At 37.1% G+C, this 144,179-nt stretch overlaps 1 protein-coding gene and 3 long non-coding RNA genes across 14 annotated transcripts; 2 read left to right on the forward strand and 2 right to left on the reverse strand.

Moving 5' to 3' along the window:
* Nucleotides 1–27,330: 27,330 nt before the first annotated feature.
* Nucleotides 27,331–72,260, reverse strand: LOC118144905 (uncharacterized). 9 transcript variants are annotated; one of them, XR_013521702.1, is made up of 8 exons: nt 72,147–72,260; nt 69,379–69,463; nt 49,251–49,452; nt 41,041–41,227; nt 39,380–39,545; nt 32,995–37,159; nt 32,204–32,324; nt 27,331–30,106 (listed from the first exon to the last, which is right to left on the reverse strand). It is a non-coding gene; the product is annotated as an uncharacterized LOC118144905 (long non-coding RNA). The 9 variants fall into 9 exon arrangements; XR_013521700.1 differs by having other exon boundaries at nt 34,273–37,159; nt 69,321–69,463; XR_013521697.1 differs by having other exon boundaries at nt 69,321–69,463.
* Nucleotides 69,110–70,863, forward strand: LOC144577554 (uncharacterized). Its single transcript, XR_013521707.1, has 2 exons — nt 69,110–69,443; nt 69,583–70,863. It is a non-coding gene; the product is annotated as an uncharacterized LOC144577554 (long non-coding RNA).
* A 111-nt stretch (nt 72,261–72,371) lies between the features above and the next one.
* Nucleotides 72,372–101,600, forward strand: FOXG1 (forkhead box G1). 3 transcript variants are annotated; one of them, XM_078335983.1, is made up of 4 exons: nt 72,372–79,921; nt 80,418–80,491; nt 98,925–99,025; nt 100,862–101,600. In XM_078335983.1, the coding sequence occupies exon 1, from the start codon at nt 74,332–74,334 to the stop codon at nt 75,796–75,798; it is 1,467 nt and encodes a 488-aa protein (XP_078192109.1). In that variant the 5' UTR covers nt 72,372–74,331; the 3' UTR covers nt 75,799–79,921; nt 80,418–80,491; nt 98,925–99,025; nt 100,862–101,600. The 3 variants fall into 3 exon arrangements, with proteins under 3 accessions (XP_078192109.1, XP_078192107.1, XP_078192108.1); XM_078335981.1 differs by lacking the exon at nt 98,925–99,025 and having other exon boundaries at nt 72,372–73,006; nt 74,135–79,921; XM_078335982.1 differs by lacking the exon at nt 98,925–99,025 and having other exon boundaries at nt 72,372–73,006; nt 74,169–79,921.
* On the reverse strand, nt 85,432–92,935 carry LOC144577553 (uncharacterized). Its single transcript, XR_013521706.1, has 2 exons — nt 92,743–92,935; nt 85,432–91,665 (listed from the first exon to the last, which is right to left on the reverse strand). It is a non-coding gene; the product is annotated as an uncharacterized LOC144577553 (long non-coding RNA).
* Nucleotides 101,601–144,179: the final 42,579 nt, after the last annotated feature.

Raw genomic sequence — 144,179 nt, forward strand, 5'->3', positions numbered from 1 at the left:
GCTATGTCTCTGTCCTCTGGCTTTCAATGTTTGTGATGGAAAATCAGCCATTAAGTTTACTGTTATGTCTATATTTTTTCCCATTGTATTCAAGAATTTCTCTTTGTTTTTCAAAAGTTTTATTTTAAAACATGTATTCCTGGATGGGCACAGTGGCTCTCGCCTGTAATCCCAGCACTTTGGGAGGCCAAGGTGGGTGGATTACCTGAGGTCAGAAGTTCAAGACCAGCCTGGTCAACATGGTAAAACCCCATCTCTACTAAGATTACAAAAAAATTTATAGGCATGGTGGCAGGCTCCTGTAATTCCAGTTACCTGGGAGGCTGAGGCAGGAGAATCACCTGAACCTGGGAGGCAGAGGTTGCAGTGAGTTGCGATTACACCATTGCACTTTAGCTTAGGCAACCAGAGCAAAACTCAGGAAGGAAGGAAGGAAGGAAAGATTTCTTTCTGTTTATCCTACTTGGAGATTGTTGAGCTGCTTAAAACTGTACGCTAATACTTTTAATCCAATTTAGAAAGTTTCTGACCATTGAATCTTCTAATATTTTTCTCCCTTTTTCCCCCTCTCCTCTCATACCAATATTCTCATACACTTAATGATTTCCCACCACCCCTTTAAACTCTGCTTTTTTTTCTGAAATAAAAATTTTTCCTTTCTTTCCTTAGATTCAATTATTTCTATTGATATATCTTCCAGTTAATTGACTCTTTCTTCTACCATCGTAGAGCTGCCACGGAGCCCCTCTAGTAAAGTTTTCATTTTAGATATTGTGCTCTTCAAAGGCAGAATCTCCATTTTTAAAATAGTTTTTAATCTCTTTATCAAGATCTAGTTATTGAACAAGTGCCATCATGCTGTCATTCAATTCTTTAATTCTTTAAGCTTGTTTTCTTTAATTCTTTGAGCAGAATATAATAACTCCTTTGAAACACTTGTCTTCTAAATGCATCATATAGGTAAAACTCACAAACAGTCTCTAATTGCTTCCTTTTTTCTGATTATGGTTGTATTTTTTCATTCCTTTTCCTTTCTCATAATTTTGTTGAAAGTGACTATTTCAAAAATATTTATATCATAAAGACTCTAGACTCAAATATTTCCCTCCTGAGGGCTGTAGTTATTGCTGTTTATTTGTTTAGTAACTTTCCTGGACTAAATCTGGGAAATATGTCTCACTTGCAGTGTGTGGCTACTAATGCTTAAATTCAATGTTGTTGTTTTTTTATTCTGTTTTAATTTTTAAGATTCACTTCCTTGCACTGGCCCCATATTTGCATAGATTAATGGTCAGGAAGTTATATGTCATAAGCTGTGCTCAAACACTTTTCTCCAAGAAAGGCTTTGGCCTTCTTTCCAAGTATGTGAGTGCTAGCTGGAGAGCACGTTAAAATTTCAGTTTTCAGGTACACTCCAGTTTTTACTTTCTACTAGGCCCTCTTGCTTTTTATCTGTGCCTGTAGTTCAGATATGTGGGAAGTCTAGACCTTGTTCGGTCTCCTATGCACGTTTACAGACTTCCAGTTAGTTAAAGATGCAAAAAGGTATAACTTTTTGAATCTCACTGCTAAACTTCTGCCAAATTCACTTGTCTTCTGCTTGCTGCAGCCAGGATGATAATCTCAGACTAGCAGAGCTATTAGCCTCCACTGGTGCTTTGTCATCACGATCACTAATTTTACTGACAACACTGCTGAGCATTGGATTTTTCACCTTCTACTCAAAAAAGAGAGGCACCTTTATTGGTGAAACTTCTGGTTTTCTGACCTTTCCCATAATGGTCAGATTGTCACACCATCTAAACTTAGCCGAAAGGGAATAGCCCCTGGCAAGAATGAGACTGATTCTCACTGTATTTACACAATGGTCAGTAATTTTTCATGAATTCACACTTCTCACTTTGTTGCCTGCCTTTGGTATATTTCTGGTTATGAAATGGTTGTTTTTGACAATCTTTCCAATTATATAGTTACTTTTTGAAGACAGAATTTGAAAATGTCAGAATTTACTGATCTTTCTTTATCTGAGATGGAACTTTTAGCATACCTCCTTCTTGTGCCATACTAAAAGTTCCACCTTAGAGATGACATTTTAATCTAAAGTCAAGGGCTATCTTATATTTGTGTTGCTGCTTTCAAGCAAAGTGTTTCTATGTTTATGGTTTGTCTTCATTTAAATGAGATTCTTAGAGGAAGTAATTTCCAGTTCCATTACCCAGTTGAATGAGAACAACTCAGTGGTAAAAAACAAGTGCCAATTAGCTAAATGAAAAGTTCAAGCTGTGAACTTATCTTCAGGGCTAAATGCAATAATTAGAAGAGCGGCTGTGAGTGACAAAGTATACAAGCAGGACAAAGTAGATACTCTGGAGGTGAGACCTGCCTATGTTGCTTTCATGTTTTTCACTGTAAACTAAAGACAGATAGATAATATATGTAAGTATAAAAATAACATCTTATTTATATGCTTATTTATAATATACAATCATATAATTTATTTAGACTATAGCTGGGACTGAATGCAGGTCATTGGATTAATTTGCATAAGTTACTCTAAGCAGATATAGTAATTTTATTTATGAAATAGTTGTCAACTGTAATCCTATTAACTGATAATGTAGCATGTTTAAAATAGTTTTCTTCAACATATTTGATGTACATTTATCATAACAAAAATGCTGCCCGATAAGTAGACAATGTTATATGGTTACCAAGAAAATTAAAGATTTACAGCAATTTGATTTTTTTAAATGAAGAGCAACTAAAAATTGAGGAAAGCAATTTTAAAAATCTATTGCTCTCACATATTGCTAAGAATGTGGGAAAATCATAAGACCTCTCTATATGCTGGTGGAAAATATGTATTTTTACAGCCACTTTAAAGAACAATTTAGCATTATCTAATAAAGTTTTTTAAAAGCACAATCATACAACCCCATAATTCCATTTCTTCCAGGGAGACAAATACAAAGAAATATCAATTAAAATGAATAAACTATATCTAAATGTATTAAAGCTAAGAGATTTAAAACATAACTGGGAAAAGTAAGTTGGAGAAAGGTATGTTTCCATTTATACATTTTTAAATGTATATTGTTTATGTGTATAAACATAATATGTTAAGGTTTAATATCAAAGAGTGGAGGAACCTAGCTCCAAATGTATAATAGAGGTTGTCTCTCAGGAGGACATAAAAAATATAATATTGAGAGGTAGAAAGAGAACTTCATATCTGTCAGCAAAGTTTTATAAATTAAGAAAAAAATAATGGAGACATTAACTGCATTAATTCTCCCTGATAGTAAAGAGGTATAGGTTATATTTTTTCTTGTATATTTCTGTATTTTTTAGATATCTAACTTTTTAAAATATGATAAGATAATTCTGAAAGCAAATGGAACTATTAAAAAAATGACTGGTGTACACATTCATATTACCAGCTACTAATACCAACTAATATATTTCCAAGGTACTGCCTTAAGGAATGTTAACAGGTGATAGAAATTTTAATAAGCCCATTTATAGAAACTCTTCTCTAGCACTTACATTAACACACTACTTATATTTCTACTTGAGACACTCTATATGATGCACAAAGCATTTACATAGAGAGCCAATAAAGCACAACTTGACATATTATTTTATCTTCAAAAATATGCCTTCACAACAGTTTAGGCTATCATAGGTTTCGTATTCCTCCATTATTTCCAAATAAAATGCTGCACTAAAGTCAGCACACCTTTTGACTGACAATTTGCCTTCAGTGCCCATGCCCCACCAAATCCTACCTTACCCTATATATACGCCTTATATGCTCCTTATTCCATAGCAGTACTGTAACCCCAGAAAATAATAGGTTTACATCCAAAGATGAAAAGGGAATTTAAACCCTTTAGATAGATTAAATAACAGCTTTTTGGCTTTAAAGCATGCTTATTTTTACACTGATCTAGGAGTCAGGAGATCTATGTCATAACTCTGGACTTCTAGTTTAGAAACTAGAAGGGTCTTGTCTCTAAGGAGAAAGAAGAAGAAGCAAAAGAACAGGTAACTTTAGCTCCCTTCCAGACATAAAATATTTGTCAAGTTATCTGGACAAGTCACTTAACATGGCTGTGCCTCAAGTTCTTTATCTTTAAAATACTAGCTAACTTGCCTAGAAGGATTAGTGCAAAATTAAGAGATAATAGGTAGAAAGTGCTTGGAACAATGTTTGGCATATAACTAAAGTCATTTAGTCACTAAAGTCACTAAAGCACTTAGTCAATGTTGGCTGTGATCATTAACATCATCCTTATTATCAGCATCACCATCACCATCTCCATCATCCTCACTATTAGTGTTATATCATTAAGAGTTTTGTTGTAGTTGTTGTTTGTTGTTGTTGTTGTTGTTTTGAGATGGAGTTTTGCTCTTATTGCCCAGGCTGTAGGGCAATGGTACGATCTCAGCTCATTGCAACCTTCTGCTTCCCAGGTTCAAGCAATTCTCCTGCATTAGCCTCCTGAGTAGCTGGATCACGGGCATGTGCCATCACGCCTGGCTAATTTTGTATTTTTAATTAGAGACAGGGTTTCACTGTGTTGGTCAGGCTGGTCTCAAACTCCTGACCTCAGGTGATCCACCCACCTTGGCCAAAGTGCTGGAATTACAGGCATGAACCACTGCATCCAGCCTCACTAAGAGTTTTAATAACCCAAATGCTTAGTTTTATAAAAATCATTTGAAACATTCACTTATTTACTGTATCTTCCAATATATTAATCTAACTACTTTAAATATTCTGTATTTTTATTTAGATCAGGGATGCACATCCAATGAATAAAATATTTATGATAGCAATTATAACAAACATCCTTCAATTCCTCTGTGGAAAGGAAAAGCAGAACATAAATACACAAATGTATTGAGTATGAAATTATAGTGTTTCACTGGTATGCTTCTAGTAGAAGAAAATAAATTTATGAGTAAACAGACAATTAAATCTATAAGACCGATCCTCTTTATTCATCCGTTTCATGTTGCTTAACTGCTTATTTCCCCTTCAGTACTAGAACTGTTATCATGTCACTTCCTGTATAAGAGAAAATTTCTTTAATTTCTTACCCATATCCACAAGTAATATTCCCTTCATTATCTCAAGTCATAATTGGAGGAAGAGATGATATTTCTATAAGAATGTTCAACCTGACCAAGTTCAGGAGCCAGAATCTTTCAACACAATTGACAAAGGACTATAATCCATCTCCATATTGCACAGTTTATGCTAATTATAATCTGTGTTAATAGGGTTGTTTCATTTAGGCTCATTCAGTTGTGTGGCAGAAACATTTACTACACGTGGCCTATCTATGCACTTCCCACATTTCAAAGCCCTTCTGAAGTTTGGCAATACTATTGGACTAACTCTGGATAACAGACTGTGCACAGAAATGATGTGTGTCCATTCCAGACTGAAGAATTTAAAAGCCGATGTATAGCCCTTCTGCTCTCTCTTTCCCTGCTGTGACAACAGTGGAATACATTTATTGAGAAGGCAAAGTCACAAAATTAAAACAGCCTTCAGCTCTAGGTTTGCCTTTAGAAGGGAGCTATTTTAGATAGTGGCAGATCCTCTGTAAGAGAGAAATTAACTCTTATATGTTAAACCACAATAATGTTAGGTGTGTTTTTCTTTTGAGTCTTTTTTTCTTATTTCTTTATGTTTCGGAGGCAGGGTCTTCCTTTGTTGTTCAGGCTGGAGTGCAGTAGTGCAGTCACTGCTCACTGCAGCCACAGCTTTCCAGGCTCAAGCAATCCTCCCACCTCAGCCTTCTGAGTAGCTGAGACTATAGGCAGTGCCACCACATCAGCTAATTTATTATTTTTTTCTTGTAGGGACAGGGTCTCCATGTTGCCCGGGCTGGTCTTGAACTGTTAAAGTGATCTTCCCACTTCAGCCTCCCAATGTCCAAGGAATACAGGCATGGGCCACCATACCCAGCTAGGTTTGTTTTCTTAACAGATTATAGTTACAAGGTATAAAGACTAAAGCTAGCAGAAACACAAAAAGGATTTACGATAAAGATACATGTAAAATTGAAATTAGAACTGAAAAGTCATCAATCACAGAAGTAAGGTCTCAAAGTCATTCCTCAATCTGTTAATTTCCTTCGCACTAATTTTCAAGGCTCACAGAAGACATTTTGAAGTGCTCTAAGTAGCCCTCTCCACAAGCTGCCCTTGTCATATACTTTATGTTCATGACTATGTAGATGTCATGAATAAGTAGTGTTCCTTGAATACCTGGATTAGTCACCTTAGTGAGCTTATGGTGGAACATTGCCATGGAAAGGAAAGAAAAAAAGAGAATTCAAAAAATATTATTTCCCATGTCTTTCTCTTCCACATTTAGGTATGGGTTGGGAATTAGGAGCATTAAATGTAACTCAGATGTAATATGAAAAAATAAATGAAAGAAAATAGATAGGTAGATTACGTAACTATGAGTTTTTTCTTATATACTATTCTTCCTACTAAACTACAAAAAGCATTTGTGGTTGTTTTTGATGCTTTCTGCAGATTACCTAAGCAGTAACCTTAAAAATAAGTGTATGTTGGGGTCAGCAGTTGATTATTCTACTCTAAAATAACTTCAACAATTATACTTTATAACTGTTCTCTGCTACAAATCCTAATTATTAGTTGTCTTGTAATTCAATAAAGGTTTAAGAGCAAGTAAAGCTTTTCTTCAAATTTCCAAATTGGTATTTGCTGTGATCTTTCTGTTATGGTCCACTTTTGACCTAGATAAAAATTTTTCAAAGTATGATCATATTAATTTTGCTTTTTCTAATTTTTAAATTCATTATATTATGGATAAAAGGAGAGAGAGAAAGAAAGAGCATTTGACCCCAAAGATATATTATTTTATCTACTAAAAGGGTTTATAATGTGATGAATATAATGACCTATACATTTTTAATTGGTTACAGGCTAATCAAATAACAAAGATTATGCTTTCTACAAATTTTAGTCATTCTACCTGATTGCTTTGAATTTATTTTAATAATATGATGTCACAGATATGCAACTTCCAGTCTTCAGAAAGAAGGTATTTCTTGCATGAGTAAAGAACAAAAGATAACAATAAAACTTCTGAAGACTTTTATTTCTACTGGTCCCTTGAGCTAGGAGAAAATGTGTACAATCAAATGTGTACATGTAAACATCAAAAGATCTTCAGCTCAAATGACACCTAGTTTTCTGCCAAGATCAATTCTATAATTTTCAAGTCACAATTTTGTTCTATTTGAAGAAGGCAGTGCAGACGCAGAGTTTGTCTAATTAACATCCTTCTCTAGTTTGGCTCTCAATACTGCTGCTGTCAATTAGCACTTTGCTACCCATCACCAACTTCTACAACTTCTGCAGGCTCTCGCTAAGCTTTGCCAGGTCCTACTCCCACTGCCCTTCTGAGGACACTGCTCTACTGTGGCTGCCCTCACCACCATCACTTCAAATGCTTAGTGTTAACCACTAAGAGTCACAATCCCTCCATGTCTCTAAAAGAAATTTCTTCTTAAATAAAATGGTTCTTTCATATATTAAGAGATATTGCCTCATTTTTATTTGGCACCCGAAATAATAACATTACCCTTTCAGAGTCACATTTCCCCCAAATAATGAGGTTTTATCACATTCAAAAGGTATTGGACAAGAAACAACTTATGTGCCACTATTTTATGAAGCATTTTGTTTTTCTTATCAATACCAACACCCACAATAAATCCTCAGTCTTTGAAAAGTTCTCTTGTTAAATGATGAATGAACAGACTTCATCTTAATTCATGTTCAGGAAACTAGCAAGTTCCTTCAGAAGAAAACCATCTTGTTACCTTCTTTCATGTGATGATTTGGCCTACCATAGTTGTAAAAAGGCTTTACTATGACTCATTACCTATTCAACAAAATTTCAACTTTAAAATATTCATAAATCATTGTAAATATGGTCCACATGCCAATGTCATTACAATTTTTCAAATGTCTCAGTCTTGTCAAGCTATTTTTAGGCTCATCATTGTGTTTCCTATTGTTTTTATGAGAATTATTTAAGGTAGTACACTTAAAGGAATGTGTGTTAAATATGCCCTAGCATGCAAAAAATACACATATATATGTATATTAGTTATTACTACGTTATTATCCCAATCCTACTTCATTTGCTTTGTCAGATTCCATCCATCATAATGTATATCTAATTTAATAGTGATTAGATGTTTTATAAAACAAAATATACTTGTATTTTATGCTTTATTTTAAATATCAAGCCTTAAATGAGCTAAAGATCTAATTTATAAAGCATATGTTAAATTATAATAGTATTAGCTAACTTATCCTTAAAGATTTATTAAATTATATTATTTCTCTCTTGCAGATTGAACCACCATTCAATCTGCAAGAGAGAAATAATATAATTTAATAAATCTTCAGATGCATCCACCTGTGAATGGTACCTTCTTTGGATAAAGGATCTTTGCAGAGGTAATTAGATCAAGGATGTTGAGATGTGATCATTCTGAATTAGGATGGGCCCTAAATCCAATGACAAATTTCCTCAGAGGAAAAGAGAAGGTGATGTGAAGATAGAGGCAGAGATTAGACTAATGAACCTCCAAACCAACAAATATCAAGAATTGCCAGCAGCTACCAGCAGCACAGTGGAGAAACACGAAACAGATTCTTCTTCAGAGCTTCCAGAAAGAATTAGCACTACCAATATCTTGATTTCAGACTTCAGCTTCCAAAATTATGAGAGAATATATTTTCTGTTGTTCTAAACCACCAAGTTTGTGGGAATTTGTTACAGTAGGCCGAGAAACTGAATACATTAAACTCGATCATTAAGTGTATATCTGCTTATTTCTAAGGGTCAGATTTTTAAATCTACCCTATCTCTGAATTTATTATGTACTTTAATGAAACGAACAAGTGAATTATTATTTTTGTTGTTATTATAGCTATATTATACAAAGAGTAACCATAATGCAGGTACTCTATAGGCATGCTTAATTTCCTTAATTCTCCTAATTAATATATAATATATACAATATTGGCCACATTTTACAGATAAGAGAGCAGACTCAGAGAGATAAAAATAACTTGACCAAATTTCCACAACTACTGAGTAATAAAATCAAATTTCTTTTTTTGTTTAGATTTTTTTATTGTACTTTAGGTTTGGGGGTACATGTGCAGATCATGCAGGATTGCTGCATAGGTACATATATGGCAAGATGGTTTGATGCCTCCACTTCCCTGTCACTTATATCTGGCATTTCTCCCCATGTTATCTCTCCCCAACTTCCCTACACCCCCCTGTCCCTTCCCTAGTCCCCTGCAACAGACCCCATTGTGTGATGATCCCCTCTCTGTGTCCATGTGTTCTCATTGTTCAACACCCACCTATGAGTGAGAACATGCGGTGTTTGATTTTCTGTTCTTGTGTCAGTTTGCTGAGAATGATGGTTTCCAGATTCATCCATGTCCCTACAAAGGACACGAACTCAACGTTTTTTTTATGGTTGCATAGTATTCCATGCTGTATATGTGCCACATTTTTCTTGTCCAGTCTATCATCAATGGGAATTTGGGTTGGTTCCAGGTTTTTGCTATTGTAAACAATGCCACAGTGAACATACGTGTGCATGTATCTTTATAATAGAATGATTTATAATCCTTTGGATATATACCCAGTAATGGGATTTAAAAATAACTTGCCCAAATTTCCACAACTAATGAGGAATAAAATCAAGTTTCAAACACAGGGCCATTGCTTTCCAAAACTTCAGTTCTATAAAGTTTTCTCATCAAACGATCCCTTGATGGAAGTAATCTACAGTAACTCCTGGATTTTGATGTTGAACCTGTGAAATGCCTATGAATGCAAACAGCAGGTTGCACACTTCTTTCCCCTCTGGACCCTAACCCAGCTTTTCAGCCCATCTCATATCTGTTCTCTTTGCACAGCAACCTATCCGCAAAAGGAAACTGACCCAATGGTATCCCTAACATCTCTTTATTCCCTGCTGAGAGGCATCCTATGCTCAGTTAATTCAATACATGCACACTCTTTCTTTCCAAATATTTTTTGTGTGTGGCCAAATAAAAAGAATATCTTTTCATGGATCCCCTGACCTCCATTTCTTTTCAAATGCTGCTTCTTCCTTCTTAAGTTGACAAGCAGGTAACCAGGGCTAAAAGAATTCTAGCCATCCAAGTTAACCATGATCCAATTAGGGCCATGCTGAATTGTATTCCCCTAAAAAATTCATGTGTTGAATCCTTAGCCCCCAGTATTACAGAATGTGACCTCATTTGGAGATAAAAAATTGTATAAATTTAAAAGCTACAAGTATAGTTTTAAGAGATAATTCAAGTAAAATGAGGTCACTAGTATGACTGGTGTTCTTATAAGAAGAGATTAGGACATAAACGTGTCCATACAAAGGAGAGACTTTATGAAGACACAGTGAGTAGGTGACCATCTGCAAGCTCTACCTACACCTTGATTTTGGATTTCTATACACCAGAACCTGGAGAAAACAAAGTTTTGTTGTTTAAGCCACCCAGTCTGTAGTATTTTGCTTTGCAGCACTAATAAACTAGTACAGGCTAGAAGGATTCTAACAATCCACATGTTTTAAGGAATATGAGAATTATGTTAGAAAATGACATAACATATATGTATAAAGAGATCATATCTGTCTTCAATATGTAATATCTATTAAAATGTTCAAAAGTCTCTTTTAAAAAATGTACAGATGTTTCTATTTAATTCTGTAAACAAGTTCACTTCCTATTGAGCACTAAATTGCAAAAAAGAAAATGAAATAATCCCTTATCCAAGGTTAGGCTTTAATTTTAATCTATATCTGACTTAAATGGTTTTCATCTATTATCTGTTTAACAAGATTTAACCTACATTGTAGACCAAACTATTTTGTGAATTGGGCTGAAAGACAACAATCTTAATTATAAAAAGGTTTATTTGAAAAATAAGTTGTGAATTTCAAACAACCAATTCAACATCAATTTTCCAAAATATAATCAAATGTATTTTGGATCTATCTTGTATCTTAGTATGCATAAGATATGTATATAAACTTATAACACCTTAAAAATATGCATAGTATATCTTAAAAGCATATTAACTTCACATAACATGCATAACATGTCCATGATTTTTATTATATGGTTCACAGATTTCCCTTTTTATTACCACTCCCTTGAAATCAGCACTGTTAAGAATACAATTCAGTTAGAGGCCATATTTAGACCAATGGTACTTTGCTATTTGTTTTTACTATTATCCTTTACCTTATAGTAAAAATATTGTTCTCTGATTTTTTCTCTCAGTCTCTCATCATCTACTACAGCTTTTAAGTTGTCCGTCGGGATGTTTCCTGGTAAGATAACTGCTGATGTTACCTGAATTTCTGGATATTAAGGGCTGAATTTACACTTTACTGTTTAATGCCTGGATATGTGTTTTGTTTCATGATTGATCAATAGCATAATTAAATACCTAAATTGCTTCAAAAGGAAGTTGCTATCATTGGCGTTACTGAGAACTGAATTAACCTAGGTGACATATGAGCATGCTATCCAAGCTGCCAAAAAATTAAGTGTAAAAGCAAGTCCATTTCAAATGATCAAAAAAAATCCCTCTCTACATTTTCTTAAAATCTTTCATTATTCACACATGTTTATAAAAGCCTCCTCCTTACTGAGGTTATTAATCTTGAGAAATCAAAAGGCAGAAAGAACATCATGCAATCAAAATGTGGAAAAGATATGTTCTTATTTCTCCTCCCTGTGATTGTTATTTTAATAGACACCTACCACTTTTGTCACTTTTCTTGAATGCAGTCAGATTTCACTTCTTTGCTATCCCCATGTTGTGTTTTTAAAAGCCACATATTGATTTAACTTCCATGCACTACAGTTTCAATGGTGATGGAACTCTTCATTTATCCTCCACGTTTTACATTAATACATTTACAGCTATAGAAAATGGAACTGCAACAATGATAATAATACCTGTCTCTGAATTATCTCAAAAACATACTTTTGTAACTAAAAACAGGAGAAAATTTATGTTCAGATTATTGACATTTAAGTATACAGAATGCAAGACTACCATTATTTTCAAGTGGTTTATTACTTTCTTTCCTAAATAAATGTAAAGAAGAAGAAAAGAAAGCACACTGCCATGTGTGTACCTACGCAACTGTCTTGCATGCTCTGCTCATGTACCCCAAAACCTATAATCCAATAAAAAATTAAAAAAAAAAAAGAAGTTTGTTAATTATATACTACAAATGTGGGAAAGAGATTTTTATACCTTTTGAATGTCTCCTTTTTTTCTGTAATTACCTTTAAAGTAAGGCAAGCATCCTTGTACTACCTTAGTTGTAATAAATGCATATTCTCTAATACATTTTCCATACCTCAAATACATCATTACTTTTTTAAAACTTTGTCATCAGAAATATACTTTTCTGTTCTAACAGTTTCATAAGTGTGGGGGTTCAAATGTGGTAAGTTACACTGTAACTCTTTTCTTAGGCTACACTTCATATACAACAAATAGTCACTGATAGCCTACAATACAAAAGGTACTATTCTAAAGACTTTAATGAAGTTGGAGGTAATTTACCTTGTTCCTGCTCTCTGTGGCAGCAAAACTGACACTTTACCTTGCTGTCACTATAAATAAATATGTGCAATTATCCCACAACCAACAGAAGAGTAGGGTGGGCAGCTGAACATCATACTTTGACATAAACTAAAAATAGTAAGTACACTAGTTCTTTAGAGTAAATGGGATCTTCAGCACTTTCTACAAGTTCCTGGCCTCCTATGAGAATAACAATATTCCTGACTTTTATAATGCTAATGTCTGAAGATATGTAATTACCTATGTGCAAATGGTAATCATATGATAAAATTGTTTTATTTTCCATCATGAACAACCTAATAAAATTTGGAACCTCTGGTAATCTGATAGGGTTTTTTTTTTTTCTGTAAATGCTTCTTGCATTTTTTACTCAAAGAGCTAGTTCTTCTAAAGTTTGAATTCAGAACTGAATTCTAAGGTAACCTCAATGTACTAAATCATGGACAATCCCGGGTATACAAGAAACTCAGAATTTTGCTTTCCTGTATAACAACTACCATAGTAATGTTAAAGAAAAAAAAATATTGATGACATTTGTTAAAGATGGTAAGGCAGACTATTTAAGGAGGGTAATGGCAATAGGTGTAGGGACCACCGGAACAGTGTCTTGCAGTGGAGGAGAGAGACTGGACTCAACTCTAGCTCTGACGAGGAAAGTGGGAATTTACAACCAAGATGTAAGATGGGGTCAACGGATGCAAAATTGCTGAAACATCAAGGATAACTGGTTCCTGGCTAAGCTGACTTGATAGGATTATTGCTGAAGACAGGCGAGGTTGATAAGATATTGAGGGTGGTCAGATACTACAGGTGAAAGATTTTCATATCCAAATCTATATGATTACCATTTCCACATAGGTAATTACTGAACTGGCTTAGTGGGATTCCTGCCCAAAGTGGGTTCTAGAAGAACAGAGAGGAAAGCCCAATTTCAGACCTCACCAAGCAGAGGACTCAGAAGAGACTGACTAAAATTATGGTGAACAGAGACTGTCTTTGTTGGTCATGCACTAAATATGTGTAAAATTGAGAAAGAAGAGGACAGCTACATTTCTATTATTAAAGAACAAATAGGGCCGGGCGCGGTGGCTCAAGCCTGTAATCCCAGCACTTTGGGAGGCTGAGGAGGGTGGATCACGAGGTCAAGAGATCCAGACCATCCTGGTCAACATGGGGAAACCCCGTCTCTACTGAAAATACAAAAAAATGAGCTGGGCATGGTGGTGCGTGCCTGTAATCCCAGCTACTCGGGAGGCTGAGGGGGGAGAATTGCTTGAACCCAGGAGGCAGAGGTTGCGGTGAGCCGAGATCGCGCCATTGCACTCCAGCCTGGGTAAGAAGAGCGAAACTCCGTCTCAAAAAAAAAAAAAAAAAAAAAAAAAAAAAAAAAAAAAAAAAAGAACAAATAATTACAAACAAATTAACTCAGGATTTAACTCAAAAAGTTTGAAAAGTGAAATAAACTAGGAGAAAAACTTAATAAAATTAAAAAATATACTACAGTGATTAGAAGCCAATAAAGCAATAGAGCTATAAAATAAAAACCAGGGTCTGATTTCTTTGAGAAATCAGTAGACAAACATATGTTGAACTTGATTAAGAGAGAAGAAAGAGAAGATACACACACAACTACAGGAATGAAAACATTTCTCAAATCATAAAATAATAGTAATAAATAAATCTTACATGAAATTAGAAATACAATGATATTGTCTTAATATTTCAAAAGCATATAAAAATGAACATTGTTCTTAATAAAATATTTGAGACTTTGATTAAATTCAAGACTAACAGCAGGAGGCCACAATTATCAATACTATTCAAGAGTTTTCTTTGAAGACTTAATTGTTGATGAAATAAAGGAAAATAGTGTTTTCATAATATAGGCATGAAAGTTTTACAATAATCATTATTTGTGGATTTTACCATTTATACCTTTAAAACTCCAGGACATTAATATAGCCACTTAGAAATGTTAAAAAATAACTGTAATATATATTACAAATACTAAAAACAGCCATTTATAGAATTATCATAGATACTGTTAGTGTTTCTCCCTTGTGTCAAGGTTTGCTATTCTCGTACATGGTAGTGGTTTCCAAATACCCATCTATAACACAGCCTAAAAGGGCCAGAAAATTAACACTCCTGAAACTCAGGAAATGATAGATGGCAGTTGGAGTATAAATAGCCTAGCTTCACATTCCTGTAGTAGGATACCTGCAGTATTTTATGCACTGCTTTCCAGAATTTTCAACAAGATTGACTCTGAATTGCCCACACTATAACAGACTCAAAAGCACACCCTGTATTAGCTTCCTTTCCTTCTCTGTCTCACTTCTTCTTTCCCCTATCAGCACTTCCTGGGATCAACTCCCAAATAACCTATTTATACTCAAATTATCATATCTTGGTCTAATTCTGGGAAAATCTGATCTAATACAAATAATAAAAGACAGCTGCCCCCTGTGAATTAAATTCTGGAAATGAGATCATTCTGGCTAGATGGTTAAAATGATCCCATTGCCAATAGGAAGCAAGGTTGTAGTAACCCATGGTGAGTTATAGTAACAAAAGGTCTAAGTGTTAATCTATATTGAATTGGGATAAGATACAGGATGAAAGCAATGATGTTTATTAGGACTGCAAAGTTGATTGGCTATTGTCAACTGGCATTGAAGCCAGAAAGAAGAAAATGATAGGTACAGATGGAGCCACTCACCAACTCAGGGTCCAGGGTACAAGTCAACAGGCCTCCACAATAGCATTTAAGTACATCCTCACTTCCTATGGCCAAAACGCTAACTGTACTGAAAATCCAACCTAAGGAACTGATCATAAAAGTGGTAGAATTACAAAGAAGGTGAATTCAAAACCAAAGCAAGTATCTTATGCTAAACTCAGGAAATTCACAGGGGAAAAAAAAACAGAAAAGAATAATATAGAAAGAGAGAGACTCTGAGAGCTAAAGTGGGAATATTTGGGTGGATACACACGAAAATCAAACACCTTGGCTTTAAATGATGTCTAGTGAAGAAGTGTCCATTCTTCTTGCCTTGAGGAATACATAGCCTGCCTTGCTTGAAGAGATTGCCTGAAAACATTATGCTCTCTCATCTCATCAAATGCCATACTTCCCCATTTTGCTTCTAGAAAATAACTAGGGACACGTCTCCAAATGACTCAAAGATGAAATACAATCTCTGCTGTGGGGAAAGAAAAAATTATTGTTTCCCCAAATATTCAGGTCTGGCTAATAAATGCTAGCAGAAACTGAGTTGAAAATGGATCCAACTGAGTTGGAAAACACAACTGGAAATGCATCTAAAGATATTGAACAAAGTGGGAAATGGGAGAGAATAAAACACAGCATTTACTGATATGTTGGCACTCTCCTGTGACTCAGATATAATGTCTGGGCAAACACAGCTGAGCTGAGAAAGCTCCTTAAAGCTTCAAAGAAAAAAATACAACTAACGATAAATGAAGTGAAGATGTAAAAACTATGTTGGCAGAATATTGAAGGATGAAAAGACCCAGAGAGGTGGACATGTGGAAGTGAATGTGAAACATAAGATCAGAGAATCTTCCAGCTTACTATGTTCTCCTAGGAAGGCCCAAAATACTCTTACACTGTAAGAAATGTACTAGAGAAGGGAAGGTCATACGTAGCTGTCCTCTGTAAACCCGAGATAATTATAGGGGAATATGCTACAGAACTGAGCTCCATAGAGTCAATGGGAATATAGAATTTTGAAATCAATGTAACGGTATTTAACCATCTAAAACAAGATGCAAGGGAAGACAAAGTTGGGGGACATACACTACCTGGTTTGAAGACACACTACAAAGTGGCTGGCATGGTGGCTCATGCCTGTAATCCCAGCACTTTGGGAGGCCAAGGCAGGTGGATCACCTGAGGTCAGGAGTTTGAGACCAGCCTGGCTAACATGGTGAAACCCTGTCTATACCACAAATACAAAAAAATTAGCCAGGTGTTGTGGTGCACACATGTAGTCCCAGCTACTCAAGGGACTGAGGCAGGAGAACTGCTTGAGCCTGTGGCGGGGGGATGTTGCAATGAGCCATGATCTTGCCACTACACTTCAGCCTGGGTGACCAAGCAAGACTCTAATCCCTCAGAAAAACAAACAAAAAAGACATACCAAAAAACTGCAATAATCAAGACAGTACAGTATTGGAGAAAAGACATACATATAAATCATAGAACAGAGTCCAGACACAGATCTATGCATTTATAACCAATTGATATTTTTACAAAACTGTACAGGTAATCCAAATAAGAAAGGATAGCCTTTTCAACAATATACAGAAAAATTTAGATATCCAAAGTTTTGATGTATGTAAAAGAATACATAATAGAATATATATGTATATATAAAATATGCTGTATTACTGCATAATATATAGTAGTTATCCACAGCGGATATGTTTCAAGACCCCCAGTGGATACATGAACTGCAGATCGTACTGAACTATATATATATTATGTTATCTTTTTAACCATAAAGCATAATTTATAAATTAGGCACAGTAAGAAATTAATAATAATAACTAATAAGAGAACAATTATAACAAAATACTACAATAAAAGTTATATGAATATGCCTACACTCGCCCTCTCTCTCTCAAAATATATTATTGTACTGTACTCCAGGTAACTGAAACCACAGAAATCAAAACCGTGGATAAGGGGGTAATACTGTATACTTTAACCCATGTCTCACATTATATACAAAAATTAATTCAAATGGTTTATAACTGTAAAATCTAAAACTATAAAATATAAGATGAAAATTCTTTGTGACATTGAGTTAAGCAGATCTTTTTTAGATAAGATACTCAAAGCCCAATCCTTATAAGAAAAAAATATTAAACTTCATCAAAATTAACAGCTTTTGGGCTGACTCTCGTGGTTTATGCTACAATCCTGGCACTTTTGGGAGGTAGAGACAGGCACATCACTTGAGGTCAGGAGTTCAAGACCAGCCTGGGCAACATAGCGAGACCTGTCTCCAAAAAGTAAAAATAAACAAGAAACTCAGCCATGGTGGCACATGTCTATAGTCCCAGCTACTTGGGAGGTGGAGGCAGGAGGATGACTTGAGCCCAGGAGTTTAAGGCTGCAGCAAGATATGATCACACCACTGCACTCCAGACTCTGTCTCAAAAAAGAAGAAGATGAAGAAAAAAGAACTTTTGCTCTTTGAAATTGTTTAGAAAGCACAAGCCTTTGAAAGTACAAGCCTTTGAACGGCAGAAAATATCTTATCTGATGAAGAATTTGTACCCAGAATGTATAAATAATTCTCAAGATCTAAATAAAAGCAACTCAACCTTTTAAATAGACAAAAATATTTGAATAAACACAGATGGCAAATAAGCACAGGAAAATACAATCAGCATCATTATTTATCAGGGAAATTCAAATTAAAGCCATAACCACACACCGATTAGAAAGAGAGAAAAGTATTAATGATACCAAGTGTTGTCAAGAATGCAGAGCAACTGGAATATCACTGGTGGGAATGTAAAATTGTACAGCATCACCGGAAAGCTGTTTGTCAGTTTCTTATCAAGTTGAACATACACTTGCCATATGATTCAGCAATCCTACTTATGAATCTCTGTCCTAGAGATATGAAAACCTATGTTCACAATAAAACCTCTACCTGAATGTTTACAACAGCTCTATTTATAATTGCCCAAAACTGGAAAAAAAATCTTAAAAACAGAAAATAAATATATTATGGTACATAATATATTCATAAATAAATAATGTACAATTTCAGATGCGAATCTCTATTTGAACAGACCATCTCAGCCTCTAATACATAATATGTGACTATTAATTATCAACTACATTCTCTTCCACCCCCAGCAGAAAGAGGGACCAAGAACTATTCCCATTAATTTGGGATAGACAGCAACATACATTATCAGTTTTGCCTGAGAGTTACACTGACTGTTTAGCTCTCTATTATAGTATAGGCACTGATAATAGAGACATTCTGTGGAACTTCACTCTGTTACATAATATTAATTATATTATTAGGCCTGGTGAGGAGAAAGTAACAAGACATCTGGATGAGCTGGACATGTACGCACTAGAAGATGGAAGGTAACCCCAACTAATACTGAGAGATCAGCCACATCAATAAACTTCAGGGGTTCAGTTGTCTGGAACATGTTGGATAAAGCACAAATTTATTGCAAATTTGTACCTCCCATCACAAAGAAGCAGCCAGTGCTCCTGGTAGGCTTCCTTGTACTTCAGAGACAACACTTTTACCTGAGAATACTACTTCGATTATTTTATTATTTTAAAGCAACAGGCTATTAGTGGGACTCACAACAAGAAAAGGCTCAGCAAAAATTCAACATGCGGTATAAACCTCCCCAAATTCTAGTGGTCTAACTAGTAGTATGCATGCTGTGAAAGTTAACCTGTGAAAATAAGAGTGTTGGATGGAGTCTGTGCTGAGAAACAATAAGAAAGTCACAGCAAAGTCCCCTACAATTCTGGAGCAAGGCTGTTTTCTGCAGTAAAGAATTATTCACAGTTCAAAAAGAAACTTTTAAAATGTACCGGATCTTAGTACAAACTAAGCACTAACATGGAATAACAAGTAAATAGGCAGACAGAGTGATGAATCAGAAGCACATTAAAAATCCACCAATTCATAATGTTGAGCAAGCAAAGCATTAATTCATCACACCACAAGAAATTGTATATCCAGGGTTTAGCCAGACCAGGTCAAAGGACACATATAATTTAAAAGGATTGTCCTAGACACCCATTTTACCAATTTGTTTCTAACCAGTGCCCACCTCATCTCACACCTATGACTTCATGCGAAATTTCCAGCAACTGGCTGACAAATGAAGAAACAACTCAGACCTGATTCATGGATCAATCAGCTCAATATGCTTGTGCAGACTAAAAACATACTCCTCCCACATGGCAGTCACACTCAAAAGTGATCCTGAAATATAACATTGAAGAGAAATTTTCCCATTGGGAAGAGCTTTAAAGGGTAAAATTGATCATCGACTTGGTGAGAAGGATGAAGTAACCTGAGGTAAAGATATATATGAACTCCTGGAATATGACAAATGGCTTATCTGGTTGTTTACAGGCTTAGAAAAAATCAAGATTGAAAGATCAGAGACAAAGAGGATTGGAGAAGAAGCATGTGGATGGACCTAAGAGAATGGACACAAAGTGTACAGACCTTTGCGTTGCATAGCAATGATCCTCCGAGAGCTTCCATCTCAAACAACCAATTGTCTAAGATGCATCCAGTGAGGGAAAGCCTGCCTCAATTCTTAGCCACCTCATGGCATAACAGATACAAAAGAAAATATATGTTCAGCTAAAAGTCACTAGACACAACTTTTAGTCACTTGACTAAGAAAATGGCTTCCCAAGAAAAAAGTTCCAATCTTAGTAAAGATTAATGATATTAAGAATATAAGCATTTCTATTAGGAATTCTAACATTTTACTAAAAGTATGTTATTGACTATAGCACACAGCAGGTTTTATCGTAGACCACATTTGGATATTTTTTCCTTTAGCAGTTCTTTTTGGTCTAGACTACCATTAATAATCTCTCTTGTTCACGTAAGGTTTGACTCATTGCATTTCTTCACTATGATTACTCATGGAACTGTGATGTAACACAGGACTTAGAAAACTAAGGCTGGCCATGCAAATGCAGCTCATCACCTGTTTTTGTAAATAAAGTTTTATTAGAACATAGATCTGAAGATTTATTTATAGATATTCCATGGTTGCTTTTGAGCTACAATGACAGAGTTGAGCAGTTGTAACAAAAGACTGTTTAGTCTGCAAAGCCTAAAATATGTGCTATATAACCCATTACGAAAAATGTTTACCAACCCCTGCTGTAAAGCAGAAGTAAATTAGTGTAAACTTTATTATATATGTCAATGTTTGCATCACAAAAATAGAATAGTAGCAGAAAGGAGAAAACAAAAATACATCAGTGTAAGATTTTTATGCTGTACATAAAGTTTTTGATATTATTTTGAGGTAGAATGTGATAAAGATACATATTGTGAACTTCAGAGCAACTACTAAAACTGCAGCAGAGGTGTAACTAATGAGCCAACAGCAGAAAAACATGAAATTACAAACAAATTAATTAATCCAAAGATGCAGTAAAGAAGAAAAAAAGAACAAAATATAAAAAGAACTAAGGGGGGGAAATCTTTAAAAATAGTAGATTTAAACCTAATAATTACACTAAAAGTTTTTAAAAATCACTGCAATCAAAAAAATACACTGTCAGGTTGAATTAAAATTTCTTAAAGAGTGAAGAATAAAGCAGTAGCATAGTGCTGTCAGCAAGACACTGGAATAGAAGTTCTCCAACTTTATTCTCTTCTTCCACAAAAATTCAACTAGCAACCAATCATAGGCAAGAATATTATCCTGAATATCTCAGAACACAAGAGGAGGCTAAGAAAGTTGCTTGGACAACAAAACCAAGAAAAGCCACAGCCAAACAATAAATGGAACAAATTTTATTTAACTGTGTCACTGCTCCACCCAGCTAGCAAAGCATTACACACTGAGAATTTTACTGGACCCACAATTTCTACTGTGGGAAAAGTGAGTTAGAGGCAGACATTCAGCATCTCCATTATTCTGGGACCTATTTTTTTTTTTTATTTTTTTTTTAGACGGAGTTTCGCTCTTGTTACCCAAGCTGTAGTGCAATGGCACGATCTTGGCTCACCACAACCTCTGCCTCCTGGGTTCAGGCAATTCTCCTGCCGCAGCCTCCTGAGTAGCTGGGATTACAGGCACGCGCCACCATGCCCAGCCAATTTTTTGTATTTTTAGTAGAGACGGGGTTTCACCATGTTGACCAGGATGGTCTCGATCTCTTGACCTCGTGATCCACCCTCCTCGGCCTTCCAAAGTGCTGGGATAACAGGCCTGAGCCACCGCGCTCATCCTATTCTGGGACCTATTGCAGGAGGCTCACTCCTATCTCATTCCATGAGAATCTTTGGAAGTACTGGCAAGGCTGGACCACCAAAGGTCAATTAGAAACCAATGGTAGTAATGGGGCTCACGGCAAAGGTGTGCAGGTCTCAGTGTTTGCTTTGCATTCTGGCCAATGGAAACACCACACCAAAGGAAACTAGCCAACAATATTACCTGGTAAGAAACATAGACTATAGGTCTTCCAGGCTCAAAATCTTGGCCAGTTTCTCTGAACAACCTAGGTGCTCTCATTGAGTCTTTCCCATGTTCATCCCACTCAGCCGCTGCTCCGGCCTTGGAAAATCAAAGGATGCTTGCCCAGTCAGCACCAGCTGCAGCAGTCCTGGACTTAGAGACTGCACTAGATGATCTGCTCAGAATTTCTGAGCAGTCTTACCATTGAGAGACATTTCTAGGCAAAACCCAATTGCAAAAACTGGAATAAATACCTAAGTCTTCAATAGCAAACATCAACAAACAACCACAAAGAGCAAGAACAAGCAGGGAAACCTAATGTCACTAAATGGAAAAAAATAAGGTACTAGTAGTTACTGACCCTAAAATTACAAAGATGAGTAAAATTTCTGACAAACAATTCAAAATAGTTGTTTTTTAAAAGCTTAGCAAACATTAAAAAAACACCAAGAAACAATTCAGAAATTTATCGAGAAATTCAACAGAAAGAATAATAATTTTAAACATGTTAGAGCTCAATAATACAATGAACAAAATGAAAAAATGCAACAGAGATCACCAATAGCAAATTTGATCAAGCAGAAAAAAGAAAATGTGAACTGGAAGACAAATTATTTAGAAATATATAGGCAGAGGCTGGGTGTAGTGCTCATGTAAGTAATCCAAGTGTTTTGGGAGGCTGAGGCAAGTGGGTCACTGGAGATCAGAAGTTCAAGACCAGCCTGGCCAACATCGTGAAATTCTGTCTCTAATAAAAATACAAAAATTGGCCGGGCATGGTGGGGCAGGTGCCTATAGTCCCAGCTACTCAGGAGGCTGAGTCAAGAGAATCACTTGAATCCAGGAGGCAGAGGTGGCAGTGAGCTGAGATCATGCCACTACATTCCAGCCTGGGTGATAAGAGTGAGACTCCATCTCAAAAAATAAATAAAATACGATAATATATCTTATTTATATACATATACACACACACACACACACACACACACACACATATTGGCCTGGGATATGATATTATACACAATATATATTATATATTATATTATATACTATTATATATTATGACATATGTAGAATATATATTATATATACTATATAATACAGTATATAATATATATGTTATATATAACATATATATATATATATATATATATATATATATATATACATATTGGCCTGGGATATTATCCACCCATGCTGGCTGAAGAACCTGTGCCTGTGTTCTTAGCCAGAGTAACAGCCCCATGGTTCCAAGGCCACCAAATCTCAAGTTGGCTAATCCACTGCATGCACACATCAAGCATGAAAAAGCAAGAAAACATATCACCATCAAAAAAAAAAACAATAATTCTCCAGTAAGAGATCCTAATCATAAGAAAATATTTGATATGCCAGAAAAAGAATCCAAAATAACAGTCTAAGAAAATTCAGTGAGATATAAGAGAATACACATAGATAAATGAAATCAGAAAAATAACTCATATTTAATGATTCAACGGAGGGATAGATATCATTTTTGAAAGATTAACAGAAATCTTAGAGCTAAAAAATTCAATATTTAAAATTTTTAAAAAGTCTACTGAGAGATTCAACAACAGATTAGACCAAGCAAAAGAAAGAATTTCTGAACTTGAAGATTGATCTTTTGAAATATGCAGACACAAAAAAAAATTGAAAAGAATGAAGAAGATTTACAGACTTTATGAGACATCCTTAAGCAAACAGACATTTGTATTATGGGCATTCCAGAAGCAGAAGAGAAAGAAGGAAAAAGTTAAGGAAAACATATTTAATAAAATAACAGCAGAAAACTTGGAGTCACTGAATTTTATCAGAAAATGTAGATTTCTGGACATATAATACTTTAGGGGATAAAGACCTTATATGGTGATAAAGGAATTAAGTCAACAAAAAATGACAAGTTTAACTGTGTATGCACACAAAGCAGAGATTTTATACACATTTTTTAAAGAGAGCCGTAAACCTGAAAGAATAGAAAAATCAACAATACTCCTCTAGATAACATAAGCAGATAGAAAATTAATAGAATACAGAAGATTGGAACATTAGAACCTTGATTTAATTAAGGTTCAAGTGCACATGGAACTCTCATTTTCTTTTCAAGTGCACATGGAACTCTACTAAGTGCACATGGAACTCTACTAAGGTAGAATATATTGTGGACTATGAAACAAGTCTCAACAAATTTAATAGAATTTAAAACGTACAAAATATATGTTCTAAATTCACATAAATAAAGGTAAATAACAAAAGTATACCATTAAATATTCACAAATATTTGGAAATTAAATAGCATTTTGAAATAATCCACAAAAACACATAAAAAAAATTTTAAATACATGGAAATGAAAATAAAACGTATCAATATTTGTGTGATGAATTTAAGCCAATGTTTAGGGAAAGTTTTATAGTGTTAAATGATTTTATAAGAAAATACGAATTTCAAATCAATAAAGTGTCTCCCTGTAAAAATGATAAAATAGGAACAAATTAAATTCAACATAGGTGGAAGGGAACACTATCAGTGTGATCAGAAATCAATTAAGTAGAATAGATAAAACAATATAAAAAATTGAACAAAAAACCCAATCTTTGAATAAATTGATACAATTGATAAAGACCTAGCCACTCTTAAAATGGAGAGGAAAATAGAGAGAAAACAAATGACCAATAGTAGCAATGAAAGATGAGACAAAAATACAAGTAAATTTGATTATGTAGAAGAAATGGAATCCTTGAAAGATGCAAACTAAAGACCACATGCATCATGATTCCATTATATTACATTCTGGAAAAGAAAAGTATAGGGACATAATTATAGCAGTTGCCAGGCCTTTACATTTTGGGAAAATGATTAACAACAAAGTTAATCCTTTTGGGATGATGAAAATATTCTACATCTAGACTTTGGTTGTGGTTTATATGAGAGTATAGATAAAATTACAGTACCTCTGAAGATGGTAACTTAAATTAAAAAAAACAAAGAAGGCCAGGCGTGGTGTCTCACACCTATAATTCCAGCACTTTGGAAGGCCAAGGCATGCGAATCACGAGGAGTTCGAGACCAGCCTGGCCCAGATGATGAAACACCGTCTCTACTAAAAATACAAAAATAAGCTGGGTGCAGTGGTGGACGTCTGTAATCCCGGCTACTCAAGAGGCTGAGGCAGGAGAATCACTTGAACCCAGGAGGCAAAAATTGCAGTGAGCCGAGATCACGGCACTGCACTGTAGCCTGGGCAATAGAGCAAGATTCCATCTCGAAAAAAAAAAAATTGTCATGTCTAGATGTGATACTTGGTACTGTGGAAACCATCCTGCCATCCTAACGGAAACATGTTTGAGAAATGTAGTTACATCCAAAGACGAGATTGTTAAATGGGAGGAAGGGTTTAGGTACTTGATGATATTTTTGAAACAATTAATTAGCCAACCCTGGAGCTAGCTGGAGCTACTCTTTCCAAGGACTCTTTAATATATGCCATAATAACTTTCCCTAATTCAAAAATATGTATATAATCAAACTTACAATGCATATATTAAAATACTGTTTACGCAGGAATGATTCTACCATCATAATCTGAATGAAGAACAAGTACATGTAGCCGAGAATACATAAGTAAAAACGATTGTGTGGTAACTATGTATCCGCTTTTTCTGTCAATACTCATTTTAATTTCTAAGAAGATAAATTTCAAATAGCCAAAGATTATTTATTGATTATTTCAGCTTAGAATTAGTCCAACTTAAAATTAACTATGAATTTTGGAATTACATTTTAAGTTGAAATAATATCACAATAAAGCCATGTGGATGTTATAAATTTATTAGATAAATAAAACACACTAAGATTTTACTCTGGTGGTGCAAGTGAAATTATATTGTAAGTTAATGTAATCAGCAGCATTGCCCAAAGTTTAAACAAAGACAAAATCTGACATTTACTTCAGATGAAAACACATATTTACATTGCTTTTCCTTTCTTTACATGTAAATAGCCTTAAATATAATTACATATATACACATAAACATATGTATCTATATTTGTATATTATTATATTTTTATATGCACATTTATACATATGTTTGTAGGAGATTTGTTACAAGGCATTGGCTCACACAATTATGGATGCTGAGAGGTCTCATGATTCTACCTTCTAAAAGCTGGAGACCCAGGAAAACTAGTGTTACAGTTCTGAGAACCAGAGGGCTCATGATGTTAGTCCCTGTGTAGAGCGGGAAAAAGCTGACTGATATCAGGAAGAGATACAAATTTCCCCTTGCCTTTGCCTATTGCTCTAGTCAGGCCACCAACAGATTGAATGTGCATGTGTGTGTGGAGTGTGTGTGTGTGTGTGTCTTTATGGAAAACAGTTATAGATATGTCCTATTGGTCCTGTTTTCCTAGGGAATCCCAACTAACACCAAATACTAATAATAAATGTAGAACAAATGGCAGAACTAGAAAATCAGAAATAAATAGCTAGCATGGCATTATTAACTCAGCCCAGAAACAACTTTATCAGTCTACAAAAATAGATGTGACGTTCTTTTTCCCTGTACACAATACTATTTCTCACATCAGGACATGAACTAAATATAACTTGCTTTACAGATAGAATACACTGGAAGTAATGTTCTGGTACTTCCAAGTCTAGATTATAAAAAGTCTTGCAGTTTCCACCTAGGTCTCCTGGAATGGACACTCATAACTCCCTTCCTTTCTCTCTTCTTCTGTCTCAGAATTTGTCATCATGTTGCAATAAACTTAAATTATGTGGAGAGGCTATGGTTGGAAACCTTTCGCAGCCCCAGCTGAGGTTCCAGCCAACAGTCAGACTCAACTTTAGATCTATATATGTCAGTGAGCACCTTGTACATCCAGCCAAGACAAGCCTCCTGAGGACTGCAGGCCAACTGTCATTTGACTTCAGTATTATAAGAGGCCAAAAAGGAATGGTATAACTGAGCCCACTCAACACAACAGACCAGGCTGGAGTGCAATGGCATGATCCTGGCTCACCACAACCTCCACCTCTTGGGTTCAGGCAATTCTTCTGCCTCAGCCTCCTGAGTAGCTGGGATTACAGGCACACACCACCATGCCCAGCTAATTTTTTGTAGTTTTAGTAGAGACAGGGTTTCACCATGTTGACCAGGATGGTCTCGATCTCTTGACCTCGTGATCCACCCGGCTCGGCCTCCCAAAGTGCTGGGATTACAGGATGAGCCACCGCGCCCGGCCCAAGCCATTATATTTTTTAGTGTTTTGTTGCATAGCAGTCAATAATCGAAAAAATTAACTCATAACAGTTTAATGATATATAGAATAGTAGTATAGCCGTTAAATGCCTTCCCATAAAATATTTATTTAATTTAGAAGATAAAAAGAATGACATTACAGTGGAGGAAGCTGGCAATCACTGCTTAGTAAAGTGGTCAAAGTTAGTATCATCAGTAATGGGACAAGTTTAAACTATGCACCACCTGACAGGATGCAATAAGAAGAATACAGTACCACTCTAAGATATATCTATCAAAAATGCATAACCTGAATCCAATTACATTGAAAAATTAGACAAGCCTAAATTTAGAGACATCCTATTAAATAATTTGCATAAAATTTTCATGTAGAAGTTAGGAAAGTCTAGGAAAGACTGAGAGACTGCTTGAGTTTGAAGAAGATTAAAAACTAACATGATATCAGCAATGAACAAATTGAATTGGAAATTAGAAATGCAGTATCATTTATATTAGCACCAAAAAATGAAATACTTTGGTAAATCCAACAAAGTTTGTTCAATATCTATATAAAGAGAAACTATGAAGCTCTGATGAAAGAAATCAAAGAAGAACTAAATAAATGTACAGATGTTTCATGTTTATGTATAGAAGCATCAATATTGTCAAGATGCCAGTTCTCAAAATTATCTATACATTAAATGCAGTCTTAATTGAAATCCTGGAAAAGTATTTCGTGAATATCAACAAAGTGATTCTAACATTTATATGGTGAGATAAAGGCTCCAGAAGAGCCAACACAATATAGAAAAAAAAAAGCTGGAGGATTAACACTACCTAACTTCCAGACTTACTACACAGTTAAAGTGATCAAGACAATATGACATTGGGAAAAAAGAGGCACACAGACCAAGAGAATGGAATAGAAAACCCAAATACGCGCATATAAATACAGTCAATTGATCTTTGACAAAGAAGCAAAGGTAATACAATGAAAAAAAAAGATTTTCAACAAATGGTATGAGCACAAACTGGACATTCACATGTCAAAACACATGAATCTAAACACAGATATTATACTCTTCACAAAAATTAACTCCAAAAGGATCACAGACCTAAATTATAAAATGCAAAACTATAATACCCTAGAAGAAAACATAGAAGAATATCCAGATGACTTTGGGTGTGGTGGTGACTTTTTAGATACAAAATCAAGAGTGTGATTTCGTGAAGGAAATAATAAATAAACTGGACCTCATTAAAATTAAAAGAATCTGTTGTGCAGAAACAATGTCAGCAGAGTGAGAAGACAAGACACAGACTGGGAGAAAATATTTGCAAAAGACTTATTTGATATAGGGCTGTTACCCAAAGCTCAATAGTAAGAAAAAAATTAACTAATTTTTTAAAAAATGGGCAAAAGATCTGAACAGACACTTCACCAAAGAAGATACAGGTGGAAATTCATCACATAAAATGATAAAGTATTAGGGAATTACAACTTAAAGCACCAGTGAGATACCACTACATACCTATTAGAATGGTGAAAATTCAAAATTCCCACAACACAAATGTTGGTGAGAACAAGAAGAAACAGAAATTCTCATTTGTTCCTGACGGGAATGTGAAATCATACAGCCACTTTGGAAGACATGTAGGCAGCTTCTCACAAAATTAAACATACTTTCACCATATGATTCAGCAATTTAACTTCTTTGTGTCTATCCAAATGAGTTGGAAATGCATGCATACACAAAATCTCGAATGCAGATTACAGCATCTTCATTCATAATAAGGAGGCAACCAAGATGTCCTTTAGAGAGTGAATCAATACATAAACTATAGTGTATGCAGAAAATAAAATATTATTCAACACTAACAATAAATGAGCTATCAAACCATGAAAAGACAGGGAGGATACTTAAATATATATTACTAAGGGAAAAAAAGCCACACCGAAATGGCTACATACTAATATAATTCAAACTAAGTAACTTTCTGGACAACCCCAAAACTGTGGAGAGGGTAAAAAGATCAGTGGTTGCTAGGGGTTAGGTGGGAGGAAAGGAGGTGGAACAGATTTTTGAGGGCAGTGAAGCTATTCTGTATGATATTACAAAGGTGGATACATGTCATTACACATTTGTCAAATATAATAGTTTTCACAACACCAAGAGTAAACTTTAAGGTGAACTATGGACTTGGAGTGATAATGACATGTTAATGCAGGTTTATCAATTATAACAAATGCACCACTTTGTTGCAGGATCTCAACAGTTGTAGCGTGGGAGATTATTGGGGGAGGATGAAGGTATTTGGATTTCTGTACATTATGTTCAATTTTGTTGTGAAGCTAAAACAACTCTAAAAACTAAACTAATTTTTTAAGAGAAAGCTAAATGAAACATAGGATCTGATAGTAATGTTTCAATGTTTTTTTTTTTTTGATTATTGTATTGGTAGGTGAATGTCTTTGTAAGGATTACAGAATGAAGCATTTGGGAATAATGGGGCATTGTATTGATAACTCACTTAAGTGGTTTAGGTAAAACGTCATTATCCTGGTCTTGCAATTTTTCTATACACTCAGACTTATTTCAGAATAAAACTTAATTTTAGCATTTTAAAAAGTAGAAAATGAAATATTCCTTAATGCAACACTCTAGCCTACTTTAATATTATATAGATGTCAGATAAAACATAAGAAAGGTGCAACACAGCAAGAAATTTTACAAAAATTTTAAAACATTAGCCAAGGATATATGCCCCTGTAGTCCCAGCTACTTGGGAGGCTGAGGTGGGATGATCACTTGAGCCAGGGAGGTCAAAGCTGCAGTGAGATACGGTCATGCAAGTGCACTCCAGCCTGGGCAACAGAGTGAGATCCTGTCTCAAAAAAAAAAAAAGTTGAGGTGGGTTATTTAACCTGGAAAATTGTCACCAACAAAAAGGTTATTTTTTTCTTTAAATACTTCAAATAAAAATATTGTTAATGATCTAGTGTTTAGGCTAATATGATGCATTGTTGTTTGTTTTATTGTTGTGATTAATAATTTGACCATATTTTACATATATTCTTTTGTGTGTATCAGATATTACATTGAAAAAAGTATATGGTATATGTCCTTCTAAAATACACACTGCATTTTACAAACATAAAAATAAAGAATCTCAAACAAAATTAATTGGCAACATCCTCCAGTAAAACAAAATTAATGGTTTTAACTTTTAAAACCACTTGAAGTTTTCCTAGTTTTTTGTTCAGGTTGCTCAATTTAGAGCTTATGAAGTTACAGTTTCTTCAAAAAAGGAAAACAAATATATTAGGTGAAGAGTTTTTACTATAAAAGAAATAACTAATTACCAGTGGCATCTGAAAAATGAAAATAAATACTCAGAAAATAAATGGTATCAGTGTTTAATAGCCAACATGAAATTTAAGTATATGCACAATGTAGGAGCAAAAGAAGAGCAGAAATTTTGTAAAATAATTTGATATTTCCCAAAAAAGCAAGAAGGATTTATCAACCAAAATACGACTTTTTTGCATTGCCACAACTTTGTTTTATCATTAGTACTGATTTAAATCATTAGAATGTGAAAATAATAAGAATAAATTATTTTGTTAACTGTTGTATCTTCAGTGCCTAGAGGAGTACCTGAGCAAATATTCAAAAACAGTTTTTGATTGAATTAATAAATGTATCACATCTAGGGATGTGGCACCATAATCTTCTAACTACTTGGGATACCTAGATAATCTTAATCCAGGCCAGGCCAAAAAAAATATACTGAACTCCACTTCAAACCTCAATTTAAAAAAAAAAAAAAAACCCTAAAACTAAAATAGTCCTCTTTTCTATTTACAAAATTAACAGTCATGTGGATGAAAAATAATGCCACTTTTCATGGTCCCTATTCAATAGTGTTTCCATCTTTGTAATTTTACAAATTACGCATTAGGACTTACAGATACAAGAACCATAACTATGTGAAGTTGATAAAATGTGAAGTTGATACATTAATTCCTGCCATGGATCAAGCATAGCATGATTGTCCTTAAAGAAAAGAAATTAAGTTACAAGGTGCTAAAGCAATAAGGAATTGTGGGAAGCATGGAGAAGGACAAAGAGGCAGGAGATTTTTAATCATAGGCTTTAATTTAAATCAGAAATTTCTGCTGAGAATTCCTTTGATAATTGCTTTTAATTTCTCTATCATTTGTCTTTTATGTTTTTAGCTATGTTCATTATGGGTAAGATTTTTAATTTAAAATAATTGTGCATACTGAATTCTCTTTTGCTTCAATTTTCATTTCATTACATTCCTTTAATATTACAATGAACAATGTATTCTGATGCATCCAGTTATTAAGGAACATTTGACTAGTCAAATAGAACTTTAGAAACCTTAGGTTCTATTTTTTAAATTCTATTTTAATGCATTCTTATAGCTTTTTATTCTTTTTATTATATGACTTTCCATATCTAATTAATTCCGCCAGCACAATAACTTGTTAAAATGCTTTGAGACAGTAAACAGCAGAAATATATGATATATATATATATATATATATATATATATATACACACACACAAATGTTTTGATTATTTTAAGTAAAGTGATTGGATATTAATTGCTTGAAATAGGTAAATTCATTCAAAACAGTTAAGTATTCTGTGTACATTAAAAAACTACAAAATCAAAATAAGAATGTTGGATGCTCCATATGATGCTACTCCCTTCCTAAAAATATTCAACAAGAAGCAATATATTTCATATTGTACTCAGAATGATTATAATCCAATTTCTAGTAAAAAAAAAAATCAGGCCTGGTGATGTCTCACACCTGTAATCCCAGTGCTTTTGGAGGCCAAGATGGAAAAATTGCTTGAGGCCAGGAGTTAAAGACTAATCTGGGCAACATAGTGAGACCCTGTCTCTACAGATTTTTTTTTAATAGCAATGTATAGTCGTATGCACCTGTTGTCCCAGCCACTTGGGAGGTTAAGTGAGAGGATTGCTTGAGCCCAGGAATTTGAGACTGCAGTGAGTTATGGTCATACTATTGCACTCCAGACTAGGTGACAGAGCAAGACTTCATCTAAAAGAAAATAAAAAAACAATAGAAAATCATATTTAATTTCTAGATACTTTATTAATATTGGTTATCTACTTCATTAGAATATAAGTTCAGCCTGAATTTAAAATGGCTTATACAAGGTAGACATAATTATCTAGGCTGATACATTAGATCTTCTGTTTAAAAATGACCAGGTTTCTAGGCTCCTTATTGTTGTTTCTTTCTACCACCCTAAAGTATCACAGCTTTCCTTTGAAAGCATTAGCTGGAAGTTGTACACATCACTTTCATTTATCTTCCCATGAACAGACCTTGATCATATGGCTACACCTAGCTGCAAGGGAGGCTGCCAAGCAGTCTTTATGCAGAACATCCATGGCCCAAATAAAGATTGTGAAAACAAGGAGCAATATCTGCCATAAGAAATGAATACAATAAAAACTCACAAATATATAAAATTACGTTCCATTTAAAAGTCAATTTTACAGCTATATGATTAAGAATTTAGAGCCTCTATGTTAAGGGTCATAACTGAATTCCAAAAGGGAAGTAATAAACAGAGAACATTTGAATTTTTTCAATATGGCTTTGAATATTTTACAAAGTAATACAAGTCCAGTGGAGCCAAACTTTACTAGAACATGCTACACACAAAATTTATCATTAAAAGACAGTGGTTTCCTTTACTTACATTCTTTCCTGTGTTGGAAATTGATGATCCAGTATTCTTTCTTCCTTTTTGTTCTCCCTTTCCTAAATAATTTCAACTTAATTCACTTATACACATGAAAAGCCCCCTCCCCCTGCCACTCACACACACTGGACAAACATAAAGCCATTTCACATCACAAAGAAATCAGCCTTTGTATAAACATTTGTTGCAGGCAGCAGAGTAGAGAGGCTGAAAGAATTGCAATACTGGAATGTTTGATGACAAGGCTAAGCTGCTAAACCAACTCACCTTGATGACATCCCTGGAAGATAATACATTTTCAGTCACTTGCTTCACAAAGCATTCTAACCGATAGGTAGATACTCTAGATAACTTTTCTCATTACTTCCAGAAACCCTGACCAATATGACTTCTAGAGTTCAGATAAGCTATATTTACAACCCCGAAATGCAAAGTTTTCAAAAAAATTATCAGAAGATCATGAAAAAAATCCCATAAACATTTTGAATGAGTTTGAATAAGACTAACACAATACAACTTAAGTTAAAGGTTAAGCAAATCAAAATATTTTAATTTTTAAAATACTGGTTTCATTAGGAACTCACTGAAACCTGTGTAATTCCTCATCTAATAATGTATCAATGTGACTCTCTAAAGTTCAACTGAGTACAAAATCAATGGCAGATGCTTGTTTTTCCAGCCCTGGGGAACTGTTTTCCTGCTAACATGTGTCTACTAACAGATTTTTAAAACTTTCTTTTCCTTTTTGCAGCAGCAGCAGTAGCAGTGGGCTTATCTTTTCCATAAGAAGAAACCTGAAAGCTTATCTATTCTCACCAGGGCAGAAGTACTGCATTTTTCAAATAGAACTTCAAATGTTCTCACTTTGCAACAGAAATTATCTTTAAAAGAGCTTGGAATAGATAGATTCTATTGCAAATAAGCAGTAATTTCCCTTACTGAAAAAAGAAATTACTGTATACTATTAGACTGATTTTTCCTCATCTTTCTTCCTTTTATTTTGTTATTATTCTTGATTTGTTTATAATTTATTATATTTGATATCAAAACATATAAAAATTGTCAGTGTTAAGTTTTTAAAAACAGTAAAAGGGACAGATGTTTTAAACCTCTGAATAAAAAATGAAGTAATATTAATGTGATTTAATATCAATTGCTTGAGTAAAACATGATCCAATCATTTCTAAATGAAACATATTTTGGGTTAAAATAATTCTGATAGACCTAAATAAGTCCTCCTAAGGGAATGTGTAGAGACATGTATTGGCTACTTACAATTTCATGGAGTACATACAGAGAGTTTCTCAACTCATGGCAACTCATCAGAAATTGGTTCCCTAAATATTAAATGCAGAAAAAGCATTGATACGTTCTATTTAATAGCACAAAGGCAAGCAAATCATACAAATGATTAAAACAAAATTAAATGTTGATATAAAGCTTGTCATTTCACAAAGCATAGGGAAACAAATTGCAGATGATAAAAATGGAAAATTATGCTTCTTGTTTGAATATATAGAAAGGTTAATTTTTTCTTTACTAAACTTGTAGATAAATAAGGACTATTAATACATTTCAAATAAATAAATAGTGTTTTCCAAAATCATCACAATAAGATACCACTAAGAAGCAGTTGGTTAAAAGCATAAAACCAGAATACCAGGGTTCAAACCTTGTCTCTACCACTTATTGACTGTGTGCCTTTAGCCAAATTAATGAACTTCTCTAGACCTCAGTTTCCTCACCTGCCCAATGGGAATAATGACAATAACAGTAGATAGTTCACGGGGCTATTACAAGAGTTAAAAAGTAAATCTAGGTAAGTATGTAGAACAGTCTATGTGCTCAAAAAATTATTAGTAACTTTATATACATAAAATGTTTTAATTCTCTATACATAACAATGGTTAATTAAAAGGACACTTCCATGTTTTTTATTTCAACATGTAACAGTCATACAAATATATAATGATAATTATTTTAGAATGACTGTTAAAAATAAAATTTAAAACTTCAGTCTGTTTTCTTACCTGTCTAAATGTTTATTTCTCCAGCTACATATTTTTAAAATAATAATTACACTGGTGATATTCATAAAGCATAAATGCAGTTAAACTAAATGCAGGTGAAAATTGTTTTTAATACATCATTACAGTTAATATATGTAAACCACCCAGTTGGGGCACTTCACAAAAAAATAATGTTTACTATTTTCAACCAGTATATGGATGGTTTTTTTCTCTTAATTCAGATTGTTTGTTGACAACTATTTTTCTTTGACTTAAATAAAGAAAGAATTTATTTGCATTTGTGACTTAATTACATTTTTTCTGCTCCCAAAATTATAAGTGTTAAGTTGCCATAGTATGTCCACACAAGATATTTTACTACCTATTTGGAAGTCAAATACTTTTTCATAATCAACAAACATTTACTGCATGTCAGTCAGATTTAGGACATCTCTTGGGTTCCAATCAAATTATCCAAAGAACTTGCAACTGGAAGACCTCACAACATGTTGGACAACTCTCTTCTTTCATAGGTGATGAAATTGATGTCCACAAAATAACTTATGCAGAGACGAGCCAAGATTACTGACTTTAGTTGGCAGATAATTCAGATTTCTGGCAGATGCTTGGAGTTTTCAGGGTCGCTGTCCTCAAGTTATGGCCAAGTTACTAGAAAATCGGATTCTCTGTAGAACAGTTAATAGATTTGATTTTAAAGGCATTGTTATGCCCTTTTATAAAGTTGTATTGAAACCTGGAGAAGGTCTCATCTTTAATTCCACTAAAAATACAGCACTATTAATAGACAAAAAAAAAGGTGATATCCATAGCCCTATCTAAAGTTTGTGAAAGAATCATTATGTTATCCTGATTAAAAAAAAATTGCTCTCCTTTGGTCAATCTGCCCCAGCTATTATCTGAGAACATCTAATCAAAAAGTGCTGGGCGACATGTTCTAACAAGAAAAGATGCAGTTGTGAGTTATTAGATGTTGGTTGACCCTTTATTTACAGTAGGAAAAAAAACTGCAAGAAGATATTCTTTGCCACAGATATTCTTGAATTCAGGCATATTTCTTGGGAGACAGGCAATTTTAAACTTTTAATCAATAAGAATATTTATATAATCTAGCTTCATTTTACTATATAGTCAATGACAATTAGAGAAAAATCTTTTCATAAGAGGAAAGAAAAGACTTACTATTCTACTTAGTGAATATTATCTGTGTAGATGACAAACCCTACAATTCCACAGGAAATTTTACTTACGTTTTCAATTTCTTTTTTAATTAAAATTTCTGATTAATTACCTTAATCTCAAATTATCTTTTTGATATAATTTTAAACACAGAATAAGCAGGAATTTAGGAGCACTTAAAATGAAAAGAATTTCCATGCCTCCTTGACTCCAATTTGATAAAAAAATTTGCTATTTCTTAAGATATATATATATATATACATATATCACTCTAATTATTAAAAATAACATGCACGCTTAAACACAAATTTGACAAAGTATTTATATTCAAATAATCTTAATATAAACACAATATTGTGTCATTCTCCCTACTTTTTCCACACTAGAAAGACAGTATACCTACCATTCCCATCTCTCACAGAACATTTTAAAGATTAAGCTCTCTGGTGCAAAAAAAAAAAGAGGGAGGGGGTAAACAATATCTTTGGTGGTAATTATTCAGATTCTAGTTTTAATGAGTATAAATGTCAAATGTGAAAAAAATAACAGAAGAAAGATGGAGTTTAAGACAGTATATGGAGTACATTCCTCTGAACATGAAATAAGAGAGGTCTAGAGGGGACCCTGAGCAGTAGGAAACTTGTTGCTTATTCCTGGCAGAATTCCTGAAGGAAAGACTATGAGACTGAAGAGAAGAATGGCTGTGTGGTCCAACTGAGAAGGTTCAACTAAAGGCACAAATCAGCCAAACTGAGTTGATTACCATTGTTGTTTGGTCTAAGAATGACACAGAAGCAGCAATAAGCTGATAGACCTGAAGGAGCCATTCTCAGTCACATTCAGTATTGATCGGTGATTAATGGCTTGAAATTCTCCTACCTCCAAACCGTGGCACAATCATCACTGAAGTTTGGGAAGAAGGTTTACTTCATTGTTCACTGGGTGTTCAGGCTGTGCTGCAGGATAGAATATCAGGAGTGCAGCCAATGTTAAAAGGCCAGTAAATGCCACCCAGGGGAAAAAAATAAAAAGACAATGTATGATTCAAGGTCATTGAGAACAGACAACACCCATTCCAGGCTCAAGAAGTGCAGCATCTATTCACAGTAAGATAAGAAAAGTGCATTAAATCTATCCCCTTGTAATGCATCTGTCTTTCACAGCTAGCAGACTCACGCCGCAGCCTTCGTGGGCAGTGCGGCTTCATGTACTCCACTTGGTGCTGCAGTGAAAGAACCTTGACCTCCTTTCTATGGTATCTGGAAAAAAATTGTGGGGAGAGGACATGTCTGAGGACTATTCAGACACACACAGAACAAAGAAGTATACACTGAGTCTGAAACAGCAAAAGATATTCCCAAATAAGGCCATAAGCCCTGGTCAGCCTGTGTGGGCCCCCTTAATTATGGGTAAGGAAGGGTTCCATGCCCATTTTTATGTGGCCCAGTGGGAGTGAAAAGACTGCACGCAAGAGATTGTCTTTCCCCATAAGCTTCAAAAAGCATAGCTGGATTATGACATCATCAATGTAGATCTTCTTTTAAATAAATGTGATGTCTCCTGCTGAAGTTAAAACCTAAACACACATTCGGAGATAGCTGAAACCAACAACAAAATCATTTCCCTGTCCAGTGTTTTTATTCTAGTATTTGCTTTTACTCCTTCTTCTTTACAATCAGTTTTCCCAATAAAAATTTAAAATCCATTCTATTTTCCTAAATATCTTTGACTGTATATTTAGAGTCTGTTAACCTTTATTTAAATGTGATGACCATCTACCTCTATTTTACTTCTTTCAAAAACTTCTTGACATCTTCACTGCTTCTACTTCTACTACTTTTACAGTCACTTCTACTTCTCACTACTTCTCCTTGACATCCTGAAATCTGCTTCAGCTGATGTCAGTGGAATCTAATATCTCAAAACAGATGTATTTGTACAAAAAGGCCACTGATTATATATGCTCACATAACCTGATAATGTTTTCCTTATTATCAGTGACTCTTTATGACTATCTTTTTCTCATTTTCCTTCATTATTCTGTTTCTTCTAACCTATTGATTTTCCAAATTTGTGTATGCACACACACAGCTACATACCTACACACACAAACACACAGAGAAGTGTACCTAGACATACATATAAACACACATCAAACCAGTTTGTCCATTTTGATATAATGATTTGCTGTGACTATTTTTATAGAAAAAATACTCAAGACCAACCGTGAATTATACGAGTGTCTCTAAACTTATAACACAATTTTATAGCCAGTCTACGCTAATTGCTTGATTGACTGAATGCAGAAAATAAATGATTAAAATGCTGGTAGACTAAAAATAGTTCTTGCTACTTTATTCTAAGCTATAATGATTATTTGGAGAGCCTACCTATACTGGTGGCAGTTACTTGTTATCAATAATTAATCTCCATTGGGCTATAAGAGATTAACCACTTCTTAACTTCCTCTTAATCATTTATCTTGAACTATTTTACTCTACATTTCCTTCAGGAAAAAAAAGAGTTCTCTTTCTAGCACAGAGCAATACTGATCACATAAGAATAGAAAATCTTCTCATTAAAGCCCTGAAGCTCATTAGAGAAGTTTAAGTTATTCTAACAGTTCTCTGATATTGTTGTATCCATGTAACAAAGAGCACTGACTTCCCTGCCAGTTAATAGTCGTGTATGAGCTGACCTAAATACTGAAGTACATGTTCTATGCCTTGTGGAAGATAGAGTTTTAGCTACTTTTATTAAAGCAATTAATTAAAAATGTATCTGCCAAAACACTATTCTTCCCTTAGTGCTATTACATTAGCACATTCTTATAAGCATGTTACAGATATGCTTCATTTTAATATAACTGATGTGTTTCTGAAAAGTCAGGTGATGGAACTCATCTAAGGTATGGAGATTTCAGACTAAAGGAAAATCTACACAAAATACTTTGTTAACTGAAGCATTCTGAGGTAAACAACTATCCTGTAATGTATGTTTTCCTGTAAAGTCATTGTGACAACATAAAAATAATAATATTCTATAAAGTTGGAAGAACATCAGCAAGACAAAACTAGAATGTAAGAAAGGAAAGGAAGAAAGCAAAAAGGTAGAAGAAATAGGACACAAAGACTTGGCAATGTGAGGATGGGGACAGGGGAAAAAGAGAAACTCACCTTCAGAAAGCAAGTTTGCTTAAAACTAGTTGGCAAGGAGTTTTGGAAATTATCTGAAGCAATGGTGAGCAATGAAGGAAACCATTTCAGAAAGGGAAAAAAGACTCCTATATTGTCTACAAAGTAAAATGTTCACAAATGAAAGATTTCCTCTCTTATGTAGTCTCTGAAATAGAAAAGGTATTCATGAAGCTAAGTATCAATTTTAAAGTTGTAGATCTCTCAAACTAAATAGTATAACAAATGCTACGCATTTTTTAAGTTCCATGGGAACTGCTGGATTAAACAAGCTAAACAAGTGTCATTTTCCACAAGCCTTTACTTTTCAGAGTTTAAGTATGTTAGCATGTATGGTGAAACTTCAACAGAAAGATAAAGCATTTCCCAAATGTAAACCACATAAACTTTTGCTAAAATTGTTTCTACATATTAAAGATCAGAGCACCAAAAATTACAAACAAAAATTTTACTAGAATATAAGTTTAAATGATATGAAGCAAAATGATATTAGGATAGTGGAAATAATTCAGTACAAGAACCTGATTAAATTTTTTTTGTTTTGTTTTGTTTTTTGCCAGTCAGTTTGAGCTTTATGAGGTTGCTCAGGTTAGCCTTGAACTGATGACCTCACCTTCGCGATCGCCATGACCTCCGGCGGGAGCCACTTTGGACCCGAACCTGATTAAATTTAATTTAAAGTATTAAGATTTTGGGTACTTGTGGGGCTGGACATAAATGGCTAGTGTAGAATAAAATGTCCTTCTTGACAATGCTATGGAGAGAAGACAAAAGGTGCTATGTGCCAACTAGAAAAAGCAGTGGGCTTGATAACTGCACAGGATTTCAAAATATTAAAAAACATATAAACAAATAAAATCTAGAAGACTCTTAGATATATTCAAATTAAAATTTATGGGAATGCTATTTTCACAAGTTTCAGTAAGCTAGAGCATGAAAAATAATAGATAGAAAAGGCTTAAATCCAAAGATGAGCCAAACTTTTGTAGTTTGGTATTTCCCAAATATCAGGCACGTTATAAAACTTTCTGCGCTATTTATAGGTATTGTTGCTTCATAAAACACAGTTCAGTATCATGATACATAAGCTACATTATGAAAGCCTTAAGCTTTTCAGTTACCACGTGTAGACCAGATCCTACTTTAATCAACATTCCAATGTGATTTGTGATCTTAAGCCAGATTTCTTGTTGAAAACCTAGGTTTTGACTTACATAAATAAATGGATAGTGAACAAAAATAAAAAGGAAATTTGAGGGGAAGGGATGAGGAGCTGAGTGGTTCAGTTTTGACTATGTTGGTCTGGAGATGCCCGTGGGACATTTAGATGGGGATTATAAATAAGCAGTTGAATGTTAACATCTGAAATTCAAAAATAAGTTCATCTAAAGGTAAATATTTAGAATTCATTAAGAAATTATGGTCATTAAATTGAAGGAAGTAGTGAAGATCAATCAGATGGACTTTCAGATGGGCAATATAGAGTGACACGAGAAGGCATTCAGGCCAAGAAAAAATAAAGAGAAAGCACCTGAAGAAGAAAAACTTATTTAATTCTTAGTCAGAGAAAGATAAGAATTCTGGCTCACCCCTGTAATCCCAGCCAATGAGGGAGATAACAAGATCAGGAGTTCAAGACAAACCTGGACAACATGGTGAAATCCAGTCTCTACTAAAAACGCAAAAATTAGATGGGCATGGTGGTGCATTCCAGTAGTCCCAGTTCCTTGGGAGGCTGAGGCAGGAAAACTGCCTGAACTCAGGAGGTGGAGGTTGCAGTGAGCTGAGATCACGCCACTGTACTTCATCCTGGGCAACAGAGCAAAGACTCTGAAAAAAAAGGGAAAGAAACAGAGAGAGAGAGAGAAAGAAGGAGAGAAAGAGACAGGGAGGAGGGAGGGAAGGAAGGGAGGAAGGAAGGGAAGGAAGGAAAGAAAAGAAAGAAAAAGAAAAGAATCCTTTATAGAATGATGACTTAAAGCAGCCAGGCATGTATACGGCGCACTCACAGACTTAGCAGAAAATACAAGACTTAACTAACACATAACCCTCAAGAAGTTTATACTTTAGTGGATGGCATGAGAAGTATAAACAGTATAAAATAATTAAAACATAGCATGAAGCAAGTGCTGTGAAATAACCATAAATGTTCAGAGACAGAAAATATCTGAATTTGCTCTGATCTGTATGGAATGTGCTCTCTGTGATGACTATCCTCACAATTCACCACTCAAACACACAAACCCTTCAAGGTTCAAGCTCAAATGCCATATCCTCTTGGAGACATTCCTGAATTGCTAACATATACAAACTCTATCCTTTAAATCTGTATTGCACACTGTTTACATTTATCTCAGAGTTCTCTTTTACCACACTTGTACATGCTTGCCCTTGTCTAATCTCTCCTATGTTCTCCAGTTCATTTGGCTTACCCTTAGCCTAAAGAAAAAGAATCAATAATTACTTACAGTTAAAGTGACAAAGAAATCTATTAAAGAATTATTGGACATCCACTCCATATTTATTTACTGTATACATATAGCAAGCACTAGGAAATAGATTAATAAAATGGCCAAGCATTTACAGAGTTGACAATATAGTTATCTATTTAAATCTAAATCTAAACATTAAATTTCAAGGATTCACATCAATAGTGTTATTGGCAGCCGTGATAATACCTTAAGGCTAATTTCAAGAAAAAAAGATTTACCCAACACAAATTTTTAAACCTCATTCTTTACAATGTACAAGGACCTAAACATTCAACTAATCTTGCAAGCAGGGCCTGTTTTTTTATCCAATTAGGGGTAGAGCTCTTCCCCCATCATCCAGCCATGTTGTTTGCAATTTTTAAAAAAGATAGAACTGGTGAGTAGAAAACTAAGCAGTAGCTCAGGGACTGAAAATAAATGATGACATTTGATTGCTAATAGCTTCAGTATATCAACAGTAGATCAATATCTTTTTACCACATGTAACTTAAATCTTATTTTACTTATTGTTTGAATTTATCACCAATACATTTTTTATTCAAGTGCCATGATGAAATAATATATTTTCATTAGAATGTTTACCACAGATTTATAAAAATTAAATTTCACTATTTTCAATTTATGTTGATTTTGTCATTGATGCTGTCCTTTATTTAAATCAACAACAGTAATTTTCTCATTTAAAATAAAAACCAAAATATTCAAGAATGATGTACATCCTTTGCACATTATAAATTTTTATAGTGGTCATAATAAGCTCAATTTTTTTCTTTGTAAATCAGCCAGAACTCAAAGTGACCTACAATGGAGAGAAAATTCAAAAATTAAATTCATCTTTTAAACAAAAAATCTTTCTGTGTTCATTTCCATAGTCAGTGGACCCTCAAACAGCTGCCTCAAGCATTCTGCTAACTCATACTCAAAAATCTCAACAACAAATTCAGCCAGACAAGATGTAAAATGATTGTAAAGTTGAAAGGGTTGATTTTTTTCACAGATAGTTGAGTTTTAGCAAGGTAAAGCCTTAAGCGAAGAGAAATAATTTCTAATTGAGAAACTCAGACATCAGCTAGTAAATGAACATAATGATATATAAAAAAGGGCTTTGGGATCTACTAGAGACTTGTGACATACCTAACCCAATATTACATCAAAACATAAGTTTGGCCCTAATAGGAAATTAGAAAATAATCACAATCCTACATAAATGAACATTATTCTCTTTCTTTTAACTATCAAATCTCTAATATTAAGTTGTAGTTGAAGAATTATTCATTAACAATATGTATACAACTATACAACCTTTGATAAACCTGACAAAAACAAGCAATGGGGAAAGGATTCCATGTTTAACAAATGGTGTTGGGAAAACTGGCTAGCCATGTGCAGAAAGCAGAAACTGGACCCCTTCCTGACACCTTACACTAAAATTAACTCCAGATGGATTAAAGACTTAAACATAAGACCTAACACCATAAAAACCCTAGAAGAAAATCTAGGCAAAACCATCCAGGACATAGGAGTAGGCAAGGACTTCATGACCAAAACACCAAAAGCATTGGCAACAAAAGCCAAAATAGACAAATGGGACCTAATCAAACTCCACAGCTTCTGCACGGCAAAAGAAACAGTCACTAGAGTGGATCGGCAACCAACAGAATGGGAAAACATTTTCGCAGTCTACCCATCTGACAAAGGGCTGATATCCAGAATTTACAAAGAACTCAAACAGATTTACAGGAAAAAAACAAACAAGCCCATTCAAAAGTGGGCAAAGGATATGAACAGATACTTTACGAAAGAAGACATATATGAGGCCAACAATCATATGAAAAAATGCTCATCGTCACTGGTCATCAGAGAGATGCAAATCAAAACCACATTGAGATACCATCTCACGCCAGTTAGAATGGCAATCATTAAAAAATCTGGAGACAACAGATGCTGGAGAGGATGTGGAGAAAAAGGAACACTTTTACACTGTTGGTGGGAGTGTAAATTAGTTCAACCATTGTGGAAGACAGTGTGGCGATTCCTCAAGGCCTTAGAAATAGAAATTCCATTTGACCCAGCAATCCCATGACTGGGTGTATATCCAAAAGACTATAAATCGTTCTACTATAAGGACACATGTACACGAATGTTCATTGCAGCACTGTTTACAATAGCAAAGACCTGGAATCAACCAAAATGTCCATTGATAATAGACTGGATTGGAAAAATGTGGCACATATACACCATGGAATATTATGCAGCAATCAGAAATGATGAGTTTGTGTCGTTTGTAGGGACATGGATGAATCTGGAGAACATCATCCTCAGCAAACTGACACAAGAACAGAAAATGAAACACCGCATATTCTCACTCATAGGTGGGTGATGAAAAATGAGAACACATGGACACAGAAAGGGGAGTACTAAACACTGGGGTCTGTTGGGGGGAAAAGGGGAGGGCCAGTGGGAGGGGGTGGTGGGGAGGGATAGCCTGGGGAGAAATGCCAAATGTGGGTGAAGGGGAGAAGAAAAGCAAAGCACACTGCCATGTGTGTACCCACGCAACTGTCTTGCATGCTCTGCTCATGTTCCCCAAAACCTAAAATCCAATAAAAAATTTAAAAAAATTAAAAAATAAATAAAGGGGGCTTCGTTTCATTTCCCTAGTAAACTTCCCATCAAAGTTATCTTTGCAGGTTATTACAAAAGAGGGCACTTTATAAGCTATTTAGTAAGCAAAGCTTTTTGAGCCTAATTCCAGGGGAAAAAAAGAGATTTAAATATATTTTGATCTACTAAGAATGTATTTTTCTTTGCAGAGTTAGAGGTAGAATATTCTAAATGAAAATGACTGGAAACAGATTCACAAGACATAGATAAATCACAAGAGAGGTTTAATATTGATTCTATTTTCCCAAGACCAAATAAGTTGAAAAAAATAAGAGTATAAAACTCATGTCCAATAAAAGATTATTATTTTCAACCGTATAGGCAGGTGTAAAACACAGTCTACAGAAAAATAAAGGTAGTATTATTCCAATTTAAGGTTCCATTCAGAACCATATCAATCTTTATTCTTTTCACAAAGAAAAAAATTGCACATCATCAGGAAACTTCAATAGGATCAACAAACACCACAAACCATAAAGTGGAGACTATTAGTTGTCTACCAAAAATACTCTCCTTGTATTCCTGCATGCAAGACTAAAGGGAGAATTCCAGCCTCCTTTTCATAGTGGACTCCTTTTGTCCACAGAATTTAATGTGATATGTGTCCCTGATGGCCCTAAGTCTTAGGACCATGTGTATACTTCCATGTTATCTTTCCCCTTATCATCAGCTGGGATGGCAGCTGACCCTGTCTCTGCCATGCAGAAGATGACAGTCCTGCAGGATAATACTGCAATTAATGGAAAGAACCTTAATTCCTGAATAACCTCATGGAGCAGAAGTCAATTTGGATTGTTATGTAAAGGACAAATCAAGTTCTATCTTCTTTAACTTACCGAATCATTGTTCTCTTTGTTACACCCTAATTCAGACCAATACTTCCTGTTAACTGAAACTGTCAAAGAAATACCATTATCAGTACTTGCTTCCATTATCCTTGATCAATATAGGCCTGGCTCCAATTGGGAGTGGTCAAACATTCATATCTCCAAGTATAAGCAATCTTTGAGAATGCACAGCTAACAAGTATTCCTACCAATGTACCCCAAACATGGTAGAACAGCAGTTGTACATAATCAGGTTTTATAATTCCACTTCATATAAAAATTTGGAACTCTCATATTGCTTAGAGGCAGTCTGGTGACCAATTTTTTTAAAAATATACTTATTAGAAAGTAACATTTAGCATTTCAAAAAATCATCTAGATGTTTTTCAACAGGCAAATTTCCATAATCATTCTAGATTTTTTATTTTATTTTAGGGATCACATGACATATAGGTGAATCGCTTCCAAACTAATTGATATTTCAGGAATTCCTGAAAACATCACTTCTCAACATCACATAGTCTCCCTTATTTACACAAAAATGCTTGGCTTTTCTTTAGCAGAGGAAAATGTCTTTTATTATCCACTTCAGGTTAGCTTGAGGTAATATTCTGAGAAGTAAAAACAATTTAAATTTATATCCAGTTATAAATGGTTGATTTCGGTTATGAATGATTGATTGAAACAGTTTTTAGTAAAAAATGTAAAAATGAGACAGGTATTTCTTCAGATGAAATGGTGTAATTCATCTACTATTCAATTTTGTTAGGATTGGTTGGCTCCGCTGCAAATGAAATAGTAGTAAAAAGACAAGAAATCAGCAGATGGTTGAAATAATCAAAGTAGGAAGGAACACAGCATTGTTAACAGGAGATTTGTGATTAAGTCTGCAGGCTATAATTAGGTAAACATTTAGTATACATGGATACAAATAAGGAAACAACAGACAGCAGTGCCTACTTGAGGGTGGAGGTGAGAGGAGGAATAAGGTTGGAAAACTACCTATCAGGTCCCATGATTATTACCAGGCTGATGAAATAATCAGCACACCAAACCCCCCATGATACACAAATTATCTGCGTAACAACTCTACACATGTACCCCTGAACCTAAAATAACTTTTCATTTTTTAAGAATTAGCTTTATATGGAGGCAGTTAACCACCTTTTATGTTTTTCCTAGGATGTATGTAAGGAGCTCAGTTTCTTCCTCTGAAATTTAGCCCACTTAATCATTGATAGCCAAAATTATTTTCTTAAACTGACAATAATCCAGGATATTTAACATCTCTAAGCCAGTTTTCCCATCTATAAAATAACAAAAAATAACACCTACTTTATAAATTCATTTTAGGGTTAAAAAATCATATATGTAGAGTGTCAACAAAATTCCTAGCATACTTTGAAAAATATTCGTTTGTTTGTCTTTCTTTTCACTCTTTTAACATTACATAAAATGTAAAGATTTTCAGAAACTTCCCTTGCGTAAGCCAAATACCAGAATCCAGCAAAATATTCATATATTACACAATTACTGTGAATGCATCAGCTTTGCTTTGCCGACTTTTCATTTATTATAATAAAGGCTAACATTTGAAGTATGTTTTCAACTTTATGCCACAATCTTTAAAAGGTTTTACAGATGCAGAAAGTGAAATGCAGATTGATGAAGAAACATGCCCAAGGTCAGACAGCTGGTAAATTGAAGAGCTGAAGTTTTTACATAGGCAATCTAACTCCAGAGCTCATGGAGCTCAATTTTATTTTCATAATTGTCTGTCTGGACATAAAATTGCACAGTCCTATTTCTGTATTTGCTATCTCACAGTTCTTGAAAAGATCACTCTACAGCTTGGTGTGGTGGTACACACCTGTAGTCCCAGTATTCAGGAGTGAGCCTGTAGTGCAGTATGGTCATGCCTGTGAATAGCCACTGCACTCTAGACTGGGCAACAGAACAAGATCTCATTTACTAAGTAAATAAATAGCGGTCTGCTCTGAACCTACATCTTTTAATCCCCTTACTATACACAGCCTTCTATTGACAATTATTTTCATTTCATCAAAATATTCATATTTATAAAATATTGCCACAATTAATCTAAGAGTCAATTATTTATGGTTAGTCTAATAAAGGAAATGTTTTTGCAACTATTAAACTTTAGAGCTGAAGGGATTTAAAAACAAATCTGCAATTTCACTTTTTGCTTCTAAATTGAGCATTACCCTTAACCAATTAGAACAGATTAAATAGCAAGGATTTAAATCTCCTTTACTCTACAAAGCCCATCATCTTACAAAATTAACTCTTTAAATGATGCATTTTATGGACATCATCACCACAAAAATATAAAGGAATAAAACATTTTCTTAAGGAACAGGGACATGTCCTTAAGACAAAATATTGTCTTAATGAACAGGGACATAGAACATTAGGCAAAAGTAGATGTAGACTAGATTTTAATTACATGCTGTGCCATATTTTATTTTAGCATTTTTAAGATTATCATTCCATTATTTTTTGGATTTTACTATTCATTTTGAGAAGAAAGATAAAATTCCTATTTTGCCTTTATTTGCTCCTTTGAAGGTAATTTTTTTTTAATCTGTTGGCTGTTTTTAAGATTTCTTTTTATTTTTCATCTTTGGTTTTTGGAAGTTTTATTCTAATGTGATTGCATGTAGTTTTCTCTGCATTTATCCTATTTGGGGTTCTTAGCATTTCCTGTCTTCATACTTCTAGTCAATTTTGGAATTTTCTTCTGTCCTATCTCTTATTGTTTCTACCTCATCTTCTCTCTGATCTTTCTGCTTTGGATCAGATCCTTGTCACTAATATAAATTCTTTCAACAGGCTTCTAACTGTCCTTCTGGCCTCTAATCCTTATAGTGCTTAAATATATCTTCTTTACAAGATCCTTCTCCTTTCACAAAAATATTCAGTGCTTGTAAGATAAAGTCCAGTGTCCTTAGTAGAGTGTATCTACAAGGCCCTCCATAATACAATACCTAGAAATTATTTCAGCAGGTTGGGCATGGTGGTTCATGTCTATAATCCCAACAGTTTGCAAGGCCAAGGCAGGTGGATCACTTGAGGCTAGGAGTTTCAGACTAGGCTGGACAGTATGGTGAAAGCCCATCTCTACTAAAAATACAAAAATTAAAAATTAGCTGGGCATGGTGGTGTGTTCCTGTACTCCTAGCTACTCTGTGGACTAAGCGGGAGAGTTGCTTGAATTCAGGATGCGGAGGTTGCAGTGAGCTAAAATAGCCACACTATACTTTAGCCCGGGTGACAGAGCAAGATTTGAGACTCCATCTCAAAAAAAAAAAAAATCAGCTCAATGTTCCCTGCTGTTTCTAGTTTGTTATTTTAGCCCTAAAATAACCTGTTACTTCTTATACTTCTGACTCAAATTCATACTAGGTCTTAGTGATACATCTTCTCATCTCTTCTGAGACAGCACTAAAATAAAAATATAAATGCACAGATAATAGAATTAATACCTAACTAAGAAGAATGTAGGAAAGAAGTTTATACAAAATGAGGGATAATAGCAGATCTCTAACTGGAAAATGCAGAACAAAGTACTAAATGGTAACAGTAAAGATCTAGAAAATATAGAACTCTGATACAGTGTAAAGCAGAATTGCAGAGTCAGAAAGCATAAAGGAACAGATAAAAGACCTAAAGAAGTCATATGGAGGCCTCATATTGGCATAATAGACATCCAAAAACAACATGAATACCAGAAAAATGGAGATGAATAAATCAACAGAGAACTGATAGAATCAAATTCCTCCAAGTTGAAAGATACAAGTATCTAAAGAGAAAAGTGTCAAGTGGAATGATTACAGTAAAGACCCATACCTAGAGTTAATCATAAAAGCTTCCAAGATTAAAAACAGGTTATCTAAAAACAGTAAGTTGGCCAGGTGTGGCTCACACCTGTAGTTCCAGGTACTTGGGAGGCTGAGGTGGGAGGATCACTGGAGTCCAGGAGTTCAAGGCTGCCGTGAGCTGTGACTACACTGCTGCATTCCAGCCTATGGGAAAGGGTGAGACCCCAATTCTAAACAAAAAAAAAAAAAAGAGAATGGATTAAAGATATCACCAACATTGAATGCTAAGATAAGAAAAATAGACGAACACCTTACAGTTTTTGAGAAAATATTTTTGACTCAAAAATGATACTTCCAGTTTAATTACACATATATAGATACACATGCATATATACACACACAACAGAATAAAAGCATCTGCTAATACAGTATGTATTTACCACATACTCTTTAAAGAAGGGGTTCACTAGAAAAATAAGAAATAAAAAGAGTAAGATAATAAAGAGAAGAAAGAAGAGGAAGAAGAGGAGAGACAGGATTCTAAAAGAGTGGGTCCCACCCAGGAAAGCAATGCAGGATATTTCTGTATGGCAGTTCTAGAGAGTAACTGACTCCTATTACAGTAGAAGGATTGATGATGTCAGGAGGAAGGCATGTGAGAAAACACCTCCATTTGAGAATCACTGGGAGAATGTATGAAAAACACAATAAAGACCTATGTTACCTCTTTAAAACAAAAAATGTGGTAATATAGTGAAGCCAAAAAAAAAAAAAAAAAAAACGGAGAGAGAAAGCAAAGTCCATTGCAATTGCTAACCCAAAGAAAATAAAGGAAGAATGTTGTATAAAAAGCCATGACACAAATGGAAAAAAAATCTCTGGCATGGTTTTCAGCAATTGATAATGAGAAAAGAGAAATAGCACAATGTATGACTTAGGATAGTCATAAAAATGTAAATTTCCAGACTTAATTCATGGAGAAAGAGTGAAAGATTTGGTTACTGCTTAATTTCAAAACACAAATTATAACGGTCTTAATAAAATAAAAATAGGTTAGTAAATAAATGGTGGGAACTAAGGGAGTTAAAAGGTAGAGGAAAGAATGGGGATGAAAATATCTCATAATAATGTATCAGGATATTACTAGTATCACAAAAGTAACCTGTGGAAGTAATGAATTATAAATAACTCTAAACCACCCAAAGTAAGTATAATAATATAATTTAGTATCACGGAGGAATCACAAAAAGAAATACAAATGAAGTATTTAAAAATCTAGCCTGGGAACATGGCAAAACCCTAACTCTACAACTTTTTGTTTTAATCAGCCAGTATGGTGGCCTGCACCTATGGTCCCAGCTAATTGGGACGCTGAGGTAGGAGGACCAATTGACCCATGAGGTCGAGGCTGCAGTGGGCTGTGATCACACCACTGCACTGAAGCGTGGCTGATAGAATGAGACCCTGTCTCAGGAAGAAAAATAAGTACTTAAAAGAGTTCACAGCCAGGAATCCAAATAGCTGTTGAAGAGAAATCATTCTGTTATTTTATCATAAGTTCTTCTAAATTAGTTGATTAAATTTTCATGTATTATATTGATGTTTTTAAGATAATTTTTGAAGACAGAGATTGAATGACATTTCTCCCATGAAGCAATCTGAAGACCCAAGAGGCTTTCATAGAACCCAGTACACACCTCCAGTGTGGCACTAATTTTATGCTATACATATGGCCATGTGTTCATCTCCTCTATCAGACTCTGAGTCTCACTGGAGTAGGAACTACATTTTATTCGTTACTCTATCTTCATCATCTAGTATAGTATCTGGTACAGCATAGATAGTGATAAAATGCTTAGTTAATGAGTAAATAACCACATTGGGCAATCTATATTAAAATTAATATTTAAATCCCTTATGGGAATTAATATAGATATTTATCAGATACACTACTGAATTCCTTCTTTGTATCACTGCATAATTTAACTTTCTAACAACAGTAGAATGGGATAGAGATAATGTAAAGCTACAAGTTTCCACACCACCCGAATTTTATCAGGTACCCCAAAGAAACTTGAACAATTAATGTAATATTCAAAATTTTTCACAACTAGATTTCGAACATTTATCTGAAGTCAGTTACAAGTCTATCTGGTTTTCAATCAATTCATCATGTTCAAAAATGTTAATATCACTCACTAGCTCACAGCATGACACTATCAGCTTTAATGTGGTATTATTTCATAGCAATGTTGCAATTACAATTTAGTCCACATTGATCAGTAAAAGTTAAAGGGCAAAATTAATTAATGGAAATAGTAAAAGGGCAAAATATTAATATGATGAAACATCCAAAATGCTTAGATTGTAGAGAAGCACTGCTATTTTGAGATTATCCATGTTGATTTGCAAAAGAACAGAAGGAGAAATCTGTGAATAAAACTGAATTTCAACACACTAAATTTTATGTCAACATTTTAAAAATAATTACCCAAAATGACCACAAGTGAGTCTCATTATAGATTTGAAACTTCTGACTAACAGACCTAACAATGACTAATGACATTACAAATAAGTTGTGAAGAAAATGTACAGCAGCTGTATTAGAACTATGCCTTCCAAGTTAGTGTGTGGATTTATACCAAAACCTAATAAAAAACCATGACTCAATTTTTATTAAAGTGCATAAAAAGTTTAAGACACCACATTATATCAAGTAGATTTTTTAAGCTTAAAATATTTTTCTGATAAATTTTATTTGAATACATAAGAAACAATATAATATTCGAATAATTCAACATATTTGAATAATATATGGTGACTTAAGATCAATCAAAGCAGTTGATGACAGGGAATATTCTTATCTTTTGGAGCATTTGTCTGACTTCCAGAGTCCCAACATAAACTCAATCCAGAAATAAAATTAGAGTCTTACATTTGCTATTTATAAACCTCCATCACTTACATTTCTCTTGCTCTTGAGAATAAATTTCAGAGTTAGACCTGGCAGGTAGTTTGAACTCCATTTCAGATAGACAGAACATGAGAGAGGGTAGAATAAGAAACCAATGTCAAAGTTATTGAGTATTAGAATGCGTCTAGGATTTGGGGCTTCTGATGTTCAATAATCTTTCTACTAACTGCTGGTTCCCAGCTTTTTTAAGCTGCTGAAATTCACATATCCTACCAGGTCTCAATTAGGAGTTATTTTGTAAAATACTTAAATCTATTATGAGTTATGATTATAACCTACCTGTATTATAAGTATCAAAAGCCCCTTTTATTGTCAAACTGCAGTCCATCAACCATTAGTAGTTGGTAAATAGCATATTTGAGTCCCAACCAGTAAGTTTTTAAATAGAATATAATAGAACAGAAACTATCAGAATTTATCACAAGTAATAAGGGTATTTTGGAAAACTGTCTTTTCAGTTGTATATGTCTACATATGTGTATATGTAGATATATGTATTTGTGACCTAGGTCATGATACAACCTGCCTTTCTCACTGTAGGTTGAGGGAAGAGCACACTGAAAACACTACTGTAAGATAGAAAACAAGATTAAGAACTTAAGTCAAGTTGGAATTAATCTACCAAAGTTATTAGTGGGTTACTCAGTAGGACTGAGAACCTCACAGGAAGTTTTTAATGAAGGAAGCCTGAGAAAAGAGAAAACTACAGTGCATGGCTGCTGCCTAAAATCTTGAGAAGACTGCCATGAGGAATGTGGAACCACCATAGGGCAACATGAGTTGCTGAGCACTAGAACTGAGGAAGCTAAAAGTAGTCACACAGAGAAACAGTGATTTGAGTTAGCAATAATTTCAACTTTGTATACTATAAAACTGTGTCCAAGGATACTCTCTTTATGCTTACCTCTGCATATCTAGATATAAAACAAATGTATTACATGTATATATAAAACAAAGATATTAGTTCCTGCCCTTGCCTCCCTCATAAATGTACCAAAGGAGAGGAGCTATGAAAGTGCTTTGAGTTTGTCAAAACAATTCATTGTGATAGGAGTTACCTGCATCCCATGAGGAGCTAAAGCTTAGGATCACTTGACCTCCCTACTTTATACAGTACAGCCTTAGAGTCATCAGAAGGCCAGTTTTAAAGAAAAGCCTGTATTAATTTATTCTAAGAATTTACAGTAGTGCTTGGTAGGTCTTCAGTTTATGCTTTTCACTTTTCTCTCCTGCTTATCTCCCTTTTCCCCCCTTTTCCCAGGTAAATCCCATGAGCAATCATTGCAATTACTCTTTTTTCATCCCTAATTCCTTTACCTGTCTTGTTCAGTCATTTGTCTGAATCACAACCCTGGTTATATATTATTTTCTGTCTTGCTAGTTCTGGAAGTCCTACAACTAACATGGTTTAGGAAAACATGCAGCAGGTAAAGTGGTTTCATTTAAATTCATAACCATGTGTTTCAGGTAGGTCCACAACGCTGCCTGGCAATCATAGTACATTTGTCTTGTCTCTTACTCTCCCACTGTTCTTGATGACATTTTCATGCCTAATCTTCCCTTCTCATATTTCAAACACTTCCATTATTATGCTCATTTTCAGCTGACCTTGCTTCCTAGTCTACTGAGAAAACTGAAGTAATCAGAAGAGAATACCCACAACCTACTGAATCCATGTACTTTGCTGTCCCCCCTGAAATGAAAGATGGTTATCAGTATTCCCATCTAAGTCCAATCCCTTCTGCCTTGTGCATTTGATCCTATCTCACTTCCCTACTCAAGAATATGCCTCCAGCAATTCTTCCTTCTCTCCTATAGCAACAGATTTTACTTTTACCTCTTTACTGTATCATTTCCACCACAGATTAAACTTACTTTTCTCCCATTAAAAAACCCTCTCTTGGCTCCACCTCCTCTATAGTTAATGTGTCTTCCCTCGTTTCCCTTTCAGGAAAATTGCTCAATAAACTATCTAGACACTATCTCAAATTTTTCTTCCCATTCATTTTTAATCATCATCCAAGAGGCTTTCATCTCCTCTATTCTAACAAATCTGTTCTCCTCATGGTTACCAATGATCTTCATATTGCTAAATCCAGTCAATTTTCTCTTCTTATTTTACTTGACCTATCAACAACATTTGATGCAATTGATCAACAACACTTCTTTCTTTCTTTCTTTCTTTCTTTCTTTCTTTCTTTCTTTCTTTCTTTCTTTCTTTCTCTCTCTCTCTTTCTTTCTCTCTTTCTTTCTTTCTTTCTTTCTTTCTTTCTTTCTTTCTTTCTTTCTTTCTTTCTTTCTTTCTTTCTTTTTTCTGTTCAGGCAATTCTCCTGCCTCAGCCTCCTGAGTAGCTGGGATTACAGGCATGCACCACAGTGCCCAGCTAATTTTTTGTATTTTTAGTAGAGACGGGGTTTCACCATGTTGACCAGGATGGTCTCGATCTCTTGACCTCGTGATCCACCCGCCTCGGCCTCCCAAAGTGCTGGGATTACAGGCTTGAGCCACCACACCAGGCCCCACTCCTTTCTTTAGCTAATCAAAAAAGTGATTATTCAGATTATGATGGATGGATCTGTCCTGTAGGAGATGAGACTGACCTCAGTTGAGAGGCAGCAAGAAAACAGAGACCACAGTCCTACAACCACATGATCTAAATTGCATCAACAACCTGAATAACCATGGAGATGACCCTGAGCTCCAGATGAGAACTACAGCCCAGTCAACACCTTGATTTCGGTTTTGTAAGTCTTTGAGCAAAGGGCCCAGGTAGTTTGTGTCTAGACTCTTAACCTGACCTACAGAAACTGTAAAGCAATAAATCTGTGTTGTTTTAAGCTATAAATGTGTGGTCATTTGTTAGGCAGCAATAGAAAACTGATATACTCAGTGGTCTCCCTGGCTAACATATGTAAAATTGCAAGCACTATTTTTTTGCACTTCCTGTCTCCTTTATTCTTCTCTATTGTATTTTTCATGATACCTATTTATTGTGTTAGAGTTTCTTCACAAATTGCAGAAGAGCAAAGGTTTTCATCTATTTTGTTCACTATCCTGTTCAATTATAGCTCCTGGCATGTAGTAAATGTGCAACAAATATCTCTTAAACAAATGAATAAAACTAGTATCAAGTGTATGAATAAAAGACATAATAGTATTTTCTCTCAGACTACTCAAGTTAATCATTTATATAATTTATGAAACTAGGTATCCAAAATTCTTAGCTATATTTGATATTTAGTTAACACAACTTTAATATTTAGCTCATTTTTAGATATTTAAAGTACTAATATTAAAGTGAAAAAAATCATTTTGCATTTATGAATTTGAATACTGTAAACAATAAAAGTAGTTTATCTTAATTTTGGGCTTACCATTTGCCTGGTATACTTCAAATATACTCCTTATGAATTTAACTCATTTTATCCTCAGAAAACATTATGATAGAATTAGCATTATTAACCTCATCTTATCCCAAATGAAACTAAAGTATGAAGCTTTAATAATTTAACTCAAATTCATTGAGTAAATAGACAAAAAGTGATAGAATCAGATTCAAACCCAGGCAATGTAACTCCAGAGCTGAAGCTTTTTAGCCCCTATGTTTTGAACTTTTAGGTTTGAACTTTATAATAGTTTTAATATCTGAATATGCATAAAACTTATATTTGTGTATAACTAATATTGTAAATAGGCTAAAAAGACTAATAAAAACTATAAAAAATATTTGAGCCAGATAACAAAGGGTTAATATTTTTATCTAGAAAAGCCCTTAAAATTAATAAGAAAAGCACACAATTCAAATAAACAATGGACAAAAGACAACAGAAATATCATAAAAGATGAAATTTAAAATGTAATAAATATTTGTAGAAATTTCTTTCAACCCTGCTTGTAAATAAAAGTACATCAAAGCTAGTTATAGGTATTATATTTTTTCTTTTAAATTGGCAAAAGAAAATTTATACTTGCTGACATTTCATTAAGACAGAGAGTTTTCTTTTTGAGACAGAGTCTAACTCTGTCACGCAGGCTGAAGTGCAGTGGCATGATCTTGGCTCACTGCAACCTCCACCTCCTGCTCCCAGGTTCAAGCAATCCTCCTGCCCCAGTCTCCCAAGAAACTGGACTACAGGTGCATGCCACAACACCTGGCTAATTTTTTGTGTTTTTAGTAAAGATGGGGTTTCACCATGTAAGCCAGGATGGTCTTGATCTTCTGACCTCGTGATCCACCCACCTTGGCCTCCCAAAGTGCTGGGATTACAGACATGAGCCACCGTGCCCGGCCAGGACAGAGACACTTTTATAATCAATGCAAATGTACATCAATATGATTTTTTCTTTTTTGGAGACAAAGTCTCACTCTGTTGCCCAGAATAGAGTGCAGTGGTATGATATCAGCTAACTGCAACCTCCACCTCCTGGGTTCAAGTGATCCTCTTGCCTCAGCCTGCTGAGTACCTGGGATTATAGACATGCAACCCCCACACCCGGATAATTTTTATATTTTTAGTAGAGTCGGTGTTTTGTCACATTGGCCAGGCTGGTCTTAAACTCCTGACCTCGGATGATCCGCCTGCCTTAGCCTCCCAAAGTCCTGGGATTACAGGTGTAAGCCACCACACCTGGCCACATTAATACAATTTTAATGAAATACAATTCACCAATATGTGGTAACTGTTTATTACAAATTCATACTATGTAATAAAAAAAGAAAACCCTTTGCCATTAAAAAATTTATTATAAGGAAATAATCAGAATTGAAGAAAAAGTTTATGTGCAAAGATATATATTTCAAGTCATTTTAATAATGAAAAATTAGAAGCCACCTAAATGTGAAGCAATGGTTAGTGGACAGTGGTTGTTTATCATTATCCATAAAATAATTTGGATATTTGTAACTATAGTTTTTAAATATCAAAATAGTTATGTGCAAATGCTCACAGTATAACACTAATGAACAAAAGGCTGAACACAAAGTATATCCATGGGATGATCCAAATTATTTAAAATATAAGCTTTATTTTAATAGATGATTTATATTTATTATCTTCTTTATATACTAGAAATTTTTTTACAGCAAATCTGTGATATACATACAATCAGAAGTAAACAAAATTTAAAGATATTTCAAGAAGCATGTTAATAAATATAAATATTTCTAACTCATATAAGGATAGATGTGCCATATTCTTAACCCTGCACTGACCCACTGGTTCCATGAGATGGTGTTAAGTCTGTCTAGCAGAAGGCATCTACATCATAAAAACAAAACTGGAAAGTTCCACACAGAAAAATTATTCATGGGAAGGATGAAGCTTCTCACCCAGCAACCCAAAATCACTTTGACACTATAGGAATTTTTTTCAGAATTTGGACTATTTTTTCCTTTGAATACAAACATGTTACTTAGAAGCCGTGTATCTGTAATTGCCACTACCACTTGTTTATTATTTGATTAATATTTTGGTTTCTTCCAAATCAGCTGCATTTTACCTAGGACAAACACCCATTTCAAATAGACCTGGCAATGAAAAGAAAACCAGGTGATTAAACCTCCCCAGTTATGATTGGTAGTTCCACCATATAAGAAAGAGAAAATTTGTTCTATTCGGTCAGTGGTATCTATCAGCTTCTCTGTGGAAAGATCAAAAGACATGGTAAGAGAACAGCATAAAAACAAAGAAAAGTAAAGAGAATTACGGATACCATCATCGATGGCAGTAACAGCAGGAATTTTAGTGGTAGCTATTACAGGGGGTGACAGAGTGATATTCCAATCACAAGGCAATTAAACAGGACAGATTGGTATAGATTCAAAAGACAAACATCTCTTCAGCTGAAAGGTTTAAACACTCATCTGCATCAAACACTTTTATATGTCCATCCTATATTCACAAGAAATGTATGAATTCACAAATAAATAACACATCCAATATTTATAGCATGCATAGTCCCTGTATAACCTCTAGTTATGCCTCTTTAACTTTACTACAGACGTTTTTAAAAACATGGAATTACTACAGTACTTGGGGTAGGAAACAGATATGGGAATGTTACATTCCCTTAAAATGTATATTACTTATTTGTTTAATGTCTATTTTCCTTAACTGGGAAGTTAGCTTAATGAAGGCAGAAGAGATTTTTGCTTCCATTATTAATGCTATAGTCTCAGCACCAATGAAAATGTCTAGCATACAGTATGTGTCCAATATGTATTTGTTGAATAAATGAGAAAGTTTACAAGTAATTCATGGATCTCATAAAATACTCTATATCTTATTTACATCAAAGATAAAATGTTTCATATTTCTTTAGACTAACTACAACATGTTCAAAAATTTGGTCTATCAGCTGAAGAGTATCTCAATTTGATAAATAAAAAGTTTACATTTTCATGTAAGCCCTTCCAAATACTCTAGCATAAATATGTGAAAATGAGATACTCTTCTTCATGGGCCATCTGCAAACTTGTAGAAAGTGAGAACCTGGGGTATAAGTGAATGTGATGGGCCTGACTTCTATTTTTCCATGCTATAAAAGCCATAAACAGTGTGGTTAATGATGCTCCCATATCTCACTAGAAGCCAGGGTACACTGGATTCGTGCTAGCTCTGGTAGCTGAACACCAGTTGAGGGCAGCAGAGAGCTACTTGAGAGAAAATACATCCAAGAAGACTTAACAGCTCTCAGCTGAGAGTAAAGTGCTTGGCCAGGTCCACAGTGGGCTGCTAAAAATGCAGCCACGTGGAAAATTGGTTCACAGGGTGGCCAGCAAGAATGGAGTAACCAAATATATAAATGCAGAAAACCAAAAATTCAGGGAGATGGGTAGGAAGCAACACGAGGGAATTCAGAATAATCTGGACTCTTTCACGCAGTTCTCAGGAGCCACTGATTCAGTCATCTTACTCCAGAGCTGCTGAATCACAAAATGTCTTAAATTCCCTCCAACTGTAAAATATTAGTTTCCAAGACAGTGAACAAAGACGTTTAGAGTACAATCTTCTTACAAGGATTATCCTTCCTGTAGAAAGAATATAAAATTGCCAGTGTTAAGAGGGGAGAATCATACATGAATGAGGAGAAGCGAACACAGACTAGGGGTCCCAAAATTCTTTAAAAGTTTAAATTTCTCAAATATATGTGGTGATATCCTGGTGAGGTTTAACAAAAAGCCTCAGCCAGTCCCCTTGGTTCCCAGTATGAGAGCTCCACCCCTAAAAATGGCCAAGTGCAAGTTGCAGCCTGTCCAAGGCTAGGATTCCTGCTCCTTTCCTGTGTCTTCCTAATGGTGTGATCTTAAGCAAATCATTTCACCTCTCTGCGTCAGCCTTCTCCTTTCTAAAATAGAATAATACCTGTGTTTATGAGGTCTGTGAAAAATCTACGGAAGAAAACATGTCTTGTGAACTTTATGTAACCATAAGGAATTTTAACTACAAGTCCAAGTATTAGGAAGAGTAAAAAGTTATCTAGGGAACAACAAAAAGGCATCTATGAAAGAAACTTTTGATATATTTAGAATTTTCCCTGTAATGAACTTGTTTTTTTCTATCAACCCAGGTCAATGTAGATATTATTCTCCATATACATACATATATATACACATAAACACACACATACTCATGTGTGTGTGTACATGGGTATATGTGTGTGTCTTCAGCTACCCTGAGGTCTATATTAAATGCTGAGCATATTTGCATTATGGAGTGATATTTGCCTTGTGTGAACACTCTTCTTGCTAAAAGTATATAATGATGTTCCTCGTCAGAATTTGGAGACATTGTATTGCATCCTCCTGAAGAAATTTATTCACAGAGACACAGAAGCAGAAAGAAAATATAGGCTATTTGCAGCCAGAATACTTTGGCTCTGGTTCCTAAAAATAATAATCATAATAATTAATCATCACCCTGAGGATATGGGAACATGTTAGAAAACTTGAATACAGCTGCCTCAGCTCTGTGTTCGCTTGGTCCTCTCTCACATTATGATTTTTCTGGATAGACAGCAAAGGAGAGCTAAGTGCATGTCAGTGAGTTAGTAAATGGTGACTAGAGTGTCTGAGATTTTTGTTATTTTTAAAAGCAGAAAAAGGGGAAGATCAGCAAGACAGGAAGATAGAGAAGATGGAAGGCTCATCAATTCTCATTTCTGATGAGATGCGTAACGAGAGAACTCAGGAGCGATAAGGAAGAGTTACAAATAACAATGAAGGCACCAGAAGGGAGTCTTCCCAAATGAAGGTTGATGATTTATTGACTTAAAAATCTTTTGAGTTATAAGGGATAGCAGATTCAACTCTCTCATTTTGTTCATAAGAAATCTAGGGCCCAGGAGAAGTGTTGTGACTAGCTGAAATCCCCCCAAGTGTTAACAACTTGTACATTTATCTTATTAATCTAGAACTAGCTAGACAGTATGTCAGTGACCAAATTTTATAGTAAAATCTAGAAAATATTGGTGAAAAAATAAAATAGAATAAACAAAATTAGTTTCCCTCGAAGTTACAAAACATGAATCCATATCCATTAGTCATCAGCTGCTTTGCCGTTAGAAAATTAAACACACACTTCAGTAAGTGCATGGACAAACTGCACCCACACACATGGCCAGCTTACAGTCACATGGAATGAAATGAGTTCTACTATCTTTCTCTAGCATGTTAAATGCCAAGCAAATGTTAAAATTGTTATTCTGAAAAGTTTTGGGCTCCGCAGTCTACCATTGCTAAAATTTTTCCTGTGCCCAGATAGTTCATTTTATCTTTGCTGTAAGAAGAAGAGAGTCCATCTAGACATAGGAATTTCACTTCTTTGAATTCCAAAATATTTTCAGCCAAAGGCAATGTAGACAGAGCATATATGTGATTACTTAAAACACGTTATTTTTAGTAAGTTCCCTGATCTCAAATCAAAGTGGTTAGTAAAGAAAAAAATATATCAAATATTTCTTTTTTTCAATTTTGTTAAGTATTTGTGTAGAAACACATTTGGTGATAACCTGGAAAATTAGATAAATAAATTGCAGCCCCTTCCCTCAAAAAGAGAAACTTTTTAGAACAGTTTCTTGACATGGAATTTAAGGCATTGGAAGAATATTCATAACAAACTTTGTTTGCCCTGTGTACAGATTTGATGAAAAACCTTTGTCTTTCTATGTCTTATTATCACAATCGAAGCTTAGACTTTTTATTATCAAAAGACTATTGCTTGCCAAACAATCAAGATTTATTAGAAAAACCTCCATGGCTCTCTCCTCCAAAAACCCACTGCCCAATAAACTCTTCCACAGCTTCATCGCTACTGTTGAGCCTTATGATCACTAGATGTCGCTGCTGCTGTTTGAATGAGATTTTCTTCCTTCACCCCCAAAATTTTTTCTGAAGATTCTTAGGGTTTTTAAAGTTATATTTTGGTGATGATGATGGTGGTGCTGGGAATTTGATGAATGAATGATATTGTATATATAAATAATTGCAGGTCACTTATTTTTCAGATTAAGAAAAAAATGGAAAGATGAAGTAACTTGCCTAAGGATCCATAGAAAAGAATGCTGGAACCAGAGTCAGGAAAACAGTTCACATGTCTACACTTCACCAGCTTTTAAGAAGCAAACATGTTCCAGCTGTGAACAATTAAGACATTCACCTTTTTAAATCAATACCCACTGGATAATATTTAATCACACTTTAAGTCAGTTTCACTTTGCATTGCCTCTGATGGTCTTCTCCTGGAACAGTAGGTACACATGAATCATGAGGGCAGGTGGCTTTCCCAGGCTAGATTTACTAGGTAGAGTAAGAAAGCTAACAGAAGTTCATCATCCAAGTTAAGGTTATTTCTTGCTGCAGAGAATCTCCCCCTAGGGGAAAAATGTCAACAAGCTCAGGAGAGTCTCCCCCATAAATTTATTAAAACTAAGCAAACATACACAGCACCCACACACAATCCAATACAGAGGGCATCTCCAATACAGCTTTCCCTGTTAATAGAAAGAAAGCCAGTGGAGTTTTCTTCAGAAGCCTGGAGGTTCAAAGGACACAGACGGACTGTGAGGGCAATCACCAACTGCTTCCACCGACCAAGGAGAGGAGAAAGAAAGACATGACCCCCCTCCACCCCCCCAAAAAAAAGAAGAATAAGAAGGCAAGTTAACTGATAGAGGCAACTAAGCTATGCTGAAGCTTCCAGATAGTTCTGCTCTCCGGGGAAAACCAGAAATTCACCACCCTGCTTGATGGATTGGCAGGCAAGAGAAAGGGGGAAACTTCACACACTGGGCTCAAAGTTGTTGGACCCCCTTTCCAGTCCCCATCTCAAGAAAAGAAGAAGGGGGCAGGGAGGAATGGACGTGCCCTGAAAAGAAAAGAAAAAGGAGCCAACATTGCGGCCAGCCTTGGGAAAATCTCCACAGATGAGCATTTTTTGTTGCGTTAAGTGGCCGGCATTAGCAGCCTAAACACGTAGGGGAAGGCTAACATCGCCGTTAATATAATGCGGGAGAGGAATGATAGACCTGGGAGTTGAGAGTGGAAGCGCTAGTTTTGCATAAAACAAAACAAAAAACATTTCTGAGGACTTAAGCTCCTAGGGCGTTGGGTGGAGTGACAATTTGGGGAACGCCTCCATCCATAGAGGAAGCATGCATTGGGCATCAGTTTCAGAGGCTTATTTTTAAAATATATGTTTATTTCAGCTGCCTTAGAAATTATTTCACAGTCTGAAAAAAAGCTTCTTAGAGCCATGGTTCTGAGGTCGTCTCTGGGAGGGAGAAGAATCATCTCTGGGATGTCTCTTTCAAACTCCAGCAATGGGATTAAGAACTGACAAGGAGGTTCTGGAAGTCCGAAGGAAAATGGTCACCTCCACCACCCTCACACTGCTTCATTTCTCTCACACTTGGGGAGGTGGATGAGATCTAGTTATGCCACATAGAGAGAGTGAAAGAGATGGTGAAAGGGAGAGGGAGAGAGAGGAAAGAGAAAAGGGAAGGAAAAGCAAGGAAGAAAGGGAGGGAGGGAAGGAGGGAGGGGACCGGAAGGAAAATTAGAAGAAATGAAACCCAATTGAAGTCCTATTATTAATACTTAAAAAAAAAAAAAAAAAAAAAAAAACTAAATCAACTCTCTGGTAAGTTCCTCACCTTTCTAGGAAATCTTCAGCTTGAACAATAGTCTAAGTGCCCTAAGGCAATAGAAACAAAACTTTGGATGAGTGGGGCGGTGAGACATTCCTGGAGGGCAGGCGCGGGGCTCATAGCAGAGTGAGTCTGCAGTACTGGTGTTAAGGAGACTTTGAGCGCTCGAATTCTGTTGGTAAATTTCTTCCCAGAGTCCCACGTTCCCTTGTTTAGCATCTCCCTTCTCCAAGAATTACTTGAGAGGATGAGCTCGACAATGGTTGGCTTTTCTGCGTGAAGAGCCGATAGGATCCACCAAGACTAAAATCCAAAAAAGGCTCCCGGTGCTTCCGAGTACAACCTCAAATTCTCTCGCACCCTGCCTAAGTTTCTTGAAACTCGGAGACTCAGCTCAGTGTAAAAACTTGGGGGTTCTCCTGGTCGGTCTCCCTAACCACAGGGGGACCCCTGCAAACATGGCCTCCTCTTTAATACCTTTTTAACTCAGTTCTTCAAGCAACCCACCTAGAAGAATAAAAGGACCCACTGGGCTCCAAGAACAGAGTAGATGATTAAATAAAGCCAGGATCTTAGATCTTCGCGCTTGGGTGGGGAGTGGGGGCGCTGGGGAAAAGTCGGGAGTAGCCCCCGCGATACCAACTGGTGGCCAGAGGCGGGGGCGGGGGGGAAGCATTGGAATGTGGCGATGCCTCCACCAGCCGTCACTTCGTGAGCCCCCAAGTCAAGCTGCTCTAGACCACTGTGTATGAAAGTGGATTGTCTCTCCAGAACCAAATATTCCCTGATCAGCTTCCCCAGCGCCCTCAAGCTTTCCTGGGAGAGCACCGCGCTGCTGGAGACGCGGCGCTTCTGTCAATTGTACAAAGCAATTACTAAGAAAATATTGTGACGACGTTGTAGGGTACAAGGGGACGTGAGGGGTAAGGGAGGGGGAGTTGGTTAGGAGAGCAATTTCCAAAGGAATATTGACTTTGATTCCCGGGTCACCGCGGAAAAACGGGTTCTGAGCTGCAGAGCTCTTCCTCTAGGTGGCGGACTTTGGTACCAAACTGCGGCTAGATGAGCGCTGACTTCAAACACAGGATTAAGCTTCTTGCTGGTTAAAAATAATAACAGTAATAATACAGAGGTGTGGGGCTGCTTTTTTCCCCTTTTGGATATTTATTTATTGCAGGGAAAAGTCATTGATTTTCCTAAGCAAACTGTGTTTCTCCTTCACTTGGTGGAAAATAAAAACTGTTTGAATAAATAAGTTATTTCTGAACATTTTGTTGTCAAAGTGTTAAATGTTCCCGTCATTTTTATTCAAACACTAACATGATTACAGCCAATTATATATTCACCAGTGTTCTTTATTTTAGAGTAATTGTACTTGTCACTAATAAAACAGAGGCATAATGGATTGCTACTGTTCTAGTTTTTCAAGCAATTTTGTGTAATTTGATTGAATTATACATCTTATCTGCTACTTTTTTATTTTTATATTTGGGGATCCTATTTTCTTGAAAATTGCAGCTCTATGCTTGTTTTGTTGTTTCTCCAGTAACGTACACTTCGGTAACACTGATAAACAGAAAGAGTCCCTTTGAAATGTCAAAAATCAGTTGTTTTTTTTCCACACCCCCTCCCTGCACTTCAGCTTGGGGAAGACCTGAACTCTGCGCAGCAAGGGACTCTGAGCCAGTGAGTGCGCTTCCTAAAAAAGTTCAACGTCAAGATAAATTCCCCATTGGCCCCAAAGTTAGTCACCTCCCTGCCTTGAGTCTTTGTCTCTTTCCTGTAATGATACTGTTGGGTGTCTGGGGCTTCAAACATGCTAAGACAAGTAGGCTATGGATTCAGTTCATGTGCAATATGTATCAAGGGAAAGAATATACGGCGCAGCTAAAAGATAAACTGTATACATTACTCCAGTTACACAAGCCCCAAAGGGCCTACCTACCAATCCACCCATCCCTCGCCAATTAAAACTATTATCTGTTTGCCTACCTATGTTATTTTGGTTCCAAATATATGGAAAGGACTGGGATCAATATTTCTCCCCCCACCCCCTTTTTTAAAACAATTTCAATAATTGTTTTAAAAAGATAGGGGGAAAGATGCACACATCTTCCCATTGTTCACATAGCAGAACAATCAAGAAATAAATGTGACAGCAAACAGACGTGATGATCTTCAGGGACCATCTCCAAAACTGAAGGAACAGAGAATGTGTAATTCTTTTCCCAGTAAATCCTTCCAGTTCCTAGGACAGGACTCAAACATCGCGGTAGGAGCTGCAGCTGCGAGATGGAGCCAAAGGCTCTGACAAGTGCCTCGTGTATGACCCAGTATTTATCAATAACAACAACAAACTCAAGTGAAACCAAGGCTGGAGATTTTGAACTGCTTCTGAAGCCCTGGCGTGGATGTGCACGTGAGCAGGGAAAAAGTCACTGGAGATAAGTTGACTCCACTTGTCCGCCCTGGGGAGCAATCCTGGGGCAATATCCAGTGCTAATTGATACCAACCAGCCAAACTATCAGCTGTAAATGTTCAAGGGGACAAAAAATAAGCAATGTGTACTAAAGATACTCCAAGTATTTTTTCAAGTAAATAGGGACGTGTAATCAGTAGCGTGCATATGCATATAAATAGGAAAAGAGAATTATTTTTAACTAATTTGGAAAATAATGTTTCATGTGTAATTCCAGACTTCTCTAGTGTTTCCCATCCTCCGACTGTTTTGTGATTGGGACTTCTTCTAGGAAAACTTGCGGGTCCTGTTTTGTGTTTCGAGCGGGAGAACAGACACTCAGCTCAAATAGAGGCTGTTGTCTCCTCTTTCGGAGTGTTTATTCTAAGGCCAAAAGGAAAGCCGGCCAAGGCAGCGGTGTGAGCTTGGTGTCTTGCACTGCGGGGGGCCGAGGAGGCCCAAGTTGGGACCGCTCCGGAGCTAGCTCGGTGCCCCTCAGCTGGGGGAGAGCGCGCGGCAGCCGCCTGCCAGACCCACAGGCTGCTCTCCAAAGGAGCTGGGCTTTTTCAGCATTTCTATTTCCTTGTAGCCTCCTCTATCTTATCTAACAAGTTCAGGCTCCGGGAGAAAAGAAGAGGGTGAGAAAAAAAAAAAAAAGAAAAGAAAAACTCTTCACCGCGGTGATTCATAGTTCACAGGCTCAGGAGCCAAACTTGCCGACCCAGCTTTTTTCTCGAACGTTACTTTCTCTCCTGCGTGACTTAGGACAATCCCAGAAGGAAGATACTAAAATTGGTGAACAAGAATCTAGGGTTGTTTGAAAAATAAAAGTAACCCTCCCCCCAATACCCACACCTTTGATGTTGTTGATTCTGACACAAAGGAGTGGAAGGAGTGGAGTTGTTTTGTTTACACAGGATAACGGTAACTTGCTCCTGATGCCGCTCTACCAGTAGCTTAGTCCGTCCTCTCCTCTCCTCCCCGCATACGACTCCTTCCAAAGAGCGGGAGAGAAATACGGGTATGACTGCTCTCCCCGACTGGGTTCAATACCCATTATGTGCAATTGAATATTTGAATTCACGTCACCTGCATGCACCTCAGTCTTTTAACTCTGAGATGTTCCGAGCCTTATAGAAATACAAGCTCCAAACCTTTAACTGTTTTCTATTTCCCCGCGTTTACCGTGGCAGATGACCTCTTGGCCCAGAATTATTGATACGTGTATGTATCCGGTCTGATGTGCCAAAAAAGAGATACTTAGGCTGAAAAGCCAACTTTAAGGGGGGGACATCTGGAGAGATGACGCCTAGAATCAAGGCCTCTGGCTGGATTGCGCTCTGCAAGCCTCTGCAACAAAGGAGCGCCGGGCGAGTGCGCGGGTAAGCGCAGGGAGCAGCGGCGCGCAGACCTGGGAGCCCCAGCTCCGCGACGCTCCTGGAAGGAAACCCTCGCAGTTACAACCTCAAGGGGGTGGGCAGCGGAGGGAGAAGGGCTCGACCTTTTGAGAAACGCTGCTCCAACAGATTTTCCCTGGCTTGGGGAGGGGTGGGAGCTGGTGGGGTGGGAAGACCTACCGGAACCGACACCGGAGAGTGAGGGCCAGGTGGGTGTAAGATGAGCACAAAGTAAAAATTTGCCCATTGGTTTGTCCACCCAGGTATTTTTTAAAGAAAGCAGATGAATTTGATTAGTAGATGTGACTTTCCTCACGCTAAGGGAGACTGGGATGAAGGGTTCTCTGCATGCCTCCTGGCTTGCTTACCCTCTTAGGAAGTTTTCTCTCCTCTCATTTTTTCAGACCTTCAGTGGGTGCAAGCATTTCCTATAAGATACTTGAACTGTTCGGAGTGTTTTCCGTGTACATTTAACTATTGAGCGGTGACTAGTTCAAAGGTGACCAGCTAATAATTGCGAGGGAGTCACACCTTTCCATCTTTTCTCACACAACTGGTATCTGGGGGACCATTTGGAGGTGTGCTTAGAAACAGAAGTCTTGGTTCACCGCTCCCCTACCCCACACACACGCACACAGGTTCTCAAAAAGGTTCTATAACACTTCCCAAAGTAGATTGTGGCTTCTATTAGAAATCGCATTGAAGCTCCAACTAATTAAGAACAGTTAGGGGATAGTTAGGAGCTCCAACTCTTAAGAGGGCAGCATTTTTAGCCCTGTAAGTTTTTCTTTCAGCTTGATATATATTTATAAAGCTGTTTTCCCTTTTCTCTTTCAGTGCCCCACTGATGAAAAATCCAAGGTAGTATCGTTTTGTGGGCTGGCTTTTGCCAAGTCTCGCTTTCTCCCTTACGGGATAGAGCTGGGGGTTAAAACTGAGGACCTGAGCTCTAGTCTCCTTCATTCAACTTCACCGACAACCGTTCAACTCTGTTTTGTTGTTGTTGTTGTTTGTTTGTTTGTTTGTTTGTTTGTTTTTTGAGCTTCCCCTGGCTCCTTTGAAGGGCTGACTGCACCATTTCCTTTGGCAACTAGAGGAAAAATAGGAATTGGCCTCTCAGGGGCACTTCCCCAGTGTGGGACCATTTCTCACAAATAGATCAGATCTAAAAATGAAACAGGTCTGTTCTCACACTATCAGGGACTCAAGTCTTTCAGCAAAACACTTACCCTCTGGAGGGCACTGGCAAATAATGAGAAACAAGTGAAAGGGTAGTGGACATTATGTTTACAATGTTTACAAGACGCTGTAGTACAGAGTATTCGACTGAGAAGTTTTTCCAGAGACTAAAGGTCCCTTGGGCCTCTGGTGGTATTTAATCACGGATCTTTCCGCGCCTGGTTCTTCTTTGGGTAATGTCGGGACAAAGCTTCACCTATGCACATTTTGCTGAAGATCAAGGGGACTTTTCTCATGACTGCGGATGTCTCTTGCTTCAGAGAGCCTGCAACACCTGGCAGCTCACAGAGACTTTCCTGGAGAGTCCCAGCGTTCTCCGTCAAGGCCTTCTCCTCATCCTGGTCCTCTTCCTCCTCCTGCTCCTTTTCTTCACCTTGGACTTTCTCGCTTTTGAAGTGGCTCCCTAGCTTATACAAGCTAAACATTTCCACTCTTATATACGAGGCTCTCCCATAGATTTTTTTTTGCTCGAGGTTCTCAAGCAAAATTGCCGGTGCCACAATGTTATGATGGAAGGATGCTAAAATGACAGGCCTAGTAGACGCTTGCCTTAATCATCGGCTTCTTAATTTAGTTTTAGTGCTGTGTGTGTGTGTGTGTGTGTGTGTGTACACACACACTCGCGAATGTGCGCGCCCCCGGGGACGTTGAGGGTGCGCGCGCGCTGAGAGCAGCCGTTGACAACCTGCAGCTCCCTAATGAGTGATGAGGCAGGGCTGCTGCAGAAAAGTAACACTTCCCTGGTGTGAAGACCTCTTACTGAGAAGTTTAGTTCACTACTGTTCTCGCAAACCTAATCGTATAACCTGTAACCAAAACCCATGGAACAAGGATACAACACGCTAAAGAGTAACTTCTAATCACTAAATGTTAGCACCATTACCTGCTGTTAGGAAGATATTACAGACAAGTTGGCTCCAGAGAGGGCAGACCTCGCTTACCACAGGATCTCTGGAAATACCTTGATGCCTCTTCATAGGATTCCCTCACTCCCAAACGTCACAAGGTCAGAAATTCTCTGTGCATCTGCAGAAAGAGAGCTTTAGCTAGAGTTTGGTGCTGGGTGCTGCTCCAAGGACAACCTGTCCCGGGAGTGGAGAGCAGGGTGGATTTTAAGTAAGTGGGGCCCACACTCCTTTAACCAGCAGGTAGCAAGGAGAAAAGAGGCAAATCACTGACCAAAAATGGGAAACAGGCCCTAAGGAAGACTTAAATGACACCACCAAATAGAAAAACGAAATGTTCTGCTCCCTACTCGGATGAAGTATGCTGTGGAGCCTTGGTTATTAATTAAAACTCCAGAAGGAATAATCTAATTCATTTCCTAAGCAATTCTTCCCTTGGAACTGCTCACTCTTTACAGGGCCTGACCTCTTTGGGGGAGCTGGGGGACTGCAGACAGAGCAAGAGAGAAGTTTACTGTGATATATACCAGAAAATTACATTTACTCTGACTTCTGTTTTTATTCATTAATAGTACACATACACATTTGTAGATGTCTGTGTGAGAAATCAAGGTTAGATTGATCATGGGAAAAAAATTAGAATGATAGAGAATTTGTTTCAGGTCTCAGACAACTGATTCACTCTGTCTTCTGAAGGTAATCACAGGGACAGAGGGGGGCTGGAGATAGGGCTTCAAGTGCTTTGGGAAGAGGCCCAAGGTGGACAGAGGCAGGCCTTCAAATCCAATTTGCACCCAAATTGGTAGGTAGGATATACAAAGCCCCATCCAGAGACTTTCAACTTGCGCAATACTATGTCCAGGATCCCCTCTCCCTCCATGTCAGCTAGTAGCAGTTCTTTAAAAAAGCTATTACTGAGATAAACAGGGGCTGCTGAGTAAACAGTGCCTGTTTTGTTGAACAAGCTATATATTCATATACACACATATATATATGTGTATATATACATATATATATCACTCTATCTCCACATAAAGTGCAACTGAAATTATTAAAAGGAATTAAAACTCACTTCTTGCCAGATTACAAATAAGTTCTGTCATTAGAAAGAACAGATTTTTAAATATTATATTAAACCATATGCTATTTATTCCTATAAGAATATCCTATTTTGAGAGACTTGTATTCATGCAATTCTTACACTATATAACACATTCTTAATTTGAATGCAAAACATTTTCCCAGTTAATATGAGCTCCTGGCATATAAAATCAGATTATTATAGTGCTCATTAGCAAACCCCAGTTTTTGCTCTTTGAAAGTAAACAGAAGAAAAACTTATTTTCACCTGCTAAAATTCTATACAAGATTACAAAACAATGCACGCTCAGCTTTGACCTAAGAAACACCTTAAAACACTAAAAATTCATCACTCAGAGTTGGTGTTGTATTGAAGGAATGCTCCTCCAGTTTGCTGCTGAGCTCGGATTTGAATAAAATGTCCAATGTTAACAAACAATACCCACGTTTGGCACTTTGTGTATTAAATTGATCAAACAGATTTTAGGAGGCACAATGCACAATTTGTACAGACCTGATTGAGTTAATATAATATCAGCAAATTTTACATCGAAATGATTCTGTTTCTTTTCTTTGTGTTTAAAACCAGCACAGATTACAAATTTTAATGATCTGAAAATGTTTGGTATACAAAATCATGCTTATTTCAGTATTAGCAAAAACACAAGAAATTTTTCAACACAAACACCCAGCTGTGTCTATTTTAAAAGCAGTTCAATGACAGCTTGCACTTATGAGCATGCAATCAGCTAATTTCGTTTTTTTTTTCTTCTGTGTTAATCAACACTTTCCTTCCTGCATATCAGAGTACAAATAGTATAGTTACTCCACATCAGTAAATGTTTACGTAACCTGTCCTTTCCCAAGAATCCGGTTACACCGAATCATTTCACGCTAGACCGACTACGAAAACGTACCGGGCCGTCCACCTCAGAGGGAGCCCTGTGTGCCATTATAAGTGGTGGTGAGAAGGGGGGCTATAGGGGGAGAAATTGGGAGGAGTAGGTGGAGGAATGGTGAGAGAGAGGAATGGAGGGAGGGGGGAAGGGGTGGGGGGAGTTAAGGGGGAAGGAGGGAGAAGGAGGGGAGGAGGGAGGAAGGAGAGTTGAGGAAAAGTAGAAAGAACGGGCCTGAGGAGGGGAGAAGAGTGGGAGGAGGAAAAATGAGCAGGAAGGGGAAGGCCCACAGAGTTCTCCAGCTGGTAGGCAAAGCCCATTAGCTCACCCGACTCTGCGAGAAATCCAGAGGGTGGAAATCAATGTTTGGGGCCATGTCACTATCAGCACTGATTGTTGGAACCCTTGAATTTTTCCACATGTAAATACAGTTTGTTTTAAAGTGAGAAGATATGTAGACATAGGAAAAGATACATACATACAATGGAAGGACATTTGAGGTTAGTCCAATATTCAAAGCCCCTTTGTGGCATTCCTAATAGATGTATATTTAAATTTCACTAGCTATTTGTAATTATCTATTATTCTCTCAAAAGTTTCCTCCCCCGCCTTCTCTCTCTCTTTCTCAAGACTGGGGGTGGGGAGGACGGAATAACCCCTATTATCCTAAGTATTCATCAGTTGCATTCTTTATGTTACAATTTAACTTTAATATCAAGCATAAGCACCAATTTTCCTTCCTTCGTTTGCTTAAATACCAAATCTGCCAGATATCTTAACTGAGAATTTATCAAAGTGAAGAAATGCTTACGTTTGATAATTATTTACCTTACAGAGGAAGGGAAAAGTGCTTTTCATTTATGCTTCTTCTCCACCTCCCTCTTCTCTGGGGCGACATCCTCCGTAAAATGTGGCATGGTTCGTGCCCAAGTGGGATGAAACAGCCTTTGATCAATGTGCTCCCCACTAAATTCCAATCCCTGGGAAATGCTGGGCCTTAGCCCTGCCCCTGGCCACGGGATCCTTTTAAAGCCCCCGATTCGCAATTTCCCCATTCACTTCAACCTTCAACCGAACCTTCCCAGTTCCAAAGCCCAAGAAGCTGAGACTGTGGGATCGACGTTCCCAAGGCTCCCTGGTGCTTACCAGCAGCACGCAGGGTGGGCAAGCACTGGCTTCAGTATACTGTTATTTCAGGAATGAGGCCCGCACAAAATAAAAGCATTTGAAAAACGGAAAGAAAAAAAGAGGGAGTGAAAATAGGAAAGCTTAAAAAAAAACCCGGAAAGAAATAAGACGCCCATCCTTATTTTCCCTCCATTGTCAACAAGCAAAACGAAAATATTTCCAGGGTGATCGCTCGCAGCTACACGCTTCCAATTCGGATTAGAAGCTGAGACTGGAGCAGCAAGGAGAAAACGACATCGAGTCACCCCGCGCGTGAGCGACGTTCTGGAGCAGGAGAGAAGGGAAAGGAAGAGACACACGTATATAGCATGTGTTACCTGATTTATTTCGAGATTGTTTGGTACTGTTTTCTCTCTGGGCACCTCTCATTTCGGAAGGCCATCAGAGGCGCCCACTACTGAGCGGCCCCCGCCCGCCGCAGCAGCACCGGGAGCCCCAGGCCCGGCTTCCCCGCGGCGCCGGAGCCCGGAACTCGCCGCCGCCCAGGCCTCAGGAATCGAGTAAGTAACCCCTGTTTGGCCCCGCGCTCCTCTGCCGACTTCCTCCTCCTCATCCCATCGCTCCGAAAGCTTTCCCACACCCTCCACCCCCGAGGTAAAGGACACCCCCCCACACACACACAAACACACGAGCCAGCGGTGGGCCTCGAATCTCTCCTTATCCAAAGCTGCACTAGAATATTACCTACAAAGGGCACAATTTTCCTAAGGGCTCAGAAATGCCAGACACGGGCCTGCAGGGCTGACTCGGAAAAGTAGTGCCTCTCCTCTCTACCTCCTCCATTTCCTGCCCTCTCCTTGCATCCTCTCTCTGCACTCCCACTCTTCCCACTGCCACCACCACCACCACCGCCACCCCCGCTTTCAGAAATAAAATTGGATACAAACTTTAATCACTAAGGACAAATATTGACCCTCAAACGAAAATGACCCAGTACAATGAGGAGGAAGCCGGAAATATGAGCTATTGGCCCTAGGAGGGGGATTTCGGTGGAGCGGAGCCGGCGGGGTGGAGAGGGTGGCGGGGGTGCAGGGGCGCAGAGAAGGGCTGCGACACCGCGTGCTCCTGCCGGCGTATCCCTACGCGGCTCCGCGCGGCCGCGGGGTCCGAGGCCCGCGGAGAGGGGGAGGCGAGCGCCCGAGGGGGGCGGCAGCCGGCGGGCGGGGCGGGGGTGGGTGGGCCCGGCCCCTCCGATTGGTTGACGGCGAAAGAGACGCTCCCGCACGCCGCCGGCTCTGATTGGCCCAGCGGTAGGAAAGGTTAAACCAAAAATTTTTTTACAGCCCTAGTGTGCGCCTGTAGCTCGGAAAATTAATTGTGGCTATAGCCGCCTCGATCGCTGTCTCCCCAGCCTCGCCGCGGCCGCTCCGGGACGCGCCCGCCCGCCGCCCGGCTCTCCCCCCCTTTGGGCTGCTGCTGCTGCTGCTGTGACTGCTGCTGCGAGAGGAGGAGGAGGAGGAGGAGGAGGAGGAAGCAGCAGGGGGGGGGAGCGGGGGGTGGGGGGGAGACCAAGAAGTACAGTTGGGAGCGAGGGAGCTTCACCCCCGGGGCGGTGGTTGTTTCTTTTTTCTTTCTTTCTTTTTTTCCTTTTCCTTTTTTTTTTTTTTTTTTTTTTTCTAATTCCTGAGGGGTGGTTGCTGCTTTTGCTACATGACTTGCCAGCGCCCGAGCCTGCGGTCCAACTGCGCTGCTGCCGGAGCGCTCAGTGCCGCCGCTGCCGCCCGCGCCCCCCGCGCCACGCTCGGCACCCACCGGTCGCCGCCGCCCGCAGCGCCGCTGTCCCGCTCCCGCGCCGCCGCCGCCGTTTCCCCTCGACGACTGGGTGATGCTGGACATGGGAGATAGGAAAGAGGTGAAAATGATCCCCAAGTCCTCGTTCAGCATCAACAGCCTGGTGCCCGAGGCGGTCCAGAACGACAACCACCACGCGAGCCACGGCCACCACAACAGCCACCACCCCCAGCACCACCACCACCACCACCACCATCACCACCACCCGCCGCCGCCCGCCCCGCAACCTCCGCCGCCGCCGCCGCAGCAGCAGCAGCCGCCGCCGCCGCCGCCCCCGGCACCGCAACCCCCTCAGGCGCGGGGCGCCCCGGCCGCCGACGACGACAAGGGCCCCCAGCAGCTACTGCTCCCGCCGCCGCCGCCTCCGACCGCCGCCCTGGACGGGGCCAAAGCGGACGGGCTGGGCGGCAAGGGCGAGCCGGGCGGCGGGCCCGGGGAGCTGGCGCCCGTCGGGCCGGACGAGAAGGAGAAGGGCGCCGGCGCCGGGGGGGAGGAGAAGAAGGGGGCGGGCGAGGGCGGCAAGGACGGGGAGGGGGGCAAGGAGGGCGAGAAGAAGAACGGCAAGTACGAGAAGCCGCCGTTCAGCTACAACGCTCTCATCATGATGGCCATCCGGCAGAGCCCCGAGAAGCGGCTCACGCTCAACGGCATCTACGAGTTCATCATGAAGAACTTCCCCTACTACCGCGAGAACAAGCAGGGCTGGCAGAACTCCATCCGCCACAACCTGTCCCTCAACAAGTGCTTCGTGAAGGTGCCGCGCCACTACGACGACCCGGGCAAGGGCAACTACTGGATGCTGGACCCGTCGAGCGACGACGTGTTCATCGGCGGCACCACGGGCAAGCTGCGGCGCCGCTCCACCACGTCGCGGGCCAAGCTGGCCTTCAAGCGCGGGGCGCGCCTCACCTCCACCGGCCTCACCTTCATGGACCGCGCCGGCTCCCTCTACTGGCCCATGTCGCCCTTCCTGTCCCTGCACCACCCCCGCGCCAGCAGCACTTTGAGTTACAACGGCACCACGTCGGCCTACCCCAGCCACCCCATGCCCTACAGCTCCGTGTTGACTCAGAACTCGCTGGGCAACAACCACTCCTTCTCCACGGCCAACGGCCTGAGCGTGGACCGGCTGGTCAACGGGGAGATCCCGTACGCCACGCACCACCTCACGGCCGCCGCGCTCGCCGCCTCCGTGCCCTGTGGCCTGTCGGTGCCCTGCTCCGGGACCTACTCCCTCAACCCCTGCTCCGTCAACCTTCTCGCGGGCCAGACGAGTTACTTTTTCCCCCACGTCCCGCACCCGTCAATGACTTCGCAGAGCAGCACGTCCATGAGCGCCAGGGCCGCGTCCTCCTCCACGTCGCCGCAGGCCCCCTCGACCCTGCCCTGTGAGTCTTTAAGACCCTCTTTGCCAAGTTTTACGACGGGACTGTCCGGGGGACTGTCTGATTATTTCACACATCAAAATCAGGGGTCTTCTTCCAACCCTTTAATACATTAACATCCCTGGGACCAGACTGTAAGTGAACGTTTTACACACATTTGCATTGTAAATGATAATTAAAAAAATAAGTCCAGGTATTTTTTATTAAGCCCCCCCCCCATTTCTGTACGTTTGTTCAGTCTCTAGGGTTGTTTATTATTCTAACAAGGTGTGGAGTGTCAGCGAGGTGCAATGTGGGGAGAATACATTGTAGAATATAAGGTTTGGAAGTCAAAATTATAGTAGAATGTGTATCTAAATAGTGACTGCTTTGCCATTTCATTCAAACCTGACAAGTCTATCTCTAAGAGCCGCCAGATTTCCATGTGTGCAGTATTATAAGTTATCATGGATTTATATGGTGGACGCAGAACCTTGATAACAACCTAAATTATGGGGAGAGTTTTAAAATGTTAAACTGTAATTTGTATTTAAGAAGCATTCGTAGTAAAGGTGCCCAAGAAATTATTTTGGCCATTTACTGTTTTGTCCTTTTCTTTAAAGAACTGTTTTTTTTTTTTTTCTTTTGTTTACTTTTAGACCAAAGATTGGGTTCTAGAAAATGCACTTGGTATACTAAGTATTAAAACGAACAAAAAGGAAAGTTGTTTCAGTTGGCAACACTGCCCATTCAATTGAATCAGGAGGGGACAAAATTAACGATTGCCTTCAGTTTGTGTTGTGTATATTTTGATGTATGTGGTCACTAACAGGTCACTTTTATTTTTTCTAAATGTAGTGAAATGTTAATACCTATTGTACTTATAGGTAAACCTTGCAAATATGTAACCTGTGTTGCGCAAATGCCGCATAAATTTGAGTGATTGTTAATGTTGTCTTAAAATTTCTTGATTGTGATACTGTGGTCATATGCCCGTGTTTGTCACTTACAAAAATGTTTACTATGAACACACAGAAATAAAAAAATAGGCTAAATTCATATATATCTTGATACTTTTGTCTCTTTTATTAAGTAAAGCTAATTTTTCAAAGACCTATCAAGTTATAGGGAATTCGAAGGCTTTTTCAGCCAAACTAAAATTTAAACTGCTCCTTTAATTTGAACTGACTCTAAAAATGAAAATAGTGTTTTTCCCTTTGTGAATGAATTTTACAAGGAGCAGCCTATTTAAACACTAGCTTTAAACAAAGTATAGGATTTTCAGCTGATATCTGTAAGTTTCTGTGGATATACAGCAAAAAGATATAATTTAATTTTTATGTGCATAGTTGTTTACCCTGTGTTTATTTTCAAATCAGTTAATAGAATGCTTTTTATATATTTTGTTTCAGGTATATTGTTAATAGAGCTTGGCAAATTATAAATAAATATATGTATATGGTTAGATAGAAGTGAATATAATGAACACATATGTAATATATATAGACACACAGAGCCCTTCAGTTCAGGTACAATTTGCGCTATGAATGCTGCAAACATTTTTGTTTAAATATTTGTATTTATACTTTCGAAGTCAGCATTTATTTTTGTGGCTGTTTACCCACAATGAAAGAGTTCTAATAAAGATGTGCTGAAGTTGCAATATAGATTTTGCCGAAGTGATCACCTGTTGTAATGACTTGCAGATCAATGTTTATATTTTATTTTGAAATTATAACAATTTAGAATTCTAGACATTCAGAAGTAAAATGCCTCTTTTCTTAATTTTCATAATGTAGAGGTATTTAATTGATCCCCTTTTAAATGTCTGTGTAATTCAATCTAGAGATTTGTTCCTTTTGCTTAGTCATAATTTTGTTTTAACTTGCCATATGCATATGTATACATATACTGTATATGTGTATATATGTGAGACAAAATGAAAACATTTTTTGAATTGTTTCAGGCATCCCAATAGCTATAATTGCAGAAAATAATTAGAAAACCCTAGTAAAAGGTTTAGTAACTAATTGGATCCTGTGGTGAATCTGTGGAGGACAAGTTTTTCATTTGTTACAATTGTATAGTCTGATATGTGTTCTGCAGTACTGCAATAAGCTGGTTACTTCTTACAATAGGCCCAATGAAAAATAATCTGTCCCTAAGATGTTATCAGCAAACACTTAGAGAGTTGCTCAGGAAGAGGAGGAAAAAAAAAAAAAAAAAAAAAAAAACCTAAGGGAGAAGCAAGCTTACTGGAATAGATTTGAAATTGAAATGCCGAATACTTAACACTGGAAAATAGAAGGGGGTGGGTTGTGGAGTGGAGACAGGAAAAGAGAGAGAAAGAGAGAAGATCTTTGTGGTGAAAAAATAATTTCCACCAAAAAGAAAAAAGAGTGAATGAGAGAGAGAGAGAGAGAGAGAGAGAGAGAGAGAGAGGGAGAGAGAGAGGCCTAAGAAAGAATATAAGGGCCAGGAAAATTAAAGGAGCTGGAACCAAATATACACAAATGGGGAATGGACAAAAATAGATCAAGACAGTTAGTTTAATTATCTCCTTTAAGCAATTAGACATGATTTTATTTTCTTAGTATAGGAACAGTTTCACCAGAGGTCCAAGTTTCCTTGAAATTTAAGTTATTCAGAATGAAGCATAAAAACATCTCCCAAATTATTGTTTTAAAAGCCAAATTTATGGCCGATATTAAAAATAGCAATAAAGTCCAAGTGAATGATTTTAGGCAAAGGAAATCCCCATTACACATTTTTAACTGAAATAACTCAAAGAGAGGCATGTGTCCAAGCTGAAAAAAAGGTGATGATTTATTGTTTGCTTTTGCCATGGATTTTATTTGTGGAATAAGAATGTATTAACACAGGGGAAATATAGAATTTTGCTTACCAAACATTAAAAAGAAGTTGAACTCTTGTGGTGAGGTAAAGGGATATAGGTATAGAAGAAAGATTCCCTGCATGAATTTTTTTTTTTGCCACATTAAATAACTATAGTTATTTGTGATTATAAGTGTTCATTTGACTCACAGATAAATTGAGTTTTAATGGCAAACATCATCCTTTGAAATCAAGAGGAAAACTGATTTCTTTGATTCTTAGAAACAAAGTACTGGAGTAAAAGTTCTGCTTGGACCCATGTCCAAATTACATACAATGGATATGCCTAGAAGTGTGTTAGGTATATTAGACATGAAGGCAGATATATGGAGAGAGAACCTTGTAAAGGCTTCCTGAAGCCCAGTATGAACATCTCATTTCCCTATCCTATCATTCCTCAACTTACCTTCTCAAAAAACACATGACAGTCTGGAATGGCATGTAATACATTATTGCATCAAACTGGTTGTAATGTTGTGTTACTTGTTGTCTCCAACCTTTGACGGTTAAACTTAGCTAATGTCAGAAATACACTTCAAAACTTTTTGAGGATTTTTTTTCATACTTATAATTGTTTTTACTAAGATGAAGGTTCTCCTTTGTGAGATTTTGGAACTGAAACTGATCGCAACTTAAAACTTGAAATCTCAAATTAAAGTTTATTTCCAGGTTTAAAGTATTTTACTTGAATTTGTCTGTTGTAAAGTTAACAAAAAAATTAATATGTAAAACACAAAAAAATATGTAATTGAACTAGAGGAGTTAAAGTATTATTTCAAATGTGTTTCTTCAGCCCGTTACAAAATTGGGAACCTAGTGAACATAAAGTCTAGAACAAGGTTTAATACAAATATACTTATGGTCATGGAAGCCTTCATGTAGTTTCTGTGACTTGCATAAAATCAAAAGCAGAGAGGCAAAAATTTAGTCTTGCAGGGTATTGAATAGCATATATTTAAGTTGGTGCATATTTCACCCAAATACGTAGATAAATTTAATATATTTCGTAGTCTATAGAAGTGTGGTTTTTAAAATGTGTTTTCTACATCATTGTTGAGGAATTTGCATGCATTGGGAAAACTTTGCTTTTGGGAAATTAATTTTATGAATAGCTAAAGTGGCTGGTTGTGTTTGAGACTAAAAGCCTTTTGGAGAATTAGGCTAACAAAGGGTGAAGGTGAAGATCATTAGAGGTTTTAGAGCTGGCTGAGATGGGTTGCTGGGGTTGTGTAACTGTGCCTAGAGGGCGGGGTTCCTGTACATTCCTACTTCACCAGATAACCTGCCCCCAACACCACTTCAGCTTCTGCCAGACAGATGGAACTCTCCAGCATGAAAATCTGCACAGCCATTCCAACAAGCAGGGTAGGTGAAACTTGAATTAAAATTCTCCCCTCTTTATTTTTCTACTTAAGGCCAGATCCTGGAGATATGGAAGAATAGAGGTCATTTAGATTCTCTCTCTCAGGCACACAGGTCTGCCGTCTTCCTCAGGCTACCTACCTGTAAGAGCTAAAAGGCACTGGAGATCTTTTCCAGTTAGTACTTCCTGCTATATTTTCATTTGCGTGCATTTTTTTTAAAGGATTTATTTTCTCTATCCCAATCATTCCCCATTTTTATTCTCCCTTCAGGGCCCTTTCCCCTCAATCACCAGCAGTTAAAATAATCCACCTCAGATTCTGGCTCCCAAAAGCACCCATTCCCCACCCTAGCGGTCAGTTCTAGGGACCTTATTCTGAGGATGTAGGCCAAGCGGGCTCCAGGCTGGCAAATAGACAATGTATTGTTAGATTTTGTGTCTCTTGTCTCCCTCCCGATTTCTACTGCGTTTTGTTTTTGTTTTTCCCCTCCACCCAAGGCTCTGACTGAGGTTGTCCGAAGGATGCCGAGGAAAAGGATATCAGGACTGGAAGTGCTCTTACCACAAGATCAGTAAGTGAAAGTGCTTTTCCGAAAGGAAGGGGTGGAGTAGGGAGTATGTGTAACTGACTGCTTTGACTGAGTTTTAACGCGTGACTTTGGGGTCCTGGGCTTAAGTGTGTATCTTTTCTTGGAAAATGTTTGTTAGCAGGCGCGCTACCAACAGACGTAGCTGAAAGGAGACATGTTTTCCACGTTGACAGAAATCACAGTGAATCCCCAGGTCAAAAGGATGTAGACACGGCAAAGGAATATGGAGACAAAACGAGACACATTTACGGAGAAAGGGTACTGGGAAACTGAAATAAGTCCTAAACTGTAAATTAATTCATTTTGTGGAAATATGATTTCTGATTCTTACGGTTGCTGCAGGAACTCCGGGCCGTTCTTAACGCCCAAACACAGGGTTATTAGTTATCCTTATTTCAGTTAAAGCTCTTTGCTCCAGAGCCAAGAACCTGCTTCTCTCTAAAGTTCTTCTTTGGATCGCCCTTCTCACTCTATTTGCACACTAACAAGGCCAACCTTCCCTAGAGCCCGCCCTAGCCCCCAGCTCCTTGGCATGGGTCACACCAGGCTCCCAGTCGGATTTAGCCCGGCTGCTCTGGGTCGGGAGAGGCACTGGGCGCGTGTGGGAGTCTTCTCTTCTGTCTCTTCGAAAGACTAGGGAAATGAACACCGTTCTGGGCTTGACTTTGTCCCTGCTGGGAGTATCCCAGTTCCTGGCTTTGGAAATCTCAGGCAAATAATTGATTTTTAATGCACACTTAGGAGACGTCAGTGTACGCTCGAGAGCCTCGCTATCCCAGAGTGGCTGAGAGCACGCGCCAGATACAGGTTGGCTCGGCCCGAAGCGAATTTGGGACTCTCGTCGCGGTGTCCTATTAATTGGCCTTCCCGACGCCTCAGGGACTCCTGAGCGAAGATGGAGAGTGGCAAAATAGCGGGACTTGAAGTCGTTGTGGTAGGGACCCAGCGGCGTTGTTTTCTCGGGTTTTGGACCAATGTGGAGAAGTAACGTAGGCTGCTGAGTTGGGGCCTTGCTGGCTGCGCGGTGGCCGGAAAGGAGAGGAGCTCTCGGGACGCTGCGGCGGAGATCCCGGCGGAAGGCGAAGCCGGGCGCTGCGCAAGGAGCAGCAACGTGAGGGCGCTCTTGCCCAGGACAAGCAGATCTGAACGTTTGGTAGCTCACATTGGCTGATGCCAGGAAGAGAAACTTCAGAACCTTGACTGGCGCACTACCCTACCTTTCCCTTTCTTCTTCATTTTCTGTGTACCATGACCCCCCACCTCCAACACCTCCACCACCTTTTTTTCCCCTCCCAAAGTTGTTTCCTTTTGTTTAGCCGGTGCGGTTTCAGATCTCAGCACTTCTCGGCTAGTAGATAAAACTGCTCTGTAATGGACATCTCTTCTCCTCTCCACTTGCTACCCGACTCCCACTTCGCTTTCTACCCCATTTTTGCTTCTCTCTGACCAAGGCTGTGGTCCAAGGTGAAGGGGTCTTACAGGAAAAGAGGTAGCCTCGGGTGGGAATTCCCTTAGCACTGAGGGCGGACAGTTGTTGGTGAGAGGGAAGTAGGGGCTCCGCAGGGCAGAGTACTCCGCCAGTGCTTAGATTCTCAGGCGGTAATCTTCAGTCTAGAAAAGGTGATGGGAAGGAAGGGCAACGCAGAATAGAGGTGGTCCACTTCCGACTCCCCCTCACCCGCCCATCCCTGCAAGTAAGACTCAATTTCTGTAATTCAACACCATCTTCACCCGCTCCTCTATCAAACTTTGAGGTAGGCAGACATTCTGAAAGTGTTGTGATCACAACAGGCATTTACAATGATAACAACTCACAAATTATGTTTGTGAGGGTGAGGGTTAAGATAAAATGCCCCACGTCTTTTTCGTGGTCTATTGCTTAGCACAAAATCTTTTTCCCTATCTTCGGTCCTATCTTCCCTATCTTGCAGAAAAGCCCCATAGGAGGAAAGCAAGTTGGACGTTTACAGATTTGAGATTCGTGTTGGAATGAAAGGGAGTGTATAGTTACCAAACATATTTGGGTATTCATTTTCAGCTTAGGTTGAATTTGCTTACGCCACTGTCACTCCCAGAAACTGGGGTCGTCTTCTTCAATTTTATTCCTCATCTCTTCCTATTGTGTCATTCTTTGAATCAATGGGTTTAAGGTGCAAACATAGTTTCCTGCGTAGACGTTTTTGATTCCGTTGATTGAGTACGAAGATTAAAAACTGTAATGGGGTTATGGAGAGTTGTCTCTCAGTTCTTTCATTTTCTCATTGCTGTGAAATTTAATGACCTGATCATTGTTGTTTGAAGTTAAATTATCTGTTAAATTAGCCCGAAATAATAACTGATATTTTCCTTTTGGATTTGGTTGCTCTTGAATTCTTGGCCCCGGATGGGAGAGAAGTCTGAGAGAGTGTTTTGTGATACAATATTATAAAGATAATCAAAATCAATATTTGTGTGCCAGTGATATCACATAGGAAAAAAAATCCCTTTCAAAGTAGCTGAATTTCATAAAGAAGACATTCTTTTAAAGGCTTGTGCTTGAGAAGCCTGGATTCAAGAATGAATGTAAATAAGCATCTTTGTTGATGAAGAGAAAATATGAACACTGTATTTTCATTACTCTCCAGAATCTAAATATTCAAACTCATCACATACTGGTGCTTGCTAATCTAAATCAATTCGGCCTTCCAGGGATACATATTCTCAAAAAGAAAATTTAACTCCTAGCAAAATCTAAAACATTGTTTTAGATGTGAATTTCTAGAAATCCAAAGTATATTTATTTCTTTGAGTCAGATACTAGTTTGTTTTGCAATCATTATATGAAGCAATATTAACACAATGCAGTTTTTTTTTTTCTCCTTGCTTGTTTCGTGGTGACTCCATATGCAAGTATAGGTGTGAGAGCTTCCGCAGTGTATTGAGGAGATGACATCTTATTGTTTTAGGACCCAAATAATCTTTAAACCAAAATGTACTACAGCCATTAAAAATGATCTTTAAAATTAATAAGCACCATTGTGTGTTTTTCCTATTAAAATGTACTGAATGAATAATTAGAGGCTAGGATAAAGGTTGAAAAATTCAGAGCAAGAATTAGGTGGTAATTTTATTATTTGATACTTTTATAATTTCTATAATTAATGACGTCATTTTAAAGTTTGGCAAAGCTTTCTTAGAAACAAACAGAGCACTCCTCCCATCCCATCAGAAATACTCTAGAAGGAATAAAGTAGATTCAGGTAGAACCGGCAGAAAGAATTGTTTATTTATTTATTTATTTTTCCCAGTAGTAATAGTATTAGTGAAGTTGAAAAATATACTTTTAATTATACATTGCAAGCTCTGATTGCAGGTTAGAAAACTAAAATCGATCATTCCTACATCAATAGTGTTGTTTATTGCTACATTGATTTGTGTTTATTTATGCAGAGGCTTTCAGTTATTTACTTACATATTTCAGCATCTGCCTCTTGATTATTATCTTGGGTTGCTTTTAATGAAAGAGCTTATATAGGAAGCGAAACACACTTGACAGATCCATTTTAAGTAAACCTGATAGTGAATTATGGCAACCCAAGGAGATTATGAAATTACTTATTCATACTTGCTTTTTAGCAATTAGGAATATGTTTCTGATTAAAACCTCATGCTGCTTGAAAACGTCCATTCTTTTCTTCATACTTTGTATTGATGTGTTTCAATAAAATAGAAAAATAGATGATTTTATGATGTCAGATATAATAGAATGAAACTGATAAAGAGCTTTATTGTCTTTTTCCATTGGCATGATGAAGCTACCCTCATAGCAATAAGCTGGGCATTGAGTTTATTAATGCTGTTTATGAAAAATCAAGTAGCATTCATTTGAATATAGACATAATACTTGTGTTTTAAAACATCTATTAATTCTAAATCATGCCAGGGGTACTTAGGCTGAATGAGATAATCTGGAGTTCTTTAGTATATAGTTTATATACTCATATTTTGTATTACTTAGCATTATGTGTGATGATAACTTACAAAGATAGACATTTCTCTTGAACTGATATCTCACAGGAATGTTATCAGAGTTCATTTGAACAAATAGGAAAACTAAAGACGTGGTAGTGTGCCTTTTATAAGTACAGAGCAACAGTGGGATATTGAGATGTGTTAATATCTGTACTTCTATTATCATCATTACAAAATATTGAAAGATTACTTGAAAATTGAGAGAAAAAAGTGACCTAATTTATTGAGGACTATTTAATCCTCATTTCATAGGACTTTTATTAAAGTTTGGAGGATTAATTCTTCCTTGTTAACAGTTAGGAATACATTTACCAAATACTGTTAACAACCCTATTATTCTTCATCTTTTGCGCCAACCCCCGCCCTCAGTCTGTGCAAGGAATATAATCATAACCATTTTTTTTTTAAAGAATGATAGGGACTTGGGAGATGGAAAAGGAATTAATAGTCTCACCCTGGCGAGTTTTCCTTAGCATCCGCACTGTGAGAGGTAGAACCGCTCAGTCCCGCGGCTGGCTGCAGGCAGAAAGTGGGCGAGTCCTGGGACTTAAAAAGTTTTGCAGAAGGTTGAAAAGAGGAGCAGAGGGAGAGTTTTGAGTTTATTTATTTTATTTTATTTATATTTTTATTTATATTTTTTGTCTTATGCCAAGCCCTTGAAGTTATCCTAGCAACGACGTGGTCCTTGTAGTACCAAGCATTGTTGGCATTCTGTCGAGATTGTGATTCCAGAGCATCGGATGAAGGGGAGTTATAGCTAAAGCGTACTCACCTCCCCCCCCCCCCCCCCGTCTTTTTACGCACGCAGCAACTCGTCCTCACGTGCATCAGGGTAGTGGACAGTGCTGACTTGAATTGCTCTCCCTCACTCCAAGCCTTTCCTGTGAATGAACCAGAAAACACTCGACAGGTCGTGAATAATCGTTTTAATGAGTGTGCAAAGCGTGCGACGGGGTGCACCGAGCTGTCGGGTTAAACAAACAACTTGTACCCTGACCAAATCCGATTGTTAAAGTGCAAAGTGATGTCAGTACCATTTCCATTGCCTTTCGGAAATCCACAGATCTGACACGCGGGAGTCCAATTTTCCCCATTAAAGAAAAATAACAATATTTTTCGACCGTGAATGTGATCTTCTTTAATATTAATCTGAGCCAAACCAAACTTCATTTGAAGAATCAGAGAATTAGTCGTGTCTGTCTCAAAGAACAAATCGGAAGAAAGGAATAAGGAGGAAAAAATCAGAACAAATATAAAACGTCTGAGGGATAATAATTTCTTCTTGATAGCTCACACATCATTGCTGATCAATGTTGTAAAAATCTTCCTTTTATAGATTACTTCGTAGCTCACTAAAAACAAATATTAGGTTACTTGTATGTAAACAACTGGACTGGTAATTTAGTCTTGCACTAAGATTGAATTTGTAGACCTGTAAAGGCTTTTACTGGAAAAAATTTAACGAAAATATTTGTTGTTTGTATAATAGCCTGTGAGAAAAATGAAGGCATAAGTCGTTTGCACATTCATGCTTTCAAGGAAAACAGTTTGGAGGAAAGTAATGGGAAAAGAACCCTAGCTGGCCATTATCGAAAATCATAACAAAAAATTACAAATGCGATTTTCACGAATTATACCCTCCCCTTTTTTTGCAAAACTGCACTGGGAAATATTTTGTTTATTTCTCAACCTGCAAGAAGGCCTATTTGAAATCAGTCACATGTTCTCCCTTCTTTGTTGATTCTTTTATCTTCTTTCACAATTCCAAACATTAAATATCATATGAAGATTAAGAAAAAACTTCAAAATATTTAAAAAAATATCTTTTACACATTACCACTTAACAACCTGTGGAAAGGAGAAATGTGTAAAATATTTCCCTTACCAACATGTTTTATATATTCACAATTCAAACAAAATGTTCATGATGCTTGGAAATCAGTGTCCTAGTGCCACAGATCTAGCTTCTTCAACTCAGTAACAATATAGGGAGAGCAAGGTTGATATTTTTATTGCATTATTATATATTATGTATTTTCTATATGAAAGACAGAACATATATGATGTCCTACAATCTGCAAGTTTATTTTATCTCTTATAATTGTAACCCATTTGGAGAAATGAAATATTGGGGATATAAGACACTTGAATGTGGAAGCTCAGCATCTGCTCACTTACCTCCTATTGGCCATAATGTTGTCTACATATCTGTGTCTGTCTGTTGTGACCATCTATTTCACATACAAATATGTCCATATACCATCAATAGCAATTAAGAGAGTTAATTCACCTAAAACATACAGCTGAGGTATTTGATAGAGTAAGCAATTTCTTATGTAAGTCATTGTACTTATGTTATTATGGTTGCTAGTTTTTATACATCTGTGTCAATTTAGCACCAATTAGGTAAAATGGAAGAGATTGAAATTCAATTTCCATCATCAAAACTTGGAAAAGACAACCAGGGTTTTAGGACAGTGTTTTTGTTTATTTTAACTATTCTCTAGTAAATGTCTGTATCAGAATATCAATTCAGAATATCCTTTATTTTCTATGAAATTTAACAGAAAAATTAGTATTAAAAACTAGGGGATTGCATTTTTAAATTGTTTTAATTATTTTTGGGCATACCACAGACTATGCAGTTTTTACCTAAACATATCTCTTCTCTGTGGGCTGAGTTGAAGAATTTTAGGAGTCACTCAAAGAACTGCATCCATTTCTGCTTTAGATACACAAACAGCAAAGCTAGAGGGTATGTCTGTTTTTGTGTGTATATATGTAGTTAAAGAACTACACTATCAAAACATTAATTATATTTGAAAGAGAACAGAGCGTGTTGTGAAGAGAATTGCATTATTGAATTTACATTCCACAGAATTTGTCTGAGAGGGCTGAAATTCTATACCTGTCTTACATGATGCACCCTCTTCAGAGAAGTGCATAATAAGAGCAAAGAGATGAAAGAGTCAAACTTGGAGGGGAGTGATCTTAAATGTTTGGTTGGTCCTGAGCAGAGGGTATCCACATGAAAATGCAAATCATAAGAAGAATATACATGGGATCTTTGTTCCTTGTCAACAAAAACAAATAGAATTTTTTCCCTCTACCAAGCAAATCACAGAATAATCTTAGCTGAATTTGGGGGAGGGGAAGTGGTTGAATGACAGAAAATTTCAGTTATCATATTTTTTATCCCCAAGTCCTATTTATTTCACAGTTGCCAAATTTTATGTCCAAAATTTAGGTTCTCTTCCTCCCAAATCCTACATTAGTATGAATCATCCCTGATCATTTTTAGTTTTTGGCTTAATTACTAGTTTTCAGCTTTAAATTACCAATAAACTAATTAATCTGACTAATCTTTCTAAACTTCTGTTGAATAGTATAATAGCTGCAACAACAACAAAAATAAATAACAAAAATTATAATAATGACAAAAATAAACTGTTAATAATAATAATGCAAACAATAGCAGAAACAATTTTAAAATAATTTATCTGGCCGACAGGATGACAGAATCCATTTCTGTTTGAAATTTGTGTTTCACAGCTGCAGTCAGGCATTTCTCTGATTTCTTGTTTCACTGGTTAGATGGATGATCTGTTCCAACCCAAGTTTCCTAATAGAGACTCCCTTGGTCTAATATCATAGGTCTTTTTAATGGCACTGAGTATTTTTGTATCCACTCCCCTTTATTGCTATGGACATGCAGCCCTGCAGATGACATTCCCAAATAAACCAACCTGGGGGGGAAAAATACTGGGTTTGGAGGCAGGTATGTAAAGGAATTCTTGGGTAGGAAAGATTCTCAGGTGCCTTCTGGATGGAGCTCTGCTGGTGAGTGGGTAAGTTGTCCTATTTGAGACGCAAGTTCACAAAGCTGAGGAGTTTGAGAAGGGCTGAGTCACTGAGGTTCCTAAGAGTTCAAAACAATCACTGGCCCTAAGGAAGCCAGCCCATAGGGCAAGAAACAAGAAGTAGGAATTAGGTCCCCCAAGATGAACTCTTGATTCCTTTAGAGATAGAGAGACATAAAGAGGATAATGAAGTGAAGGGAATATACCTGGAGGGAAGAGAGTAGGTTAAAGATATTAGTAACTGGTAGTAGTCTGGCAAGTAAAGCTAAGCCCATTTCCTCGGAAGAAGAGAAAAATGCTTTTGTGAACTGAAAACTTCCCAAGGTTTATTGTTTAGGTGAAAGACCAGCCCCAGTTCCTAGGACTAAGCTTAAAAGTATCTGCCAGCGAGTCTGTGTCTGCAGTAATCCAACTCTCCTCCCAGCCCCAAGTTCTTCCCATCTTAGAAACCCCCAGGCACCATTATCTCCCCATAAAGAAAATGAACGAAAATTAAAAAGTGAATTGGGAGAAAATTAGACTCAATATTTATCAGGCAGATATTGAGGTGAAAGCAAGTTGTTTTATAACTGCCTTCTTTTGTGAAGGGGAAAGAAAGCTGGTTAGGAAAGGAAGCATGATTACAGAAGAGAACAGAGACCGTGACAGAAATTCTTTGGCAGTCCAGCAGCTAGGGTCAAATGGAGAAGGATCTTAGCTATAGAAGGACAATTTTAGATCAAGGAAGATTAACCGTTAAACAGATTTTCTTTGTTCTGCTTTCTTGCAAAGTAATATAGCTTTAGTAATGTATGTAAAAGCAAGATCTGTACACCTTAAAAATTACAAAAAGAAAGACATAAATATCAATAGCGAGTTTTAACCTTTAGAAAATTTTAAAGAAGATATTGTCTTCAAACTCACATATACACATTATCAGAAAACCAAACAGTAATTGATGGAAGAAAGGGAGGGATTAAAAAAAAAAAAAAAAAAAAAAAAAACAGGATGCAACTTCCCTGCTGTAGTACCACGCTCTGTCTCTTAACCTTTCACTGCAAGGAGGCTGAACAATCTTTTTTCATTTCATTTCTTTCTAGTCTTTTCATTGTAAAGAGTATGAAAAAAATTCCAGTTCATGAGAATATTATTTCACTAAAGATCAGCAAAGAATGAGGAGCTTTCATTTCTGATGATAAATTCTCTGAGGTGATGTTCAGTCTTATCTTGCCTAAGACTGCAACGAGAGAAATGCAGCTCTGGCTGTAACTGTATATCAATCTACTCTTCAATGGTACCCCAGGCTTTCTCACTGCACTAATCATAACTATTAAATTCACTCAAACTCTTCTGGAAGTAGTTCTGCAACTTGAAATCAAATAGAAGCTTTCCATATATAAGGAAATTCTAATAAAAATAAAATTTTAAGAAATACATTTGGTTATTGTGATTGTTTCTTATTTGTTTAAATTGTCCCTTTGGTTAAGAAACAATCATATATTTCAATAAGAAAATGAAAAGAAATCAGCACTGCCAGTAAAAGTAGCTTTCAATCCTGTTACCTTTACTCTGGAATGGCTTTTGAGAATTTATTTCCCAACATTTTGGTTTTAATAGTATTTAACTGAGAACCTCCAAGTCAACAGAAAAATGCATAACTAAAGTAAGTTGTGTAATACTTCTGTCATGACAGAAAGAAAACAATGAAAGCAGTTACTTCAAGGTAGTAAGTCATGCAGACCCTATCACAAATGCAGAGTTTATGCACCCATTTAACAAAATTAATATGCATCTATATCCCAATATCTTAATGACTGTTTATGTAACCAGATATTTAAACCACATATTTAAATGCTTGTGCACCTATATTACACACCATGCTGTATATGGTTCAAATACGTACTTTTGTTTTTTTACAGAAACTGAAAGCTAAACAAATGTTAGTATTTTCCAAGTTTTTACTACTCATAATTGGGGTTTACATAGGATCTATAAACACTGAAGGAAAGCCAGAACCACTACATTTTGCTTAGATTACATTATGAATCAAATAAAAGGTTCTTTCTGTCTTGGGATGTGCAAGAGTGAGGAATTTAGGGGTGGATGGAATTAGGACATATATTTTTTCTGTAAGTCAACATATAGTAATTTTATTCTTTTAACATTCTACTACTAAGTAAAATAAACATATACAGTTTCAAAAGCAGGAGCCATAAGCTCAAGTCAAGAGATAATATTTCAGAGAAGATATTCAAATGATGCTCAATAACATTTTTTCTAACAAAGGAAATTTCAGATAGAGCCAGATCTGTTGCACAAGTGGCAAAACAAACTATTTTAGTAATGGGCTGTGGGGGGATTTAATGGACTGACACTCTGAATATTTAAGAATAGTAATATTCCTTTGAAGAGGATTGTATGCTTTTCTATCAAACTCCTTAAAAGGGGTGAGGGAAGGAAAAGTTTGGAGGGTAGATTATGTCCAAGCATCTCAGCTATTACTAGTCTTGAAAAGATATGACCTGGGTAGAATAGGAAAGGTTTTGATGACAGGAGAGGATCTGCAAGAGTCTATTGCCCCTATCATGTTTATTCTCTCTTAGATACACATTTCAAAAACACATCCTTTCCAATGGGCTCTCATTTGCAGTTGCGGCTTCACAGACAGCAGCCAGCTTGCATTCAAGTGTGGTCCAATGCATCAGTCTAGTTTTAAAAGGAAAATAATGGACCGGAAAAATAAAGTTACAGTCTTATCAATGAAATTCTTATCGGCAGTTGAAGAATAGGGAAAAGGAAGGCTCCAAAATAGGGTGATGGGAAGGGAGTAATAACTCTTTAGGTAAGTTTTGGGAAAATGCTAAGTAAAATGCTGTTCTGAAATTGGGATTAATCGAGCAGTTTAAATACAAATCTGCCGGAAATTGGAAATCGTGCTCTGTGCGAATGAAAATGAAAGACTTTATGCATATTCTAATTTTCCCTCTTTGGCTGCTATTTTGGAGGAAGAGACTTCTTTTGCTGATGGTGGGACTTTTTTGTTCTGCACAGGAAATGTGTAAATGAACACAAATGTTTTTTCTTTTGCCTTTCCATTCCTCTCTTCCACTCTCCCCTCCCCCCTTCAACAATCAGAAGTTGTCAGGGTCCGCAGTTCTGCCATCACGGATCCCAGTGTTCCTTCCCATTCCCAGGATGTCAGAGGGCAGGCAATGCAGGCAGGACAGGAGAGTTAGGGCTCCTCTGGAAATTAGACCTTTGGAATTCAGTGCAGAGTTTGTATTACATCTTTGGACATTCACAGAGCTAGAGGATAAGAAAAACTCTTAAGTTTAATATGATGAAAAATCACCTATACAAAAAATCATCTAGAAAACCATTTCCTCTCAAACTGAATTCTCAGTGACAACTAAGTGGAAGAGAGCTTAAAAGCGATCTTATAAACCACGTCGTGAAGACCTACTGATTATCAATCCCCTGTCCAAACACTTTCCCTCCCACACCTTTGGGAAGACACAGGGATGGTACATTTTAATTACATTAAGACCAGCAAAAAACTCTAGTTTTATTCGGATGTATGTCAGTCACCTAAAGCTGAGAAGGAGTGAAGTGGCCCAAATGGTCGTTTTGGGTTTTGTGGAATACGTAGGGGACTCCTGAAATGTGTGGAATGAAGGTAGGGGAAGAGGGATTCTGTGGGGAGAGGAGGGAGAAAAAGACTGAGAGAGAGAAAGAGAAGTGCATTCGCAAGACAGGCTGACAATTTCTCAATTAATTTGGGGCAGAGACAGAGAGACTCCGAGTTTCTAGTTTCTTTTTTATGCCACGGATGAAAAGCTGAAGACAACCTTATTCTGAACAACTCAATTTGAAAAGACGCCCTGCGTACGTCCCCGTACCCCTTTTGCCCCAGCGGCCGCTGACGAAGCGCCACCGGAGCCTCCGGCGTCCGCAGAGGCCCGGGCCGGTTGTCGCCCGGATCGCCGCCTGCCGCCCTGGTCACCGCCAGCTGCCCCGGATCAACGCTAGCTGCCCGGCCTCAAGGAAGGGGCGACGCCGATTCACTTAAGAACATAAAGCGCCCCTCTTTCTAAAAACGCCACTAACAGCCCCTCCCTCAGACACATTTTCGGTGCCCCCACCGGAGCTCCGGTGCCCCCGAGTGACCTCTTTCTGCCATCGCGTCCGCTGGAACCCCGTTTCTCTTTCCCCTTCAGTCTTCAGGGAGGGGGCGCCGCTCCGCATTTCTCGGGCAGTTCAGCACCCCCAACCCCACCCGCGTGGTTCCAGGCCCAGGGGTCCGTTCCCTTCCCCGTCCGGTTTTGGGGACGCCAATTCACTTAAGAAAATCCTGGGAGAAGAGCGCGCCCCTTCACTACAAACCTCATGTCAAGGTTACAGCCACATTTAGGAACCTCTTCGGAAAAGCTGAGAAATCCCTATTTTGCAAAAAGCCTTCTGTAATGTGATGGGGCTTTGTGGTGGGAGGAACCTCGGAGAGACCTCGTGCGGCCTGCGTTTGCAGTCACGCCCTGCCCAGGGACATTCTCCCGCGCACGGGAGAGCCTGCACTTCCGGTCTCCAACCCTCACGGCCGTGACTCTTCCCCTCCCCCGCGCCGGGCCCTGCATTTCCGGCCCCCTTGCTCTCCTGCACTTCCGACCAGTCACGTGGATGACGGATAGCGTTGGGAGATGTTTTCTGTATCTTCCAGGTGACTGGTTAGATCCTACCTTGTTTCTTCATTTCTCTTTATTTCGAATGTCCTTTAGGTTGTTTTTTTTTTTTTTTTTTTTTTTTTTTTTTGCTTCCTTAAATTTGAGGGTTGAGAAAGAAGTGGAGAGAAAAGGGCCATTGATGACAATTATTTTTTGTATTTTCAGATCACTTGCCCCTTTCTGAATTCACTGTACAAATCCATACAGCAACTGCGATGTAGTCCTCTTTGTTCTCCTCCAGGGTGAGGCCAGTGTTTGCACTTAGTAGGCATGCAATGTATGTTGTAGAAATTATTGGATAAATGATATTCTGTCTTTAGGCATATTATGCTTAGGGTTAGTAGGAGTCCTCAAATCAACTGACTTCTGTTTTTTGCTGAATTAAATTGAAAGGTTGATAAATACACGAGTTTTTACAGGGACTTAAGTGTTATTTATTTAGGGACTCCCCCAAACAGGTGTTGGAGATCTCTTAAAGAAAAAGAAAAAGAAAAAAAATATATATATATTTTATATAAATATTGCTCATTGAGAGTCACTTTTATTGGGAATCTTAATTTTAGAAACACAAAAATAATTATTTCACTGGATTGGTTCCAGGAGCCCAGAATATGCGTGGCCCCTCTATTCTCCAAACTGGTCAATGACCTTCTTTATCCACTTCTTCAGGTGGAACACGTGTGTGTAGACGTCATATTTCCCATCCCAGTTACAGCCTTCAATCCAAGAGACAGTGCCCATTTGATACCAGCAAATGGGTTAAAGGGATTTTTCATGACAAAGGGTCCCTCCCCCCCCACCCCCACCTGGCACCAGCACCATTGTCACCTTCACAGGCATCCCCTCCTTTCCCTTCATCAGGCTGGTAACCAGCACAGAACATGTCAGTGATGCGGATCTGGGTGGAGGCCTTGCAGACTGGCCTCTCCTATATATATATATAATTTTAAAAACATATATATACATATATATATATATATATATATGTTTAAAAAATTATTTTGTTTTGATACAAACAAAATAAAATTTTAAATATATATAGGTTTTGAAATTTTATTTTGTTTGCTTGTTTGTCTTGCCCTGTTGTCCAGGCTGGAATGCAGTGGTGCGATCTCAGCTCACTGCAACCTCCACCTCCCGGGCTCAAGTAATTCTCCTGCCTCAGCTTCCTGAGTAACTGAGGTTACAGGCGCCCATCACCACATCTGGCTAATTTTTTGTCAAAGAGGTTCTCACTATGTTGCCCAGGCTGGCCTGGAATTCCTGACCTCAGGTGATTTGCCTGCCTGGGGCTCCCAAAATGTTGGAATTACAGGCCTGAGCCACCTGCACCTGGCCTGAAAATATTTTCTTGAACTTCTTTATACATATGAGGTAAAATGCTGTGATTTTTAGATATAGAGTTTTATCAACTGTCAGGCTGTAATACAGTGGTGCCATCTCGGCTTACTACAACCTCTGCCTCGCAGGTTCAAGTGATTCTCCTGCCTCCGCCTCCCTAGTAGCTGGGATTATACATGTGTGCCACCATGCCTGGCTAATTTTTTGTATTTCAGTAGAGACAGGGTTTCACCGTGTTGCCCAGGCTGGTCTCAAACTCCTGAGCTCAGGCAATTCTCCCGCCTCCTCCTCCCAAAATGCTAAGATTACAGGCATGAGCAACCCTGCCCAGTATTTTGCTTTTAAAAGAGTTTTATTTGATAAGAGGTCAAGACCTTTTGAAATGAATTTAAATTCTCATAGTGAATTTGAGGGAGAAACTAAGACTCCTCTTTGCTTTTCCTCCTGCTCTATTATAGTTTAACTATTGTGAACCTTAATTCAGTTCTGTGTTGTGTCTTCTGCATCATTTCGCAGTTTTTGCTCTCTATAATAACTTTTGTTTTTAAATGCCAAAGGAATTTTTTTGTAACCAGTTAAAAGTTGTGAAGTTGTGAGACTGAATTCAGTCAATCATCCTGTATTAAATGCATTATCTACTGAGTACAAATTCTGTAACCAACAGTCTGATTCCTAGAGCATTTAATGACCCATGTTCATTGACAGTAAGATACTGAAAATGTACAGTCAGTGAGCTAGTAATCATGACAGTAATTTGAAATGTTATAGCTGCAAGTCAATATAAAGTAATTTTATTTTCTTTTTTGAGACAGAGTCTCTCTCTGTCACCCTGGCAGGATCTCAGCTCACTGCAACTTCCGCCTCCTGGGTTCACGTGGTTCTCCTGTGTCAGCTTCCTGAGTAGCTGAGATTACAGGCACACCCGCCATGCCAGCTTTTTTTTTTTTGGATTTTAGTAGAGATGGGGTTTCACCGTGTTGTCCAGGCTGGTCTGTAATTCCTGAGCTCAGGCCATCTGCCCACCTCAGCCTCACAAAGTGCTAGGATTACAGGTGTGAGTCACCGCACCTGGTCTAGTGTGTTTATTAGCATCATTATTAAGAGGTGTCAGAGGGATACAAATAAGACCTGCTCCTACCCTCTAGGAACTTACAATCTGGTTGGGCAAAATAATGAAATGTAAATTGACAGAAACAGCTACTAAACAATATTCAGTGTCTGGCATATTGAAGGCATTAAGTAAATAATTACCTCACAATAATTGCAGTCCTGCCATTCTTAGACTAGAATATGATATTAATAAGAAGTAAAGAAGAAATAATTAGTAAAACTATAGGAAATGAATTTGTCCTGTATATGTCACACATGGAGATTGGAATATGCAAGTTGTTTGTGTGTGAGAGAGTAAAGGGGACATAAGATGAGAAAGATATTTGATGAGATGGAGTTTGGTGGTAAATTGTACAAAAACTTAAAGACCATTCAGAGGAGTTTCCATTTGACAGTAGAGATGATAACGACTTATGGTGGCCCTATGAGCAGAAGATGACCTGACTAAAATTGAGTTTTATTTTAAAAATGATTCTAGGCCAGGTGTGATCATTCACTTTGGGAGGCCGAGGCAAGTGGATCTCCTGAGGTCAGGAGTTCGAGACAGCCTGATGAACATGGTGAAACCCCAACTCAACTAAAAATACAAAAATTAGCCAGGGTTGGTGGCATGCACCTGTAATTCCAGCTACCCAGGAGGCTGAAGCAGGAGAATCGCTGGAACCAGAGAGGCAGAGGCTGCAATGAGCTGAGATCCCGCCACTGCACTCCAGCCTGGGTGACAGAGCCAGACTCCATCTCAGAAAAAATAAAACAAGAAGAAGAAGAAGAAGAACAAGAAGAAGAAGAAGAAGAAGAACAAGAACAAGAACAAGAACAAGAACAAGAACAAGAAGATTCTAACCAGCTAATGAATATAGGGAAAATTTCAAGAGAAAAGGAGAAAAGATTTTGGTGCAGTTCTGGAATGTGATACTGCTAGAAAATGGCTATAGTCAGAGCTATCATTAGGTCCCTTTTCCTCAATTTTTATACAATTGAAATTATATTGAAATGATGAAATCAAGAATGAATCTTGAATAAAACAAAAGCCAGAGTACCCCTGGAATCAGTACTACCCCCTTATTCTTCATTATTGATAGTGACAGGGGATGTTAGACATTGAGAGATGGAGACTAACCACAAAATATCATCACCAGTTAACCTCTAGATATGTTTTTTGCATTTAGCATATCTACCCATTATGTAGTTGCAGTGGGATGATTTTGTCTCTTCCCTCCCCTGGAAGACTTTTCATAATGTCTGGAGACATTTTTTAGTTACAGCACTTGTGGGCCCACTATTGACATCTAGTAGATAGAGGACAGGTATATTGCCGAACATCTTACAATTCATAGGACAGACCTCTACAACGACAAATTATCATGTCCAAAATGTCAGTTGTTTGGAGCTTGAAAATCCCTCAGTTATGGGAATGCAGCATGAGCTCCAAGTCTAGAGAGCTGCACTGAGTCCCAGATCTTAACTTCTATTATGGCAACAATTTCAGCCAAAGAAATGTTTTGCTTAGTGAGACGAGTATAACTCTGAATACGCCAGTAACTTTGCCTACCCTGAGGCCTTAGAAACAAGAAAAATCAGAAGGGTACCTGTTTGGATTTTCTACTTTTTATAAAATGAAGTTAGAAATCTTCCTTAAGGATTTGTCATCATCTAAATGTTATTTATTAAATTAATAAAATGTGCCTTTGGAGTTGCTTAGCAACTTATGGGAAGCTTGCTTTTTAGAAGTTTGTTTGTTTAAAACCTGGGTAGGTTGCATATTATTAGCTACATTACATAAATCAACAAAGAAATGTACACTGAAAACGGAACAAGATGTTTCAACACATTTTCTTCTCTCCTGTCTGGCAATTAAAACACTCTAATTGTCTGGTAGAATTGCATCAAGTACTCGACAAACATTATTTATGTATGAAACTTCAACATAATATTGAGTATGTAAGAGAACCAAAGGGGAAAAATTAAGCAGGTTTGTCATAAAGTATGTGTTTATCTTAACCTTTCTTCTTCAAAAATCTTATCTACTAAGTACTTTTATCAGACACTAATTATATGCTTTCTGAATAGAATTTATCCAACACCCTTCAGTGCCTGCACCGTTTAATCATATCTCATTACATCTACCTAATCCATATCTTTTTCACATTGCCAGGGCTCATTAACAGTTTTAAAAGCCAATCGTGGACATTATCATTCCTTGTATTGAAAATAATGCCAATAATGTCGTATTTCTAAAATAAAATGTATTTTTAAATTTTTTTTTCTGAAACCATTTCTTTTTTAAATATTAATGAGAAATTAACTTTCAAATATGCATTAAACTAGCAGGACTGGTAAGATGTGCCTGAAAACCCTGAAGCACCTTTTCAAAGAAGTTATTTTTATAAGCTGTTTTAACAGTGAATCATCAGTCACTTTGAAGGGAAGTGATCCTTGATTAACGGTTGGCTGATATTGTGTTTCCACAGATGTGTGGCAGCAATACAGGTGCTATGCATGAAACAGTACAGGTGATTTACAGGATATATGCACTTTCTTTTACTGATTGAAAAAGGTTAAATGCTTCTTCATCTTTACATATTACCCCCATTTAATAAAATGTCTCACTGAAATAATGCACTATGGGCACTGTGTTTCCCATAAATTTAAAGAAAACATTGTAAATTTGGCTAGTGTTTTATTCCTTTCCATTTCATGCTTTTAGAAAAGAAAAACCTTACAAATTTGTAGTTACGTTACTAAAGTAGAGCATCAGGATAATGACTTTTTAAGACTTGAAAGTCAAATCTTGTCTCTCAGAATATAATTACATAGGACTAACAAGTTATTCTCTAAAATAGAAGTTTTCTTCACCATTATAATCATGCTTGAGATTCTTTCTTGAAAGTAATCAGGAAAAGTTTAATGGTCCATTATTTATTTATTTATTATGTACATGCTGTTAAGTTACAGAGTTCAAAAAAACCACTAACAAAAAGTCATTGTCCAAAAGTACAGTTTTTTGAGGTGACATGCTCCTGTAATCCCAGCTACTCTGGAGGCTGAGGTGGGAGGATCACTTGAGCCCTGGAAATAAAGGCTGCAATGAGCTATGATTGTGCCACTCCACTTCAGCCTAGGCAACAGAGACCCTGTCTCAAAAAAAAAAAAAAAAGAAAAACAAGGTACAGTTTTTTTTTTTTTTTTTTTTTTTTTTTTTTTTTTATAGAGACGGAGTTTCACTCTTGTTACCCAGGCTGGAGCGCAATGGCGCGACCTCGGCTCACTGCAACCTCCACCTCCTGGGTTCAGGCAATTCTCCTGCCTCAGCCTCCTGAGTAGCTGGGATTACAGGCACGCGCCACCGTGCCCAGCTAATTTTTTGTATTTTTAATAGAGACGGTGTTTCACCAGGTTGATCAGGATGGTCTCGATCTATTGACCTCGTGATCCACCCGCCTCGGCCTCCCAAAGTGCTGGGATTACAGGCTTGAGCCACCGCGCCCGGCCACAAGGTACAGTTTTTAGATAAGTGTCCCAAGCTATTCTTCATTAGTAGTGGAGACAAAAATGAAGTTTTCATTTTTCTTTGAGTTATTTCCCACTCATTAGTTCTGCCAGATAGCAAAGATATCTTATCTCAAGTGTTTTATCAGGTGTTTCTTCAGTGTTTTTAGAATGTATATATTTTTTATTTTAGAATTTTTTGTTTCTTTTGAGTTGTCTTCATTACTATGGTTCATCTTGTTGTTGACCACAGAAACTTATTAAGCAGAATCAAGTGAAACCATATAGTTGCTGAATTTGGTTTGCAAACTTTTATAGTCATACAGTTGCTAAGAATTGAATAGAGTAATACAATTAGATGTTTAGGATCTATAAGATTTTTCTTTTTTATTTTTTAATTGCATTTTAGGTTTTGGGGTACATGTGCAGAACATGCAAGACATTTGCATAGGTACACACATGGCAGTGTGTTTTGCTGCCTTCCTCCCCTTCACACACATTAGGCATTTCTCCCCAGGCTATCCCTCCCCAGCTCCTCACCCCCCGCTGTCCCTCCCCTCTTCCCCCCAATAGACTCCAGTGTTTGGTACTCCCTTCCCTGTGTCTATGTGTTCTCATTTTTCATCACCCACCTATGAATGAGAATATGTGGTATTTCATTTTCTGTTCTTATGTCAGTTTGCTGAGAATGATGTTCTCCAGATTCATCCATGTCTTTACAAATGACATGAACTCATCATTTTTGATTGCTGCATAATATTCCACGGTGTATATGTGCCACATTTTCCCAATCCATTTTATCATTGATGGGCATTTGGGTTGGTTCCAGGTCTTTGCTTTGTAAACAGTGCTGCAATGAACATTCTTGTGCATGTGTCCTTATAGTAGAACGATTTTTCAAAACTCAGTAGGAATTTTCCTTTTCAAATTCCTTCCCTCCCTCCCTCCCTCCCTCCCTCCCTCCCTCCCTCCCTCCCTCCCTTCCTTCCTTCCTTCCTTCCTTCCTTCCTCTCCCTTCTTCCCTCCCTTCCTCTCCCTCCCTTCCTTTTTCTCCCTCCCTCCCTTCTTTCCTTCCTTCCTTCCTTCCTTCCTTCCTTCCTTCCTTCCTTCCTTCCTTCCTTCCTTCCTTCCTTCTTTCCTTCTTTCTTTCAAGTTTGGCTCTGTCTTCCAGGCAGGAGAGCAGTGGCGCAATCTTGGCTCACTGAAACCTCCACCTCCTGGGCTCAAGTTGTTCTCTTGTTTCAGCCTCCCAAGTAGCTGTGATTACAGGCACCCACCATCATCATGCCTGGCTAATTTGTGTGTGTGTCTGTGTGTGTGTGTGTGTGTGTGTGTGTGTGTGTGTGTGTGTGTGACCATGGTTGGCCAGGCTGGTCTCAAACTCCTAACCTCAGGAGATCCATCTGCCTCAGCTTCCCAAATATGTGAACCACTGCACTGGGCCCTTTTTATTTCTTTAATCATACTTTTTGTAGGATAACATTGCATATTGCTCACATATGCCCGAGTTGTTCACCTTCCTTTGCTTTACTGAAATAGCTTGATTATTCAGATCTTACCAAGTTTTTAGGGTGACATGACAGATAATACTTATTTTAATGGAATTTCCTACATTTTATTATCAATTAAATTAACTATAATAAGAAAAGTAAAACTTGGTGAACTTAAAAACATAGTAAATCATCATAACAATTTTAAAATTACAAACACAGTATTAATATACTTTAAAATTGTTTTTGCTTTGGTAATCTGGTTTTTATCTTTGTTTATTTCTCTTATTAAGAAATTTTGCCTTTCCTATACTGATAATCTTTTTCCTGTTTTTTTCATGTTGTTATTTTCAGAGATTTTCATTATTCAATACAGTGAAGGCTGGCATGATCATCAGCTTCGCATCAATTAATAACTACTCATCATTGTGCTGTTATCAATCAGAGATTTTCAAGTGTGAGTTCTCCAACTTAAAGAAAAGTAGCTGGATCCTGGAAGAAAGGCATTTGGAGAGGAACAACATTCATTATTTTATATTTATTTATTTATTTATTGTTTTGAGGCTGAATTTCCCTCTTGTTGCCCAGGCTGGAGTGCCATGGTGAGATCTTGGCTCACCGCAAGATCTGGGTTCAAACAATTGAAGGCTCCGCCTTCTGGGTTCAAACAATTCTGCCTCAGCCTCCTGAGCAGCTGGGATTATAGGCATGTGCCACCACTCCCAGCTAATTTTGTACTTTTAGTAGAGACAGGGTTTCTCCATGTTGGTCAGGCTGGTCTCAAACTCCTGACCTCAGTTGATCTGCCAGCATTGGATCATTTCCCAAAGTGCTGGGATTATAGGCATGAACCACTGCACTCAGCTGGAACATTCTTTACAGTGCTCATCATGTCTCCAGAGAAAGTTAATTCAGCGTTAAAAAACAAACAACAACAACAAAAAACAACTTCCCTCTACAGTATCTTCCAGGCTCTAAACTAGTAGACAGGTTCCTAAATTTATCCAGATCTCTCCCATGTCTGAATTCTTGGTCATCTTCCTTGCCTTTGGCTTCACAGGTAAAGAAGAAGTAATAATAAAGGAATAAAAATTATGTGTTTCTGTCTGGCTGACTCATTCCACTTTTTAAGCACCCAGTGGATTAATTAGTCTTATTGCATTTACTGTTTCCTACACACTTGTTTGTGGGAAGGGACTCCTCTTGGCATTTGCCTAGTTGGAAAAAGGAACACTAAGACTGTAGCCACTGGATAATGCTCTTGAAGTTCATGGCAGTGTGGCAGCATAAAGCTTGAACAAAGTTAGCTTTTTTATTGATGGAGTGCAACTGATATAGCATCATTTTTCTCCAACACTGTATGTCAGCTTTCAGTTATTCTGAACTACTTCATTCCAATGCAGTGGTCCTCGCCTATCATTGGTACCAGTTTGATACCATTATAAAGAAACATGGTACCTCTTATAGGAAGAGTTTAGAGAGTTTTGCTATAGTAATCAAGACGTGTGTTGTAATAATTAACTGAATTCTATGAACACAGTGTTTCTACCTGAAGTGAAAGAAAAAGAAAAAGAGAAATGAGTGGAAATGGCTATCCACTCATTTCTTGTGGATAGCCCGGATTTTTCAGTGTACATTCTTTTATCCTGGAATTATTTTCAATTCTTGTTGGTCCTTATAGATTATAATAAGAAAGTCAACCAGCAAGAAATTTGAAATAAAGAACAACAAATGAGACTGCCCTTTGATTGTTAAAATTGCAGATCAACAAAAAATAAATCAGCACAATATGCGCAAAGTTATTTTAACAGGTTAATTCCTATCCAGCAGGCTTTGACTAAAACTAATGGAAGGTATTACATATTTCCAGAAACAGAAAAGTTTAACCATGAAAACTATTAAAGGAAAGCCAGAAACGGCATAAGAAAACCCTGCTCAAATATGGTTCAGAGACTAGGGTGGGGACTTTATTCCATTGGACTTCAGTCCCAGTGACAAGGTCACTACTATTCTGAATTCCTATCAGGCTATTTAGTCTTGATGTTATTAAATATTCTATTCATAAAAATATTTTCATTCTGAATTCATGTTTTTCAAGAAATATTCTGGATTATTATTTAGATGTCAAAGTAGTTTTGCTCTTAGAAAATACATTAATCAGGGATGGGTACAGTGGATCTTGCCTGTAATCGTAGTGCTTTGGGAGGCCAAGATAGGAGGATCACATGAGCCCAGGAGTTCAAGACCAACTTAGTCAATGTATAGAGACCCTGTCTCTACCCCACTCTGCCACCCCCCAAAAAATTAGCCAGACATGGTAGCATGTGCCTGTAGTCCTAGCTACTCAGGAGGCTGAAGGAGGAGGATTGCTTGAGCCCAGAAGTTTAAGGTGGGAGTGAGCTGATCACACTACTGCACTCTGGCTCATGCAACAGATGGAAACCCTGTCTCAGAAAAGAAAAGATTAAAAGAAAATATGCTAATCACACACATTGCAAATATACTATTTTAGTGAGCAATGTTCTAGGCTTTTGGTGAGGTTTTACTCATACAGTTATTTGTCATGAATGAATAATTTCTGGGTAAAACATTTTTCTTTTTTTCTTTCTTTCTTTTTCTTTTACTTTTCTTTCTTTTTTTTGAGACAGAGTCTTATTTTGTCGCCCAGGCTAAAGTGCAGTGGCACCATCATGGCTTACTGCAACCTCCACCTTCCAGTCTCAAGTGATCCTCCAGCCTCAGACTCTTGAGTAGCTGGAACTACAGATATGCCCCACCACACTTGGCTAAGTTTTGTATTTTTTGTCGAGATTGGGTTGTGCTATGTTGCCCTGGCTGGCCTTGAACTCCTGGACTCAACAGTCAGCCTGCTTTGGCTTCCCAAAGTGCTAGGACTACAGGCATGAGCCATGGGACGCAGCCTATGATTTTCTTGCTGTGTATCCACTTTAATAGAAGGGTATTTTTTTTTGGCATATTGATAAAATCAGGGTGTAAAGTATCCAGTATGAGGAGCAAATCCAGGAGTACAATAAATTTGTCAACTTCAGGTTTTCCTGTTAGCCTTTCTTGTGATATGAAAAGTGCACATACAACTACATGTGCAGGGGAATCATTGAAGTAAGTTACCATTGTTCAAGCAATAATTTGTTGGTACCAAATATCACCCACAATGCAATTGTCTACCTTAAAAGAGCAGCCATAGAGTCAAAAAAAGACCTTTGGAATCCTAGATTCCCTATTTATTTGCTGTGAGATCACCTTTACTTTTCTACCATCAATTTCCTCTGTGTAAAGAGTATATTTATTAAAACTCCCTCACAGGGTCACTTCAAAATTAAAATACATAATTCACATAAATGCTTAGCACTGTGCCCAGAGTATGAATGTGAATGTAAAATAATGCTTTAACATTTATCACTAAGAGTAATAACATTATTATAATAAGATGACGTTGATTCAGGATATGATTTGGGAAGCACAATTTTGACAGGGACCAGTTGCAGAATATTTGAGATCTTAATACAGTTTCTAGAAATTATTTCTACTGTAATATTTAGATACAGTATGGTCACACCTTTGCCATCCTCTGAAGTATCAAATCTTATATTTATTCTTTATAATTCTTTATCATTTATAATATTTGAGGAATAGATAAATAAATGAATGAATAATCTTGTAGACTCTCTCAAATCTCTCAATGGCTTAAATACTATCAAGATTTCTTACTCTTTCATGTCACATTCCAGTGCAAGTTGGGGGAAAAGTGGGGTAAATCTGCTCCATTTAGTCCCATTTAGTAATTCAGGAACCTGAAAGTGACTCTGCCATTCTTTAGGGCTTTGGAGTCTTCCAATGGATACTCAGCATTGAGTAAGGAGAGAAGAAAGCTTATTGGAGAACCAGCAGGATAATTCCTTAGTCTCATTGGCTTGAAGTCAATCACATGGCCCAACATAATTGCAGGGAGGTTTGTGAATGTAATTTAGTTACCTACAGTGGCTCACACCTGTAAACCCCGCACTTTGGGAGGCAAAGATAGTAGGATACCTTGTGTCCAAGAGTTTGAGATCAGCCTTAGAAACATATAGAGACTATGTCTCTACAAAAAATAAAAATTAAAAAATTAGCCAGGCATGTGGCATGCACCTATAGTCCCAGCTACTCAGGAGGCTGAGGCAAGAGCCTGAGCACAGGGGGTTAAGGCTGCAGTGAGCCATGATCATGCCACTGCACTCCAGCTTGGGTGACAAAGTGAGACCCTATCTCAAGGAAAAAAAATGGGTTTGCTGAACACATAGCATTACTTCTCTTCTACTAATCAGCCAAATACTGCCCCTAATAAAACTAAATCTTAGGATTCTTCTCTAAATTTTCAGTTTCTTAAAGATGGTGAGGAACTCTTGCCTACAAAATTAATTTCCACATAGTTTTATAGAACAATATACCTTATATTAGAAAATCTTTCTCAACAAGGATTGGAAAGTATCACCTTTTGATAAGTCTTTGTTCTATAGGAATTCTCTCAATAACTTTTTTTGTGAAGGATTTATCTTCCTTCATTTCTGCTTAAAGCTCGTCTATATGACAGAGATTATATCCTTAAATGAGCATTTCCTTGCTTTTATCATCTTGTGTCATTATCCCAACATTCTTTTATTATAGTTGTTATTGAGAGCATACTTTCAGATTTAGCATGGAGATTAACTGTGAAATAAGTAAACAGTGAATTGTTTTGTTGGCATGAAGTATAAAAGTCAATGCTTTTAAGTGTTTTTTTTTTTTTCAATTTTAACTGCCGTTTTTTAACTGCCATTTATAAATGACTACAATACTCAGAAGTGGATTGAAAACCTTAGATTTCAGATTTTTTTCTATGAAGAATTGCTGTAATGTTAAATTTAACACAGAATGTAAACTTTGCTATGATACTCCAAAATACGCTTTTTCTAAAGTTCCACTTTACTGATGAAAGTTCCCTATATTAAAAACTTTTCATCACAGGAATTCTTGGGGTCTTTCCAAATAAAGGAGTTTTAATGTTTCCATGATTGTGTTTACTCGTTATGGTTAAAGAAAGAGATTCATATTTCCTGCTTATTTGACATTTTACCTAATAAATTCCAAATAATAACAAATAGCACTCTACACTATTTATTAATACCAATAATCTGTTAGAGACTGGTTGTGTATATTTAATGGTGTCCTTTCCACTGAGAGTCTTTTCAATTCTATTAATACTATTTTGTAATAAATCACTATTTTAATTATTTTCTCATAGTTAATATGCATATATGAAACTGGCATTATATTTTGATATTTTTATTAGAGATCAAAATATCCTTTATTATCCATATTTAATAAAAGATATATATATTTGCAATACATATTTAGATACAGTTGTACATGGCCATTTTAGCTATTAAGTAAAGCTAAAGACTGACTTTTTCAAGTTCTATTTTAGGTACAGGGTACAGTTGCAGGTTTGTGACATGAGTACATTGCATCCAGTCAGTGAACATTGTACCCACAGGTAGTTTTTTCAACCACACCTTGTCTATTGTTCCCACATGTGCACAATGTTTAGCTCCCATATAGAAGTGAGTATATGAGGTATTTGGTTTTCTATTACTGCATTAATTTGTTTAGGATTATGGCCTCCTGAAATAAAAAAAAAAGATTGACATTCCTTAGATGATTATATAGTCATGGACATACTTCTGCTTCCTTCTGCTTCTAGTGATTATAACAGCTATTAACTCTTATATAAAATACTTGTTGTTTTCCAACTGCTTTTTAGTGCATGCATTTTATAATTTTTCATATAGTTACCTGTTTGCAAATTAAAAGAGGTTAGAGAGTTCAAAGTAACATCATAATTTTGGTTTGTGTGCCAACCTAACCAACTTTAGCCTTTATTAAATAAATAAATGCTTTAAATGAATGTTCATAAATACATTAGATATTCAATTAGAAATGCATAGTTTTTAATTGAACAATTCTGTGAGATAAAATGTTTGCAAATATACATTAAATAGTGGAAAATGGCATTTTACTATTTTGTTAAGTAGAAATATATTAAGTTTGTAGCCACGTAAGAACTGGGATGAGGCCAGGTGCAGCAGCTCACACTTGTAATCCCAGCACTTTGAAAGGCAGAGGCGGGCGGATCACGATGGCTAACATGGTGAAACCCCGTCTCTACTAAAAATACCAAAAAAAAAAAAAAATTAGACAGGCGTGATGGCATGTTCCTGTAGTCCCAGCTACTCAGGAGTCTGAGGCAGGACAATCGCTTGAACCCGGGAGGCGGAGGTTGCAGTGAGCCGGGATCGCGCCATTGCACTCCAGCCTGGGAGACAGAGTAAGACTCCTCCTCAAACAAAAACAAACAAAAAGAACTCGGATGAAATATTTTTGGCCTTATGGCATTGTAAGTTCAGTCATCTTGCATTAGCTACCTTTGTATATAGCATTTCATTGGCTATATTGTTTGTGTTATATAAATCATTTTCTTGATATTTAAGAATAACAGTTGATTGATGAAGATGTGGCATTTACTGAGAAAACAATTTGAGTTATTTTACCTTTTACAGAATCATTCTAAAATTTTCATTTTCATCTACTCTAGTGAATGTAAGCCTGTTAAAGAATTTTAAAGTTTTTAGTCTACTTGGACACACAAGTTATTAAATATTCATATATAAATTATTACTTTGAGTGCTCTATGTTCTGTATGAGATTTCATATCATGTATTAAGTATTAAAAGGTTTTAATTGCTCTAGACTTTAAACTATTTTATTCCTTTTGTTTCAGATCTTAAATCAATGTTATCAATTCTACATTTTCATCATTAAGCTTTTTATTACAGATCATAGACATTTTAGCTTAAGGTTTTATGCATATTTGACAAAAGTAATTTCAATCCTATAGTAGTTATGCAGAAATTATTTTAGCATTTGAAGTTGTGTAATGTAAATGTTAATTAAAATTCATTGGCAAATCATTTAAGATTTTATGTAAGTTGACTTCAAGACATTTTCTTCCAAAACAGTTGTTACATTTATCCATGTTTCCTGCGCGGTGGATTTTGAATTTAGCATCTGACATGTTTTCTCAACTACTGGTTTATAATGAAAACATGTAGGTACTCAAGGGAATGTGTTAAAAGCAAAAATTCTATGATCCTTGAAAGGTAAATGACAGCGCTGAGATAGTCACATCTGGATCAGAAATGTTTCATTTGTTTATCTAACTAAGCAAACACAAATAGAGATAATTAGGATGCTAACAATGCATGTTTTAACAAACAACTTACGGCTTTGATTAGGTCAGAACCCAGTTTTCGGTTTTTCTTTGTTCCCACAAATTTGTAAAAATGAATTGACCTTCAGCATCAAGTGCCTTTAACTGATTACAGTAAATCTATTATTTTCTATGTTGAAATCTGAAGATAAAATAAATCCCTGGAATTCAAAGAATCATGTACATCATATATTTAAATATATATTTTTATGCATACACTCATAAACACACACACAGATAATAATATACAGTATAGTATGCCTAATTATTCACTTCAATTTACCTCACCTTATTTTTATTCTTATTAGAATTGAGCTAACATATTTCAAAATTGCTAAGCTTTAGCTATAAAAAATCAGTCACATACAAAAGAAAAATGAATCTTTTGGTAAAATCACAATTGTTTATGTTTAAAATAGGCTTTTAGCATCATAGCAACTGTTAATTGAATTTTAAATTCAGTTTTGCATATAGATTAGTAGGTTGAAGAAGGAATTTTAATGTAAATGAATACTTTCTAAATCATATTAGTTTTCTCTCTTAAAAGAAAATTAGTTTTTGTATCCCGAAGACAGGAACTTAAAATATTTTGTTTACATTCTGGTCATATGGCTCAATTTTAAATTAGTATAATTATATTTCTTGCTGAGTTGAAATGTTTTCTTTAAATTCTAGTCAAAGGCTTGTTATTAAATTAATATAATCATACTCTCTTGTTCAGTTAGGAGTAAAGTAGTTGTTTAATTAAACGTGATAATGTTTATAATGTAGTATTTCAGAAATACTAGTTCAAAGATAGGATAAGGATTTATATCAAACGTTCCAATATGACAAGTAAATTACGTTAGGTAAGCAGAAAACTGTAGCAGCAATGAAAAGACATATTCTTATTATCCAACTATATGATATGCAACCATTCTAACCACTCTGCAAAATATGACCTTTTCCAATTTCAAGACTCAGCCAAAGTTCTTACAACCACTAAAATAAGGATCTTTGTCTTGGCTTTTAGTACTTTTATTATGATGTTAAAACTGCCATTTCTTTCATTAGTCAACTCAGAGGACAAAAAAAGAACAGGATGAGTTTCTATATGAAATCTGAACACGTTGAAATCAAGTTATTATACTTATATGAAAAATTGTCTCAGTAATTCTAGGCTCAAGAATGAAATATACACAATGCCTCCCATTTGCCAAAGCAGAATCAAGAGGATAACGTACAGTTTTAATAGGTTTTATTTCAATAAGTGGCCTTTGTTTTGATTTCTCCTTTCCACATGCTTTTGCTTTTATACCAATTACCATTGCTGTTACATCAGTAGAAGGTATTCTTCTCTTTAGTTAAACTTGCAAAGTTAAAAGAAAATTCAATAAGAATTGTATATGTAAAGTAAAATATTTGCATAATGAATAATTTGCATGGAAGTTTGGATAATCTAAATTTGACAGAACTAGAAAACAGATTTTTTATTTTGACTATTTTTGACATAACTAAATTATTATATATTTTTGGAGAACAATTTTCTGTATTTCATTTTCCCATTGGAATTAGAACATTGTATAAAAAAGCAAAAGTTTACAAAAAGTTACACATAAATTTGTAGTTTATCAGAACAAGAAAAATGGATATTACTATGTCACAAAACATAAACAATCCAACTTTTTTTTTTCAAGACAGAGTCTTGCTCTGTCCCCCAGGCTGGAATGCAGTGGCACAATATCGGCACGAACTAACCTCCCAGGTTCAAGCAATTCTCCTGCCTCAGCCTCCTCAGTAGCCGGAATTACGGTCGCCCACTACTATAACTGGTTAATTTTTGTATTTTTAGTAGAGACGGGATTTCACCATGTTGGCCAGGCTGGTCTCGAACACTTGACCCTGTGATCCGCCTGCCTCGGCCTCCCAAAGTGCTGGGATTACAGGTGTGAGCCACCGCGCCCGGCCAACAATCTAACTTTCTCATGTTTATTCAAAATTTAGCTATCATGAGCTTGTTAAACATGTTTTCAAAATTGTTGAAATATTGGCTCCCTGTTCTATGAAATACAAGGTACATATAAACACTTATTCCCTCAGTCTCTAATTGAATCTCTGTGCATCCCTCTGTTGGGTTTTCAAAATTATTATGATAGAAATATTGATATAATTAATATTTATTTATTTTATTTTTAAACTAATATTTAGTGATTATTATGTGCCGGACACTTACATATGTTTACTATTTGGATAAATTTGGTCACTTCTCCTTTTACACACACACACACACACACACACACATTGTTATATCTGCAATGTACTTGCATTTTATTCAGTAGGTTAAAATTATATATAAAAGAGAAATTGAGAACCGGTCTTTTTGAAATTAAGTGAATGAACAGGGATGTTAAAGAGTAGTAAAACCAATCTGGTATTATTTTATGTTGGCAGTTATATTTTTTCTCCCCTCAGTGAACCACAAAGAAAGAAGATGGGTATGATTTGTACAGAGGTGAAATAGGTTGTCTGTCAGTTGGGGTTAGGCGACAGTCTGTCTGCAAGCCGTAAGATGATCTGCAGAGCGCCAGAGGAAAGCAGGCAGGATTCCTGGCTTGTAAGAATTGATATTGATCTACCTTAGCCACCTAAACAATGCCTCACCTGTTTGCCTTGTCCATACCTTATTTTACGCAGTCTAATGCTTGTTTTGTTTGACTTTTCTTTTATTTCTCTGGATCTGAGCTTTGATACACTTTGGGGAGTACATAAACACAGTGTTGTACTTGAACATCACCATACTTCTGAGTCCTCTGGTAGTCTAAGACCACCCCTCCCTCTTGAATAGCTCTGTTATTGAAAATTATAAAGCAGAGCTAAATTACTAGTACACATACAGAAGTGGCTGATCCAGCAGCCTAGTGTCCAATAACACTGAATGTGAGATGCTGCTAATTACTTCCCTGTAGTCCTCATTTAAAATTTCTTAAATTTCAACTAGTAAAAGACTTTAATATTATTAATTCTTTCTTTCCCCAGCAGATAGTTGAAAGATAAATTACTACAGCATTTAGAATTCTATCCACTTACTTTGGAGCAAAAAAAATGTTACTATGTACTGCCTCAAGCACTAATGAAATACAAAACTACACTCAGCTTCCCAGTAAACTATAATATAAATATTTTACCAGCACTTATTATTAGTTTGCCATTTCCTGCTGACAGCTATTCCAACTTTGCCAGCAGGCACTGGGTCTGACAATTGTATTATGTTTTGAACAAATAGCGACAAACAAAAATTCTCACAAAATAAATGAACAAGATTTCTTGGGGGGAAAAAACTATTCCAACGTTAAATGAATATTTCTTTTAAACTCTGACATGGAATGTTATTTAATTTTCATATTGTGCATTTCACTTTTAACGGAAAACAATTAAGTTAATGAGGAACTAAATAATGTGTACTCATAGATAATTTAATATTACTGGTTGTCTGACTTTAAGTTTGTTTTTTAACTTTCTACTATTCTAGAGCAGCCCATATCATAATACTTTTATTGATAACGGAGGACTCTCGTTTTCAAATGAATCAATTTAAAGATCAGCACAGAATAAAACAAATACTTTGGAACCACGAAATGAAAAGGTTCACATAAAACTGTTTTTTCCCCCTATGCTGTCAAGGAACACCATAAAACATAGCAACTGATGAAATCAAAAGATAATCAAAACGTGTCTTGGTTTCAAAGTGGTGGGACCTTCTAAAGACCTTATGTCAATGATAATCACTTCCCTGAAAACATCACCTACCTCTTTGCTCTACTCTTGCTTCATTATTATCAATTGGATAAAATACAACTTTTGTTAAACCAAACCCTCAACCTACTCTACATTTGTGCACTTGCAACTAAAGGCAGTTGGAGAAAAAAAATACAAAACAATGCTGACCTTACCTTAAATTTAGAATCACACAAGTGGCTCCTTTATGCTCTCTAGCAATCACACTATATTTTTTGAGCTCCTTTCTAAAACTTAGGTGAATATTTTATATCTTCTCTCATCAAATCTCCCACAATTATTTCCCCATCGTTATCCTAAGTTGTTGACCATGATTTCCACTTTACTAAGAAAACTGAAGTAAACAAAAGAGACTTTGAGTGAGCTTCTCTACTAACATCTATTGACCTAAGTGTACTTGTGCTAATTTACTTGAACTTTTATTTCCATGCTCGTAAGAAAGCGTAGCCCTCAATTTTTGTGCTAGATCCAGTTCTCTTCCCATCCACTTTGAGATGAGGCTCCAGCAACTCTCTTTCTTGCCCTATGCATATTTTTCTTTCTTGCACCACACATATTGCCCTTACTACTGGATGATTCACATAGCACGTAAACATGTTGCGGTCACCTCCATTTCTAAAAGCCTCCCTTTTGACTCCACTTCCCATTCCAACTTATTCCCTTGACAATCTTTCCTCTTCTGGAATTTCTTTTACAGTAACATTTATTGAAAATAGATGTGTATTAGTTTGTTTTCATGGCTAATAAAGACATACCCAAGACTGAGTAATTTAGAAAGGAAACAGGTTTAATTGACTCATCATCACACAGCTGGAGAGGCCTCACAATCATAGCGGAAGGTGAATGAGGAGCTAAATCTTATCTTACATGGTGGCAGGCAAGAAAGCTTGTGCACAGTACCTCCCATTTATAAAACCATTCAATATTGTGAGACTTATTCATGAACACAAGAACAGTATGGGGGAAACTGCCCCCATAATTCAATTATCTCCACCTGGCCAACCCTTGACACATGGAAATTATTACAATTCAAGGTGAGGTTTGAGTAGGGACACAGCTATCCCATATCAAGATGGTTTTACATGCAGTTTTCAGTTTCTCTCCTTTCCAAAGAAATTTTCAGCACCAAAATTTGACTGAAACTGCTTTTATCCAGGTTACCCATGAACTCCATGTTGCTAAATTCAGTGAACAATTCTCAGTTCCCATCTTACTTGAACCCTTGTTAACATTTGACAAAATGGATTACTGTCTCCTTATAACACTTTCTTTGCTTGGCTTCCAAAACAATAAACTTACAGTGTCTGTATGTTTTTCCTAACTCTTTGGATGCTCTTAGATTTTTTTTTTTGTAGTTTCCCCCAATTTTCTTGGCTTCTAAATGTCATAGTGTCTCTAGGCTCAGAACTCACGTCAATTCTTTTTTCTATGCTTAACAATTATTTTGTTGAATTTCATCCCTCTGAAGGCTTTAATTATCATTGATACACTGACATAACATGAAAGTATATTTAACATGAAAATAATATATAAAATATACACATACCTTATATAAATATAGAAATGTAAAATAGTATATATAAATCTATACATATATACATATATAAATGTCATTCTATTTCTTTTTTTTTTTTTTTTTGGAGACGGAGTCTTACTCTTGTTGCCCAGGCTAGAGTGCAATGGAGCCATTTTGGCTCACTACAACCTCAGTCTCCCCGGTTCAAGTGATTCTCCTGCCTCAACATCCTGAGTAGCTGCCATTACAGGTGAGCGCCACCATGCCCAGCTACTTTTCATATTTTTAGTAGAAACGGGTGTTTCACCCTGTTGGTCAGTCTGGTCTTGAACTCCTGACCTCATGATCTGCCTGCCTAGACCTCCCAAAGTGCTAGGATTACAGGTGTGAGCCACCACACTTGGCCCATCATATTTATTTTCTAAATTCCATTATTTATAGCTGCCGATAAAATATCTCTACTTACATAGCAAATATACATCTTAAGTTCAACATGTGTAGAATTAACTTTCTGTTATTCTCCCACAACCTGTTCCTCTCCTAGTCTTTTCCTTTGCAGGGATAGGCAATTCCTTTCATCCAACTGCTCTAACCAAAATTATTTTATTATTATTATTTATTTATTTATTTTGAGACAGACTATTGCTCTGTTGCTAGGCTGGAGTACAATGACACGATCTTGACTCACTGCAACCACCACCTCCCAGGTTCAAGCAATTCCCCTGCCTCAGCCTCCCCAGTAGCTGGGATTACAGGCAGGTGCTACCACGCCTGGTTATTTATTTTTTATTTTTTTTTTTAGTAGAGATGGGGTTTCACCATGTTGGCCTTGATGATCTCAATCTCCTGACCTTGTGATCTGCCCACCCTGACCTCCCAAAGTGCTGGGATTACAAGCGGAGGCAACACGCCCACTCACCAAAATTCTTTAGACTTATCTTTGGCTGCTAACTTTCACTTAAACACCCACTTTATCATTAGCTTTTGCTTGTGCTGTTTTCAAAATTCATCTACTTCTTACCACTATTGCCACAACTCAAGTTTTCTGGTTTATTACAATAGGCTACTCTCTGCCCTTGTCTTTCTTTAGCTTTTCTTCAACTGGTAGCAAGTGTATGTTCAAATCTAACATGGGTAATCTCATTTTTCTGCTTGACCTCTCATTATTTTTTTTTTCCACCTCACTCAGGCTACAAGCCAAATTCATTGCAAAGATAGGCAAGATCCTACTTACCTTTCTGACTTTGGATTCATTTACCCTTTCCTTCACTGCTTGGTCTGGGCACTTTTGCCTCCTGTTTCTCAAGGATACTCAAACTGTTCATTCTTCAGGAAATGTGCATTTCCTGTTCTCTCTGCTGGGAACACTTCCCCTTCTACAGCCATACCAACATACACACATGCCTCCTTTCCTTTATGTAGATACAAATGTATCTTTCCCTGGCCCACTATCAAATATTCGACCACTCCTTCATGCTTCTCATAACCTTTCCTGTTTTATTTTTCTTCTTACCATTGAACTAACTTATATTTTTAAAATTTATCTTGTTTATTTTTATCTCTCCCACTAGAATGCATGCTCCATGATGTCAATAATTTTGTTTTTAAATCTTATTTTGTCAGTGATAAACTTGTTTAAATTACTTGAAATCATAATTGGAAGGAATGTGTAAATATGTCTTTCACTTCTACACCTCTGCACCTACTTTTCCCTTGGTGCTGTGTACTTTTACTCCTTTTTCAACTTTCAACCTCTGTCCTTGAAGCCTCACCCCAGATGTCACTTTCTTAATAAAGTCTTCTGACCACCTCCATCAACTGCAGGCTTGGTTAAGTGACACACTTACACCTACTCTGACACTTACCATACATTTTATAAATATCTTTTTATTTTCAGCCTGTCATTACAAGAGACTTTAAATTTATTGCAGGTAGCGTGTTTGTCTTATTCTGTTTTCTATACACATAATATAATGTAGTCCCCAAGTTGTGAACAAACATTAGTAAGTGTCTGCTGTGCTAGGCTGACCCCAGGGATGGGACTTGAACAAGGGCTGTGTCTACTTTGTTCATGCTTTTATTTTGAGCTTGTGCATAATAAATACTTAACACATGGATGTTTAATAATGCAATTTTACATTGTAAAACTAAAAATGAAAACATACTATTTGGCACATAATTAAATGATTTCTTCCTATAATTTTTCATGGGTAAGACTCAAGAGAATTTCAAGAACCATCATCTAATAAACATATTCTATTAACATGAAGTAGCCAAATCACACTGTCCTAGATTTTTGGTAGCTTCCATCATAAAAAATATATATTTTGCTTCTTGTTTCCTTCTAAGCACCTGAAAATATTTTTCATGAAAAAGTTATATTCCTCTAGGACATTTTGAGAAAAATCCTTTTCCCAAAAGCTGGTATGAAAAAGGCTGATTTTTTGTCAAATATACTTGTTTAATTCTTCAGTTTTAGTAGACAAGTTTTTATTTTGTCACTACCATAGCATTTTAAGAAATATCCAATTTTTTCCTATCTCAGCTACCTACTATACATCTGTAAAGTAAGGGGTAAGGAGTAAAGAAGACAAAGTAGAGAATCTAGAGAAACTAAGTGGCATTAAAAATTTATTTTCACCAACTTCCTGTTATTTGCATAACATGAGAACCATCATAGCACTCAATTCAGTTATTGGATTTGCTGTTGTTCTGTTCTCAAGTTCAAGTAATTGCCAGATGAATAAACATCCTCCCTACATTCATACAAACATTGCACACACACAATCACTTCCTACAGCTCTAGTCGAAAGTTATAATTATATCAAATTTTTAGGTTAAAAGTATATTCTGATTCATAGGTCAGGAGAAGATATATAAATTACATATATGGTAAGGGACATGCATCCATAATATGTAAAGAATTCTTACAATTCAACAATCATAAGTAACTCAGCTTTAAAATGTGCAGAGTATTTTGAATAGCTATTTTTCCAAAGAAGATATTCAGATGGGCAATAAGCACAGAAAAGATCCTTAATCTTCAACATCAATGGTCATTAGAGAAATGCAAATCAAAACCATAATGAATTATCATTTCACAGTACAAGGATGGCTAAAATAAAACAATAACAGTATCGAGAAGGATGTAGAGAGACTGAAAACTCACACATCCATGGTGGGATTATAATGTGATACAACCACTTTGTAAAACAGCTTGAAAATGTCTCAAAATACTAAAAATAGAATTACCATATAACTCAGCATTTCTACTTCTAGGTTGCACTAAAAAATATATACATATTTTTTAGTACATATTTAGTATTTAGTACATATATACATATTGTGATATATATATGTTCATGCAAAAACATTATTTATAATAGACAAAAGGTGGAAAGAGCACAAATGTTAATCAAAAGATAAATGAATAAATAAAATATAATATATTCACACAAAGAAACAACATTTGGCAATAAAAATAAATGAAATACTGATAGAAGCTATATATCAGTGTCTCAATGTTCAACATGTGTGAATATAAAGGCATTGTGCTTAAATAAGCCAGCCACAAATGACCACATACTATATGATTCCATTATGAGAAATGTCAAGCATAGATAAATCTGCAGAGATACTGAATATATTATTGGCTGCTAGGAGTTGGAAGAGGAGGGAAAGAGGAGTGACTGCCAGTTGGTGTGGGTTTCTTTTTGGAGTGATGAAAATATTCTAAATTTAGATAGTGGTGGATGGTTGCACACAACCCTATTTGTATACTAGAAACAGCAAACTGTACAGTTTGAAAGGATGAATTTTATGAGACATGAATTATATCTCAATAAAGCTACTGAAAGCAATATTCTGTGGTTATGTTTTGACTATAAATACTCTGTACAGCTTAGAAGTGTATGTCCCCTTGATTGCATTCACTTTCTAATACAACATTTTGTTTTTCCTAAAGCTTGGTTCATAATTACTTTATATTTGTTTAGTTTTTTTAAGTGACCATTGTTATTTCAGAGCAAACTTTCCACCAAAATTGTAAATCTTGTTTTTATACTAGAATCAATTAGATAACATATGTATTTACTTTCATTATTATTGTTTTCTGAATATATTTGTTCTTCTAACCCAGACTGCCTTATGGAAGTTGAGTTGAGTTGAGTTGAGTTGAGTTGAGCTGAGCTGAGCTGAGCTGAGCTGAGCTGAGCTGAGCTGAGCTGAGTTGAGCTGAGTTGAGTTGAGTTGAGGAGTTGAGTTGAATTGAGTTGAGTTGAATTGTTTAGGTCTACTGTGTAGCTGTTCTCCTCAAACATTTTTTCATCATCCTGAAAGTTGCTTTTTTCTCATTCCTAAGTGTGATTCCCTTTTTCCTGGATTTAATATTCATTGACTTATTTCTTTGGTGGAGTATATCCTTTAATACCTTCCTGAGATGGCTACATAGAAGAAAAATTATTTTAGGAGTTACTTAAAAATGACTGTATTCTACTACCACCTTTGATTGTTAGTCTGGTTGGAAATAATTTTCTCACAGAATTTGTTGTTTTCCACCTTCTTTTGAGTGATGCTATTGAGATGTTAGATACTATTATGTTTCTTGATTCTTTGTATATGGTCTGTTTTTTCTCTTTTTCTTTTTCAGGATTGATTTTTTTTTTGGATCTTTTTGTGATATATATTTTTTTTCTTTTCAACATTCAGATACTACAAGGGGTACATGTGAACATTTGTTACATGGGAATATTTCATGATGCTGAGGTTTGGAGTACAGATTGCATCACCCAGGGAATCAGCATAGTACCCTATAGGTAGCTTTTAACCCAGCTCCTCACCCATTCTCTGGTAATCCATAGTGTCTATTGTTTAGATTTTAAAATTCTGTGATGCTATGCATCTTTGGTGTGGGACTTTCTCATTAATTTTGCTGAATTCTTGGTTGTTACTTTTGATCTGGAATCTCATGTGTTTCAGGACTGGGAAATATTTTTGTATTATTGCTCTGATGAGTTTCCTCTCTCATGTTTTATTATCCCTTGTTTTAGAAATCCTGGTATTTGGTTTTTGACTTTCCTGAGCTGACACTTTAATTTTAGGATTCCTTTTTTAAAACTATTTTCTATCTCTTTGTCTTTTTGTTATGCTTTCTGAAAGACTTTTTATTATTTCACATACAGCCCAACTTTAACTTATGATAGTCTATTTTGGCACTCTTAATATTTCAGAGAACTCTTTCTTGGTCTTTGAATGTTTCATTCTTGGTTCATTTGTGCAAATATTCACTCATCTTTCTCAGGATATTAATTATAGTAAAATTTTCTTCTCATTGATTTTGTTTCCTTTTAGTAATACCTTTTTTCTTTTTGCTATAATTCTCATATTTAATATCAGAAGATTTTCATTAATATTTGAGAACTACAGAGCACCAAAGTGCTGTTTGAAAACTCTATGTCTGGGGAGTACTGTGTAGTGAGTTTCACATCAGTTGAGAATGTAGGAATTAGGGCACTTCCGTGGGAGATGCCCAAATTTTAGTATTCTTTATGGAGAAAGATTGCAGTCTCCTACAAGAAGGGACCAACGTGGGTTGTCAGCAAATAAGAGGAAGCAGGTATGCAAAGTTTAAATTAACCATCCTCTTTTTAGTTCAGCAACTCATCTTGCCTTTGGCCCTGTTGCATGTCCTTGCATGTAGTCTAGCAAGTCAGTTTCTACCATCCTAGTCTATCTGCACCTTCTAAATTTCATTGACATGTTTTATCTTATTTCTTTTCCCATCCCATTATTCTTCTCATTAATAAGGTTTCTGAAGGGAGCATAAATACACACATGAATTCAGTCAAGGAATCATGCATGTGTTAACATGAAAGTTATCAGTTATGTTAAGGAACGAAATCGTTTTGAGCATCATCATCATCATTCAGAAATATGCATTGAAAATTTTCTGAGTGTAAAATCATGTTCTGGGCAATATAGTGATGCTAAGGAATAAACATATCATCCCTGTTTTGAGGATTAGAATGACCAAAGTATTAGAACCTAAATAATTATAATAAGTAAACATATGAGTGTTATGAGCAGTGATACTAGAGTTAGGCTGCTTAGGTTTAATCTTTAATTATTAATTGTGATCTTGGACAGATTATTTAAGCTTTTTACATCTTAATTTCCTCATTTATAAGGAGACTGTATTAATGCCATCTTTTGCTAAGGACACCGAGAGTAACAATAAAAAATTATTATCATATTCCTTATTAACAGAGTCCTGATTTTGTTATGGATGAGAACACAGAAAAAAAAAGTCTGTATAACCTCATAGTCCCTTACAGCTAGCTGTAACCTTGTGACACAGTTGTGGCCAAACAAATTTAAGTAAAAGTCATTAGGGTGAGGCTTCTAGTAAAGTTTGTTAAAGCAGGAGCGTTCTGCTGGCATGTGCTTCTTTCTGTTTTCCTTTCCTTTTGCTTGACTGAAGTGTTGGATTTTATAACCAGGCTCCTTTGGATTTGAGTTTTTCTATTCAGCCTTTCTTAACATGCTGTTCTTGGTCTTGTGTTTGTCAAACTTAATTCTACTTGGTAGAACCAGGGAATGTTTCCCAAACAAGACGAAGTGAACTAGGTGTTAATGTCTGAGGAGATGTTAGTGAGGTAGACAAGATGAGTAAGAAAGCTCCAGATATGGGGACTGAACATGCAAAGTGGCAGAAATGTAAGAGCTTTTGGCAGAAGATGAAACTGGAGAAGTAGTCAAATGCAGTATCACAAAAAGCCACGGAGGACATTTTAAAAGTTTGGACTTTTCTTGGAGAAGATGATGAGCTATTACAGTATTTTGAGCCAAAGTCAGAGGATCAAATTTGCATCCTTGATAGAAATAATTCTGGCAATGGTGTGGATATTTGCTAGGAGGTGATTCAAAGCAGATAAACAAGCTAGATAGCTTTTGTAGTAGACTAGGCTAAACATTTTTCATGAGGCCCTAAACTAAGTTGCTGGCAATGGGGGTATTGAAAGGCACTTAAAAAGAAATTTAGAAGCGGGGAGGACTCAAGATGGCGCTGTGAAAACAACCCAGGATCGGAGCTCTCGTTGAATCTGCAAAGAGGTGAGTCGGAGTTGCATTTCCAGACTGATCTTTGTTGCCCACGGAACGGGGAAACTCCCAAGTGTAAGGGAGACACGGGACGCCAGGCAGTAAGTCTGCCTGGCGAAGCCGGCAGCTGGGGCGGCGGCGGCCGGCCCTACCAAGCAATCCCCACAGGGCACGCTTGTCCGGGTGCCCTGTTGAACTGGCAACCTGAGACTTGAGAGGGCTGGACTTGAGACTGAACGAGACTTGGACAGTAGGCCAGCCCAGGGGATTGCAGGGACAGAGCGTTCGGGGTACCCAGTGGGACGAACAAAACAGCGATTTCAAACTATCCCGAGCAGAAGGTCCGAGACGCTCTGTGTGGGAGGGGCGTCCACCACTACCAAGGCAACCCGCCCCAACTGAGATACACGCCCACTGCTGACGCAGCCAGCCGTTGCCGAGGCAACCCGTCCCTACTGAGCTACACACCCACTGCTGACGCAGCATGCCGTTGCCAAGGCAACACGCTACAATGAAGAGACTCCAACGCAGGGTGGGGCGGAGACCACAGCAGAGCCTGCAGGAACAGGGCAAATCACACAACAGCAGGGCGAAGACTCGGCAGGCAAACAGTGGCTAGTCTGCCTCCTAGCTGGGCAGGACACCTCAACAGATATCAAAAAATAAAGCCCGAACCCCCCAACACAGAGCATTTCAGAAAAAAAGGGATTTTTTTAATGAGCTCTGTTGCAGCAGAATCAAATATAGCAGCCTAACAGCCCTGAATGAACAACAGAGCTCACAGCTCAGAAATTGAGCTCCTAAAAAGAACCAACTGTCTCCTTAAGCAGCTCCCTGACCCCTCTATATCCAAAAGACTGACATTTGGCAGGCATCATCCTGGGACAAAGATAGCAGAAAAAGAAACGGGTAGCATGCCTCACTGTGCCACAGCTGCTTAGAGGTGCACCCCAGACAAGCAGGACCTAGAGTGGACCTCAGCAGTCATACAGTGAAGGGGCTAGGCTGGTAGAAGGAAAACGAAGTAACAGAAATACTTCATCATCAACAATCTGGGTGTCCACTCAGAGACCCAGTGGAAAAGTCACCGACTACGCAGACGACAAGCAGATAAACCCACAAAGATGGGAAGAAACCAGAGAAAAAAGGAGGAAAACACCCGAAACCAGAAAACCTCGCCTCCTAGAAAGGACCAAAACTCCTCACCAGCAAGGGAACAAAGCTGGACGGAGAATGACTGAGACGAAATGATGGAATTTGACTTCAGAAGATGGATAATGAGAAACTTTTGTGAGCTAAAAGAGCATGTATTAAATCAATGCAAAGAAACTAAGGAACTTAAAAAAAGATATAAGGAAATGATAACAAGAATGGATAACATAGAGAGAAATATGAATGAATTAAAGGAGCTGAAAAACACAATATGAGAACTTCACGAAGCATGCACAAGTTTCAATAGCCGAATTGACCAAGCAGAAGAAAGAATATCTGAAGTCGAAGACCAACTCAATGAAATAAAGCGAGAAACCAAGATCAGAGAAAAAAGCACAAAAAGGAATGAACAAAGTCTCCAAGAAATGTGGGACTATGTGAAAAGACCTAACCTACGTTTGATAGGTGTACCAGAAGGGGACGAAGAGAATGAATCCCAGCTGGAAAATACTCTTCAGGACATCATCCAGGAAAATTTCCCCCACCTAGCAAGACAAGCCAACACTCAGTTGCAGGAAATACAGCGAACACCACAAAGATATTCCGCAAGAAGAGCAACCCCAAGGCACACAATCGTCAGATTCAACAGGGTTGAAATAAAGGAGAGAATACTAAGGGCAGCCAGAGAGAAAGGTCGGGTCACCCACAAAGGGAAGCCCATCAGACTCACAGCAGATCTCTCGGCAGAAACACTACAAGCCAGAAGAGAGTGGGGGCCAATATTCAACATTCTTAAAGAAAAGAACTTTCAACCCAGAATTTCATATCCAGCCAAACTGAGCTTCAGAAGTGAAGGAAGAATAAAATCCTTTGCAAACAAGCAAGTACTCAGAGATTTTGTCAACACCAGGCCTGCTTTACAAGAGCTCCTAAAAGAGGCACTACACATAGAAAGGATCAATCAGTACCAGCCATTCCAAAATCACACTGAATGCTAAAGAGCTTCAACATCATGAAGAATCTACAACAACTAACAGGCAAAACAGCCACTTAGAATCAAAATGGCAGTATCAAATTCACACATAACAATATTAACCCTAAATGTAAATGGACTAAATGCACCAATCAAAAGACACAGACTGGCAAATTGGATAAAAATCCAAAACCCATCAGTGTGCTGTATCCAGGAAACCCATCTCACATGCAAGGATACACAAAGGCTCAAAATAAAGGGATGGAGGAAGATTTACCAAGCTAATGGAAAGCAAAAAAAAGCAGGAGTTGCAATTCTCATCTCTGATAAAATAGACTTTAAAGCAACAAAGATCAAAAGAGACAAAGAAGGCCATTACATAATGGTAAAAGGATCGATACAACAAGAAGAGCTAACAATCCTAAACATATATGGACCCAACACAGGAGCACCCAGATACATAAGGCAAGTTCTTAATGACTTACAGAAGGACTTAGACTCCCACACAATAATAGTGGGAGACTTTAACACTCCACTGTCAATACTAGACAGATCAACCAGACAGAAAATCAACAAGGATACCCAGGGCTTGAACTCAGACCTGGAGCAAGCAAACCTGATAGACATTTACAGAACTCTCCACCCCAAATCCACAGAATACACATTCTTCTCAGCACCACATCACACCTACTCTAAAATTGACCACATAATTGGAAGTAAAGCACTGCTCAACAAATGCAAAACAACTGAAATCATAACAAACAGCCTCTCAGACCATAGTGCAATCAAGTTAGAACTCAGAATTCAGAAACGCACCCAGAACCGCACAGCTTCATGGAAACTGAACAACTGGCTCTTGAATGTTGACTGGGTAAACAACGAAATGAAGGCAGAAATAAAGAAGTTCTTTAAAACCAATGAGAAAGAAGACACAACGTGCCAGAACCTCTGGGACACATTTAAAGCAGTCTCTAGAGGAAAGTATATAGCAATAAGTGCCCATATGAGGAGAATGGAGAGATCCAAAATTGACACCCTATTGTCAAAATTGAAAGAGCTAGAGGAGCAAGATCAAAAAAACTCAAAACCCAGCAGAAGACAAGAAATTACTAAGATCAGAGCTGAGCTGAAGGAGATTGAGACACGAAAAACCCTTCAAAAAATCAATAAATCCTAGAGCTGGTTTTTTGAAAAGATCAACAAAATAGACAGACCACTAGCCAGATTGATTAAAAATAAAAGAGAGAACAACCAAATAGATGCAATAAAAAACGATAAAGGGGAAATCACCACAGATTCCACAGAAATTCAAACCATCATCAGAGAATATTACAAACAACTCTATGCACATAAACTAGTAAACCTGGAAGAAATGGATAAATTCCTGGACTCCTGTGTCCTCCCAAGCCTAAACCAGGAGGAAGCTGAAACTATGAATAGACCAATAACAAGGTCTGAAGTTGAGGCAGCAATTAAGAGCCTACCACACAAAAAAAGCCCAGGTCCAGATCGGTTCACAGCTGAATTCTACCAGACACACAAGGAGGAGCTGGTACCATTCCTTCTAAAACTATTTCAAACAATCCAAAAAGAGGGAATCCTTCCCAAATCATTTTATGAGACCAACATCATCCTGATACCAAAACCCGGCAGAGACCCAACGAGAAAAGAAAACTTCAGGCCAATATCCATGATGAACATAGATGCAAAAATCTTCAATAAAATATTGGCAAGCTGATTGCAACAGCAAATCAAAAAACTTATTCATCATGATCAAGTAGGATTCATCCCGGGGATGCAAGGCTGGTTCAACAAACGCAAGTCTATCAATGTAATTCACCACATAAACAGAACCAAAAACAAAAACCACATGATTATCTCAATTGACGCAGAGAAGGCATTTGACAAAATTCAACAGCCCTTTATGCTAAAAACCCTCAATAAACTCGGTATCGATGGAACGTATCTCAAAGTAATAAAAGCTATTTATGACAAACCAACAGCCAATATCATACTGAATGGGCAAAAACTGTAAGCATTTCCTTTGAAATCTGGTACTAGACAAGGATGCCCTCTCTCACCACTCCTATTCAATATAGTACTGGAAGTTCTAGCCAGAGCAATCAGGCAAGAAAAAGAAATAAACAGTATTCAAATAGAAAAGGTGGAAGCCAAATTGTCTCTATTTGCAGACGACATGATAGTATACCTAGAAGACCCCATCGCCTCAGCCCAAAAACTCCTGAAACTGATAAACAACTTCAGCAAAGTCTCAGGATATAAAATCAATGCACAAAAATCACAAGCATTCGTCTACACCAATAACAGACTTAAAGAAAGCCAAATCAAGAGCGAACTGCCATTCGCAATTGCTACAAAAAGAATAAAATACCTTGGAATACAACTCACAAGGAACGTAAGGGACCTCTTCAAGGAGAACTACAAACCACTGCTCAACGAAATCAGAGAGGACACAAACAGATGGAGAAACATTCCATGTTCATGGTTAGGAAGAATTAATATCGTGAAAATGGCTATACTGCCCAAAGTAATTTACAGAATCAACGCTATCCCCATCAAGCTACCATTGACTTTCTTCACAGAACTGGAAAAATCCACCATGAACTTCATATGGAACCAAAAGAGAGCCCGCATAGCCAAGTCAATTCTAAGCAAAAAGAACACAGCGGGGGGCATCACACTACCGGATTTCAAACTATACTACAAGGCTACAGTAATCAAAACAGCATGGTACTGGTACCAAAACAGAGATATAGACCAATGGAACAAAACAGAGGCACCGGAGGCAACACAACATACATACAACTATACAATCTTTGATAAACCTGACAAAAACAAGCAATGGGGCAAGGATTCCATGTTTAATAAATGGTGTTGGGAAAACTGGCTAGCCATGTGCAGAAAGCAGAAACTGGACCCCTTCCTGACACCTTACACTAAAATTAACTCCAGATGGATTAAAGACTTAAACATAAGACCTGGCACCATAAAAACCCTAGAAGGAAATCTAGGCAAAACTATCCAGGACATAGGAGTAGGCAAGTACTTCATGAACAAAACACCAAGAGCATTGGCAACAAAAGCCAAAATAGACAAATGGGACCTAATGAAACTCCACAGCTTCTGCACGGCAAAAGAAACAGTCACTAGAGTGGATCGGCAACCAACAGAATGGGAAAACATTTTTGCAGTCTACCCATCTGACAAAGGGCTGATATCCAGAATTTACAAAGAGCTCAAGCAGATTTACAGGAAAAAAACAAACAAGCCCATTCAAAAGTGGGCAAAGGATATGAACAGATACTTTACGAAAGAAGACATATATGAGGCCAACAATCATATGAAAAAATGCTCATCGTCACTGGTCATCAGAGAGATGCAAATCAAAACCACATTGAGATACCATCTCACGCCAGTTAGAATGGCGATCATTAAAAAATCTGGAGACAACAGATGCTGGAGAGGATGTGGAGAAAAAGGAACACTTTTACACTGTTGGTGGGAGTGTAAATTAGTTCAACCATTGTGGAAGACAGTGTGGCAATTCCTCAAGGCCTTAGAAATAGAAATTCCATTTGACCCAGCAATCCCATTACTGGGTATATATCCAAAAGACTATAAATCGTTCTACTATAAGGACACATGTACACGAATGTTCATTGCAGCACTGTTTACAATAGCAAAGACCTGGAATCAACCCAAATGCCCATTGATAATAGACTGGATTGGAAAAATGTGGCACATATACACCATGGAATATTATGCAGCAATCAGAAATGATGAGTTTGTGTCGTTTGTAGGGACATGGATGAATCTGGAAACCATCATCCTCAGCAAACTGACACAAGAACAGAAAATGAAACACCGTATATTCTCACTCATAGGTGGGTGATGAAAAATGAGAACACATGGACACAGAAAGGGGAGTACTAAACACTGGGGTCTATTGGGGGGAAAAGGGGAGGGCCAGTGGGAGGGGGTGGTGGGGAGGGATAGCCTGGGGAGAAATGCCAAATGTGGGTGAAGGGGAGAAGAAAAGCAAAGCACACTGCCATGTGTGTACCTACGCAACTGTCTTGCATGCTCTGCTCATGTACCCCAAAACCTATAATCCAATAAAAAAAAAAAAAAAAGTTAAAAAAGTAATAGGTGTTGGCAGAGCTGCAGAGGGCGCTTATACACTGTTGGTGGAAATGTAAATTAGTTCAGCCATCGTGGAGAGCAGTTTGGAGATTTTTCAAAGAACTAAGAGTTGAACTACCATTTGACCCAGCAATCCCATTACTGGGTTTGTACCCCCCAAAAATAAGTTATTCTGCTAAAAAGACACCTCCACCCATATGTTTATTGCAGCACTAGTCACAACAGCAAAGACACAAAATCAACTTAGGTGCCTGTCAATGGTGGATTGGATAAAGAAAAGCAGATATACATACACTGCAGAATACCACACAGCCATAAAAAGAACAAAATCGTGTCCTTTACAGCTTGTGGCCATTATCCTAAACTAACACAGAAACGGAAAACCAAATACCACATCTTCTCACTCATAAGTAGGAACTAAATGTTGAGTATACATGGATAAAGAGATGGAAACAATAAACACTGGGGAATACTAGAAGGGAAATGGAGGGAGAGGAGCAAGGGTTGCAAAACTACTTACTGGGTACTATACTCACTTCCTGGGTGACAGGTTCAGTTGTACTCCAAACCTCAGCTCATGCAATATACCTTTGGAATAAACCTGCATGTGTACCCCCAGAATCTAAAATAAAAATTAAAAAGGGAAAAAACAAATGGTCAGATGATATTTGACACATAGTGGTGGATCATCAACTAAAATGAAATCCTCTTCTGTAAAATCCTTTTCTTTACGGTGACAACAGTGTCATTCTGTGGAAAAAAAAAAAAAAAAAAAAAAAAACAGGCTTGCAATCACCAAAGCGATTCTTTTTTTTTTTTTTTTTTTTTTTTTTTTTTTTTTTTTTCTTGAGACAGAGTCTCTGTCTCCCAGGCTGGAGTGTAGTCGGGTGATCTTGGCTGATTGCAACCTCAGTCTCTTGGGTTCAAGCAATCTCCCGAGTAGCTGGGATTACAGGTGCCTGCAACCACACCCAACTAAGTTTTTGTATTTTGAATAGAGATGGGGGTTTCATCATGTTAGCCAGGATGGTCTCAATCTCCTGATCTCACGATCTGTCCTTCTCAGCCTCTCAACGTGTGTTGAGAATCACAGGTGTGAGCCACGGCACCTGGCTGAGAAGAGCAAATGTTATAAAGGGAAGATAATTCTTGAACTGACAATCCATTTGTTTATATTTATCATGTAATTACCTCACCTCATGCAATACTTTGTGAAATAAAGGATTGAAGAAATTAACTGGATTAATTGTCAAGGTAGTTGCCAATTTTTATTTAAGTTGCTTCCAAAGGTTTTCTACCAGCTGAGAGGGTGGGTGGGTGAAAAGACATTATTTGTTCTCCAGCCCTGGGAGTATTTCAGCTATAATATGTAGGGGATAGGTTTGTGTGGTATGGGGAGATGGGGCATGCATATATTTCATAAAAGTTTCCCAGGGGATTCAGATTCTTCTGTCCTTACCATAATCATGGTTAGGGCCAATGTGGGCTTTAATTTTACTTTACAGTAGCCATTTTACTCATCTTTTCAACTGCCTTATATCAACCTAGCACTGCTCCTCCCCACCACTTCTTCATTTTTGGAAGGGCAAGTGATTGTGATGAAATGAGACATTTTGTAGTAAAAAGGATACAGTTTTAAATACTTTTAAAACATTTCAAAAGCAATACAATTAGCTAAGCACTTATGTTTTATTAGTAATAGCAAGCAAAATTAATAAGTAAATTCAACTAAAAATGATTATGTGTCAAAGTGTATAGTTTTTACGTTGACATTTCACATAATCTGACTTTGCTTAGAAGAGAAATCACTAGGCTGTTAAAATTACTTTTAAAGAGCTGTCAAAATTAGAAAACCTGCTGTCAAAAATATGATGAGAAAAGTTTTAAAATGGTAAAGTATGTTGACTTAGACAAAAAACATTACTTTCACGAAGGAAAACTTGAATATTTATCATTGTCTTCAAAAGGGATGATCTTATCTCCCTGAAATTGGACATCTTGTTTTAAAAGTGTTCATTCTGACACTTGTGTTTTCGTTTTCATAGCAACTTGAATACTGGTACCAAATGAGAACAACTTTAAGTGCCAAAACACACTAAAATATTAATGCCATTTATAAAATAAAACAAAATAAATCTTGGAAAAAACAAATATAGATGGTATACCCTTATTTTTAGCTTATTTTATTATATATATACTAATTAAGATATTTTAACTAATAAAAGAATGTAAATATGTATTCTGGAAATTTTGCTGAGAATTTTATATTTTTATTCTGCCTATTTAAATTATAAGCCATATCACATGCTCCATTATATGCAATGAGAATTTGAATTCCAAAATAGTTTGGTTTTGAGACTTTACACTAAACTTCACTTAAAGGTTGATTCTTCTAACTCTGTCACAATATAATTTCAGAAGAGATAAATATTAGCATTGCATTTGAGGACAGATAGGTTAGTAAAACTAAAGCCTCTTTTAAACTCTTTCCATTTTACAATAAGCAAAACATATCAACAATTTAAATCTCAAAATGTTCTGTTTCTCTTTGAAATAGAGAGCCAATAGATTCTCCAGAATATCCGGAGCATTTAATTGTCAATTCTTAATAAAAATGCATAGGTGTTTACATCTAGATGAATAAAATGTGTGAATATGAAATAAAACACAAGAGTCTCCCCCTAGTTTTCTTCATTTACTACAAATAATGAAGGACTTTAATGCTGATATTCTGGATAACTACTCTATTGCCTGTGTATCATTGTCGTATGATCTTATGTGTTTGCATTCTTCTCCACATGTAAAATGCAATTGTAGTTATCACCCATCTAGTACATTCACAAGAATTATATGAATATTAGTACACAGATGATTGTAAAGTACTTTGTAAATGTAAATGTTTAAATAGCCCTATTTTGTTTATAGAGAAGAAATTCAAAATACAGATATAGCTACAATGGGATGAACTATTTGAACTAGAATTAGAGAAGAGAAAAATTTTCCTTGCAAAAAATAACATTGTAAATGTCCACCTTGAACAAACAATATTACTGTATGGCATCTACTATATTACTGCTTATGTGAAAAAATTTTGGGCTGGCTACTAAATTTTCTGATTTTCAAATAAGTTAATATTTTAACACTACTATATTTAATCATCAAAGTTTTTAACATTAAATTTCACATCCATGTGACACGTGTATCCTAAAACATGAAAGCTAAAGAATAAAAATGCTTATTAATATTGGAACAAATAAGTATGACTTTTAATGAAATTGACCTGAAATGCCAGCATTTTTATAGGGGATGTCAACTAAATAGAAAATTAAGTTTGAAGCTAGCAAACCTAAACACAGCTGAATGTGACTATATAAATCTTATTATTATCAGAAACATGTTAATATGCCCTTATTAAACAAATGGATAAGAAATTATAAATTACAGTTCTATCCAGTAATACAAAGTACAATATGTGTACATTGGAGAAAAGTTTGTGTTGCTATGGGAACTTTGGTTTTTGTTTATATTATATGAGAAACTATATTATGTGCCTTAGTTCACCTTAATGACTACCTTCATATATTGCTAATTATACTATTTTCCCTTTTTCACTCTGATGATTAACTCCTTAAGGTTAATATTGCTCATCTTTATTGAGTTAGTTCATATTTTTCTTGAATACAGAAATATGAACTTACATTTAACTTCATTTGTGAAAATTGCATTATGCATGCCACCATCACCTATTCATTACGTTATGTAAAAGGAGCTTTAGTTTCTATGAGATTTGCAAAATTACATTTATGAAAATTATAAGCTTGACCTTGTTTGCCTATGGAAACAACGTTTCCAAATTGTGGTAATAAAATTTGTGAACACATTTTTGTTTTGGGCACAAAAATGTATAATTTTCTTATTCAAAATCTCCTACAGCATTTTAAATGAGGAAACCTAAACTATTAAGAAAAAAAAAAACATTCACATTTTCAATGTGTAGGCAAAGACACGTTGAAATATTCATTATATATGTGCAGAATTCCCTGAGTTAGTAGGACTCTACAGAGCCAGTTACTAAGTGAATGCATTACAATATCAACATTAGGACATTTTATTTTTTTGAGGCAGAGGTTCAAGCAATTCTCCTGCCCAAGCCTCCTGAGTAGCTGGAATTGCAGGTGCCTGTCACCATACCCAGATAATTTTTGTATTTTTAGTAGAAATGGGGTTTGGCCACGTTGGTCAGGCTGGTCTTGGACTCCTGACCTTGTGATCAACCAACCTCGCCCTCCCAACGTGCTAGGATTATAGGCATGAGCCACAGCACCGGCCAGGACTTTTTTGTTTTTGAGGCTCATAAAACTGTTATGTATGATACTCAAGTGATGGATACACAGCAACTTGCATTTGCCAAAACTCATAGAACTTCATAGCACAAAGATTGAATTTAATATATGCAAATTTTAAAAAGTCATTTGGAATGTTGGGAATTCCCAGAATGAAATGCATACTGTGACAAAATAATTTAACTGTACAACATGTACAAAACAATCTCACCAAAGAAATGGGGAGAAAATGATCTGGCTTAAGGAAGTTTGAAAATGAGTGGAGTCTGTAAGACTAACAGCAAAGAAACCTCACATAAGTATTGAACTTTAGCTGATATTTGTTTTCTATGGTAGAATGGGTTAACAATTCTAAAATTACTACACATGCATATTAGAATTGAACATTTAAATCAATAGGTATTTGAATGATGGAAGTCATTTTCTCACTGTTGAAACTAGAGGAGACAGACAATTGAGAGAAGTCTAGAATGATCCATTGGGCGATATAAACATCAGCATAAACTCATTTTTAGCTTAATACAGACTCAGATGGATATACCTAGAAACATTTATAGATATAAGTATATACAAAGATCAGTATACTCACATATATTTCCTACTTTATTAGCTGAGAGGCCCTAGAAACAAGGATACTCAGTAGCAACAACCATACCTCACATTTAAATGCTGGTTTCTAGAATTATCAAGTTAGAGGAACTAGGGCTTCTTAAAGAAATGCCTGATTCTAGGACTGAAGCAGAGAACATACAAGATGTATGTAGAGTCAGAAAGTAAGGAAGTGCTGAAGACACACACACACACACACACACTTTCTCTCTCTCTCTCTCTCTCTCTCTCTCTCTCTCTCTCTCTCTCTCTCTCTCTCTCTATCTATCTCTCTCTCCCTGTCTGTCTCTCAAGGATGGGAGTACGATAAAAGGAAATGTAAGAGTTCCCAATGGCCAAAACTGGAATGATTTGAGCAACAAAATAAATAAAATAGTGTTGGATTATAGCCAAAAGTGTAAGATAAATATCCAGGAATTCATATTGATATAAATAAATCAGTAAAGAAACAAATGAAGAATAAACAAATCTCCTGCGCTAATAATTTATGTAGATACTCTAACTTCAAGAAGATGGAACATAATTCTTCTTCTGTCCTTAAGTGTAAAGTTGCATAGCAACTTCCTTCCAAGGGGTACAGTACGTAAAGGGGCACGAAGGAGTAACTTTATAGCAGAGAAATCTGACTAATAGCCAAGTGATCAAGATTAACAGTGACAACTCAGGTTGATAATATCTACTCTCGATATGATGTGATGAAAATGGCAATTAACTTCTGTGCTTTTCATCTCCAAAACACATAATTCCAGCATAATTGTAAGAAAAACACAAGGCAAATTCCAAAAGGGTGACATTGAAAAAAATTCCTGAACAGTACTGCTCCAAACAGTCAGGATCATTGAAAATGAGAAGTCTGAGTAGTTGTCACAGCCAAGAGGCACTTGATAACATGTGACAAATTAATGTAACATCTTGAATGGAATCTCAGTGTCAAAAAGATCATTTCATGAAAGCTAAGGAAATCTGAATAAAATATAGACTTTAGAGAGAGGGGACTGCCAAGATGGCGCAGTAGGAGCAAATCAGGATTGCAGCTCTCAGTGAAGACGCAGAGGGTGAGTTGAATCCGCATTTCCAGATGGATCTTTGTTGCCTACAGAATGGGAAAATTCCCAGGTGTAGGAGAGACATGGGATGCCAGCGCAGCTGTTTCAGCCGGCGCCGCAGCACAGCAGCACTCCACACAGAATGCACTGGTCTGGGTGCCCTGTTAAACCAGCAATATGAGATTTGGAAGGGCAGATTAGCATATCCATCTGATTAAACGGGACTTGGACAGTGAGCCAGACCAGGAGATTCCCAGGAAGAGATGTTTGAGCCAGCGCAGTCGGTCGCTGCATGGGAAATCACACAGATCCCGTTGCCCTAACAGCAGCCGACTGAAACACCTGGGAGAGAGTCAACCATTCAACTTAAAAAAAAAAAAAGAGGGCTCTGAGGCAGGGAGCCAGGTGATCAGGATCGGCAGGTCCCACCCCCACAGGGAAAAACAAAATGGCGATTTGAAACGTTTGGGGTTGAGAGTTTCACTGCAGGCACAGCTGAACCCAGGATGGTGCAGCTCAGTGGGGGAGGGGCGTCTGCCATTACTGAGGCATACCACCCCTACTGAGGTACACTCACATTGCTGATGTAGCCTGCCATTGCCGAGGCAACCCACCATAACAGAGAGACTCAGCCAACAGGGCGGAGCCTGCGACAGCAGGGCAGAGCCCACGGCAGCAGGGCGGAGCCCACGACAGTAGCACAGAGCCCACAGCAACAGGGCAGAGCCCACAACAGCAGGGAAGAGCCCACAGCAGCAGGGCAGACACCCACGACAGCAGGTTGGACCCCACAGCAGCAGGGCGGAGCCTCGGCAGGCAAATAGTGACTAGACTGCCTCCTAGCTGGGCAGGAAGGTGCAATGGATACTCATAAAGAAAGCCCTAACTCCCTGAGACAGAGCATCTGAGAAAAAAAAAGGGGTTTTATGAGTTCTGCTGCAGCAGACTTAAATGTACTGTCCTAACAGCCCTAAATGATCAACGGAGCTCACATCTCAGGACTTGAGCTCCTATAAAGTACAGACTGCCTCCTCAAGCAGCTCCCTGACCCCTGTATATCCAAAGAGTCACGTCAAAAAGGACTGATCAGACTGACATTTGGCGGGCATCATTCTGGGACAAAGATAGCAGAAGAAGAAACTGGTAGCAACCCTCACTGTTCCGCAGCTGCTACAGGTGTAGCAGACAAGCAGGGCCTGGAGTGGACCTCAGCAGTCATACAGCAGAGGGGCTAGACTGTTAGATGGAAAACTAAGTAACAGAAATGCTTCATCATCAACAATCTGGGCACCTGCTCAGAGACCCAATCAAAAAGTCAGCAACTACTCAGACGACGGGTGGATAAACCCGCAAAGATGGAAAGAAACCAGCACAAAAAAGGAGGAAAACACCCAAAACCAAAACACCTCACCTCCTACAAAGGACCAAAACTCCTCACCAACAAGGGAACAAAGTGGGACGGAGAATGAGTGTGATGTAATGATAGAATCAGACTTGAGAAGGTGGGTAATGAGAAACTTCCATGAGCTAAAATAACATGTTCTAAATCAATGCAAAGAAACGAAGAACCTTGAAAAAAGATTTGATAAAATGATAACAAGAATGGACAACATAGAGAGGAATATGAATGAATTAAAGGAGCTGAAAAACACAACACGAGAACTTCGCGAAGCATGCACAAGTTTCAACAGCCGAACTGACCAAGCAGAAGGAAGAATAACAGAAGTCGAAGATCAACTCAATGAAATAAAATGAGAAACCAAGATTAGAGAAAAAAGCGCAAAAAGGAATGAACAACGTCTCCAAAAAATATGGGACTATGTAAAGAGACCTAACCTATGTTTGATAGGTGTACCAAAATGTGACGAAGAGAATGACTCCAAGCTGGATAATACTCTTCAGGACATCATCCAGGAAAATTTCCCCAACCTAGCAAGGCAGGCCAATATTCAAGTCCATAAAATACAGAGAACACCTCAAAGATATTCCGCTAGAAGAGCAACCCCAAGGCACGTAATCGTCAGATTCACCAGGGTTGAAATGGAGGAGAAAATACTAAGGGCAGCCAGGGTGAAAGGTCGGGTCACCCACAAAGGGAAGCCCATCAGACTCACAGAAGATCTCTCAGAAGAAACTCTACAAGCCAGAAGAGAGTGGGGGCCAATATTCAACATCCTTAAAGAAAGGAACTTTCAACCCAGAATTTCATATCCAGCCAAATGGAGCTTCATAAGTGAAAAAAAAAAGTAAAATCCTTTGCAAACAAGCAAGTACTCAGAGATTTTGTCACTGCCAGGCCTGCTTTACAAGAGCTCCTGAAAGAGGCAGTACACATAGAAAGACACAACCATACCAGCCATTGCAAAAACATACCAAATGCTAAAAAGCATCGACAAAATGAAGAATCTGCATCAACTAATGGACGAAACATCCAGCTAGCATCAAAATGGCAGTTGCAAATTCACACATAACAATATTAACCATAAATGTAAATGGGCTAAATGCACCAATCAAAAGACACAGACTGGCAAATTGGATAAAAATTCAAAACCCATCGGTGTGATGTATCCAGAAAACCCAACTCACAGGCAAGGATACACAAAGGCTCAAAATAAAGGGATGGAGGAAGATTTACCACGCAAATGGACAGCAAAAAACAGCAGGAGTTGCAATTCTCATCTCTGATAAAATAGACTTTAAAGCAACAAAGATCAAAAGAGACAAAGAAGGTCATTACATAATGGTAAAAGGATCCACACAACAAGAAGAGCTAACAATTCTAAATATATATGGACCCAATACAGGAGCACCCAGATATATATGCACATAAACCAGTAAACCTGGAAGAAATGGATAAATTCCTGGATACCTGTGTCCTCCCAAGCCTAAACCAGGAGGAAGCCAAAACTATGAATAGACCAATAACAAGGTATGAAGTCGAGGCAGCAATTAAGAGCCTACCACACAAAAAAATCCCAGGTCCAGGTGGGTTCACAGCCGAATTCTACCAGACACACAAAGAGGAGCTGGTACCATTCCTTCTGAAACTATTCAAAATAATCCAAAAAGAGGGAATCCTTCCCAAATCATTTTATGAGACCAACATCATCCTGATACCAAAACGCGGCAGATACTCAACAAGAAAAGAAAACTTCAGGCCAATATTCATGATGAACATAGATGTAAAAATCTTCAATAAAATACTGACAAACCGATTGCAACAGCACATCAAAAAACTTATGCATCATGATCAAGTAGGATTAATCCCGGGGATGCAAGGCTGGTTCAACATATGCAAGTCTATAAATGTAATTCACCACATAAACAGAGCCAAAAACAAAAACCACATGATTATCTCAATTGATGCAGAGAAGGCATTTGACAAAATTCAACAGCCCTTTATGCTAAAAACCCTCAATAAACTCAGTATTGATGGAACGTATCTCAAAGTAATAAAAGTTATTTATGACAAACCAACAGCCAATATCATAGTGAATGGGCAAAAACTGGAAGCATTCCCTTTGAAATCCGGCACTAGACAAGGATGCCCTCTTTCACCACTCCTATTCAATATAATACTGGAAGTTCTAGCCAGAGCAATGAGGCAAGAAAAAGAAATAAAGGGTATTCAAATAGAAAAGGTGGATGCCAAATTGTCTCTATTTGCAGACGACATGATAGTATACCAGAAGATCCCATCGTATCAGCCCAAAATCTTCTGAAACTGATAAGCAACTTCAGCAAAGTCTCAGGATATAAAATCAATGTGCAAAAATCACAAGCATTCATCTACACCAATAACAGACTTAAAGAAAGCCAAATCAAGGACAAACTGCAATTCACAATTGCTACAAAAAGAATAAGACACCTAGGAATACAACTTACAAAGAACATAAGGGACCTCTTCAAGGAAAACTACAAACCACTGCTAAATGAAATAAGAGAGGACACAAACAGATGGAGAAACAATCTATGTCCATAGTTAGGAAGAATCAATATCGTGAAAATGGCTATTCTGCCCAAAGTAATTTACAGAATCAACTCTATCCCCATCAAGCTACCATTGACTTTCTTCACAGAACTGGAAAAAAACACAATGAACTTCATATGGAACCAAAAGAGAGCCCGCATAGCCAAGTCAATCCTAAGCAAAGAGAACACAGTGGGGGGCATCACACTACCGGACTTTAAACTATACTACAAGGCTACAGTAATCAAAACAGCATGGTACTAGTACCAAAACAGAGATAAAGACCAATGGAACAGAACAGAGGCATTGGAGGCAACACAACATATCTACAACCATACAATCTTTGATAAACCTGACAAAAACAAGCAATGGGGAAAGAATTCCTTGTTTAAGAAATGGTGTTGGGAAAACTGGCTAGCCATGTGCAGAAAGCAGAAACTGGACCCCTTCCTGACACCTTACACTAAAATTAACTCCAGATGGATTAGAGACTTAAAGATAAGGCCTGGCACCATAAAAACCCTAGAAGAAAATCTAGGCAAAACCATTCAGGACATAGGAGTAGGCAAGGACTTCATGACCAAAACACCAAAAGCATTGGCAACAAAAGCAAAAATAGAAAAATGGGACCTAATCAAACTCCACAGCTTCTGCAAGGCAAAAGAAACAGTCACTAGAGTGAATCAGCAACCAACAGAATGGGAAAAAATTTTTGTAGTTTACCCATCTGACAAAGGGCTGATATCCAGAATTTACAAAGGATTCAAACAGATTTACAGGAAAAAAACAAACAAACCCATTCAAAAATGGGCAAAGGATATGAACAGACACTTTACAAAAGAAAACATACATGAGACCAACAAACATGAGAAAAAATGCTCATCATCACTGGTCATTAGAGATGCAAATCAAAACCACATTGAGATACCATCTCACGCCAGTTAGAATGGCGATCATTAAAAAATCTGGAGACAACAGATGCTGGAGAGGATGTAGACAAAAAGGAACACTTTTACACTGCTGGTGGGAGTGTAAATTGGTTCAACCATTGTGGAAGACAGTGTGGCGATTCCTCAAGGCCTTAGAAATAGAAATTCCATTTGACCCAGCAATCCCATTACTGGGTATATATCCAAAGGACTATAAATTATTCTACTATAAGGGCACATGCAGAGGAATGTTCATTGCAGCACTGTTTACAATAGCAAAGACCTGGAACCAATCCAAATGCCCATCGATGATAGACTGGACTGGGAAAATGTGGCACATATACACCATGGAATATTATGCAGCAATCAAAATTGATGAGTTCATGTCCTTTGTAGGGACAGGGATAAATCTGGAGAACATCATTCTCAGCAAACTGACACAAGAACAGAAAATGACATATTGCATATTCTTACTCATAGGCGGGTGATGAAAAATGAGAACATGTGGACACAGGGAAGGGAGTACTACACACTGGGGTCTACTGGGGGAAATAGGGGAGGGACAGCTGCAGGGGGGAGCTGGGGAGGGATGGCCTGGGGAGAAATGCCAAATGTGGGTGAAGGGGAGGAAGGCAGCAAAACACACTGCCATGTGTGTACCTATGCAACTATCTTGCATGTTCTGCACATGTACCCCAAAACCTGAAATGGAATTTAAAAAATATATAGACTTTAGTTAATAATCCTTTATCAATATTTATTCATTAATTGTGATAAATGTATCATACTAATAAGATGCTTATAGTAGAAGAAACAATATGAAGCATATGGGGATTTTCTGTATTACCTTTACAACTTTTTAGTAATACCTAAAATTATTCTGAATGAAACATTTATTTAGAGAAATCCTTATTAAGCAGTCCACTTGATACCATTCCTGCATTCTACAATGCCAAACTGAGTTTTCCAATTTTTATTTTCGGTGAACCTCTAATTCTACAGGTCTGGGTCAGTCAGAATCAACTCTCGCCATTTTAAGGATAATGTGAGAGCAACTTAAGGTGGCAGAATCAATTGCTTCAACTTGTCTTTGCAAAAATCCCTGGTGTTAGGTATCCATCTTGTCTCTCCTATTTGTCTACCTCAGCTGCTATGTAACTTTTCATTGCTTTTTACTGGTCATTGAATATTTGCCATGATCTGCATCTATAGCTCAAATAGTGACAATTTGCAGACTTTGAATACATCATATCGTTTATTTAAGTAGGAGTGTTTGTGTGTGTATGTGTGTGTTTGCATGCATGCACAGATGCACACACATGAACATTTTCAATGCTTTATTTTAATTTTTGTCTTTAATTTTTATAGATTCAGGAAGTACTTATACAGGTTTCTTATTAGGACATATTATGTAGTGGTGAGGTTTGGATTTCTGGTATATTCATCACACAAATAGTGAACATTGTATCCAATAGGTTAATTTGTAACCCTCACCTTCTTCCCATCCTTCCTCCTTTTGGAGTCACCAGTGTCTATTATTTCCCTCTGTGTGTTCATTTGTACCCATTGTTTAGTTCCCACTTATAGGTGAGAACATGAGGTAATTTGATTATTTGTTTCCAAGATATTTCTCATGCTTTATTTATTTGAAGTAGTCTCTTTCCAACCTCCCTCCACAATAAACCCCCACCACCAATTTGAAATATTTTGTTCTGATTTTTATCATCTCAACTTTGCCAAATAGATTTGTATCACTCTATGTTTTCATATAAAACCTTATGCCACCGTTTATTAAATTCTTGACATGAACAAGAAGAAATTTATTGCAAGTACTGTATGCTCCAAATACTGCTTCACTTCACATTATATATTTTATTTTTATTATTTTATTATTATCACTGTATTATTTGCAATATTGACTGTTATTTGTCACATATTTGTAAATGACATTACCAGTACTTTATAAATTTTGAATTAATTTCAAACTTACAGCAATGTTGCAAGAATTTTATAGAACACTCCCAGATATTCTTTTCCAAGCTTTACAAATTTAAAAAATTTTAATGATTGCATCAAAGAGAATACATTACTTAGGAATAAATTTAATCAAGGTGATGAAAGGTGAAAGATACAAACACTGAAAACTGTGAGATATTGAAGATGACACAAATAAAATGGAAAGCTATGTTTATGGCCTGGAATAACTAATTTTTTTTAATTTTTAACATATTTTGATTTAAAGGTTTTTTTTCTTTAAGTTCTTGGGTACATGTGCAGATCTTGCAGGATTGTTACATAGGTATAAACATGCCACAGTGGTTTGCTGCCTCCATCTCCCCATCACCTACATTAATATTGTTAAATGTCCTTACTACCCAAAGTGATCTACAGGTTCAATGCAACCCTTATCAAAATTTCAATGCCACTTTTTATAGATACAGAGAAAACAATCCTAAAATTCAAATGAAACCGCAAAACGCCCCAAAGAGCCAAAGCAATCCTGAGAAAGAAAAAAAAAATTAGCTGGTGACATTATACTTCCTGATTTCAAACTATATTATAAAACTATACTAATCAAAACAGTATGGTACTGCTCCCAAACAGATTAACAGACTAATGAAATTGAATTCAGAGCTCAGAAAAAAACTCACACGTATATGGCCAACTAATTCTTGCCACAGTTTCAACAATATACAATGAAGAAAGAATAGTCTCTTAATAAATAATGTTGGGGAAACTGGATATCCACAAGAATAAAACTGAACTCTTATCTTACACAATCCACAAAAAGGAGCTCACCATCCTGGTCACCATTGTGAAACCCCATCTCTACTAAAAATACAAAAAATTAGCTGGGCATGGTGGTGTGTACCTGTAATCCCAGCTACTCAGGAGGCTGAGGCAGGAGAATTGTCTGAACCCAGGAGGTGGAGGTTGTGGTGAGCCGAGGTTGCACCATTGCACTCCAGCCTGGGTAACAAGAGTGAAACTCTGTCTCGAAAAAAAGAAAAGAAAAGAAAAGAAAAAAAGGAACTCAAAATGGATTACAGATTTGCATGTAAGACCTGAAACTATAAAAGTCTAGAAGAGAACATAGGGACAATGTTCAATGTTTCTTGACACGGGTCTCAGTAATGAATTTTTGATAGGACAACAAAAGCACATGCAAGAAAGGCAAAAACAGACAGGTGAGATTATATCAAATTAAAAATTTTTTGCACTGCAAATGAAACAACCAATGGGATAAAAATGACACCTACAGAATGGACGATAATATTTGCAAACTATATATATATAATACAAAGTTAACATTAAAAAATATAAGGAGCTTATACAACTCAATAGCACAAAAACAATTAACTCATTGGCTCAAGCCTGTAATCCCAGCACTTTGGGAGGCCGAGGCGGGTGGATCACGAGGTCAAGGGATCGAGACCATCCTGGTCAACATGGTGAAACCCCGTCTCTACTAAAGATACAAAAAATTAGCTGGGCATGGTGGCGTGTGCCTGTAATCCCAGCTACTCGGGAGGCTGAGGCAGGAGAATTGCCTGAACCCAGGAGGCGGAGATTGCAGTAGGCCGAGATCGCGCCGTTGCACTCCACCCTGGGTAACAAGAGCGAAATTCCGTCTCAAAAAAAAAAAAAAAAAAAAAGAGCATGACTATACATATTCTCAAAGAAAACATACCAATGACCAACAGGTATATGAAAAGGTTCTCAACATCAATGAGCATTAGGGAAATATATATTACCTCACACTTATTAGGATGGCTATTATAAAAAAGACAAGAGATAAAAAATGTTGATGACAGTGTAGCAAGGGTATGTTTCCCTTGTACACTTTGGTGAAAATGTAAATTGGCACAGTCATTGTGGAAAACACCATGATGATACCTCTGAAAATTAAAAATAGAACTATCATATGGTCTAGCAATCTCACTACTGGGTATGTATCCAGAGAAAATGAGATCAGTATCTCAAAAGGTATCTGCACTCCCATGTTCATTGCAGCATTATTTACAATTGCCAACATATGAAAGCTACCTAAATGTCTATTGATGGATAAATGGAAAAAGAAATTATGGTATATATTGTATACACAATTGAACATTATTCAGCTGTAAAAAGGAAATCTTGACATTTGTGACTTCATAGATGAACACAAAAGATATTATGCTGTGTGAAATTAGCCAGTCACAGAAAGACAAATTGTATTATCTTATTTATATTTGAATGTAAAATATTCTGACTCACAGAAGCAGACAGTAGAATGGTGGTTGCTAGAATTTGTTTGGGTCAGAAGTAGAAAAAACAAAGACATTGGTTAAAGTGTACAAACTTTCAGTAATAAGGGGATCTAATGTATTGTGCAGTGACTACAATTAATAATACTGTATTGTTTGCATAAAATTTTCTAAGAGATTATATCTTGAGTGTTCATACACAAGGTAACCGGGAGATGACGAATGTATTAATTAGCTTGATTGTGGTAATCACTTCATAATGTATAAATATATCAAATTATCACATTATACATCTTAGATATATATGGTTTCATTTGTCAATTATACCTCAATAAAACTAGAAAAAAGAAAAGTAAATTTAAACACTTTAGTATATTTGTTGTAATACTGCTTTTTCTGTGTAACTACATACATATATCTATAATTTGTTTTTATGTCATTTATTTTTCTTTTTTTGATTTTATAACTTTTATTTGAAACATTGTTGATTCTTTACTTAAATGTTTTGTTTTCCAGTTTAAGATAATATTATCTTTTAAGCTATGTATTGTTTACAGCAATTTGGTAAATAATATTTTTGTGAAAAAAGGTGGGAACGTTTGCTTTTTGTCCTGATTCCTTCAAAATTTGGAAATCATTTATGAATATTCTTGTGGCAAGATGTTTTATCTGTGTAAGTCCAATAAATAGTTGTGATTTAATTTTCTAACCCATCTGAGAGTCAGTTTCATATATTAAGCCTTTCTCTCATTTAAAACTTCAGTAATTAGAGTTGATATCCTAAGAAAAAGATATTCTCTTATGTAATCAAGGTATAGCTATCAAATTTAGAAAATTTAACTTTGGGGATATTCTTATGATTTTAAAAAATGTTCCCAATAATGTCTTTGGCATCATTTAAAAAATATAAATACAGTATCTAATTCAGGATTACATATGACATTTTATTATCATTTCTTCATTTTAAGCTGGAAACTTTCTCAAGCTTACAAAAAATCTTCCATAGCAACATTGACCTCTCCCTCTATCTCTTTTTCTGTTCAACAGAGTCTCGCACTGTCGCCACGCTGGAGTGCAGTGGTACAATCTCAGTTCACTGCAACTTCCGAGCCCCTGGTTCAAGCAATTCTGCCTCAGCCTCCAGAGTAGCTGACAGTATAGGCATTCAGCATCATACTCAGCTAATTTTTGTATGTTTAGTAGAGATGGGGTTTCACCATGTTGGTCAGGATGGTCTTGATCTCCTGACCTCCTGATCTGCCCTCCTTGGCCTCACAAAGTGCTGGGATTACAGGCGGGAGCCACTGTGCTGGGCAACATTGACTTATTTCAAGAGTCTAGGTCAGTTATTTTATACTGTTCCTCAATTTAGATTTTTTTTATGATTAGACTCAGGTTAAGCACACTTGGCTTGACAACAAAAGTGACACTGTTTTTATGGTTTCATGTCCATAAGCTCATATTGTTGATATTAATTTTGATTCCTTGGTCTAGATGTTGTCCAGTCCTGTGCTTTCTGGTTACTCTTTCCCCTCATGCAGCTAATAGGTATTCTGTAAAGAAACATTTACAAACCATGAAAATAACCTGCTCTTCATTAAAATTCTACCCCTAGATTCAGCATCCATTGATGATTCTTGTCTGGCCCAATCTTAACTATGAGGCTTGAAAAATAAAGATTTTCTAACTCTATCAATCACTCTCTTCCTATTTGTTAGCCACAACTGACTATAATGAAGATCCCTTTCTTCCTCCTTCCTTCCTTCTATCTATCATCAGTGTAGACTTAAGATTCCTCTCTTAATCATTGGGTTACACTCTATTACCACCTAATTTGTTTTGATGCTCAAATTTTCCTGGATTTAGCCAAAGGAAGACCCTGTAGGATGGCTTCTGTGGGTTCTTGACATCACTTTTAAGCACTATCCCCCTGACACAACAAGATCTTCAAGACTCATTCTCATTTTGTACTTCCCCTGACCCTCCCCTGGTATCTTTAGTGGAAAATAGCATTTAGAGAAAAAGATCTGGGCAGAAATTGTGTTCATTATTGGTGTGGTATTACTTCTTGACCCCTCCAACAAACAGAGCTATGATGTTTATATGCCTATGTGTATGTATGTATCTAAGTAAAGTAAGTTTTCATTAGTAATACTTCAGTTGCAAACCAAACTTACAAAGTTTCTCTATATTTGTATCTCCCTACCTCCAAAGTGGAAACACTCACTTGCAATAACATCAACTCATTTGTTCAATCATTTCTACTACATGAATCACAAATCTACTGAGAAGAGTTCAAGATTTGTTTACAGTTCTGCTTTTGTCTTCACCTGGATTGAGAGTATATAATCAAAGTATTGTGATCAAAAGTTACTTGTATTAGCTCTTATAGTTTTTTCTCTTCAGTGTATTTAGTATTTTTTATTTGGAATTACAGTTGGGTTCATTTGCTTTTGTTTGCATTAGTTTTAGATGTTTTCCCCGTTCTTGCTAAATATTGATTTAGTTTAAGTTTTTGCATATGAAGAATACTTCCAAAATGAAA

Source organism: Callithrix jacchus, chromosome 8 (genome assembly GCF_049354715.1).
Source record: "Callithrix jacchus isolate 240 chromosome 8, calJac240_pri, whole genome shotgun sequence".
NCBI lineage: Eukaryota > Metazoa > Chordata > Mammalia > Primates > Cebidae > Callithrix > Callithrix jacchus.

Excerpts from the sequence above, each read along its gene's own strand:
- FOXG1 (XM_078335983.1), top strand. The coding sequence starts at position 74,332 with ATGCTGGACATGGGAGATAGGAAAGAGGTGAAAATGATCCCCAAGTCC.